At 45.1% G+C, this 134,608-nt stretch overlaps 2 protein-coding genes across 2 annotated transcripts in view; both read right to left on the bottom strand.

The window, feature by feature from the left end:
• LOC124035834 (docking protein 4-like) overlaps window positions 1-15,812 on the bottom strand; it is a 68,421-nt gene extending 52,609 nt beyond the window's left edge. The window contains exon 1 of the mRNA XM_046349610.1: window positions 15,499-15,812. The gene's annotated coding sequence lies outside the window, so the exon portion shown is untranslated. The remainder of the gene's footprint in view (window positions 1-15,498) is intronic.
• Window positions 15,813-64,976: 49,164 nt separating this feature from the next.
• Window positions 64,977-134,333, bottom strand: LOC124035833 (coiled-coil domain-containing protein 102A-like). The gene is made up of 9 exons (XM_046349609.1): window positions 134,135-134,333; window positions 100,289-101,021; window positions 98,401-98,618; window positions 97,507-97,615; window positions 95,898-96,014; window positions 95,015-95,224; window positions 77,451-77,621; window positions 76,179-76,282; window positions 64,977-67,840 (listed from the first exon to the last, which is right to left on the bottom strand). Exons 2-9 carry the CDS (start codon window positions 100,928-100,930, stop codon window positions 67,711-67,713), a joined length of 1,701 nt encoding a protein of 566 aa, XP_046205565.1. The 5' UTR covers window positions 100,931-101,021; window positions 134,135-134,333; the 3' UTR covers window positions 64,977-67,710.
• Window positions 134,334-134,608: the final 275 nt, after the last annotated feature.

The following is a 134,608-nucleotide window of genomic DNA, read 5'->3' as shown; positions in this document are numbered from 1 at the left end:
TCTCTCACACACACACACACACACACACACACACACACACACACAGAGAGAGAAAAGAGAGAAATATTTTGCCTGAAGCCAGCACTAGGGAACGACAACGAAACAGACGTTATGCCCTGTCTGCTCACGTCTACTATCTGCCATAGATAACACACACACACACACACACACACACACACACACACACACACACACACACACACACACACACACACACACACACACACACACACACACACACACACACACACACACACACACACACACACACACACACACACACACACACACACCACCCACCCACCCACCCACACCCTCCTCATAGACAGACCAGACACTCTGTCTCCAAGCAGGTCCTATCAGACAATGCCCCGTAGCCAGCGAGCTCATACACACACAAAATATATACACATTACACACACACACACACGCACATTACATACTCACACAAACAGGGAGAAAGGGATAGGAGGACTAATTGACTAGGGAGATTGCTAGGAGCTGGCAGGCACGAACACTCCAACTAACCTATCAGTGTATAAAACCCCACATATCCTAAACCAACAAACACACACACACACACATTACAAAAAAACACACATTAACTTAATAATCCCATGCAAACCCATTTATGACCCGATTAAAGAGCATCATCTTTCCATCCTACTACTTCAGAGTGTTTTTGGACATGGAGTCTGGGGTGCATTGGGAGCTGATAAACATTGTTAACCCTTGCAGTGAAAGCACACACACATACACACAGATCGCCATCTGACCCTTTCGGTGCCGTGAAAACACACCCTCATGTCATTACCAGCCAAGGGGTGTGGGAAGAAAACACAGGTAGGGGCCAGGTTACAAACACTATCCCTGTGTTCTAAATGGCACGATATTCCCTGTATAGTGCACTATTTTTGACCAAGCTATTTACTTGCGTGGCCAAGGCATCATCACATCATTGTTTTGTATTTCTTCATTTTTTATGTGACTTGAAACTCATCATAACACAATTTTGCAGCACACAATCACATTTATATTTTACAATGTTTTCTGTCACAAGCAATCCACAGGTGATACACACAGGTTCCAAAAGGATTCTTCGGCAGTCTCCACAGGAGAACCGTTTTTGGTTCCAGGTACAGCTCCTTTTGGTTCCAGGTAGAACCGTCTGTGTAAAGGGGTCTCTTATGGGAACAGTTGAATAACCCTTTTAGGTTCTTTCATTTGACTCTCTGATGGCATTTCTATTTAAGTAATGTAACGCGACAGAACTTAGAGAATGTGATTTCCACTGCACTGGGATAGGAGAGCTCACCAAGCATCCATTGAGACAATAAGCCAGCCTTAATAAATACAGAGATGTCTATTAAAGCTGCTCAAATCTACTGCTGACCCCTCGAGATGTGGATTCTGCTGCTCCAGCAAAATGAACCGTTTGTCTTGACCTAGCCGAGAGAAGGTGGGAGGCAATGCAGGTAGAAATAGGATAGCAATAACTGGAACAGAAAGGGATGGAGAAAAGAGAGAGAGAGAGAAAAAGGGAGAGGGGTCACAGAGGGAGGTAGAGCTAACAAGAGCTTTGATGCTACATTATCTTTTCACCTTTGCTGTGCTGCCCCAGGTTGTACTCTCCCCTCAACACAGGAGGCTCATAATAACGGCCGGAACGGAGCAAATGGAATGGCATCAAACACCCGGAAAACTATGAGTTTGATGTATTTGATAGCATTCCACTGATTCCGCCCAGTCATTACCACGAGCCCGTCCTCCCCAATTAAGATGCCACCAACCTCCTGTGTCCCTCAACACCCCCACACACTGCCTGCGACACACACACGCACTGCCTGTGACGCACACACACACACTGCCTGCGACACACACACTGACTGCGACACACACACACACACACACACACACACACAATGCCTGCGACACACACACACACACACACACACACACACACACACACACACACACACACACACACACACACACACACACACACACACACACACACACACACACACACACACACACACACACACACACACACACACACACACACACACACACACACACACAATGCCTGCGACACACACTACCTGCGACACAGACACACACTGCCTGCTACACACACACACAAACACACACACTGCCTGCAACACACACATGCATGCATACACATACGCGTACCACCCCATTAACATAGTGGGGTAACTATGCAGAAGTCTAGGGAACACTGCATCTCAGAGTCAGTGCCTCAGTCACTGTCAAAATATCAGCCCCTTTCTCTCCCCATTCAACTCAATGAATAACATCTGCCAAAACAGGGACAAAAAACAGAACAGCTCATAGACCTTACAGGGAGACTGGCGCCTTGAGGGTGTGTGTGTGTGTGTGCTTGTGCGTGTGTGTGTGTCTGAATTCGGACGTTTGCACACAGGGCTTAATCTCTGAAGCGGTGTCTAATTTCTAACACAACCCAGAGCCTTTTGGTCAAGCCCTCGTCCAAATTGGAGCCAGGCCAGGTCCTTCTCCCCCTCCCTCTTCACCCACATCCTCCACATACCCCCACACAGTCCATCACAAGGCTGTTGGCATGACCATCTCCACAAAAACACTCTAATCATTCTCCTATCTCTAACACACAAAACTTCTCATCTACAGTATGCGGTATCACTGAAGAAAAACCAAATACATATTTTATTCATCGAAGCCCTTCGGGCAAATTGAGAGGAAAAGGAGCAGTTGCTGTCATCTAAGAGACAGTTATTAGATTTTAAACATAATACGCCATAACCTAACAGTCTGCCTGCAATGCTTTCTGGGGACTTTAAATCATTAGGTTGCTGAGTTTTTGTGTAATTGCCTCGGTGAAGTGAGGAATCCTAACAAAGTGGTAGGCAGGCCCCAACTCCCAGGATCTCCTTAACAACACTCCTGTGAATAAACATCAAAGACAAACAGCTGCCAGCAAGAGACTGTGGGAGAGAGAGAAAGAGGGAGGAAAGGTTTACACTATCTCTCTCTGTGTGTGTGTGTGTGTGTGTGTGTGTGTGTGTGTGTGTGTGTGTGTGTGTGTGTGTGTGTGTGTGTGTGTGTGTGTGTGTGTGTGTGTGTGTGTGTGTGTGTGTGTGTGTGTGTGTGTGTGTGTGTGTGTGTGTGTGTGTGCGTGCGTGCGTGCGTGGAATGCCTCTTAACTGTATCATCTTGTACTGGACTAAGAATAAACACAGAGGACAAGCGGAGCCACAGAGAGCTCATGGGAGGACACACAATATCCTGGACCTGACATCATCAACATGCATACTTTTTGTGTTACACACATTCTATTATGCTGTAGCTACATATCTATATCAAACACTTATTGCGGATCAGTGGGACGCTCCCATTTCGACAACTTCCAGTGAAATGGCAGAGCGCCAAATTCAAATTAGATTACTATAAATATTAAACTTTCATGAAATCACAAGTGCAATATTTGTTGTTAAACCAGCTGCCATGTCAGATGTAAAAAAAAATTTAAAAGGCTTTGCCGCGAAAGCAAACCATGCGATTATCTGAGGACAGCGCCCAGCACACAAATGCATGACAAATCATTTTTAACCAGGGAGTTGCGACACGAAGGTCAGAAATAGCCATATAATTTATGCCTTACCTTTGAAGATCTTCATCTGTTGGCACTCCAAAAGGTCCCAGTTACATTACAAATGGTCCTTTTGTTCGATAAACTCCTTCTTTATATCTATAAAAACTCAGTTTAGCTGGCGCGCTTCAGTCAATAATCAGTCAATTCCTTCCTTCAAAATGCATACAAAATGAATCCCAAACGTTACCAATAAACTTATCCAAAAAAGTCCATCAACGTTTATAATCAAACCTCAGGTACCCTAATACGCAAATAAATTATACAATTTAAGACAGAGAATCGTTATTATCTTTACCAGAGAAAAATACCAAAGAACGCACTCTCATTCACGAGTTTGGAAACAGTACAGCCAAAACAGTAGCCACCTAGAAAAACTACAATTTCTGGCTCATTTTTCCAAAAACCAGCCTGAGACTCTTTCTAAAGACTGTTGACATCTAGTGGAAGCCCTAGGAACTGCAATCGGGCACGATTTCTCCCTATTATAAAAGTGCCAGCCATTGAAATCAGTTGTAGGATTTATTTATTTTTTTAGCTTCTGGGCCTGAGTAGGAGGCAGTTTACTCTGGGCACGCTTTTCATCCGGACGTCAAAATATTGCCCCCTATCCCAAAGAAGTGAACTAAAATGTCAACACATTGAGTGAGTGAGTGAGTGAGTGAGTGAGTGAGTGAGTGAGTGAGTGAGTGAGTGAGTGAGTGAGTGAGTGAGTGAGTGAGTGAGTGAGTGAGTGAGTGAGTGAAAGAGTGAAAGAGTGAAAGAGTGAAAGAGTGAAAGAGTGAAAGAGTGAAAGAGTGAAAGAGTGAAAGAGTGAAAGAGAGAGAAAGGTCTGTTCATGTCTGGGGGTTCGGGGCTGTCTGGGGCAACATCCCTCAGCTAGACAAGGCCAGTCAGACTGGTGAGCAATGGTGAATAGCAGGATACTGAGGGCATTACCTTCAGATGTAATGTCTAGACATTAGAGATACAGTATAGTTAGTGTTTTCCCAACATCTCAATCTCCATGGGCTGGTATGACACGGATATCTAACCATCACAAGGCCCATCACGCAACCAGTACCACGACAGGAAAACACTCAGCCACACACAGTCAGCCACGCACATCCGTGTACAGATAGACACGCACAGATTGACATGCACACACACTTCCTTGGAGACAGAACGAGATCCCGAGAGCCAAAGAGCAGCAGAGGAAATGTAATGAGGCCAGATTAGCATCAGAACAGTAGATGCTTATCAGAGAATACGCGCCACAACACATTCACATTGGGGCGGCGGGTAGCCTAGTGGTTGGAGCGTTGGGCCAGTAACCGACAGGTTTCTAGATCGAATCCCTGAGCTGATGACAAGGTAAAAATCTGTCATTCTGGCCCTGAAAAAGGCTGTTAACCCACTGTTCCTGGGCCGTCATTGTAAATAAGAATTTGTTCTTAACTGACTTGCCTAGTTAAATAAAAGTTCAATAAAAAATAAAATCCTACAGCACATCAGCACTCATGCAGTCACACACACACACACACACACACACACACACACACACACACACACACACACACACACACACACACACACACACACACACACACACACACACACACACACACACACACACACACACACACACACACACACACACACACACACACACACACACACACACACACACACACACACACAGTAACCAACAACAAGAACGTTACCTGTCAGTCCATCTCTATTCCCTAAGGTGTGCTGCTGACCGCATGGTGCAAACTCTTCAGCGACTGCTAATGAGCTGTGAGCATCTCTGACGCAAGAACTAAAAATAGATTATTACAAAAATGTCTCAGTGGAAAATATTGGAAGTTGTCAAAGAAAAGAGCTGACTGGAACGTATATGCCTCATGGGTGACCCTTAGAGGTTTGGATCTCTGGAAGTTCCACTGACTATTTCCCAGTCAAACAGAGAATGAAACATTAGCATTAGCGAGGTGAAAGAGACAGAGGCAGAGACAGACACAGAGACGGACAGAGAAGAAAGACATTGCCATTCCTCACCAGCGGGTGACCAGCCCCAAATCCCAGCATTGTTGGCAGACAAAGACTGTGTTAAGCGTACGGATGAGGGAGGGAGGTGACTGCTGTGCAGGCGTTGTGGGCCGTCAAATCTGTCTGGCTCATGTTTATTTTTTTAATTGAACCTTTATTTAACTAGGCAAAGTCAGTTAAATAACTAATTCTTATTTTCAATGACGGCCTAGGAACAGTGGGTTAACTGCCTTGTTCAGGGGCAGAACGACAGATTTTCACCTTGTCAGCTCGGGGATTCAATCTTGCAACCTTTCGGTTAAGAGTCCAACGCTCTAGCCACTAGGCTCCCTGCCGTCGACACCGTGGTGACCAGGAAGTCAAAATGGAGCCACAGAACCAGCCCAGACTTCTTCCTCTCTTTTTCCCTCTCTAAAAGAGAGTTGTTTAGAGGCAGGGAGCCGGGTCAGTGTGTGAGAGATCACGGGACAGGGTTGACAGAGTGATGACACTGCTACGGAGGCTAATCTGTGGTGCTCTATAGGGGGATGGCTCTCTAGATGGTCAATGGAGGCATGTTATCCGTTGTCTCTAAATGGATACTCACAGAGCGCGCCCCTGTTACAATACAATGTGTTTACACACCGCTCAGCTTTACTGCCTGAAAGTCAATATTCAATGTATTTCTGCTGATGAGACACATACACTCAATCACTGCCAGAAATCTACTCGCTCACAGACATACAGTACACACTCTCCGATCTTGCTGGCAGTCTGACATGTGGAACAACACCGGATGGAGGTGTCTAAAAATGAGACCTTGAGAGATGTCAGGAGAGGTGTGATGTCACTGACTGCTTCTAAGTGGAGAGAGAGAGAGAGAGAGAGAGAGAGAGAGAGAGAGAGGCTGAGTACATCTTTTCCCCAGGCAGTAGAACACAGGTTGTGTTTCTCTCAGCAGAGAAGCGGTGCAGAGCAGAGTGGCAGATCTGGAAAAGCAGGTTTGAGCTCCACAACAGATGATGAGGAAACCAACTCATATATGGTGTAAATAAGGCTACATCACCTCACTTGACCTCTACAGAACCAAGACTACACTCTGCAACAATAAATACTAAGTCCAATGGAGAATTCAAGAGAAAGGGAAAGGGCACTTGTCCTCTTCGAAGGTTGTTGTAAACACATGGAAATATTTCAATGCACAGAATAGCATATGAAAACCTCTACTCATCACAGGCCAACACACAGCTTCCCCATTCTGCTGACATGTAAGTTTAATGTGAACACAATGTGAATTCAGTGTGAACGTCAGATAACTCACCAGACTGTAGGTCTGCTGTCACATTCTCTAACAGATGACAAGGTGGGGGCACTGAGTATGGCGCCGCCCTCGTGTTTGTGATGGAAGATACAATTTGAGGCAGACACAGACAGACACATACACGCGCGCGCACACACACACACACACACACACACACACACACACACACACACACACACACACACACACACACACACACACACACACACACACACACACACACACACACACACACACACACACACACACACACAGCATAACTCCCTGTTAAACTCAAGGTTGAATAAACACACACACACAGGCCAGAGACGGAGAGCGGGGAAGGAAAACATTTACTTTGAAGAGCCAAAATGATACAGAAAACAAAAATCTCGTAAACACAATTACCTGAAACGATGGGCTGAACTTGCCTCCTCTCAGAAAAAAGGCTATAGTTAAAGACATTTAGAGAGGCGCTTGCAAAACGTGACAGTCAGACAGACAAGCAGGGGGCCGTGAACCACGCAGAAAGGAATCTGGGAATACATGGCCAAGGTGAAAAGATGAGAGACGCAGTTGTAAGAAAGAAAAGCTACAACATTGTGGAGTTAAAGTGTGTGGAGTGCAACCATAGCACAAAGACACACACACACACACACACACACACAACCCCCCCTCCCCACACACACACACACACACACGGCTGCATCTCTGTGTCAACAGGATAAATGATTCAAGTTTAGCCTGATCCTCTGTAAATGCTTCAGAGCACTCAGGAGATCCACTCTTCAGTCGTTGAGGGAGGGAACACAGGATGTAAGAATGAACCAGGCTCAGAGTACAACTGCTGTCCCTCTGGGCTGATATGTGCTGAGAGTACCTAAGCTCTGATTCAGGAACAGTATTTGCCCTCTAGTTTACCAAAGGCTTGAGCGAGGACACAGATCCTGGATCAGCAGTTTGGGATCCGTCCATCCATCCAGATAAAGGCATGGACAGATAGAAGTGGAACAGATCATACCAGTAACATCCCCTTCAGTGCCTGTAAAAAAAAGGAGCTAATATATGTCCATATAGTTGACATTACTCCTGATGATGACATCCTCTATGTCCATATAGTTGACATTACTCCTGATGATGACATCCTCTATGTCCATATAGTTGACATTACTCCTGATGATGAGATCCTCTATGTCCATATAGTTGACATTACTCCTGATGATGACATCCTCTATGTCCATATAGTTGACATTACTCCTGATGATGACATCCTCTATGTCCATATAGTTGACATTACTCCTGATGATGACATCCTCTATGTCCATATAGTTGACATTACTCCTGATGATGACATCCTCTATGTCCATATAGTTGACATTACTCCTGATGATGACATCCTTACAGAGCAGGTGAAACTCCTGTCTGTCACACAGTGCAGGTAGACTGGCGGTTAGAGCGTTGAGCCAGTAACCAAAAAGGTTGCTGGTTCAAACACCTGAGCAAGGCACTTAACCTTGAGCGAGGCACTTAACACTAATTTGCTCCAGGGGCCGGTACTACTGTGGTTTACCCTGTAAAACAACACATTTCACTGCACCATTCCGGTATGTGACAATACAACATTATATTTTTGTATTTTTTTAAAGCACTGGAGGTAATCACATAACATCACTGAATCTCCAGCAACGTTCTGCTGGAAAACACTTTTCAGCACATCCACTGTCAGAGAGACTGTTGAACTGTGGGACAGTGAAAGTCGCTGGGAACTGGGTACTATTCTGCCATCCATCAATGAAGATATACTAGTAGTACAGGCCAGGGTCAAATGGAGAGAGTCAGGAAGAGAGAGAGAGAGAGACAGGAAGAGAGAAAGAGACAGGAAGAGAGAGACAGGAAGAGAGAAAGAGAGAGAGAGAGAGAGAGAGAGAGAGAGAGAGAGAGAGAGAGAGAGAGAGAGAGAGAGAGAGAGAGAGAGAGTGTGTCAGGAAGAGAGAGAGAGAGAGACAGAGAGAGAGAGTGTGTCAGGAAGAGAGAGAGAGAGAGAGAGAGAGAGAGAGAGAGAGAGAGAGAGAGAGAGAGAGAGAGAGAGAGAGAGAGAGAGAGAGAGAGAGAGAGAGAGAGAGAGAGAGAGAGAGAGAGAGAGAGAGAGAGAGAGAGACAGAGAGAGAGAGAGAGAGCTGAAAGACAGAGAGAATGAGTAAGGTGCGGGTGCGGAGTGGTCCCTGCGAGCTCACTTTCGGTGGCACCCAATCAGAGCAAGTGCTCCATCAGGCTGGCTGGCTCCACAGACAACCACCACAGCCCCCCGACAGGGTCACCATCTCAGCCTGGCCAGGCCTCATCCATCAGGCCAGACAGCTATCCCATTAGCACTACCTCAGCCTCAGACACGGAGACGCACAGAGGACACATGGGGACACACTCCGGGGACGCGGCACACTGGAGAAGCACACAGGACATGCACACAGACACAAGGGAGTAGGCTCTCACTCTTACTCACAGATTCACCAATCCACACACTCACAAATGTTCCTTTCCCCAGCCTAAAAAAACCCACACCCATTTAAACTACACAAATGTACTTCCTCTGCTTGCCTTTCTGAAGAGCCCTTATGCGCATTCACACTTAATTGATCCGTGATGATGTTATCCATTCATATGCTAAATGTTTTTCATTTTACAGTAGCACAATCCCTTTCCCCTTAAAGAATTCTTTGGAGTTAGTCTGGAGATGTACTGTGCATTCGTTAGCTGACATGAAAAGCTAGTCATACTACACATAGGAAACAGATATGCTGCTGCATGGTCACGCCGTCCCTGGTCTTGCAGTGAGAGAGAGTCACGGTGCGGGCCGGCTCCGGACCTACCAGCGTGGAGAACTGAAGTTGCTGAAATCAAAACAAATCAATGAAGCCCAGACTCAGGGGAGGCGAGTGGAGGAGGGGAGCCTTCCACTCCGAATCACAGCATGAAAGAGGCTGTGGAAGTGATGTGGAAAAAAAGCAAGAGGCAACGCAGCCATGCCTGCCAGTAGGCCTGACCACACAGTAGCAGACACGAGAAAGAGCTAGTGAGGGGGGGGGGGCAGAGATGGAGACAGGAAGAGAGGGTAGAGAGAAGAGAATGAGAAGAGGGAAATGCTGGAAGCATTGAGAGGAATCTCGTGCACACAGAGAAGGAGTCACAAATGGATATAGCAAGACGAACACACACGCAGAGAGAGAGAGAGACATTTCCTATGCCAATTAAGTCCCTTAAATTGAACTGAGAGAGAGAGAGAGAGAGAGAGAGGTATAGAGAGAGAGAGAGGGTCTGGATATGCTCAGCCAGTGGAGGGAAGGGAAGACAAGGTATTGTGGCAGAGAGCTGAACGCTCTATCGGCTCAGCAGACAGACAGGCAAGCAGGTAGGCAGGCAGGCAGGCCACTACACTCTGTAATTTACAGATGTGGAATGCGGCAGACAGACCCTGGTGCTAATTACAGGCCCTCTCTTTCTCCTTCCCTCTCTCTCTTTCTGCTGTCAGAGCGTGGCTGGGCCCTGGCTGCCTGCTGGAGCCAGAGCCAACCAACTAGAACCAGACTACTCCCACAATGCCCTGCTCTCTCCCAGCTCCAGTCCCCAGATGCAGCAGCAGCAACAGTGAACAGCAAGTCAGCTCGTCTCCACTGGAAACATACTGCATAAACACTGTCTGTCTACAGTACATGTCTGTATGTCCGTCCGTCTGTTCAATCTATAGGCTAAATCACTTGCACCACTCAAACGGCTGGCAGTCTATTTTATAACGTTGACCATATCTGCGCACGCATGTGGAAGGGTTGGTATGGTGGCTCATATTGTTGTTGAAGGGGCGTTGTATTCAAACAGATGACTTCCACATCAGGAGCATGTGGAAGGTTGGGCTCTTTATGGCAGAAACATTCCTCCGCGTCCATCTATCATCCTACTCTATGCATCTCCATCGTTCTCAACCGCCGTCCATCTATCATCCTACTCTAATGCATCCCATCGTTCTCAACCGCCGTCCATCTATCATCCTACTCTATGCATCCCCATCGTTCTCAACCGCCGTCCATCTATCATCCTACTCTATGCATCCCCATCGTTCTCAACCGCCGTCCATCTATCATCCTACTCTAATGCATCCCCATCGTTCTCAACCGCCGTCCATCTATCATCCTACTCTACGCATCCCCATCGTTCTCAACCGCCGTCCATCTATCATCCTACTCTACGCATCCCCATCGTTCTCAACCTCCGTCCATCTATCATCCTACTCTATGCATCCCCATCGTTCTCAACCAATGTCCATCTATCATCCTACTCTATGTATCCCCATCGTTCTCAACCTCAGTCCATCTATCATCCTACTCTACGCATCCCCATCGTTCTCAACCTCCGTCCATCTATCATCCTACTCTATGTATCCCCATCGTTCTCAACCTCAGTCCATCTATCATCCTACTCTATGCATCCCCATCGTTCTCAACCTCAGTCCATCTATCATCCTACTCTATGCATCCCCATTGTTCTCAACCGCCGTCCATCCATCATCCTACTCTATGCATCCCCATCGTTCTCAACCAATGTCCATCTATCATCCTACTCTATGTATCCCCATCGTTCTCAACATCCGTCCATCTCCCTCTGTCTCCAGGTGCTGGTTACTGCCACACATACAGTACCCCCCCTCCCGGCTAGTATGAACGTATAGCATGCACCCCTCTCTCTCAGAGAACACACAAAATGGTAATGTGGTGTGTACTGTATAGTATGCCATGCACTTGCACTCTAACTTACAGTAAAGCACATAGCTTAGCTCCTGCACCGCCCTCATCGCACAGCACATAATGTTCTGAATGATTTATGTGGTCCTTTACAGTATATTCTCTCTCTCACACACATGCCTTCTCTCTCAGACACACACCACGTCTACACACAAAGAGCTTCTCAAAACTACACAAAGAGAAACAGAAAAATACTATATTTTTCTTTCTCTTCCATACCCACACGCATGTCCACACAAACATATTACACAGATAATGTATGTGGATACAAATCAGCCCAAAGCTCCCAGAAAACAACACAGGCATGGTGACATTGACACACAAGTCATTGTTTCCCTAGATAGCAACTGTGTACTCTTCTTCCCCCATAGCAACAGCAGCCGTCCGGCTCCACATTGCCCTTTCTGACTCATTTCACAGTAAGACAGGAGCATATCGATCATACAGAACGCTACTAAACCCACTGCAGCATAGCACAGCACAGTCAGCCCTCACCCTCAGGGGAACACGTACGGTGTACGCCATCTCTTCCAGCATACACACCAACACAGACACACAACATGACCACCTCTGCCAAAAGACCGGGGGGGGGGGGGGCAAACATGGACCGTTGGAGTGGGAGGACAGATGTGCCTCCCCATTACTCCTGTAATCTCCCAGAACCCAATCCAGTGTGTGTGTGTGTGTGTGTGTGTGTGTGTGTGTGTGTGTGTGTGTGTGTGTGTGTGTGTGTGTGTGTGTGTGTGTGTGTGTGTGTGTGTGTGTGTGTGTGTGTGTGTGTGTGTGTGTGTGTGTGTGTGTGTGTGTGTGTGTGTGTGTGTGTGTGTGTGTGTGTGTGTTAACTGCCTATAACCAGAGCCCACACTGTCTGAGTTTAATTGCACGTTTGGCTGTCTGTAATAACAGCAGACAGTTGGAAACAAAGTGATGAAATTTCACTGTAAAATACCATAGACACCACTGTAAAATACCCCTCTGAACCACTGACCCTGGACCTGCCATACTCTAATATACACACACCCAGCTCTGCTAAACACCAATGAGCGGTCCATGACGGTAGCACCGGCAGAGAGACAGACAGAGAGAGAGGGGGGTGAGTCAGAGAGACAGACAGAGAGAGAGGGGGTGAGTCAGAGAGACAGACAGAGAGAGGGGGGTGAGTCAGAGAGACAGACAGAGAGAGAGGGGGGTGAGTCAGAGAGACAGACAGAGAGAGAGGGGGTGAGTCAGAGAGACAGACAGAGAGAGAGGGGGGTGAGTCAGAGAGACAGACAGAGAGAGAGGGGGTGAGTCAGAGAGACAGACAGAGAGAGAGGGGGTGAGTCAGAGAGAGAGAGGGGGGTGAGTCAGAGACAGACAGAGAGAGAGGGGGTGAGTCAGAGAGACAGACAGAGAGAGAGGGGGTGAGTCAGAGAGACAGACAGAGAGAGAGGGGGTGAGTCAGAGAGACAGACAGAGAGAGAGGGGGGTGAGTCAGAGAGACAGACAGAGAGAGAGGGGGTGAGTCAGAGAGACAGACAGAGAGAGAGGGGGGTGAGTCAGAGAGACAGACAGAGAGAGAGGGGGGTGAGTCAGAGAGACCGTATCATGTGAAGGGTTGCTGTTACATAAATCAATGAACACGGACGGACCTGTCCATTCCGTAGCCGTTGAGAACCCTGAGTTAAAGAGCGAATGCAGGCAGATCCACAGTCATAGATGTATCCTAAGAAGATTCATGAGTGCCGTGCCATGCTCCTAATGTTCAGTATGGCAGGGAGGAGATAATGGTGGTGATGTGGGTGAGGATATTGGCTAAAGTAGTGTGATATCCACTGGCCTGCCTGTCATCCCTCCTCTTACTTTTTTGGAGCAGAACAAAAGTATTGATGCCCACATGAAGACATCACCGGTTGGCATGCAAGTTGTGCCAGGCAGCCAAGGCCTGGAATTGATAGAATGATTCAGTGTGCAGCAGCCGGGAGAGAAAGTGCTAGAAAGTGCTCTTTGTCTTTGCGGTGGTGCTGCTCCAGATGAATTGCATTGACTTCTCTCCTCATTGTTGATCTTCTCGAAATTGAACTATTGTTTAGTGTGGCTCCAATAGATCTGATGTCCCACCGGGTTAGCGTTGGAAAAAACAGCGCTGGAAAAAACAGCGCTGGAAAAAACAGTCTGTCTCTATACCTGACAGCTGAGCCACGCGCGCGCACGCACGCACACACACATCAGAAGCATAACAGTAGGATGTACAAACATTGTAATATAATCATGTCTCTGCATCATTCATAACACATCAATAATCACTCTCCCAGCGGGAGTTCAGCTATGACGCAAACAAACCCCGACAGCGGGTCGTGTGTTACAACAAACAGCTGTGTGTGCACAGAGACAAGGCACGATCCCTGGAACTTCACGTAGGACGCAAGGCAACTCTGCAAGGCCATGTCTGACATGTTGCCCCTCATCTCCTCAAGTCCTCTTAGAAATCTACTGCATGATTTCTACTTTCCTATCAAATAAATGGTCATTGTTCATTAGGCCACATACCTCCTCCCTTGCGCGCGCCACACGGAGTCGCAATACAATGTTTACGCCCACTATGCCTATAGAATCATTTATATAGAATAATTTGATTTCCCGGCTACAGGTTAATAAGTGCTTGTACTGTCATCTATATCTCAAAGCGGTTTACTAAAGATAACTACTGCAGAAAACATCCACTGTGGACCTCACTCGCGCCAGAAATGTAGCATTCTGTTGAACATACTTATCAAGCTAATTTATTATCCGCTCTTGAGGACTTTATTTATGGCCAGCGAGATAAGAGGAGACACGGTTTCATTAGCCGGGTGAAACATGCCCGTTTATCTGCAAGAGAAACATACTAAAAAGGTACAATTTCACTTTAATTAGGCTAATTGTATTGGGATTTACAAGGTGCCGGGAAACTCCACATTATTGAGTTGTTATTACACCGTCAGTGGAATTTGCTAAATGTCACCAAATTACATAGGCCTGCTTTAAATCTTGGTTTATCTATTAATCCAAAATGTTATAACAGGTCTCAGCATTTTGTTAATTTAACATGAATTCAATCTGAATTATTTAGCTCTATTATGAATTAATTCCATCATTATTTTATATAAATACCAACCTATAACATGTTTTTTAAAACATGAATGTTCAATATCTCTTTATCTCCACACACACAACGCGGGCACGCGCTTTTTTGTGTACATTGCTTACCACCAATCGCCCACTCTCAATCAATAGGTCTTATCCAATGTAGAGAAGATAAACTATCAGCCGAAAGCCATACCCGTCAACTATTTATGCTATACATGTATATAGCCAATAGTTAAACATATTTAATGTTGAATAGGCTAAGAGGAAAATACAGTTAGTCTTATTACGTGTAGCATTTGGGGTTTATGCAGCCTACAATTGGCGATTGGAGATGCATAATGGTAAACAAAAAAAGAAGAGAAAATATATATATACACACTACAAATACATTTACAATAACAAGCATACCTTCCCAAAATATATTCCTTCCATATGCATAATTAATTAAAAACAAGCTGACATAGTTGCAGTAGGCTTTTAAACAAAATAGCATTATAGAAATCATCTAATAACATCCATGTTGCAAGCAATGCAACTTGGTAAAAGCAACACCTCAAACAATTGCTCAATATACACATAATGTGCACCATGTTATACACACAATGTACACCATGTTAAACGATTTAACGTTCCAAAACATTTACCTGGGTGACGAAGTCCTGAAGGGGCGCGGCGGTCGGTGCTGAGCAGCTCCGCTTGTGACCTTCAGGCAGGATGGGTGGAAGCCACAACTATCGAACTGAATTGGTAATAAATGCAACCTACGCCACCTGACAATAATTCCATGAATCGACGGAGAATAGGCTGCTTTCTGGCTGAGTGGTTATATTTGTGACGAACGCGCCGAGGTGATTCGCTCTTCACAGAGAACTGGCTTCGGTATGTTCTGTCCAGTCCGGCTGGCGCTGCTCAGAGCTGTACCAATGACTGTATAGGGCTGTACGGAGCGGATCAGAGCTGCAAACAAAATAGACACAAATTCAACCAGCCACGTTTCAGTAGCCACCCTTTTACCGTAAAACTCCAAGAGCTGCGCACATATAATTTATTCATCATTTCCAATTGGGTACTCATTCACGGTGAGAGCAGCATTTTACCATATTGATACATTTCTACCGAAAATGCTAAGGTTTTAAGCATCTTAAAATATTGAACATGTAACCTGCTCTGTGTGTTTCGATATAGGCCTACCAAGTTCGTTCTCTTTACTCTCTGCCAATTTAGTAAAAACATATATCATATAGTTTACAGGGTATAACGTGGGAATATAAACTGTCACTAAGTGGTGAGATAAAACCCGAATATAAAAAATGAATATGATGACTCAGAAACCCATTTCAGTCAGGAGTATTTGCAATGACGCACTATAACTTTACGCGCCAATAATATCACCGCCTGAGTCCTCTATTTACGTGTATGCCTATGTCGTTTCAGGGCTGACTGTTTCATCGTCTATCACACGTCGCATCCTTACTCAAATATCATCACAGAGGAATATGTGGGTGAGAGCGCCGCTAGTGTGTAATTGTGACCGGCAGCCTTTAACTCACACTTCATGGGGCCACTACTAGAGAGTTTTGAAGGGGGGGGGGGGCTTGCTACTGTACTGGAAATGTTCATGCTGATGGGGAGTTTTCCGGCAATGTTCCACTGCGCTCTGCCAGCGGAGGTGATCCTCATCAGTCACTATGAAGGGTAATCAATCTCTTGGTGAATCAGGTGAGAATATTAGCATAGAAATGCAAAATAATTATAGAATACTGACAGGTCAAGACAGGTACATCTGAGCTGTTTCACTGGGCATAGTCCTTTGTGGGCAGCAGGGATATTTCAGGTCAATTACATGTAGGCTACATACCCAAACAAACCATAGAGATTCACATACTTGTATGCACGCTAAGGAAGGTCAAGCTGCACAGAACTGGGCTTTCTAGTCTCTTGCAGGAGACTGACAGGGGTGATTAGAGCTGAACAGCTGCAGTCGGATGGACAGAATGAAAGTAGAGATAGGCAGAGACAAATGAGAGAGGAGCAGAGTGCTGATAAACACAGGAAGATGGTGGTTATTCATATCCATTACAGACAGTAAGGATAAACAGATATAGATGATACCCCTCCAGTCAAAGACAAACATCTGACTCACTAGAACACACAGTTAAACAAAGAAACCAGGCTTGGGGTGTAGGCAATTTAACCCTTGTGTTTGTTCATCAATCATACTGTATCAGACCACAGTTGATCTGTTAAAAGTCTGTTTCTGTAATACATACATAGAGGTATGGGGAAATACTGCAGGAGGAGGAAGAGGGGGGTAGATTTGGTAATAGTTTGGTTGGTTTGAGGAGAGGGTTCCTGACTTTTTGTAAGGGTTAAGGGATCCAGGGTTAGAGCAGAACAGTGATGTCACAGTGGAAACTTCAATCCCACCGCCCCTCCTCTCCTCCTCCTCCCGCCTGGCGTTCATCCTGACAACAGAGAGGCGCAGGAAGTGATGTGCAACAGAGCAGCAGAGTCTCACGAGCTCAGAGGAAACGGGCCTCGCTGCTAGGGATGGAATGATCCCTCCATCCCCATGCTGTCCTGTCCCAAGCACACTGAACGGTGTCCTCTGGTGACCTATTGTCTCATTGAACAATTTTCCATTGTGGATCCCCCTGTTGAGTGTCTTACATAATGGTGGTTTCTCTTACTAGTTGGGTCTCAACAGTTTTAAGTGGCTCCTCTGCATTGATTTTAAGAGGCCTAAATGCAGTCAGGGAAATTTTCAATAGAACAAAAAAAAAGTGGTATATAAGTGCATATTTCTGTGCCAAACTGCCAACACCGTGCCTATTAGAGATCAGGGCTCGTTCATCCAGAACTACAACAAAACAGATCCATGCAATATTGCTTGATCCAACAGTCCAAGTCGGTTGTTCCCCCTGAGTGCTATCGCTTGATGGCACTGGAGGAGGCAGAGGAAGGGAGGGGAGGATTGGAGGGCGGGGGGGTGTTCAGAGAGGAATCTGTCCAGAGAGAGACTGGTGCCGCTGAGTTGATAAGCATCTGTGATAATGCTGACATGGGATGGAAGACAGACACCAGGGCATGCACTGACAGGCCTCAGTCTGCTCACACACACAGGCATGCAGGTAGGCAGACACGTGCATACACACGCGAGCGCACACACACATACACACATCACACAGGCACACAGACAGTGCTGATAGTACACATAACCACATATAGTTCAGCTAATCACAAACTCACACCGTTTGCTACAGTATTGTACACATACTCACGTCCATGCAGATCTACCCCATATTATTGTATTTGCACATTCAGACAAACAGGCTTTTTTACGCCGGCTTTTAAAATGGGCCTTGATGTGTACCTCATGTGAAGCATTATTCTCTGTTTGTGTTTGTGTCCACTCATCTTTATCTCAGTCTGTTAAATGAAGCCTTCAGCTATGTCTGATACTGACAGAACCACAGCTGGTTCTGCCTTCTCCTTCTAGTGGTCTAGAGAGGACAGCTCAGGCTCTGTTTAAAGAGAGTGAGTGGGATGGCCCATTCTTTCATCTATATTAGCAACAGCAACCTCATAGACAACCTCAGGGTAATAGTACATGTGTATCCCTCTGTAACCTTTAAAGTGGAAAACGTGCACACACACACACACACACACACACACACACACACACACACACACACACACACACACACACACACACACACACACACACACACACACACACACACACACACACACACACACACACACACTCTTCTAATTGAGTGCAGAGGACAAACACTTTGGAGACGCAGCAGCAGACTACGCATCCAGTGTGGTGGGGGGGGGGGCTTTCATAAATGAGTTTAATCGGGGCCATATGGCAGCATTTGAGAGCTAGTGCTGAGTGTCTGGGAGAAATATGACTCGCTGTTCCACATTTCACACGCCACTGCATTATCTGGCCCTCACCCACCCCCAACCCCTTCACCAACTCCATCCCCTACGGGGTTAAAGACGCTATTTTCCCGACTGTGCGTGGTGTTTATGTTAATTTAAACATTCAAGCTACAGCCAGGCAAGTGAAACGCACAACTGTTTATTTCACACAGAGAGGGGGGGGGGGTGAGAGAAAGAGAGAGAGAGAGAAGAAGACGTAGATCTGATATTATAGAGAAGAACATCATGGCTGCAAATCTCTTTCTCTCGTCATGTCATTTGTTTTTTTCTCCACTGTGTCTGGGAACCTTATCAGGTTATTGCGTTTATGCATTTGTTATGGAATATGAGAAGGCTGCTCCTTGATTCGGCAGTATGGTGTGCGGGATTGTGTAGGAGGTGTAGCAAGGATCGGACCAAAATGCGGCGTAGTTGGTGTTCATGTTCTTTAATAAAGAAAAAACTCAAACATGAACATAATACAAAACAATAAACGTGAAAAACCGAAACAGTCCTCTCTGGTGCAACAAACACAAACACAGGAACAATCACCCACAAGAGACCTAAAGAATATGGCTGCCTAAATATGGTTCCCAATCAGAGACAACGATAAACACCTGCCTCTGATTGAGAACCACTCTAGGCAAACATAGACTTACCTAGAGTACTACTCTAAACACAAGCCCATAACTACAAACAACCCCAGACAAAACAAACCACATAAATCCCCATGTCACACCCTATAACGAAAACACAGAATACTAAGGCCAGGCCGTGACAGGGAGCAAATGTCACTTGTATTGATGACTGGATAATTAGACAGAGTAGAGTATAAACATGTCAGCAAAATACAGAAGCAACATCCCCAGATATATTGTACAAATCCTTTTGTCTGTTACACTATCAAAAAATACCCCACCCAGTGCCCGGTCCACAGACCACGCTTCTGATATTGCAATGTCTCTCTCTCTCTGTGTGTGTGTGTGTGTGTGTGTGTGTGTGTGTGTGTGTGTGTGTGTGTGTGTGTGTGTGTGTGTGTGTGTGTGTGTGTGTGTGCGTGCGTGCGTGCGTGCGTGCGTGCGTGCGTGCGTGCGTGCGTGCGTGCGTGCGTGCGTGTAATCATTCATTGTGTTCTCCCTCCGACGTTCAACTCTACCAAGAGGAAAATAAAAGCAAATTGAATGCACACACAAAATGTAAATAATAACGACCATAAACCAAAATGGCAGACTATTTGTGACCTCATTAAAATCCGCCATCTCAGTAGGAAGGCTATTTTCACAAAATAATGATTTATTTAATGAACAAAAGCACCCATTCAGCACGAGGCCCTACAACACCAGCAGGGTAATGTCATGTCATCTGAGTGTAACTCTGGAACGTTCCTCTCTCTTCTCTCTCAGAATCACACCGCTCCTGCAAAGGCTCAGAGGGGCCAGTGTCTGGAGTGTTCAAGATCAGCTTATTCACACCTCTATGCTTCAAAATACATATTGGATTTCAATGCAGGTCAAAAACACTGTGTTACACTTAATGAATACAAAATCTTTATTATTTTCTATTGTATTCTATTCTTGTCACGTCCTGACCTTAGTTCCTTTTTTATGTCTCTGTTTTAGTTTGGTCAGGGCGTGAGTTGGGGTGGGCATTCTATGTTTTTGTTCTAGGTTTTTTATTTCTGGGTTTGGCCTGGTATGGTTCCCAGTCAGAGGCAGCTGTCGATCGGTGTCTCTGATTGAGAACCATGCTTAGGTAGCCTGTTTTCCCACTATGATTTCTGGGTAGTTATTTTCTGGTTAGTGTTTGTTGCACCTGTCAGTACTGTTGGTTTATCGGTTTGTTGTTTTTGTCCGTGTATTCATTCTGGATGAAAAGTATTATGGATACGTACCACGCTGCTCTTTGGTCCTCTTCTCCTTACACCAACGACAAACGTTACAATTCTAGTGCCTCTACTACATGTTTTATGTCCAGGACTATTCCAGCATGACTCGGGGAGGAATGGGAGGTGGGCTCTCCTTGGAACTATAAATCAAACAGTCCCTTGCCCTCCATATTGTCACAGTAAATGCTACAGCTTACATAAAGGGGCTGCCTTCATTTTTCAGTAGGCCATAGAATAACGTTTTGTAAGTGTAATGGAGAAAAGTATCGATTCCAGACTCGCTGTCGGATATTAATGCTGTGTACTCCAACAGTGCAGTGCGTATTTTGTCTAAAAAGATTGTATTATATATCTGATATTTGTTCACATGATCAATTCCTACTCCCACACACTCAACCATCCGTTGCATCCTTTTCCTCTTTTAACTGTCCCTCTCTCCATCCCTCCCTCTCTCCCTCTCCATCTGGTTGTGTGTGTATCTCTCCTGGGCTCCCTAGACCAACAGCAGTTAATCACCTCTGGAGAAGAACGTTCCCACGAGAGACAGTGCTCCAAAAGTCTTTATTTTACCACCACTTCTCCCAGTTATTCCTTAAGCCATCTCTCCTCCTCCATCCCTCCTCCTTCTCTCCTCCTCCATCCCTCCTCCTTCTCTCCTCCTCTATCCTTCCTCCTCCACCCCTCCTCCTCCATCTCTCCTCCTCCATCCCTCCTCCATCTCTCCTCCTCCATCTCTCCTCCTTCTCTCCTTCATCCCTCCTCCTTCTCTCCTCCTCCATCCCTCCTCCTTCTCTCCTCCTCCATCCCTCCTCCTTCTCTCCTCCTCCATCCCTCCTCCTCCAACCCTCCTCCATCTCTCCTCCTCCATCCCTCCTCCTCCATCTCTCCTCCTCCATCCCTCCTCCATCTCTCCTCCTCCATCCCTCCTCCTCCATCCCTCCTCCTCCATCTCTCCTCCTCCATCCCTCCTCCATCTCTCCTCCTCCATCCCTCCTCCATCTCTCCTCCTCCATCCCTCCTCCTCCATCTCTCCTCCTCCATCCCTCCTCCATCTCTCCTCCTCCATCCCTCCTCCTCCATCCCTCCTCCTCCATCCCTCTTCCTCCATCCCTCCTCCTCCATCTCTCCTCCTCCATCCCTCCTCCTCCATATCTCCTCCTCCATCCCTCCTCCTCCATCCCTCCTCCTCCATCTCTCCTCCTCCATCCCTCCTCCATCCCTCCTCCTCCGTCCCTCCTCCTCCATCCCTCCTCCTCCATCTCTCCTCCTCCATCCCTCCTCCTCCATCCCTCCTCCTCCATCCATCCTCCTCCATCCCTCCTCCATCCCTCCTCCTCCATCCCTCCTCCTCCATCTCTCCTCCTCCATCCCTCCTCCTCCATCCCTCCTCCTCCATCTCTCCTCCTCCTCTTTTTTACATACTGATTAACAACCTGCAGTAAAGCAAGAGAGAACATCAACCAAGTGTTTTATCTATATACTGTATTCTATTCTGCTGTATCTTAGAATATGCCACTCTGACATTGCTCATCCAAATATTTATATATTCTTTATTCTATTCCTTTACTTTAGATTTGTTTGTTTTGCGTGTATTGTTGTGAAATTGTTAGTTATTACTTGTTAGATATTACTGCACTGTTGGAGCTAGAATCACAAGCATTTCGCTAAACCCGCAATAACCTGCTAAACACGTGTATGTGACAAATAAAATGTGATTTGATTAGCCCAGAAGTACTATAGTGACCCAGTCTTCTACTCTGCTTCCTTAGCAAGCCATCACCATGTTACTGGTGGCTCTGAAAACACAAATAACAAATTCAAGGCCAGCTTTAAACATACATATGAGATGAGTAATGCAAAAGATGTAAACATTATTAAAGTGACTAGTGTTCTATTATTAAGGTGGCCAGTGATTTCAGGTCTATGTTCTGTATATAGTGCAGTAGACTATAATGTGCTAGTGATGGCTATTTAACAGTCTGATGGCCTTGAGATAGACGCTGTCTTTCAGTCTCTCGATCACAGCTTTGATGCGCCTGAACTTACCTCTCCTTCTGGATGATAGTGGGGTGAACAGGCAGTGGCTCGGGTGATTGTTGTCCTTGATGATCTGTTTGGCCTTCCTGTGACATCGGGCACTGTAGGTGTCCTGGAGGGTAGGTAGTTTGCCCCCGGTGATGCATTGGGCAGACCGCACCACTCTCTGGAGAGCCCTGCGCTTGCGGGCGGTGCAGTTGCCGTACCAGGCGGTGATATAGTCTGACAGGATGCTCTCAATTGTGCATCTGTAAAAGTTTGTGGTTTTTAGGTGCCAAGCCACATTTCTTCAGCCTCCTGAGGTTGAAGAGGCGCTGTTGCGCCTTCTTCACCACACTGTCTGTGTAGGTGGACCATTTCAGTTTGTTAGTGATGTGTACACCGAGGAACTTGAAGCTTTCCACGTCGGTGTCTGCGACATGGCTGGTTTTCCCTTTGTAGTTCGTGATTGTCTCTGCCACATACGTCTCGTGTCTGAGCCGTTGAATTGCGACTCCACTTTGTCTCTATACTGACATTTTGCCTGTTTGATTGCCTTACGGATGGGAATAACTACACTGTTTGTATCCGGCCATATTCCCAGTCACCTTGACATGGTTAAATGCGATGGACTGTGTGTTTGGATGAAGGACTGAATCATTGGTTTTAAGTGGTTGGTGGTGTGTGGAATTGGAGAAGTGGTTGGTTATGGATATATGTTATAAGAGTGGGTGTCTGGGTGAGAGAGACTTGTCAACAAAGTCCAAATCAAGTCTCAATATGATGTGTCTCAAGTGAGTTTCAGACAAGTCATCAGTGACTGGTGTCTCAGGTCTCTCTCTCCTCCCTTAGCTCATTCTGGTGCAGCGCCAAAGCTGCATGTCATGTTGCCATGACAATGCAGCTTGATGTGAAAGGACTAAACTACCCCGGAATGGCAGATTTAACTCTTCAAAAAAGGAGTCATTCATAACGGAAACATTCGAGTCCATGTCCAAGTTGTTAATGCATTTCCCCATTTCTGGGTTGAAGGACTATGAAATTGGCAATATGTTCTATGTTTAGCCTGGTAGAATTTGTAGTACGGTACGTGCTGTATGGAAGCTTGTGTGTTAGAGAGATGTTGTAGAATGCCAGAGAGTAGAAACAGTGGACCGTGAGAGTGGTGTGAATGAATTGCAAATAGACACAAATAAACAGACAATCGCTCATGCAGAAAAGCAGTAGACAGCCTGCACGCACACACACACACAGAACAAAGTGCAATGTGAGGTATTCATGATTCACTACCCTAGACATCATCTCATCATTTCTTTTCGTTCTTCTCATCTTTCATTACCAACAGTCCTCATCTTCACAGACTACTCTCAGCGTGGGAAATGAGTGTCCTAGATGTTTTCATGTACAGTGGGGCAAAAAAGTATTTAGTCAGCCACCAATTGTGCAAGTTCTCCCACTTTAAAAGATCAGAGAGGCCTGTAATTTTCATCATAGGTACACTTCAACTATGACAGACCTAAGAACTTGAACAACTCCACGCAAGAACTTGCGCAATTGGTGGCTGACTAAATACTTTTTTGGTAGAGCATGGCGCTTGTAACGCCAGGGTAGTGGGTTCGATTCCCGGGACCACCCATACGTAAAATGTATGCACACATGACTGTAAGTCGCTTTGGATAAAAGCGTCTGCTAAATGGCATATATTATTATTATTATTATTATGCGAGTGTGTGGGGGGGTGATTAACATCTACAGCAGGACGTACTGGTATGTTCATGTCTGTGTTTTAGTGCCTAAAAACAGTGACTGCAGACAGTGTGCAGTATAAAACACTTTTTATTTACTGAAGAAGTAAATTGCCATTTTGTTCCACTACACAGATAGTCTCATAAGTGATGTAGACACGTCCATTAAAATCTATAAAGCATGGATTCCTATGGCACCGCTCTGTAATAAATGTAGTATTCTCCTGTCACTATCCTGGCTATGTGAAATCAGTAGTTCCACAAGTAGTTCCACAAGTAGTTCCTCCATTAACTTAATTATATGAAGACATTCACTACAAAACTGTAAAACACATCATGTGATTGCCACTCATGACCAGTCTACCACATGTACACGGTTTAGTGAAGGACTGTGCAACATGCTTTAGGTTCACAAACACTAACTGGAATTGTTATTACCATTTGGTTTACTGTCCAAGTAGAGAAAGGTGTGTACAATTCTGTGAGAGAGTCCGAGAGGGAGAATCCCAATATCACCCACTCACTGACGCTGCATCACTGCAAATGGGCGTAGGGATCTGATCAATAGTGAGAAAATGGATCTCTCTCGCCTCGCTGCCATGTTTTCTTAATGGTCTAGTTTCTCCTCTTGGCCAGATGGTAAATGCTGCCATTGTACTTATCAGGTCACTTCATAAACAATACAAATGGAAACCTGCTCGCCAAAAAAAGTATTGGGTATTTTTCTTACCTTTGTTTGAATGCCGTTATCTTTTTTGGGAAACTTGTATCAGCAATGAGAGTCTTGTTTTGTGATAATAACCACATCTATTATCCGTGTGGCATGATGGATGGCAGAGAGGAGGAAAGCAACTCATGCAGCATTATGAATTAAAGGGCTTTTGGCTGCAGAGCAGTGCCTTTCTGGCACTGACTCCCTCTCTCTCTTTCTCTCGCTCTCTCTCTTTCCCCCATCACCTCTCTGAAAAGCGAACTGCTATTCTGCACAGTTAGAAAAACGATCACGCAGAGATACATTCACACATCCTAATAGTTATTGGCTTTGAGCAGTGTGTGCAGTCCGTGGCTGATAGCAATAACACTGTGAATAATACCCTTGTCACTAAAACAGGTTGTGGGAAATTGTCGTTTTAATTATCAACAACTATTCTCACACTGGCGCCTTTAATCCCAGGCAGCCCTGAGGCTAACTGAAGAGTGTGTGTTCAAACTTCATGTTTAAACCTGAAGCAAAACGTTTGATCCATAGGTTTGAAATGAAAAGGGCACGACAGTCAAGTGCACAAGTGAGCATATGGTGTGCTAAAATCTATAGCAGGTCGGGTAACATAATATAACCCACTCAAACAATCATGTTTGTGTTATTACATAGCTTCTATGAGAAGCTGAAAAGCCAACAGCACAGCAGGCGTCCGAGCATTCATTAGCTGTGATAACAGTAAGAGGGTCGGTGACCCAGTCTGTTCTGAGATCAGGGCCATGACCACAACACGGCAGATAAACATCTCAGAAATCAGCATACGCCCCAAAACAACACACATGGTGAGGGGTCAATACACACCCAGAGAGAGAAAGAGACAGAGGGGGGAGAAACAGAGAGAGAGAGAACAAAATAGCAGAAGATAGGGACTTTTTTGTAACCCAGCTGGATGTCCCCACAGCCAAACAGAGCAGCTTCAGTTTGTCATCCTCTCTACCTGAGATGAAAGCCTGCTCCAATCATATCTCCTCCTCTCCTCTCTGCTCCTCTTACCCCCGCTGTGTCCCTGTTTGACACCCCCTAAAGCCTCTTCTAGCTCTGCACCCTTCTTTTCCTCTCTGAAAACAGCCCCCCTGACTTCTACCCATCTTGATGTTCTGTGTTGCCTCCCTTCTCTTTTCAGCAGAGAAAACAGAACTTTGTGATACCATTCACGCCCTCACTGGCCTGTTCCACTGCCCATCTTCTGACCTTCACTACTGTGTTAGGCTATATGACAATTACTCGTTATTTCTTATGATCATTCGGGCTAATCCTTTGTCCTGTTAGCCAGGAGAGGGAGTCAGGGAGTGCAATAGTTCATCCTCCATTCCTCCTCCCCTGCCTCTAACGCTCAGCTCTTCTGTGGGGTGAGAAATTATGTTCTGATTGACAAGCAAGAGTCAGTGACATATGAAAGTCTGGTCGTGAGCAGCAGGAGCGTGTGTGTGTGTGTGTGTGTGTGTGTGTGTGTGTGTGTGTGTGTGTGTGTGTGTGTGTGTGTGTGTGTGTGTGTGTGTGTGTGTGTGTGTGTGTGCGTGCGTGTGCGTGTGTGCGTGTGTGCGTGCGTGCGTGCGTGCGTGCGTGCGTGCGTGCGTGCGTGCGTGCGTGCGTGCGTGCGTGCGTGTGCGTGCGTGTGTGTGTGTGTGTGTGTGTGTGTGTGTCGAACAGCAGCGCCCCAGGCACAGGGGAAGTGATTAATCTGAATCAGGAGAAGCTATTTTGGCCTTCCCAAACATCAGTCTACAATTTGGGCTAGCTAACAGGTCCCACAGGGTCCAGAACGCCGAAACACAAACCCAGCGCCAAGGCCACGGTGACAGTCATCAGGGGCAACCACAGACTGACAGCGACATCATTAGAGCTTGTACTGATGTCGCTGTATCTATTAGTACATTTATTATTATGTGTATTATTACGTTTTACTTTCCTATCATTTCTCTCTGCATTGTGGGAAAGGGCCCGAATGTAAATATTTCACAGTGATTCCACACCTGTTGTTTACGCAGGACGAAGCATGACGAATAACATTTGATTTGATTTAGAGGTGGTTTAATTTGTCTGTCACACACACACACACACACACACACACACACACACACACAAAGAACTGCACTGAGAATGGACCTTCTCACAACAAGGAAAAATTAAAACAGACGCCAAGCTCAGAAACATAGAGGCCACAGAGGACAAAAACATTATGGTGAATGTTCTCTGTGATGTTCAGCTTGCCTCAGGCTGGTTTGGGTGTACGGTATGTAAGCAGATTACTCTCTGAAATCCTCTCGGTTGACATGAAGATTTATAGGAAGGAAGGGAGACCATGAAATCCCCAAATGTTTTGGCAAGTGGTGCGTTGCAATTTTTAAACTCCCTGTCACATGCCATTCTACTATATGACTCAACTGGTCACTGCCTGCTTATCCACTCCTGGCTGTCAGCGCCTGCACCCAGCCACTGCTGGTAAGCATTCAGATGCTGCAAGTCATATGAGATGTCAACTATCCCTCCTTTCCTCCTCAACCATAGAATAAAAATGGAATCATAGTGTGCTTCATATCTGCGTCCCAGAAACGGTCTGAGGTGGGATTGGTTTCCTCGTTTTCGATTAGAGGGAGTTTTAGCATGAAGGAGGCATTGAATATTTCATGGACTCAACTCTGCAACGGTCATACTACTCTCTTCTCACTGTTAATGATCACTCTGAGCTGGTCTAGCTGGGGGGGGGAGAGGAGAGGAGAGGAGAGGAGAGGAGAGGAGAGGAGAGGAGAGGAGAGGAGAGGAGAGGAGAGGAGAGGAGAGGAGAGGAGAGGAGAGGAGAGGAGAGGAGAGGAGAGGAGAGGAGAGGGAGAATAAGAGAGAGAATACCGTTGTGAGAGAGAAAGAGTGACACTTGTTGAAGGCAAGATGGTACAGACCTTTTTCTTTGACATATATTGTCTGTTCATATTATAGTCACAGGAAGAGAGGTGTTAAGAAATATATATTAGTAATATGTACCATTTAGCAGACACTTTTATCCAAAGCCACTAACAGACATGTATGCATTCATTTTTCGTACTAGTGGGCCCCAGCGGGAATCAAACCCACGTTACTTGGCATTGTAAAGTCCAAGCACTACCAAGTGAAAAGTACACAGGACCACAAGCATCGCATTAGCAGTGACAGAACACGTTGGTCCTCCTTTGAGATGCTGTAGTACCAGAGTGTGTATTTGAGTCTGTATGAATCTTTAACCCCAAGAAACATCAAATCCTCTCCCAGCGCTGGAACAAACACCTTGATCGATACACCACGTTTCATATTGCAGAAGCATTCCGTTTATCATAGGGAGAGAAAAAGAAGGAAGCGAAATGAGATTTCAGTGCACTGCTCAGAGGCACACTGAATTCATGCAACAGTGGCGGTCTGGCAATGTTGTTGTTGTTGTTGTAATTTGAGAAGACAAGTCAGAGAAACAACAGATAACGGACAGACCAGACTGAGGGATCACAAATGTCCAGGCTCTGGGGCAGGCGAGGACCATGACTGGAAAGCCAGACTCCACAGAGAAATCACAGAGGAGGACAGGAGGGAGGAGAAGGAAAGGCAGAGAGAGGAAAAGAAAACAGACAAGGGAAGTGAAATAGGGAGGGAGAGAAAGAGAGACGGGGTTTGAGAATAATCAGGGGTGAACGCTATCGTAGAATACCCAGGGACCTGCCACCGAAGACAAGGCAATCTCCCACAAACATTGTGTGTGTGTGTGTGTGTGACTGACAGGGAGAAAGCGTAAACCATCCACAGCAGCAGCAGCCATGTGAAATCCCAAAAGAAATTCACTGGGCCCACTACATCTATCTCTCTCAATCTCCTAGTGCATGTATGGAATTGGTGGTAGGCATCAGAATTAAGGAAAGATCATTGCCTACGCTAACAAAGTTATGGACACATGGACAATGGCTGTGTGTGGGAGAGAGAAAGAGAGGAGAGAGAGGAAGAATAAAGGAGAGAAGTGGGAGGCTGCAGTGGTATTTAACCTAAGAGTCCGCTTAAACGGACAAAATAGGAAAGTTTGCCTTTTTCTGTGGGCAGGAGATTTGTTTTAGCTCATCAGCATGTTTGTGACCACTTTCTTCCCTTCCATAATCTACTGGAGGAAGTTCCCTTGGCTAAATGGAAAAAGTACAGCCTGGCAGTGTGTGCGGGTGAGTGGGGACCAAGGGAACATAAGCACAGGCTTAAATGGAAGTGTCACACGCCTCCCTGCTCCTCCGTGACATGGAACGAATATCAATAAACTCCCCAACCTTCCTGACAGCAAATATGTAAGTATTTCCCACAGGAAGTCTTCAGAGACATGAAAGTGCCGTCTAACGGTAGCCAGAGGTGTAATACCAGTTCTACTGTCAACCACGTCAACTCAAGCTTTAATATTACATTCTCCATTACGTTCCTGCAAGTCTGTGTTTGTCTTTACTTTCCCAGCGTATAACTGCTTTGAGGCTTTCACTCACCGTCCACTCGCCTCCTCCAGCCGGTCAGCACAGTGCCAGCGAGTAACCGGCCTCCAAGTGCACTTAAAATGCGTTTTTATCTCTGACGGGGTGCTGTGGTAATGTTTTTATTTCCATAACAAACGGTGCCTTTGACGTATCGCTTGGCAGCCCGATAGCAGCCAGGGCTAATGGACTAGTTGGGGATCTGGAACTCTCCACTCCACCATTAGCAGTATAGCCAACACTGCAGACTAGAGCCACCCACTTCAATGGACAACTCCACTACCTTCTGTTTAGACAATATTCCCTGTCTGTCTCTGTCTGTCTTTGTCTCTGTCTGTCTGTCTGTCTGTCTGTCTGTCTGTCTGTCTGTCTGTCTGTCTGTCTGTCTGTCTGTCTGTCTGTCTGTCTGTCTGTCTGTCTGTCTGTCTGTCTGTCTGTCTGTCTGTCTGTCTGTCTGTCTGTCTGTCTGTCTGTCTGTCTGTCTGTCTGTCTGTGTGTGTCTGTCTTTTTTATTTTGTGATTCTCTTGCCTCAGTCCAATACTTAAAAAAAGGGGATTTGTATTTTTGAGAAATGTCCTCGCATGTAAACCTTCTGGCCTTTCAGAAGACGAGAGACGTTTAATCATTCATCGATTTTTTTATCTTCCCGAGAGCGGTGTTGAGGGGCCGTGAGAACGCTGACAGCCCTGATTCATGACCTGAGAACCTCCCCTAAAACCCATGGCCGGCCGGCCGGCCAAACATTTCATCCTATTCCTACCACCAACTTCAGCCCAGCTATTTTTTATTTTTTTATTTTTTTTTATTTCACTTTTATTTAACCAGGTAGGCAAGTTGAGAACAAGTTCTCATTTACAATTGCGACCTGGCCAAGATAAAGCAAAGCAGTTCGACAGATACAACGACACAGAGTTACACATGGAGTAAAACAAACATACAGTCAATAATACAGTATAAACAAGTCTATATACAATGTGAGCAAATGAGGTGAGAAGGGAGGTAAAGGCAAAAAAGGCCATGGTGGCAAAGTAAATACAATATAGCAAGTAAAACACTGGAATGGTAGTTTTGCAATGGAAGAATGTGAAATGTAGAAATAAAAATAATGGGGTGCAAAGGAGCAAAATAAATAAATTAATTAAATACAGTTGGGAAAGAGGTAGTTGTTTGGGCTAAATTATAGGTGGGCTATGTACAGGTGCAGTAATCTGTGAGCTGCTCTGACAGTTGGTGCTTAAAGCTAGTGAGGGAGATAAGTGTTTCCAGTTTCAGAGATTTTTGTGGACTATGTTTGGCCTGGAAAAAGGGGTGATGAAAGTGGGAGATACTGTACATTTATGTCAGACTGATGTTAGATGTCGCTGAACTGTTTCTGTGTGTCAAAGCTACTGTGTTGTTGGATCCTCCATGCATGTAGAATCTGCACCAGCACCACACCACTAAGACACTACATAGCCCACTCCTTGAGTTCTTGAATCAACACCACATGGCATGGTACTCAGTATCTAGAGATGGGGTAGGGCCCTCATATGCCCGTTGGTGCTACATGTTATGTTCATCACCGGGAAGGACACATTTTGCAGAGAGTTGTTACTTATGCTAGTTTGCAACATTGAAGAAAATGTAAGAAAACCTGAAGGAAAAACGGAATTCTGTTTTGCCAGAAGTGTGCTGTATACAAAACAAATCAATACACAGTGCCAATCAAACGTTGGGACACACCTACTCATATGGAATCATGTAGCAACCAAAAAAGTGTGAAACAAAACTAAATATATTTTAGATTCTTCAAAGTAGCCACAATTTGCCTTGTTGACAGCTGTCATGACTGTCCTGTGAGGATCCAAATAGGTCAGATCAGGTTTGTAATGAATAACTTCAACCAGACCCCCTCTCACCCGCAGAGGGGGGAGGAGAGAACTGGTGGGGGTTAGCAACTTAAATCAAGGAGAGAATATTCAGGTCTCCCTCTCCGATGTTCCCCAGAGGAATGAGCCTTTGTTTCACAAACATTTCCAGACGAAACTCGAACACGTTCTAAAGCGAACTACTGGAACAACATTTCTCACATAGAACGTGGGGAACGGTCAGAGGTGATCTAAAGAACACTAATGACGTTTTGTTTGATATTTTGTGATGTCATAAAGGAAATACTGTAACTTGGAAAGTATACCCACAACATGTGTGAAGTGTCCATTCTATGCGTTGTGCATGTAATATGAAAATGATGAAAGTGTTTTTGTTAAGAGAGGGGTATGATTTGAGATACAAAGAGAGAAAATTGTTTCTATAACTGTGCAAAGTAAGTAGTCACCTACCCCTAGAGTGAGGTCAGAGAGTGTGTCAGCCTAACGGAACAGCCCCTTAATAACAACTGTAGAGAGACGTAAGAGCTGCAGCTCACATTTAAAGTGGTTGGAACTCTGAATCTCAGCACGTGGTAGAGACGATAAACTCACCTCTAGAACAATCACTGGTATGGCTGATTCAAGTAAAGTATCTAGAAAAGCACATTTATTTGGGAACATTCTAATACTCTTTTCTAACCATCATATTATGCTATTCTCATCACCCAACTGGGAACCATCGACACAGCTGGCTAGCATGTCTTCCAAGAAACATCTTTCAGGAGCGAATGGAAGGAAAATCAACTCTGTAGTTTTGTTCAGGACTACACGACAAGTTACCGGATACAGGACAACTACAGAGATGAACAACAGAATGAAAGTTGTCGTAACCATTTTGGACAATCAGAGCCTTACAAGTGTGCCACAAAAAGGCCCAAACCCCTTTCCACGGCAGCCCAGTTACGAGAGAGAAATACGGCCTTTCACATAAATACATTTATGATTTCTAACTCAAAGCAGATGGTGGTTCGTGTGCAAATTAATGGATTACCATAACTGAGAGTAGTTTCTAAATGTAACAAGGTTAAGTGTCTCTGTCCCTCTCTCTTTCTCGCCCTCTCTATGCCTTTTGTAACAAGCAGCCATATTTGTGTCAGTCTGCTAGGGACCCGTTTTTAACGTATTAAGTGTAGATGTTTATCCTGTGTTACCATTTAGTTAGCTAGTAAATAAATAATTAAACCAATTTGTGTAGTACTGAATCACAAGTAAGCCTCGGGTTTTTGCAGATACAAGGATGTTACGACTGTTCAGAATGATGATATTATACAAGGTTATGATTAACAAGTTGACTGTTTATAAATTTAATAGAGTTTAATTTTGGGATATGGTAAGTCTGTCAAACTTCCCCTCGTGGTGCCCCAGATCCTAATGAGTTAACTGCTACATTATTGATTTAATCGGGTAACAATTAAACATAGTTAGTTGATTAGATAAATAACAGTCTTCAGATTAATGTAATTGAACTTATCCTCTGCAGTAGAGGCAACTCTGGGTCTTCCTTTCCTGTGGCGGTCCTCATGAGAGCCAGTTTCATCATAGTGCTTGATGGTTTTTGCGACTGCACGTTCAAAGTTCTTGAAATTTGCCATATTGACTGACATTCATGTCTTAAAATAATGATGGACTGTCGTTTCTCTTTGCTTTATTCAGCTGTTCTTGCCATAATATGGACTTGGTCTTTTACAAAATAAGGCTATCTTCTGTATACTACCCCTACCTTGTCACAACACAACAGATTGGCTCAAATGCATTAAGATTGCATTAAGAAATTCCACAAATGTACTTTTAACAAGGCACACCTTTTAATTGAAATGCATTCCAGGTGACTACTTCATGAAGCTGGTTAAGAGAATGCCGAGAGTGTGCAAAGCTTTCATCAAGGCAAAGGGTGCCTACTTTGAAGAATCTCAAATATAAAATATATTTTTTGGTTTGTACATGATTCCAGATGTGTTGTTTCATAGTTTTGATGTCTTCACTATTATTCTACAATGTGGAAAATAGTAAAAAAGAAAGAAAAACCCTTGAATGAGTAGGTGTGTCCAAACTTTTGACTGGTACTGTACATCAAGATATTTTGAAGGGGTTTTCACCAGCGATTTCCCGTACATCCTCACCCACTGTTGCACCTACGACACGAAGGTGTCGCTAATTTACACCAGGTCTCCAACCCTATTAAGTATTTTTCGGCCATGAACTTCCCCGTTCTAAGGAAACCTGGTTGTCGACAAGGCTACCAGCACACAACCACACTGTGGAAGGTGGAGTTTAGTCACAGGAGCTAGGGAAGTAGACACCCAGAACCCTTTTTCCTGCCATTAGTGATCTGTCCGTATGGACTAATATTGAGTTGCATCCCGTTTCCCTCAGAACGGCCTCAATTCATCGGGGCATGGACTACAAGGTGTCGAAAGTGTTCAGAAGAAATGTTGGCCCATGTTGACTCCAGTGCTTCCCACAGTTGTGACAAGTTGGCTGGATGTCCTTTGGATGGTGGACCATTCTTGATACACACAGGAAACTGTTGAGCGTGGAAAAACCCAGCAGTGTTGCAGTTTTTGACACTCAAACCGGTGCGCCTGGCACATACTACCAAAGCCTGTTTAAAGGGATATTTTGTCATGCCCATCCACCCTCTAAATGGCACACATAGAAAAATCAATGTCTCATTTGTCTCAAGGCTTAAAAATCCTTCTTTAACCTGTCTACTCCCTTTCATCTACACTGATTGAAGTGAATTTAACAGATGGCATCAATAAGGGATCATAGCTTTCACCTGGATTCACTTGATCAGTCTATCATGGAAAAAGCCGGTGTTTTGTACACTCAGTGTATTTTAACATTTACACAGAAAGGGGGGTTGTCACTCCATCTGTCATTTCAGAGTTTCCTGCTAAATCACAACTATAATTGGACCTTAGCCGTATGATCAAGTGCCATGTATACAAACCCGATCCAATTTGCCTTAAGCCAGAGAGGCCTTGAAGTGTACAGTAGCTGTCACGTCCTGACATTACTTCCTTTTGTATGTTTTTATTTTAGGTTGGTGTGAGTTGGAGTGGGCATTCAATGTTTTTGGTCTATGTTTGGTATTTCTATGTGTTCTGCCTGGTATGGTTCCCAATCAGAGGCAGCTGTCAATCGTTGTCTCTGATTGAGAACCATACTTAGGTAGCCTGTTTTCCCACTCTTGTTTGTGGGTGGTTGTTGTGAGTGGTGGTTTTCTAGTGTATGTCACCTTGCAGAACTGTTTTGTTTCTTCCATTCACTTTGTTATTTTGTTTTGTGTGTTCAGTTAATAAATTAACATGGACACTTACCACGCTGCGCATTGGTCCCATATTTCATACTCGTCGTCAGACGACGAAGAGATCCGTTACAGTAACGCATGCTTGTACAGTATGTGTGTGTGTCTTTCATCCCAACAGGACCTTGTGTCTCCTGCCTCCCTGTTCTTGGAACCTGACATCAAGGCTTAGAGTTTAATTCCTCCATGGATGAGCACTGAGATCTATTATATATTTATGCATGTACAGTTGAAGTCGGAGGTTTACATACACTTAGGATGGAGTCATTAAAACTCATTTTTCAACCACTAAACAAATTTCTTGTTAACAAACTATAGTTTTGGCAAGTCGGTTAGGAAATCTACTTTGTGCATGACACAAGTAATTTTTCCAACAATTGTTTACAGACAGATTATTTCACTTATAATTCACTGTATCACAATTCCAGTGGGTTAGAAGTTTACATACAGTGAGGGAAAAAAGTATTTGATCCCCTGCTGATTTTGTACGTTTGCCCACTGACAAAGAAATGATCAGTCTATAATTTTAATTGTAGGTTGATTTGAACAGTGAGACAGAATAACAACAACGAAAATCTAGAAAAATGCATGTCAAAAATGTTATAAATTGATTAGTATTTTAATGAGGGAAATACGTATTTGACCCCCTCTTAATCAGAAAGATTTCTGGCTCCCAGGTGTCTTTTATACAGGTAACGAGCTGAGATTAGGAGCACACTCTTAAAGGGAATATCCGTTTGTTACCTGTATAAATGGCACCTGTCCACAGAAGCAATCAATTAATCAGATTCCAAACTCTCCACCATGGCCAAGACCAAAGAGCTCTCCAAGGATGTCAGGGACAAGATTGTAGACCTACACTAGGCTGGAATGGGCTACAAGACAACATTTAGTGCGATTATTCGCAAATGGAAGAAACACAAAATAACTGTCAATCTCCCTTGGCCTGGGGCTCCATGCAAGATCTCACCTCGTGGAGTTAAAATGATCATGGGAACGATGAGGAATCAGCCCAGAACTGCACGGGAGGCTCTTGTCAATGATCTCAAGGCAGCTGGGACCATAGTCACCAAGAAAACAATTGGTAACACACTACGCCATGACGGACTGAAATCCTGCAGCGCCCGCAAGGTCCCCCTGCTCAAGAAAGCACATATACATGCCCGTCTGAAGTTTGCCAATGAACATCTGAATGATTCAGAGGACAACTGGGTGAAAGTGTTGTGGTCCAATGAGACCAAAATGGAGCTCTTTGGCATCAACTCAACTCACCGTGTTTGGAGGAGGAGGAATGCTGCCTATGACCCCAAGAACACCATCCCCACCATCAAACATGGAGGTGGAAACATTATGCTTTGGGGGTGTTTTTCTGATAAGGGGACAGGACAACTTCACCGCATAAAAGGGACGATGGACGGGGCCATGTACTGTCAAATCTTGGGTGAGACCCTCCTTCACTCAGCCAGGGCATTGAAAATGGGTCGTGGATGGGTATTCCAGCATGACAATGACCCAAAACACACGGCCAAGGCAACAAAGGAGTGGCTCAACAAGAAGCACATTAAGGTCCTGGAGTGGCCTAGCCAGTCTCCAGACCTTAATCCCATAGAAAATCTGTGGACGGAGCTGAAGGTTCGAGTTGCCAAACGTCATCCTCGAAACCTTAATGACTTGGAGAAGATCTGCAAAGAGGAGTGGGACAAAATCCCTACTGAGATGTGTGCAAACCTGGTGGCCAACTACAAGAAACGGCTGACTTCTGTGATTGCCAACAAGGGTTTTGCCACCAAGTACTAAGTCATGTTTTGCAGAGGGGTCAAATACTTATTTCCCTCATTAAAATACAAATTTTTAAAACATTTTTGACATGCGTTTGTGTGGATTTTTTTGTTGTTATTATGTCTCTCACTGTTCAAATAAACCTACCATTAAAATTATAGACTGATAATTTCTTTGTCAGTGGGCAAACGTACAAAATCAGCAGGGGATCAAATACTTTTTTCCCTCACTGTACACTAAGTTGACTGTGCCTTTAAACAGCTTGTAAAATTCCCCAAAATTATGTCATGGCTTTAGAAGCTTCTGATAGGCTAATTGACATAATTTTAGTCAATTGAAGGTGTACCTGTGGATATATTTCAAGGCGTACCTTCAAACTCACTGCCTCTTTGCTTGGCATCATGGGAAAATCAAAAGAAATCAGCCAAGACCTCAGAAAGAAATTTGTAGACCTCCACAAGTCTGGCTTGGAGCGAGAGGGGAAGGGAGGAAATAGTCAAATAAGCAGGAGTAGGAAAACATCTAAGTTGTAGAAAACAGTATTTTATTTCCTAAAAAAATTATTGGACGTTGTTATGCAGCAGGCTGTCCTGCTGAGCTGGGGGTGGGGTGCTGGGACTAGGAAAGTGGACACAGTGTGGAGGAGCCTAGGCCTGGGGCTGGAGGCTAGGGAGCTAATGGATGGTAGTGTGATGGAGAAATAACGAGGAGAGAGAAAAGAGTGAGGTTCGGTGTTACCATGCAGACATAGATTGTGTAAGGAGAGTAGGTCGTATGGCCTATATGAACCCTAGGGTCCACACCCACACTGTTCCCGTAGACCCACTTCTGAAATATTGAGTGACGTTGTGGACTGCTGAGTCCTCTGGACCCTGAGCTTTTTGGAGGCCCTTGAGCTGAGAAATAATTGGCTCGATTTCCAGATGAGCATCCTTCCCCTTTCTTTTTCCCTCCATCCATCCTTCTATCCATCCCTCAATTACTGACTGCTCTCTACTTGCCTTTGCCTTGCTAACAGTGGCCTTGCTCTGTCTACAGTTGCCTTTTTAGAATCTCCCCAGTCACATTAAACAACATTTACCTTGAACTCAGGGGTTCGCAAACTTTTTTACTTCGTGACCCAGCAATTGAGGTGTTTTTTGAGTCGCGACCCACCATAAGGGTTGAGCGGTAATAAAACGAACACAGAACAAACAATAAGACCAGGCATGACCCCAACACCATCATCAAGTTTGCCGATGACACAACAGTGATATGCCTGATCACCGACATTGATGAGACAGCTTATAGGGTGGATGTCAGAGACTTGGCCGTGTGCCAGGACAACAGCCTCACCCTCATCATGATCAAGACAAAAGGAATGATTGTGGACTACAGGAAAGAGAAGGACCGAGCACACTCCCGTTCTCATCGACGGGGCTGCAGTGGAACAGGTTGAGAGCTTCAAGCTCCTTGGTGTCCACATCACCAACAAAATATCATGGTCCAAACACACTAAGACAGTTGTGAAGAGGGCATGACAATGCCTATTCTCCCTTAGGAGACTGAAAAGATTTGGCATGGATCCTCAGAGCAAGTCTCTTCTTCTTATTGGTTTCCTTTAGTAGTGGTTTCTTTGCAGCAATTCAACCATGAAGGCCTGATTCACGCAGTCTCTGAACAGTTGACGTTGTGTCCATTACTTGAACTCTGTGAATAATTTATTTGGGCTGCAATCTGAGGTGCAGTTAAATCTAATGATTTATCCTCTGCAGCAGAGGTGACTCTGGGTCTTCCTTTCATGTGACCGTCCTCATGAGAGCCAGTTTCATCATATCGCTTGATGGTTTTTTGCGACTGCACTTTCAAAGTTCTTGAAATTTTCCAGATTGACTGACCTTCATGTCTTAAAGTAATGATGGACTGTTGACGTTTATTTTTGCTTATTTGAGCTGTTCTTGCCATAACATGGACTTGGTCTTTTACCAAATAGGGCTATCATCTGTATACCACCCCTATCTTGTCACAACACAACTGATTGGCTCAAACGCAAATGAACTTTTAACAAGGCACAGCTATTAATTGAAATGCATTCCAGGTGACTACCTCATGAAGCTGGTTGAGAGAATGCCAAGAGTGTGCAAAGCTGTCATCAAGGCAAAGGGCGGCTACTTTGAAGAATCTGTTTGTTTAACATTTGTTGGTTTCTACATGAATCCAGATGTGTTGTTTCATAGTTTTGATGTTTTCACTATTATTCTACAATGTGGAAAATAGAAAATTGAAGAAAAACCCTGAGTAGGGGTGTCCAAACTTTTGATTGTACACAAAAAAAATGTAATCCAGCGACCCACAAGTGGTTCCCGACCCATAGTTTGGGAACCACTGCCCTAAGAGACAGGCTTACTCATTGGAGTGGAGTCTGCAGATCAGTTGCAGAAACAGAAAATACTCCAGAACTGATTATGTTATCTGTATGTCATACCTGTAAACAAAGAGCATGCATGTACACGGGCTTGCACACACACACATCCACGCACACGGTTAACTACCAAAACAAGCAGGTAAAAGAGGAGGCAGTGAACAGGGAAATTAGTATCATAATGCAAAATGTATTCATTTATAATGACAGAAAACAGACGGAAATCACCCCCGCTGTGAAATAAAGTCTTGCGGTGGAGAGACAGACATAATAGCACGGCTTCATTAGCATGGAGCTCCCATTCGGCAGGCCATTAAATGTGCAAATTAAGAGTAAGCACAGAAACAAATGCTATTTTACATACATCAGGGGCAATAAAAGTGAAGTTGTTCAAATTCGAACTGTGTATTTCACATAACAGATGGCAAAACAGCATAATGTCTTCAAGCTCGGATGGAGAATATACTTGTGCCTTCCAGCTCAAAGGCGTCTCCTGTTAAACACTCCTATAAGACACATTCTCATCCTTTGTTTTATGCAGAATTTGGCTCTCTCAAATACAATCCTGGACCTCTTCCACTGCTCTCTCTAACATTTTATATCATCTCATAGCAAATAATATTTCCCAACTGAGAGATAACAAACGCATCTGTCACTGTTTTGGCACACATCACCTGCCATCCCACAAAGTCAGAAGCATAGCATCAGTAACATTACCAATACAATGAGTGCCTGCACATTCAATAATTTACCTTGAACATACCCTCGAGTCAACAAGACCAGATTTGGAAGGATAACTTGGCACATTTCAATTGAGATAACCCATGAACCAATTAGGATATTGGATTGATACACACTGTGAGAGTCTGCTTTTGTCTGTTATGACTCTCCACTTCCAGGAAAGTGGACAAACATGGAGACCACTCCGCTTAACTTCTCTACTGAAGAGAACTGATTGGTCTTTTGAGCAAGTGCAAGTGTTTCGGCGCTTGATCAAGACTACAGGAAGGATAATTGGTATAGACCAAGAATCACAGAAATCACAAAACTCATCCTCCAGAAATGTGACTCGTTTCAGGAACCTCTGCTTATGTCTGCCTACTTCACAGGAGTGCCATTTGAACAGAAACTTTAAAAAAAAACATTGTTTTTGGGCAGAAATGCCTTTTGGAACATGTGAACTTTCATGTCCCGTAATAACAAACGTATATGCCATCTGTAAATACGAATGAAATTGTTAAATTACGAGCGTAGTTGGTTTAGTCATGGAAAAAGTCAGCAACCTTCTTTCGGATTGGTCTGCCATGTAGCGCGCTTCTGTCTATAATATGAGCTGGTCAGTATGTGTAGGTAATCCTTTCTAACACAGATTTTTTGAAAGATAGCATGGAGTGTTATCATAAGTGTTGCTCTCCACTTTCTGAAGGACGTGTTTTGAAATCAGTGGAATTAGGGTATTATAGCTAAGGAGCATACCACCCTGCATACCACTGCTAGCTTGCTTCTGAAGCTAAGCAGGGTTGTTTCTGGTCAGTCCCTGGATGGGAGAACAGATGCTGCTGGAAGTGGTGTTGGAGGGCCAGTAGGAGGCACTCTTTCCTCTGGTCTAAAAAATATCCCAATGCACTAGGGCAGTGATTGGGGACACTGCCCTGTGTAGGGTGCCGTCTTTCGGATGGGATGTTAAACGGGCGTCCTGACAAATGAGAATGTGTTCTCAGTCAACTTACCTGGTAAAATAATGGATAAATAAATAAAATAAATAAAAGGAGATGGAGAAAATTCTGGCATTTGATTGAAAATATGCAGACAGAGTCAAAAGAGAACTCACAGAAGGCTTCAGATAACATCTTCAAACTAATATCTTACACATTTCTAATTGTCAGAAAGTTGTTTTCATTTCACTAGCTAGCTTATGTTAGCAGGCTGGCTGGCTAGCTAGCTAATGTTACATGTATGATCTTTGTAGTAATATTATTCGTATCTCAGAGCCATTTGCATTGGTAGTTATAGCATTGGTAGTGGTCCTTCTGTAGCTCAGTTGGTAGAGAATGGCGCTTGTAACGCCAGGGTAGTGGGTTCGATCCCCGGGACCACCCATACGTAGAATGTATGCACACATGACGGTAAGTCGCTTTGGATAAAAGCGTCTGCTAAATGGCATATATTATTATTATTATATTATAGCCTAATGTTAGCTAGCTAACAATGAGCCTGGTTGGTTAGATATCTGCAAATTTATGCAGGGTAGTAACATTATGAGTTGGGATTAGGGTTCCTTGTTTAGCTAGCTAGCTACATGTCGAAAACAAAAGACTCCACTCGGTAGACGTAGCTGGTATTCGCTCTGGCTATCTACTCCGATTTCAGAGTACTCTGGTCTGAGTGTACCAGAGCACAGAATAACAGACAAATTTACGAAGGCTCAACACCCGTTGAATAGTATAATAAATAAAATAAAAAATTTCACTTTTATTTTACTAGGCAAGTCAGTTAAGAACAAATTCTTATTTACAATGACAGCCTGAGAACAGTGGGTTAACAGCCTTGTTCAGGGACAGAATGACACATTTTTACCTTGTTTTACACCTAGCTCGGCTATTAGACAATATATTCGTATATATATATTGGTCATGGCTCCCGAGTGGCGCAGTGGTCTGCACTGCATCACGGTGTAAAAGGCTTTACTACAGTACCTGGTTCGAATTCAGGCTGTATCACATCTGAAAGTGATTGGGAGTGCCATAGGGCAGAACACAATCAAATCAAATCATATTTTTATTTGTCACATACACATGGTTAGCAGATGTTAATGTGAGTGTAGCGAAATGCTTGTGCTTCTAGTTCCGGCAATGCAGTGATAACCAACAAGTAATCTAACTAACAATTCCAAAACTACTGTCTTATACACAGTGTAAGTGGATAAAGAATATGTACATAAGGATATATGAATGAGTGATGGTACAGGGCAGCATACAGTAGATGGTATCGAGTACAGTATATACATATGAGATGAGTATGTAGACAAAGTAAACAAAGTGGCATAGTTAAAGTGGCTAGTGATACATGTATTACATAAGGATGCAGTCGATGATATAGAGTACAGTATATACGTATGCATATGAGATGAATAATGTAGGGTAAGAAACATTATATAAGGTAGCATTGTTTAAAGTGGCTAGTGATATATTTACATCATTTCCCATCAATTCCCATTATTAAAGTGGCTGGAGTTGGGTCAGTGTCAATGACAGTGTGTTGGCAGCAGCCACTCAATGTTAGTGGTGGCTGTATAACAGTCTGATGGCCTTGAGATAGAAGCTGTTTTTCAGTCTCTCGGTCCCAGCTTTCATGCACCTGTACTGACCTCGCCTTCTGGATGATAGCGGAGTGAACAGGCAGTGGCTCGGGTGGTTGATGTCCTTGATGATCTTTATGGCCTTCCTGTAACATCGGGTGGTGTAGGTGTCCTGGAGGGCAGGTAGTTTGCCTCCGGTGATGCGTTGTGCAGACCTCACTACCCTCTGGAGAGCCTTACGGTTGAGGGCGGAGCAGTTGCCGTACCAGGCGGTGATACAGCCCGCCAGGATGCTCTCGATTGTGCATCTGTAGAAGTTTGTGAGTGCTTTTGGTGACAAGCCGAATTTCTTCAGCCTCCTGAGGTTGAAGAGGCGCTGCTGCGCCTTCTTCACGACGCTGTCAGTGTGAGTGGACCAATTCAATTTGTCTGTGATGTGTATGCCGAGGAACTTTAAAACTTACTACCCTCTCCACTACTGTTCCATCGATGTGGATAGGGGGGTGTTCCCTCTGCTGTTTCCTGAAGTCCACAATCATCTCCTTAGTTTTGTTGACGTTGAGTGTGAGGTTATTTCCTGACACCACACTCCGAGGGCCCTCACCTCCTCCCTGTAGGCCGTCTCGTCGTTGTTGGTAATCAAGCCTACCACTGTTGTGTCGTCCGCAAACTTGATGATTGAGTTGGAGGCGTGCGTGGCCACGCAGTCGTGGGTGAACAGGGAGTACAGGAGAGGGCTCAGAACGCACCCTTGTGGGGCCCCCGTGTTGAGGATCAGCGGGGAGGAGATGTTGTTGCCTACCCTCACCACCTGGGGGCGTCCCGTCAGGAAGTCCAGTACCCAGTTGCACAGGGCGGGGTCGAGACCCAGGGTCTCGAGCTTGATGACGAGCTTGGAGGGTACTAGGGTGTTGAATGCCGAGCTGTAGTCGATGAACAGCATTCTCACATAGGTATTCCTCTTGTCCAGGTGGGTTAGGGCAGTGTGCAGTGTGGTTGAGATTGCATCGTCTGTGGACCTATTTGGGCGGTAAGCAAATTGGAGTGGGTCTAGGGTGTCAGGTAGGGTTGAGGTTATATGGTCCTTGACTAGTCTCTCAAAGCACTTCATGATGACGGAAGTGAGTGCTACGGGGCGGTAGTTGTTTAGCTCAGTTACCTTAGCTTTCTTGGGAACAGGAACAATGGTGGCCCTCTTGAAGCATGTGGGAACAGCAGACTGGTATAGGGATTGATTGAATATGTCCGTAAACACACCGGCCAGCTGGTCTGCGCATGCTCTGAGGGCGCGGCTGGGGATGCCGTCTGGGCCTGCAGCCTTGCGAGGGTTAACACGTTTAAATGTCTTACTCACCTCGGCTGCAGTGAAGGAGAGACCGCATGTTTTCGTTGCAGGCCGTGTCAGTGGCACTGTATTGTCCTCAAAGCGGGCAAAAAAGTTATTTAGTCTGCCTGGGAGCAAGACATCCTGGTCCGTGACTGGGCTGGGTTTCTTCTTGTAGTCCGTGATTGACTGTAGACCCTGCCACATGCCTCTTGTGTCTGAGCCGTTGAATTGAGATTCTACTTTGTCTCTGTACTGACGCGTAGCTTGTTTAATAGCCTTGCGGAGGGAATAGCTGCATTGTTTATATTCGGTAATGTTACCAGACACCTTGCCCTGATTAAAAGCAGTGGTTCGCGCTTTCAGTTTCACGCGAATGCTGCCATCAATCCACGGTTTCTGGTTAGGGAATGTTTTTATCGTTGCTATGGGAACGACATCTTCAACGCACGTTCTAATGAACTCGCACACCGAATCAGCGTATTCGTCAATATGTTTATCTGACGCAATAAGAAACATGTCCCAGTCCACGTGATGGAAGCAGTCTTGGAGTGTGGAGTCAGCTTGGTCGGACCAGCGTTGGACAGACCTCAGCATGGGAGCCTCTTGTTTAAGTTTCCGTCTGTAGGCAGGGATCAACAAAATAGAGTCGTGGTCAGCTTTTCCGAAAGGGGGGCGGGGCAGGGCCTTATATGCGTTGTGGAAGTTAGAGTAACAATGATCCAAGGTTTTACCACCCCTGGTTGCGCAATCGATATGCTGATAAAATTTAGGGAGTCTTGTTTTCAGATTAGCTTTGTTAAAATCCCCAGCTACAATGAATGCAGCCTCCGGATAAATGGTTTCCAGTTTGCAAAGAGTTAAATAAAGTTCGTTCAGAGCCATCGATGTGTCTGCTTGTGGGGGGATATATACGGCTGTGATTATAATCGAAGAGAATTATTTTGGTAGATAATGCGGTCTACATTTGATTGTGAGGAATTCTAAATCAGGTGAACAGAAGGATTTGAGTTCCTGTATGTTTCTTTCATCACACCATGTCTCGTTAGTCATGAGGCATACGCCCCCGCCACTCTTCTTACCAGAAAGATGTTTGTTTCTGTCGGCGCGATGCGTGGAGAAACCCGTTGGCTGCACCGCCCCGGATAGCGTCTTCCCAGTGAGCCATGTTTCCGTGAAGCAGAGGACGTTACAGTCTCTGATGTCCCACTGGAATGCTACCCTTGCTCGGATTTCATCAATCTTGTTGTCAAGAGACTGGACATTGGCAAGAAGAATGCTAGGGAGTGGTGCGCGATGTGCCCGTGTCCGGAGTCTGACCAGAAGACCGCTACGTTTCCCTCTTTTACGAAGTCGTTTTTTTGGGGGGTTGCTGCATGGAATAAATTCCGTTGACCTGTTTGTAAGGCAGAACACAGGATCCGCGTCGCGGAAAACATATTCTTGGTCGTACTGATGGTGAGTTGACGCTGATCTTGCCAGAGAGCTAATTGGCCTAGTGTTGGCTGGGGTAGGCCTTCATTGTAAATAAGAATTTGTTCTTACCTGACTTGCCTAGTTAAATAAAGTTTCAATTTAAAAAACAACTGCTGACAACCACAGCGCAATCAGTAGGGGGTGAACAGTGGCTGGTGCTGAAAATATAGCTAACTTGTTATGCAAGTGTTGCACACCAACAGATGGAGAAAACCTACACCAGTCGAGCAATTCATTTAAACAATAATCTTCATTTTAATTTGACTTTACAAACAACAAGAGGGATTAATTGGAGTCTACTTCTACAGAACCTAGGCCTATATAAAAGAACTTAACTGGCTGAGGTAGGCTATCAGGCTTAACAGCCTAATAGAAGTAGGATTTTTTATTAGGCCTACTTACAATTGCAAATGGTCAAAAATATAGCATCCTACATCAAATAAAAGCTATTTCTATAGCCCTTACATCAGCTAATATGTCAAAGCAAGGAGTCATCATGCCAGGTAGTCCTGAGGCATGGTCCTAGGGCTCAGGTCCTCTGAGAGAGAGAGAGAAAGAAAGAAAGATAGAAAGAGAGAGAATTAGAGAGAGCATACTTAAATTCACACAGGACACCGGATAAGACAGGAGAAATACTCCAGATATAACAGACTGACCCTAGCCCTCCGACACATAAACTACAGCAGCATAAATACTGGAGGCTGAGACAAGAGGGGTCAGGAGACACTGTGGCCCCATCCGATGATACCCCCGGACAGGGCCAAACAGGCAGGGTATAACCAAACCCACTTTGCCAAAGCACAGCCCCCACACCACTAGAGGGATATCTTCAACCACCAACTTACCATCCTGAGACAAGGCCGAGTATAGCCCACAAAGATCTCTGCCAAGGCACAACCCAAGGGGGGCAAACCAGACAGTAAGACCATGTCAGCGACTCAACCCACTCAAGTGATGCACCCCTCCTAGGGACTGCATGGAAGAGAACCAGTAAGCCAGTGACTCAGCCCCTGTAATAGGGTTAGAGGCAGAGAATCCCAGTGGAGAGAGGGGAACCGGCCAGGCAGAGATAGCAAGGGCGGTTCGTTGCTCCAGCGCCTTTCCGTTCACCTTCACACTCCTGGGCCAGACTACACTCAATCATATGACCTACTGAAGAGATGAGTCTTCAGTAAAGACTTAAAGGTTGAGACCGAATCTGCGTCTCTCACAGGGTTAGGCAGACCATTCCATAAAAATTGAGCTCAATAGGAGAACGCCCTGCCTCCAGCTGTTTGCATAGAAATTCTAGGGACCATTAGGAGGCCTGTGTCTTGTGACCATAGCGTACGCGTAGGTATATACGGCAGGACCAAATCGGAAAGATAGGTAGGAGCAAGACCATGTAATGCTTTGTAGGTTAGCAGTAAAACCTTGAAATCAGCCCTTTCCTTAACAGGAAGCCAGTGTAGGGAGGCTAGCACTGGAGTAATATGATAAATTTTGGTTCTAGTCAGGATTCTAGCAGCCGTATTTAGCACTAACTAAAGTTATTTTAGTGCTTTATCCGGGTAGCCGGAAAGTAGAGCATTGCAGTAGACTAACCTAGAATTAACAATGTTACGTAGATGGAAAAAGCTGTCCTTGAAACAGTGTTGATATGTTCATCAAAAGAGAGATCAGGGTCCAGTGTAACGCCGAGGTCCTTCACAGTTTTATTTGAGACGACTGTACAACCATCAAAATTAATTGTCAGATTCAACAGAAGATCTCTTTGTTTCTTGGGAACTAGAACAAGCATCTTTGTTTTGTCCGAGTTTAAAAGTAGAAAGTTTGCAGCCATCCACTTCCTTATGTTTGAAACACAGGCTTCTAGGGAGGGCAATTTTGGGGCTTCACCATGTTTCATTGAAATGTACAGCTGTGTGTCATCCGCATAGCAGTGAAAGTTAACATTGTGTTTTCGAATGACATCCCCAAGAGGTCAAATATATAGTGAAAACAATAGTGGTCCTAAAACGGAACCTTGAGGAACACCGAAATGTACAGTTTATTTGTCAGAGGACAAACCATTCACAGAGACAAACTGATATATTTCCGACAGATAAGATCTAAACCAGGCCAGAACTTTACCATCTTCACAAGTGCAGTCTCAGTGCTATGATGGGGTCTAAAACCAGACTGAAGCATACATAAGTATACATTGTTTGTCTTCAGGAAGGCAGTGAGTTGCAGCGCAACAGCTTTTTCAAAAATTTTAGAGAGGAATGGAAGATTCGATATAGGCCGCTAGTTTTTTTTTATTTTCTGGGACAAGGTTTGGCTTTTTCAAGATAGGCTTTATCACTTTTAGTGAGTTTGGTACACATCCGGTGGATAGAGAGCCATTTATTATGTTCAACATAGGAGGGCCAAGCACAGGAAGCAGCTCTTTCAGTAGTTTAGTTGGAATAGGGTCCAGTATGCAGCTTGAAGGTTTAGAGGCCATGGTTATTTTCATCATTGTGTCAAGAGATATAGTACTAAAAAACTTGAGTGTCTCCCTTGATCCTAGGTCCTGGCAGAGTTGTGCAGACTCAGGACAACTGAGCTTTGGAGGAAGACGCAGATTTAAAGAGGAGTCCATAATTTGCTTTCTAATGATCATGATCTTTTCCTCAAAGATATTAATGAATGTATTACTGCTGAAGTGAAAGCCATCCTCTCTTGAGGAATGCTGCTTTTTAGTTAGCTTTGCGACAGTATCAAAAATACATTTTGGATTGTTCTTATTTTCCTCAATTAAGTTGGAAAAATAAGATGATCGAGCAGCAGTGAGGGCTCTTTGATACTGCACAGTACTGTCTTTCCAAGCTTGTCGGAAGACATCACGTTTGGACAACATTTCTTTAAACAATCATATAAAGAACTAAAACAGTGTAGCTAATAATTAAAAGCTCACATTTCTAAATTCCATACTCTAAAAGTAAGGTAGATACAAATGATGTGTGACATTGTGGTTACAATAACGAATGTAGCCCATCATGCATATTAGCAGGACAACATACTTTTTTTAGCCTGGCTACTGTTGTGAAAATCCCTAAACTTGCAATGTATTTGATGCTTAAGTACTCTAAAGTGTTACATTTCTAACTCAAACCTGTGAGCTCTGGAACTCCACCTCTGACAGGCAGAGTCAACATACTGTACGTTGCAGGTTCGTCAGGTCGTCGGTTCACCCTGACATTTCCTTTCCTCTTCTGACAACAGAACTTGACCAACTGCTCACCGGGCACAGCAAGGGGCGCCCGGACCGTTCTGCTGTTCTGCTATTCCAAGGATGTGTAACCGAAGAGAGATACCACGAGTGGGCACAGAATACATAACCTTCCAGCTGTGGGCGTCTATTTCAGCAACGTTTCGTGCTGCTCTGAGACAAGCATGACGAAACAAAAATGTGAAACTATTCCATTAAATTCTTAAGATATGTGTTGACTGAATATAAGCAAGTGATATCTGCTAAATAATCAAGTTAGGTTTCTCCAGAATTCTTTTTTGTAAATTACAAACTGGCTTTATTTACAAATTAGTGAGAATGGCTAACCCCATGTCCAAGAATTTCCTTTTTCTCGCTCACTCTAGGTTAAATGAAAACAAAATCTCCAAAATATTGTTACTTTTTAAACAAAGCAATTATTATTATTAATGAATTTAGAAAAAAGTCCCCGAGGATATGTGAGAATATCTAACAGAAAATGGCCCTTAGATATTAATTTAGAGTCTTCCAATCCTCTAAATGTAATTATTGTCAGAGAGTCACGTCATTGAAAACATTTTTTCCCAATATCCTGTAGGCCTACCATAGGTGAAATGAGTCTCACTAGTGTTGAGTGATGTGCCGTTAAAATGGTGTAGGTTTTATTTATTTAAAAAGCATAAAAAACTTAGAAGCAAAAGCTTACAACTATTTTAGCACTGTTTCGCGCTGCTCTGAGGCAATCATGGGGACTGGTATTCATAAATCAATGAGATTTTTATTGGTTAGAAAATAATTAGAAAATGAGAGTGCAGAAATGTTATGCTCTTAGTGTAACCTTTATTTAACTGGGCAGGTCAGTTACAAACAATTTCTTATTTACAAGGACAGCCTACTCCTTCCTCGTGCCCTACCGGGATTCTTTAGCTAAATAGCCCAGTACTGTACTGCCAACCATCACGTTGTACAGTGCCATATTTTCCTTTCCATCCTAATGGAAACCCAGAGGGTTTTTCGTTTTTCTACGAATAGAAAAAACATCATATTAATAAAATTCATTTAAAAAGTACCGGTCAAAAGTTTGGACACACCTACTCATTCCAGGATTTTTGTTTATTTTTACTATTTCTGACATTGCAGAATAATATTGAAGACATCACAACTATGAAATAACACCGGTCACCCGTGTGCACTGCATTCTGTAGTACAGACATGGCCTGCTCTCCCTTATGTAAGGAATTAGGCACTTTCCCATGTTTACTACAGTATGTATTGTAGACTGCACAGTAGCATATATTTAGTTAATAAAATAATGATAAAAAATTATCTTTCAAAATGCAGATGTTGATTTAGTTATGGATCCATAACGAATTACAATGGGAAGAAATATCACTGATTGACAGAAATATTGGAACAAGGTTGTCTGATGAAGGCAAACAATTTAGAATCCTCCAATCCTGTAGTTTACTCCTGACCGTCATGTTGTACAATGTCATATTTCCCATTCCATCCAAACGGAAACCCTGAGGGTTTTGTTTTTCGTTTTTCTCTGAATAGTAACACCATAATATTAATCAAATTAATTAAGCCAAATTTCTTACAATCCCATATACTATGTTATTACAAATAAGGTTTTAAATTCTCTGTTAATAATACGGAATACTATCAAATGCTTCTCAAAGATGCCCTCTGGTGGTCAAACTAGCAAACTAGCAGTAACAGAACTAGCAGTAACAGAAAAAATGGCTGACAATTAAATGACGTGCCACAGAATGCTGCGGCAGCACGCAAGGTGTGCCGCAGTATGACACAACTTTTAAAGGAGGAACCACTGTAAGACCAAATCGAGCTGGTCAGTCACAAATATGAAAGCATTTTACAGGACAGTACCTGTCCCCTTCACTCAGAACTTAGTCATAGCAGCAGCCAGACAAGGGGAAAGAGACATCTTCAAAAGAATATCAGAACGGGGACGGTGGACCCTTTTATTCCAACGGCCATTGGGCTGTACAATGGATAGTCTATTGGTCAGCATATTGCACTTTATTGTAATGACTTCTGCTGGAGTCGGTCCCTCTCCTTGTTCGAGCGATGTTCGGTCGGTCGATGTCACTGGCCTTCTAGCCATCACCGATCCACTTTTCATTTTCCATTTAAAATCAAATCAAATCAAATCAAATGTATTTATATAGCCCTTCGTACATCAGCTGATATCTCCAAGTGCTGTACAGAAACCCAGCCTAAAACCCCAAACAGCAAGCAATGCAGGTGTAGAAGCACGGTGGCTAGGAAAAACTCCCAAGGAAGGCCAAAACCTAGGAAGAAACCTAGAGAGGAACCAGGCTATGAGGGGTGGCCAGTCCTCTTCTGGCTGTGCTGGGTGGAGATTATAACAGAACATGGCCAAGATGTTCAAATGTTCATAAATGACCAGCATGGTCAAATAATAATAATCACAGTAGTTGTTGAGGGTGCAGCAAGTCAGCACCTCAGGAGTAAATGTCAGTTGGCTTTTCATAGCCGATCATTAAGAGTATCTCTACCACTCCTGCTGTCTCTAGAGAGTTGAAAACAGCAGGTCTGGGACAGGTAGCACGTCCGGTGAACAGGTCAGTATTCCATAGCCGCAGGCAGAACAGTTGAAAATGGAGCAGCAGCATGGCCAGGTGGACTGGGGACAGCAAGGAGTCTTTGTTTTGTCTTTGTTTTCTACACACCTGGTTGCAATTCCCCCATTACATGTTCATTATTTAACCCTCCGGTGTCCCCCATGTTTGTGTGCGTGTTTGTTCTATTGTTCAGGCTGTTACTGACGGCTGTTATTTTGTTGCCGGGTTTTGTTAATATGCCCGTTTATTTCGTGGTACCCGTATTTTTCCCGCACCGTAGTATTGTGTTTATAATGGTGTATCTTGAATTAAATACCTTGTCCACGCATCTCAGCTCTCCTGCGCCTGACTACTTTTACCAGTTACCCACAGCCTTGACATTTATTGCACTTTCACTGTAAATATGTAGGCTATTGCACTTTCAAATTAATTTGATTGTGTATTATTCTGTGTTTTTATGTTTTGTGTACTGTATTTTTAAGCACATGACCAAATGAATTTCCCTCTGGTGGGATAATAAAGTTGATCTGTACTGAAGTGCTCAACACAACGCTTGGTCACGCTATTATTTGAGTGTGTGCACACAACTTGTCACCGTGTGCTCCCTCTCAGGCCTCTAGGTCACCAGGCTGCTGATTATTGCGCACGCCTGTCACCATCGTCACGTGCACCTGGACTCCATCACCTTCTTGATTACCTTCCCTATATCTGTCACTCCCCTTGGTTCTTTCCTCAGGTGTCATTGACACCGTTTCATGTCAGTGCGTTGTTTGTGTTTGTTGTTTTATGTACCGTTTATTTATTAAACACTCACTCCCTGTTCTTGCTTCCCGACTCTCAGCGTACATCGTTACAGAATAACACCTCACCTAAGGGAAGCATCAGGGAATGTTTTTTTTCTTCTGTTGGAAGGTATGTCATGTCCGGGTGTCAGTACAGGAGCTACCAGGGAGGCCTCAGCCGTCTCGTCGGGTTCTCACGCCTCAGCCGTCTCATCGGGCTCCTACACCTCAGCCGTCTCATCGGGCTCTCACGCCTCAGCCGTCTCATCGGGCTCTCACGCCTCAGCCGTCTCATCGGGCTCCTACACCTCAGCCGTCTCGTCAGGCTCTTACGCCTCAGCCGTCTCATTCGGCTCTTACGCCTCAGCCGTCTCATCGGGCTCTCACGCCTCAGCCGTCTCATCGGGCTCTCACGCCTCAGCCGTCTCGTCAGGCTCTTACGCCTCAGCCGTCTCATCGGGCTCTTACACCTCAGCCGTCTCGTCGGGCTCTTACACCTCAGCCATCTCGTCGGGCTCTTACACCTCAGCCGTCTCGTCGGGCTCTTACGCCTCAGCCGTCTCGTCAGGGCTCCTACGCCTCAGCCATCTCGTCAGGGCCCCTACACCTCAGCCGTCTCGTCAGGGCCCCTACGCCTCAGCCGTCTCGTCGGGCTCCTACGCCTCAGCCATCTCGTCAGGGCCCCTACGCCTCAGCCGTCTCGTCGGGCTCTCATGCCTCAGCCGTCTTGACGGGCTCTCACGCATCACGCATCACCTCCTTGATTACCTTCCCTATATCTGTCAGTCCCCTTGGTTCTTTCCTCAGGTGTTATTGACTCTGTTTCATGTCAGTGTGTTGTTTGTGTTTGTTGTTTTATGTACTGTTTATTTCTTAAACCCTCACTCCAAGGAGGAATAAGAGAATGAGGGTCTGTAGAGTAGACATGAGACAAGAACAGTCAGCTCCTAACATCATGAAACAAACACCACTACCCAACAACTGGTGGAGCTTGGACTGTATCTGTCTATCACTGAACTCCAACAGAGCATGTCGCCTGAACCTTACCTGCTCTCTTGGTGTGGAGGAAAAAGAACACCAGGCCGCAGTAAACCCAGACAGTCTGGACACAGCAACCTGTTTGTAAGCCACTTAGACAGTGATACACAATAAGTAATCTAACATGAACATTGACAGGCCCTTTAACAGCCCTCAGTTTCACAGTGAAAGTTGTGACCGACCGCAATACACTGTACCGGTACCTTTGTTCATTGGAAACTGAACTCACATCAACTCCATTACCACACGTTGCTTCTGAACTCTCAGTAGGAGGAGAGGAGGGTGGAGGGGATGAGGAGGGGTGAGGAGGGGTTGCTGGGTGTACACTATGACAGCTTGTGTTGTCTCTGCTCAGTGTCTGTGAGCACAGCGACATGGGGAGTAATAGACGGGTAGAATGGAGTCAGGTGACAGGACCTGTAATTACTGTCACTGAGACCAGACACTCTGTCTTCTTCTCCTCTCCCGGGGAGAACATAAAGCAGCTGAGCGCTCTCCTCTCACATGCTCTGTGTCGTCACATGATTCACGGAAGTGTAACCAGTCTGTCCGCTATTGTTCCAGGGGAGAGGAGAGCCAGAGGGGCAGGCGGGCAGCAGGGAGAAATGCTTTGTACCCCTCAATCCTCCTAACACAGCTTTAGGTGTGGCCAAACTGGGTCAATATAAAAAATGATTTAGTATTGCAAGTATTTGCAAGTATTGCTTCAAGTACTCTCTTGGTCCCCATAGGATAACCCTTTTTAGTTCCAGGTAGAATCCTTTGGTGGTGAAAAAGGTTCTACGAAGGACCTTTTTGTGGTGAAAGGGTTCCACATAGAACATTGTATGAGTAAAAGGGTTACTACTTGGAACCAGAAATAGTTCTTTTCAGAGGGTTCTCCAAGGGTGACAATTGAAGGACCCTTTATGGTTTTATGTAGCACGTCTTTTTCTAAGAGTCTAGTGGAAGTCTGCAAATCTTAATCAGGTGACTGTAGCCACCCTGCTATCAACCAATGAGACAGACCTAAGATTGTTTCACAAAGCCCGTATCCACAAAGCATCTCAGAGTTGGAGTGCGAATCTAGCGTTCAGTTTTGACTTTGAGATCATAATGAATAGGATTGTATGGACAGATCCTAGTTCAGCACTCGTACTCTGAGACGCTTTGTGGATATGGGCCCAGGACTCACTGTGCACTGGATACAGGAGACTCAGCTTCTACTGTTTCTGTTGAACAGAGAAAACTGTAGACCAGAATGTCTGTTTAAAAGAAAAACACAAATAGCCCCTTGTTGACAGAAATACTATGTGACACAGCGCAAGCACAAGTGATTTGTGTCTCTTACCCAGAGGTTAGGAACACAGCGCCAGTCAGTCTAAAGGCAGGTTGAGCCCTGAAGCTGTACAGAAGAGGAAGTGTACATAGTTTCCTGTCAATCATAATGTATCAGCACCACACATGTATCAAATTGTTATGACAGTTGATAAGGTAAAATCATTGATAGCACTACTACTAGTATTAGTAAAGTGCCAAGTACTCAGTACTTCAGCAGAAAATAGAGCTATTTATTTCAAGTGTTTTGGGATATGTAGTACACGGCACGAGGGCCATGTGACACAGTGTATCTGAGAGAAAACAAAAAGACATGTGGAGAAATGAAATCTGCTCTGTGAGAAATCCCCGATGGAACGTCTTTCTGTTGGATATGTCCGTGCTGAGACAGAAGCTTTGTGATGCTTGGAAGGGAAGCCAAGAACTTGAGGAGAAAAACGTAGCGGGACTTTGATGTACGACAAGCACGTAAGAGGCAAAGTAACATTTTTTTAATGAAAGGAAAAGGGATGGAGTCTTTTGTTGCCAGTGAGGCAATAGTGTCTATTATTCCTTTATTTGCTGTCTGTTACATTCTGGAATCCAGTACAGTCTTTTTTCACTCTGACAGCGAAGTGAGGACTTTTTTTATTCTCATTTTCTTGTTCCTTTCTTTAGAAATCCCTACTGATTGTCCTGTCACCATTTCCTGGCTGCCTCCTCACCCTGTGGGGACAGATCCCTCACAAAATGGAATAAGAAATGACATATCTAAACTCACCAGATTGCCCCAGTTTTATTAGAAGAAGATTAGAATTTAATGCTATTAAATGAAATGCGGGATAAAGAAGCTCAATTGATGTTTTCTCCATGCCTTTGCACTTACTGTAGCCGTGTGATGATGACACATTGCGGACAGCATCATCGCAGCTTTGGAGTATTGATAAAATCCTGTTCAAAACGATCACCTCGACCAATCCTTATATTGTTTTTACGCCTCTTTGTCCCTTAACTAGCTCCCTGTTCTCAACAGTTCTCAACAGTATGTGAGATGTTCAGTATATTCTCGCACAGATGCACGGGCAGGTCTCACAGGCATCTACACCCCAAACTCCCTCATTTTACAACATCCGCCATAATCCATCAGCCAGTAAAGGCAATATTTTTAAGAGGCCTGAACTCTGGATTAGCTCCATCTCCTTCGCACAGCCAAATTGCCATTTGTGCCTCTAGCAAGTGGGGTAATAGATTAAAGAAGACACATTAAAACAGTCAAACCTCTCAGTTTCATTACTCATTCATGAAATCCAGGAGAAACAACTGCCCTGTTGACAATGTCTAAATTACAAATTACCGTTCAATCACGTCCAAGTTATAAAATTAACTTCTGGCCACCAGCCAACAATGTGTGTTGAGGACACAGTATGTTGATCCCCCGTTGTGTGTGTGTGTGTGTGTGTGTGTGTGTGTGTGTGTGTGTGTGTGTGTGTGTGTGTGTGTGTGTGTGTGTGTGTGTGTGTGTGTGTGTGTGTGTGTGTGTGTGTGTGTGTGTGTGTGTGGTGTGGGTGTGGGTGTGGGTGTGTGTGTGTGTGTGTGTGTGTGTGTGTGTGTGTGTGTGTGTGTGTGTGTGTGTGTGTGTGTGTGTGTGTGTGTGTGTGTGTGTGTGCGTGCGTGCGTGCGTGCGTGCGTGCGTGCGTGCGTGCGTGTGTGTCCCATCTGGATGTCGCCTGGAGAAGTGTAGCTCCAGCTGTAAAATCATTACCCCATCAGAACACGTCTGACACACATGTAACAGCCTGTTAAAAACATAATGGAACCATGAAATAGAACCGGATGGAAAATAAGACGTAGTAGAGAAAATGAGGGCATGTGTAGGCCAGTTGCTGGAAGCGCAGCAAAAGTGAATGACACAGGCTATTTAAGCATTGAAAGTCATAAATCCTCACATAGCAACGGAAAATAAAAACGACAAAATATGAATGTTTGTGCACATGGCTTGGAGCAGAATAACAACAAAAAACATACACATACTATACTGTACGTACTGTACTATAATGTCCTTCACACACCCACACACACACCCACACCCACACACACACCCACACCCACACACACACACACACACACACACACACACACACACACACACACACACACACACACACACACACACACACACACACACACACACACACACACACACACACACACACACACACACACACACACAACGGGGTGTGCCCTCACATATCCAGAGATGAAAGTGAATATCTGCTAGTCCCCAAGCATAATTATGCTCAGATAAATTTAATCTGCTCCTTTCCTGCCTCAAACCCATTAGCTTCATAATGACAAAGGCTGAGAGATTACACAATGAACTAAAGGAACATAATGAACTATGGTCTGGACTACAAACACGGACAGCTCCACAGCACAGCACAGGTCTGTAGAGAAGGAGGGGGGTGGCACCCAATCTGGTGTACTCTCATGGGTAATAACTCCCGGTCCCACAGATCATAATTTTGCTTCGCCGGACATCGGACGCATCCACCTCCATTATGAACGCCAAAGAAGGTTCCGGATGTGCCAACACGGGAGCGTTGCTAAACAGCGCCTTTAGACGATGGAAAGTTCTGTCTGCCTCTGCTGACCACCCTAAACGCGCCGGCCCCTCCTTTAGCAGTGAGGTAATGGGAGCTGCCACCTGGCCAAAACCCCGGATAAACCTCCGGTAGTAATTGGCAAACCTAAAAACCGCTGCACCTCCTTTACCGTGGTCGGAGTCGGCCAATTACGCACGTCACACTCCATCACCACCCCCGGGATGGAAATGCGATAACCCAGGAAGGAACAGCTTGTTTGGAGAACACACATTTCACAGGGGCCTCACTGCGGTGGCGGTCAGTGCTCCTCTTCTGCCGTCCACCAGCTTGTTTGAGTGATTCCTGGACGGCCCTCCAGGTCTCCTTTGAGAACTGCACACACTCCTCCACCACAGGAGCTTCGGTCTGGCTCTGATGCCACGGTGCCAGGACCGGCTGGTAGCCCAACACGCACTGAAAAGGCGACATGTTCGTGGAGGAGTGGCGGAGTACCTCACCCATTCTCCTGGCCAGTCCTGGCAATACGACCGCAGAAACCTAGCCACATCCTGGTTCACTCTCTCCATGGGCGGAGGTGGCTCAGAACTCACTCCGGAGAGCCTTGCGGTTGAGGGCAGAGCAGTTGCCGTATCAGGCGGTGATACAGCCCGACAGGATGCTCTCAATTGTTCATCTGTAAAAGTTGTGAAGGTTTTAGGTGACAAGCCAAGTTTGTCTGTGATGTGTACGCCAAGGAACTTAAAGCTTTCCACCTTCTCCACTACTCCACCTTCTTGCACTTCATGATGACAAAAGTGAGTGCTACAGGGCGATAGTCATTTAGTTCAGTTATCTTTGCCTTCTTGGGTACAGGAACAATGGTGGCCATCTTGAAGCATGTGGGGACAACAGACTGGGATAGGGAGTGATTGAATATGTCAGTAAACACACCAGCCACCTGGTCTGCGCACACTCTGAGGACGCGGCTAGGGATGCCGTCTGGGCCGGCAGCCCTGCAAGGGTTAACACATTTAAATGTCTTATTCACGTCGGTCAAGGAGAAGGAGGGGAGGGGGGGCTCGCATTCCTTGGTAGTGGGCCATGTCAGTGGCACTGTATTATATTCAAAGCGGGCAAAGAAGGTGCTTAGTTTGTCTGGAAGCAAGACTCGGTGTCCGTGACGTCGCTGGTTTTCTTTTTGTAGTCCGTAATTGCCTTGAGAAAATATGCAGAGTGGTACTCAGTAATGTGTTGCATTGGATTTGCCCTAAACATAACACTTTGTATTCAGGACAAAAAGTTAATTGATTTGCCACATTTTTTGCAGTATTACTTTAGTGCCTTGTTGCAAACAGGATGCATGTTTTTATAGTTGTATTCTGTAAAGGTTTCCTTCTTTTCACAAGGTCAATTAGGTTAGTAATGTTATTGATCCATCCTCAGTTTTCTCCTATCACAGCCATTAAACTCTGTAAATGTTTTAAAGTCACCATTGGCCTCATGGTGAAATCCCTGAGCAGTTTCCTTCCTTTCCGGCAACTGAGTTAGGAAGGGCGCCTGTATCTTTGTAGTGACTGGGTGTATTGATACACTATCCAAAGTGTAATTAAAAACTCCACCATGCTCAAAGGTATATTCAATGTCTGCTTTTTTATTTTTACCCATCTACCAATAGGTTCCCTTCTTTGCGAGGAATTGGAAAACCTCCCTGGTCGTTGTGGTTGAATCTGTGTTTGACATTCACTGCTTGACTGAGGGACCTTACAGATAATTGTATGTGTGGGGTACAGAGATGAATAATGTTAAAACACTATTATTGCACACAGTGTGTCCATGCAACTTATTATGTGACTTGTTAAACAAATGTTTACTCCTGAACTTATTTTGGCTTGCCATACCAAAGGGTTTGAATACTTACTAACTCAACCTTTCATTTTTTCATTTGTAATATAACTTTAAATAAAACATTTAAAAATCCACTTTGACATTATGGGGTATTATGTGCAGGCTGGTGACAATACAATCTACATTTGATCAATTTTCAATTCAGGCCGTAACACAACAAAATGTGGAAAAACTCACCGTACAGTGTTACATGGTTGTAGCATCCATGCTTACCCCACACAGTTATTCCTTTTCCACTGACAAACTGTCACGACTTCCTCCAAAGTTGGTCCCTCTCCTTGTTCGGGCGGTGTTCGGCGGTCGACGTCACCGACCTTCTAGCCATCACTGATCCATTTTCCATTGGTTTTGTCTTGTCTTCCATCACACCTGGTTTCAATCCCATCAATTACATGTCCTTATCGTTTGTTGTATGTTTTGTGCTAGTTATGTTCTGGTGTGCAACAGGTTTTGCACCCTCTTATTTTATTTTATACATTTTGAACACTTATTAAACAGCTCCGTTTATACCAAGTTTATTCTCCTGCGCCTGACTTCCCTGCCACCAGCACGCACCCCATTACAGAATCACCGACCCGAACTATGGAGTCGGCAGGAGAAGGTACCCCGGCAATTGAGGTGGAGGAGCGCGTCCAGGAGCATGCAGCAATGCTTTACCATCATGCCACCGCCATGGACCGCGTTGTCAAGACAATGGACCGCTGGGAGAGACAGGCAGACAGGCAGCTCCAATAGGCGACCAAGCACCCTGTGCACCAGGGACATGTGTGTGGCGCGTGTAGCAGAGTATATCAAGACGTCATCAATATACACCACCACACCCTGCCTGTGCAGCTCCCTGAAAATCTTGTCTGCAAAGGCTTGGAAGACTGATGGCGCATTCATCAACCCGTACGGCATGACGAGGTACTCATAGTGCCGAGGTGGTACTAAAAGCCGTCTTCCACTCATCTCCCTCTCGGATAAGCACCAGGTTGTAAGCGTTCCTGAGATCTAGTGAAGAAGCGCGTCCCGTGCATTGACTCTATCGCTGTGCCTATGAGCGGTAACGGGTAACTATACCTCACAGTGATCTGATTCAGACCCCGACAGTCAATACACGGGCGCAGAATGCCAGAATGTTGGTGCAGACCCACACTGCAGTGAGGCCCCGGTGTTCACACCGTGGGACCGGGTCTGGCTCTCGACCTGAAACCTGTCCCTCCGCCTGCCCTGTCAGAAGCTGGGTCCGCGGTTTGTGGGGCCATTTAAAGTCCTGAGGAGAGTGAATGAGGTTTGTTTCAGATTACAGCTTCCCCCTTCCTCCGCCACCCTCTGGACATCGAGGGGGCCCCGGCGTACTCCGTTTGTTCCATACTTGATTCGAGACGTCAGGTGAGGGGCCTTCAGTACCTCGTGGTCTGAGAGGGGTATGGTCCGGAGGAGTGATGCTGGGTTCCGTTTGAGGACATGTTGGATCCTTCTATGCTGAGAGTTCCACCGTCCCCATCCGGATCGCCCTGCGCCTCGCCCTCCGGATCGTCCCCGAGGTCGGTGTTGACGCACTGCTGGAGCCTCGGTGGGGGGGGGGGGGGGGGGGGGGGGGGGGGGGGGTACTGTCACGACTTCCTCTGAAGTTGGTCCCTCTCGTTGTTCGGGCGGTGTTCGGCCATCACTGATCCATTTTTCATTTTCCATTGGTTTGGTCTTGTCTTCCATCACACCTGATTTCAATCCCATCAATTACGTGTTGTGTATTTAACCCTCTGTTTCCCCTATGTCCTTGTTGGTGATTGTTTGTTGTATGTATGTGTGCTAGTTATGTTCTGGTGTCCGACGGGTTTTGCAATCTCTTATTTTATTTTATACATTTTGGTTTTCAGAGGTTTTGAATACCTATTAAACAGCTCCGTTTATACCAAGTTCATTCTCCTGCACCCCATTACACAAACACCCATGGGAACGAGCTGAGAGAGCACATTTCATTACCTGTTGTTAGCAGATTGTGTGCGTGGGTGTGTTGCATGTGAAACTATGTGGATATGCCTATTTGTCAATAAACCATTCCATAGTTATGTTACTTGTGTAAAATGTACACGGAGCAAACCCAACATTAGGAACCCGTCCCTAATATTGAGTTGCACCACCTCCCTCAGAACAACCTCAATTCGTCAGGGCATGGACTCTACAACATGTCGAAAGCGTTCCACAGGGATGCTGGCCCATGTTGACCTCCAATGCTTCCCACAGTTGTGTTGGCTGGATGGTAGACCATTTGGAGGGTGAACCGTTTGGACCATTCGGGCAGTGGAACCTTCTTGATACACACGGGAAACTGTTGAGAGTGAAAAACCCAGCAACTTTGCAGTTCACGACACAAACTGGTGCGCCTGGCACCTACTACCACACCCTGTTCAAAGGCAATTACTGTAAATGTTTTGTCGTGCCCATTCACCCTCTGAATGGCACACATACACAATCCATGTCTCGATTGCCTCAAGGCTTAAAAATCCTTCTTTAACCTGTCTCCTCCCCGTCATCCACACTGATTGAAGTGGATTTAACAAGTGACATCAATAAGGGATCATAGCTTTCACCTGGTCAGGCCATGTGGTGGAAAGGTGTTCCTAATGTGTTGCATACTCAGCGTGTATTGGACTGAGGTGGGAATAGACACGAGGAAGAAGAGATTCCATAGTGTTTTTCAACACAATATTCAAATCGCATTTTAGTGCAACCAACTGAAGTGAACAGCACGTCAATAGGAGGAAGACAGCTGTGCACTCATACATTAGGGAGTGATATCCTGCCATTGGGAGCAGACCAGGGACTGGTGTGTGAGCAGAAGGGTTCATCTGTAATCAGATGGGCAGCAGTAGCATGCAGCAGTAGGTAGGAGGAGAAACAGTGGGTTGGACACATTGGTTGGATGCTCAGACTGAGAATCAGAGATCGACTTGAAGCTATGAAGAAATTTCCCTCTATAAACACTCTCTAGTCGTACAACCTGGTATCAGTTTAGAAGCATCACACTGTGAAGCTTTTGCAATGTCATAATACTGAAGAACAATCCAATACGGTCAGGGCACGGTGCGACGTCAGTCTATCCCACTGCACTGCACGTTCACAATTCTGCCATCCATTTTGTCTTTTTTTTCACCTGTGGCGGTGGTGTTGAGGGTCTCTGCTGAACAAGGACAGTGTGGGACAAGAGAGTAGGGAGAGTAGAGTGAGTCCCAGAGACAGATGCAGTCAGAGCAGCCCACAATGGTGTGGTACCATGCCAGTCCTCCCAGTGGAGGGAACAATGTGGCCACTCTCCAAACAACAACGCAGCATATTAACAAACACTTTCTGTACCATTTCCATTTGAAATAAACACACACACACACACACACACACACACACCCACACACACACACACACACACACACACACACACACACACACACACACACACACACACACACACACACACACACACACACACACACACACACACACACACACACACACACACACACACACACACACACACACACACACACACACACACACACACACACACACACACAAACACATTCACTCACTCTCTTTCATTCCTCATACACACCAGCTCACACTTGCTACTCATATGCACACTTAGGGACTAGCGGGAACAAATAGCATTCCAAGCTCCATCGAAAGGAGGAAATAGTATTTGAGGCTGATCTGTGATTTAGTCCTTCAACCTACATGGAGCTTAATCAGAGTAGTATAACATATTAATTAAGCTTTCCTGTCTGAGGAGGTTCATATCACACACTATAATTACTATCATGTCCGCCAGGGGAGAGCCATCGCACACCATAGCCTTGTATCGTTGGCTCTGAGCTAAAAGTCAGGCAGTTACCATTGGTCTGTCTCAATCTCATTAAAGTTCACCCAAGCGTGAGTGAGCGTGTAGAAGAGCGAGCGAGAGAGCGAGAGAGATACACAGAGAGTGCACATGTATTGTACAAGCATAGATTCCTACAGAATTCGTATAGGGATTACAATAACATGGATTGAGGCGCACATTATTTCTTACAGTATTTTTTACAGGTCTAGCCATACAGTAATGCGGAAAACTGAATTATTATGCGTGCCGATAAAGCCCCTGAAAAAGGACGTGCAGGTCTTGCTTCAGTTGAACAGGAACGACTAAAAACCCGGCGTCAGCTTTGGTAACACTCAAGTAGGCATGGTGGAGCGAGAGCAGAGACAGAGAGGAGACTTCAACACAGAGAGAGGAACAGAGGAGGAGGAAAGAGGAGCGTTGTCTCTCTCTCTGCAATGTAATCTGGGTCCTCTTCCTGCTGTCGCTCATGCTAATGGTCTCTGACTTGGAGGGAAGCCACACAGCAGAGTAGAGCAGAGCGGAGAATAGCAGGGCTGGGACTCTGACTGACGCAGGGACTGAGTGACTGGGGCCTCCTCAGTAATGACCCAGCAACCAATGGGCCTGAACAGAACCTGATGCAGCATGAACCTCACACAGCCCCAGACACACTGCGTGCTTAGAGGTAGAACACAACACACAGACTCAGACCCATACAATTACACTCGCATGAATGTGACCACACAAACGTATACGACATAGCCTGGACATAGAATTAGGCAGAAGCAACAAAAAGTATCTTCTGCTCACTAACTGACCCCAAAGCCCAACCTGCAAATGGTTGGTATTGATGAACAGTCTGAAGCCTAATTCCAATGGTCTGATCAAAGCTGTCAGACAGAACTCTCCCCTTCTCATCCTTTTCAGTCTGTTTGCTTCTATCTCTCTCTCTCTGCCCTTATGCACTGGGCTTAATGAGCTGTAATGAATTGTCTTCGGTACACTGGATATCAGAGAGCCATCCCAGAGCCCTGGTCACATGAGAGAGGACCGAGCGAAGGCAGAGAGAAGAAGACAGAGAGGAGAGCAGAGAGAACAGAGAGGAGAGGGCGGAGAAAAGAGGCCAGAGAGGATAGGCCAGAGAAGAGGGCAGAGAGAAGAAGACAGAGAGGAGAGGAGAGAGAAGAGAGGGCGGAGAAAAGAGGCCAGAGAGGATAGGCCAGAGAAGAGGGCAGAGAGAAGAAGACAGAGAGGAGAGGAGAGAGAAGAGAGGGCGGAGAAAAGAGGAAAGAGAGAAGAGGGCAGAGAAGAGAGGACAGAAAGGAGAGAACAGAGTGAAAAGGTCAGAGCGGAGAGAACCAGAGGTCTGCGCTGTCAGAGATCTCCAGCCATATCTGCACTCCACCTCAACCTGCACTCAACCCAATACCTCAGTGTCAGCCATCAAAACATGAACCATACAGGTTTGAGAAATAGGTGATTGTACAAAACATTAGGAACATCTTCCTAATATTGAGTTGTATTCTATTTTGCCCTCAGAACAGGTTCAATTTGTTGGGGGTGTGGCCTCTGCAAGGTGTCAAAAGCGTTCCACAGGGATGCTGGACCTTGTTGACTGCAATACTTCCCACAGTTGTGTCAAGTTAGCTGGAAGTTCTTCGGCTAGTGGACCATTCTTGATGCACACAGAAAACTGTTGAGTGTGAAAAACCCAGCAGCGTTGCAGTTCTTGACACACTCAAACAAGTGTGCCTGGCACTTACTACCATACCCCGTTCAAAGGCACTTCAATCTTTTGTCTTGTCCATTCACCCTCTGAATGGCACACATCCACAATCCATGTCTCAATTGTCTCAAGGCATAAGAATCCTTCTTTAACTTGTCTCCTCCCCTTCATCCACACTGATTAGAGTGGATTTAACAAGTGACATCAATAAGGGATCATAACAGCCAAAGGATGTTCAATTCAATCCACTGGCACAAAGGAGGACGACGACAAGACGTTGGGAGGAACAGCTGCTGTTTGGGAAGCTTCCTGTGTGATACTATCCTGCTGACAGAGGGCTGGGAGAGGAGACCCGTTAGACTCAGACCTCTAAGAGACTAGACGTCGTAAGACTGATGGCACTATGGGGAAACATCACCGCAGCGGGCTGGACAATACCGTGTTCTGCCGAGCAGATTCCCAATGTATTAACACAAGGACCTGGCGTTGTTGTGTAACACAACATCAATGGCGTTTCTCTTCTGCCCCCGAGCCGTGAAGATATCACATCCCCAGATAGACTTGTCGTCTTGTTTTTGAGGGAAACACACCTGACTGTCTTTCCTTTCGTGATTCACCTCCACCTTGGCCCGAAGGTAGTACTCGATTTCTCTCATGTCACAATAGGCATTCGAACGTTGACCCCCCCCACCCCCCACCCCCCCACTCCACCATGTTGAGTTCATGGCGGCTTTGATGTTCAGATGACCCTCTATCAAGATATTACACCGTCTTAAACGTACACACACATCTGACACAATGCTCATGACAAGAGACAAACAAAGCAAGGTTTACATGTACACTTATAACATTTATAGAGCTAAATACAAAAAAAAACACTGTGGTTTACAGATCAATCATCAAAAACAACAACATAAATAGTTTGCATGACCGTGACAAATAACTTGGTCCCTGTAGTAGCAGATGAGTAAGCGATGTCTTATTGCTGATGTCTTTTAGCCGATGTCTTATTGCTGATGTCTTTTAGCCGATGCCTTATTGCTGATGTCTTTTAGCCGATGCCTTATTGCTGATGTCTTTTAGCCGATGTCTTATTGCTGATGTCTTTTAGCCGATGTCTTATTGCTGATGTCTTTTAGCCGATGTCTTATTGCTGATGTCTTTTAGCCGATGTCTTATTGCTGATGTCTTTTAGCCGATGCCTTATTGCTGATGTCTTTTAGCCGATGTCTTATTGCTGATGTCTTTTAGCCGATGTCTTATTGCTGATGTCTTTTAGCCGATGTCTTATTGCTGATGTCTTTTAGCCGATGTCTTATTGCTGATGTCTTTTAGCCGATGCCTTATTGCTGATGTCTTTTAGCCGATGTCTTATTGCTGATGTCTTTTAGCCGATGTCTTATTGCTGATGTCTTTTAGCCGATGTCTTATTGCTGATGTCTTTTAGCCGATGTCTTATTGCTGATGTCTTTTAGCCGATGTCTTATTGCTGATGTCTTTTAGCCGATGTCTTATTGCTGATGTCTTTTAGCCGATGCCTTATTGCTGATGTCTTTTAGCCGATGTCTTATTGCTGATGTCTTTTAGCCGATGTCTTATTGCTGATGTCTTTTAGCCGATGTCTTATTGCTGATGTCTTTTAGCCGATGTCTTATTGCTGATGTCTTTTAGCCGATGTCTTATTGCTGATGTCTTTTAGCCGATGTCTTATTGCTGATGTCTTTTAGCCGATGTCTTATTGCTGATGTCTTTTAGCCGATGTCTTATTGCTGATGTCTTTTAGCCGATGCCTTATTGCTGATGTCTTTTAGCCGATGTCTTATTGCTGATGTCTTTTAGCCGATGTCTTATTGCTGATGTCTTTTAGCCGATGCCTTATTGCTGATGTCTTTTAGCCGATGTCTTATTGCTGATGTCTTTTAGCCGATGTCTTATTGCTGATGTCTTTTAGCCGATGCCTTATTGCTGATGTCTTTTAGCCGATGTCTTATTGCTGATGTCTTTTAGCCGATGTCTTATTGCTGATGTCTTTTAGCCGATGTCTTATTGCTGATGTCTTTTAGCCGATGTCTTATTGCTGATGTCTTTTAGCCGATGTCTTATTGCTGATGTCTTTTAGCCGATGCCTTATTGCTGATGTCTTTTAGCCGATGTCTTATTGCTGATGTCTTTTAGCCGATGTCTTATTGCTGATGTCTTTTAGCCGATGTCTTATTGCTGATGTCTTTTAGCCGATGCCTTATTGCTGATGTCTTTTAGCCGATGTCTTATTGCTGATGTCTTTTAGCCGATGTCTTATTGCTGATGTCTTTTAGCCGATGTCTTATTGCTGATGTCTTTTAGCCGATGTCTTATTGCTGATGTCTTTTAGCCGATGTCTTATTGCTGATGTCTTTTAGCCGATGTCTTATTGCTGATGTCTTTTAGCCGATGCCTTATTGCTTTCAGAATGAACAGAACAGAAATGCCTGCACACTGAATAAGCTCCCAATGACCACATCATTGACCACGTCTCCATCCACGAGGGTCTTGGCCTGACGAAGATGGTTGTGGATGAAAACCGTGCGGTGTGCAGGCCCTTTCTGTGCTTCTCTAGTATGTACTTAATCAGCCCGGGCGCCTACGTTTTTTCTAAGGATGTGTGTATTGGCCACCAACGTTTCTTTCAGAATGAACAACCCAATATGTCCAGAAGGTAAATACTGTAGGTCTAACGGACCCGTCCTCTACATAAGCACCTTGTCCCTTAGTGGTTATGGTGAGGGGACATAGCGGTGGAGGGCCCTTAATGTCCCTTTATATACGGTCCCAGTCTCTCCCAAGAATACTACCTGTCTCTCATACTGGAAGAATTTAAGCTGTCTGAGGCTGAGCCCAAAGCACTGATGAACTAATGATGAGCCCAGGTGCCAGGCGCCGAGCACAGTGACCTGATGGCTAATGACCTTTACTGTACTGAACGGTGTGCACAGCTAACGATACCAAACGCATTACATAACATTACCAGAACACTGCCGGAACATCACAGCTAGGTCAACGCCCCTTTCCTGAGTGTTTTGATACATCAGGAAGGATACTGTACAACATTCACTGGGAGACGGAACTCAGGAAAGAGAAAGAGAAGGGAGGGTGGAAGAGGAGGCATGAGTTTCAGACCGAGGATTGGGTAGCAGTGTGATTGCGAGAGTTTCACCACTGAGGGTGTTGTAGATATGGGAGTGATGGTAATGATGGTTGGGATCTAGAGGGCTGTAGGCTCAGGCTGTAGTGGCTTGTAACTGTAGTGCACTGTGGGTTGTACTGTAGTGTGGTAGTGTAGTGTACTGTCAGTTGTCGTGTAGGGAGGGCTCTCTCTGGAACCCTGCTGGTAGCTCTGTAGTCCACGGGTACAGGTGGCGACGGGTTCCATGGCAACCTTGCCCATGACAACCATGTGCCAGTGTTGGTCTCTAACAGGATGAGCCAGGTCAATGGAGATCACAGCTGTCCAACTATCAGTCTGTCTGTCTATGGGACACACACGGTGTGAAATGAAGAGCCCTAAGTCAGAGTCTGTGTGTCCTTCCTTTGTTCATGGGATCTGGATCTGTAGCTCCTCCTCCTCTTCGTCTGGGTCGCTGGGCGGTCCATCTGGGTTCTCCGGGCTGAACCGAGCTGACCTCATCTTCCCAAACAGGCCAGGGCTCTTCTGCCGCCGCAGTCTAGAACAGAGGAACACAGAGGAGAGGAAGAGTGAGTGGCCTTGAGTGAGAAGGCTCCTTCAGGTTTTGATCTCCATTTTCCACAACTGGCACTTAAAGGCCCAGTGCCGTCAAAATTCTGTTTCCCCTGTAAAAGTCTGATTATTCCCCCAACAACTAAGGTAAAGTTCTTCCAGAAAATCACTGTGGAGATCTCAAAGGTGAGCGAGTAAACAAAGGCATATTTCAGGACTCTGCGTCGGATAAACAAACCATGCATAATTCACCATTGCCTAAAAGCCCAGCACAGCGGAGCTGCTTCCGTTGCCAGGTAACACTCAGTTAGCCAGCAATGACCAGTTACTGAGCCACGGCTGCTATACTGGTGATCATATCACATGGACAACAGTGAAATACTAACATTATCTCTACAGAGGTAGAGCGGGGGGACAGGAAGAGAGAGGGAGAGAGGAATAGAGAGAGAGAGAGAGAGAGAGAGAGAGAGAGAGAGAGAGAGAGAGAGAGAGAGAGAGAGAGAGAGAGAGAGAGAGAGAGAAGGCGGAGGTCTGCTCTACAACCCAGGTACATTTTTTGAAATTCAGCAGAAGGTTCCCATCAAGCCTGGCTGTAATGAATCCCTCTGAGGCTCAGAGAAAAGCTTCAATTATTTATCAATATATATATATATTGCCGAATTGATCTTCATTTTGAGATGATTCATCACCTTGACTTGGGCCCAAAATCCTACCTGCGTGTTTGCAGTCGGCTCGGTCTGCGCCATAATGACAAAGACAAACAGGTACAAAGGAAAAGCAGACACAGTTCATTCCTTAAACCAACACGCTCTCTCTTTCCTGTCTGTTTCGCTCTCTCTTTACCTTCTCCAGCTCCCTCCTTCTCTCTCTTTCCTGTCTGTTTCGCTCTCTCTTTACCTTCTCCAGCTCCCTCCTTCTCTCTCTTTCCTGTCTGTTTCGCTCTCTCTTTACCTTCTCCAGCTCCCTCCTTCTCTCTCTTCTACTGTCTCCAACTCCTTCCTTCTCTCTCTTTACCTTCTCCAGCTCCCTCCTTCTCTCTCTTTCCTGTCTGTTTCGCTCTCTCTTTACCTTCTCCAGCTCCCTCCTTCTCTCTCTTCTACTGTCTCCAACTCCCTCCTTCTCTCTCTTTCCTGTCTGTTTCGCTCTCTCTTTACCTTCTCCAGCTCCCTCCTTCTCTCTCTTCTACTGTCTCCAACTCCCTCCTTCTCTCTCTTTCCTGTCTGTTTCGCTCTCTCTTTACCTTCTCCAGCTCCCTCCTTCTCTCTCTTCTACTGTCTCCAACTCCCTCCTTCTCTCTCTTTCCTGTCTGTTTCGCTCTCTCTTTACCTTCTCCAGCTCCCTCCTTCTCTCTCTTCTACTGTCTCCAACTCCCTCCTTCTCTCTCTTTACCTTCTCCAGCTCCCTCCTTCTCTCTCTTCTACTGTCTCCAACTCCCTCCTTCTCTCTCTTGACCTTCTCCAGCTCCCTCCTTCTCTCTCTTCTACTGTCTCCAACTCCCTCCTTCTCTCTCTTTCCTGTCTGTTTCGCTCTCTCTTGACCTTCTCCAGCTCCCTCCTTCTCTCTCTTCTACTGTCTCCAACTCCTTCCTTCCCCTGTGTCGTAGCAAGTTCAGTATATCTGCTGTCACGCTTTATTAGGACACAACAGCTTAACCGTTAAGAAACTTGTGCTGAAGACAATGCCTGGCGTCTGAGGCTGTCCAGGTCAATAGAGGACTCATTAGAGAGGAGGAGCCCAGCCAAGACCCCTGACCAGCCCAGCTCCCAGGCCATGTAGTTACACTGCTGATCAACTAGAGTCTAGACAGTAGCACTCATGAACCTACGATAGCTAACAACACTAGGCCAGCCACCACTGCACCACTGCCTGCCTGGGACTGACTGGCGACTGACTGACTGACTCACTGACTCACTGACTCACTGACTGACTAAAGGACTTACTGAGTGACTGACTCACTGACTGACTGACTGACTGACTGACTGACTGACTGACTGACTGACTGACAGACTGATTGACTGACTCACTGACTGACTGACTGACTGACTGACTGACTGACTGACTGACTGACTGACTGACTGACTGACTGAAGGACTCACTGACTGACTGAAGGACTCACTGACTGACTGAAGGACTCATTGACTGACTGACTGACTCATACTGGAGAGCAGGGGATATGAGAGGGTGGATAAGCTGGCTGGAAACAGATAGTGAGATTTACATTATGAGCTGTCCATGTTCATGAGTAATCAATGTGAGCTGGGACGCTAATCAGTCAGTAATGATACTGTGGGACCCATAGAAATATTAGGCATAAAAAATAGCCACCCTTCTTTTTTATATTATTATTATTATGGGTAATATCTTTAGACAATCACATGGTACTGCAAAGCAGACCAGTACTTTAGGATAAAAGATGGTAGCGTAGCCTAGTGGTTAGAGCGTTGGACTAGTAACCAGAAGGTTGCGAGTTCAAACCCCCGAGCTGACAAGGTACAAATCTGTCCTTCTGCCCCTGAACAGGCAGTTAACCCACTGTTCCCAGGCCGTCATTGAAAATAAGAATGTGTTCTTAACTGACTTGCCTGGTTAAATAAAGGTAAAATAAAATAAATAAATAAATAAATGTCAGGCACTGTTTGGCCAACTAAGAGAGGTCTTAGGGCTCTTAGATTATTGACCATCAGTAGAACGAGACCTAGTGATGATAAAGGCAGCATGTCTGATGTGCCCTGTCTGTCTTGTGATTTAAAAAAAAGAAAAGTAATCATTCTAAACTTGAAAGTCGGTGACATTGTTCAAGTGTGCAGCAATAGAGGAGTGTGAAAGTTCAGTGTGTGTTTAGTGAAAGTGCAGTGTCTTCAGTGTGTGTTTGGTGAACATTCAGTGAGTGTTCAGTGTGTTTAGTGAGTGTTCAGTGTGTGTTCAATATGTTCTGTGTAAGTGTTCAGTGTGTGTTTAGTGAGCATTCAGTGTGTGTTCAGTGTGTGTTCAGTGTGTGTTCAGTGTGTGTTCAGTGTGAGTTCAGTGTGAGTTCAGTGTGTGATCAGTGTGTGTTGAGCTGTGTGTTCAGTGATTTTTCAGTGTGTGTGTTCAGTATGAGTGTTCAGTGTGTGTTGAGCTGTGTGTTCAGTGATTTTTCAGTGTGTGTTCAGTGTGTGTTCAGTGTGAGTGTTCAGTGATTGATCAGTGTGTGTTGAGCTGTGTGTTCAGTGATTGTTCAGTGTGTGTGTGTTCAGTGTGTGTTCAGTGTGAGTGTTCAGTGATTGATCAGTGTGAGTGTTGAGCTGTGCCCCATGCAGCATCCCGTTGGGAGACAAAGTGACACTAATGTGACACGGTGGCTCTGTGGGGCCATATCTGATCCCTCACCCGCAGGCTTCAGCACCTCACTCTGCACATCAAAGACCCAACACAGCTTCACATAATGAATCCACTCCCTCCTCAATTATAGATGACCCTGGTCTGAGCTGCAGCTCAACCAGCAAAGGACACTCCCTCACCTCAGCCCTGACAAACAACATCCTTATTAAAACTACACAACCACTCATGTTATTATGATGTGAGAGAGTTGAACTATTTCTAGAAATTTGCAGAACGGATTGGCGTGCCTGTTCGCAGTGAATCTGCAGTAGTGTGCGCTGCTGTGTGTGTTGTGATGACGCACAGCTAGAATGGCTCAAGGGTGAACTGAGCCTCAGTTTAGAAAAAGAAAGAACACTGCCTCCCACACAGCCAGGGATAACTCTCCGTCAAATTAGATTATTCAACCAGGTAGAGAGAATCAGCCTCTACGATATGTCCGCCATAGAGAAAACTAAACCCTGGCAAGTACAGTTTATACTATGTTAAGTATTTCCAAGAAGCAGTATCTGTGTTAGTGCTCCCATTTACTACTCTCTGTTCTCATCCTCTGTGGTGTAATGCTAGCCTGGTTCCAGGTCTGTCTGTGCTGTCCTGTCAATGTCTGTGGTTATTGACTATATATAGGAGTTAGCAGGACAATACCAACAGATGTGGAATCAGGCTAGTATGATGGAGCCAGAGGCCTAGATTGACCCTCTCTTTTCCCCAGGCCATGTTAGTCTACCGGGGGACTCACTGACAGGAACAGAGATCCTTTTAATGGCGCTAAATTACACATAATAGTGTTTTGACCACAGTCACCCACTAAACGACTAAAAGCTTTTCCATTGCCCAAACACTTAGCAAGGCCATTTTAAGGTGTCAGAGAGTACATCTGAAGGACAAGAGGGGGGAGAGAGAGAGAGAGAGAGAGAGAGAGAGAGAGAGAGAGAGAGAGAGAGAGAGAGAGAGAGAGAGAGAGAGAGAGAGAGAGAGAGAGAGAGAGAGAGAGAGAGAGAGAGAGAGGGAGAGGGAGAGGGAGAGGGAGAGTGAGAGAGGGGGTGGGAGGATAGAGAAATGATACCCACTGGGCAAAAACTGGTTGAATCAACATTGTTTCCATGTCATTACAAAAACATAAATGTGATTTGTTAAAAAGTAATCAACGTAGGGGAATTTCCTGTTTTTTTCCACACAACTTTGAACTTAAATCCAATGACATGAAATGTTTTGTTGATTTCACGTCGAATTCACGTTAGTTGACAACTCAACAGAAATTAAATCAAAACTAAACAATTAAATTGCGTCTGTGCCCAGTGGGTAGTCTATATTTTCATGCTGCTACTATAATTAATTTATCAAACTCATGCCCAATTGCTTCCACAATATCTTCCACAACAAAGCCTCATCTACAAATGCATGAACGCAAATCAATCTAATCTATAAAGCCAACAGCCTTGCTAAACTGCTAATGTGTTATTTCTGTCTGTTCACAGCTGGTACAATATCAAATAGCAATGTGGCACACTCCGTGGGAATATACAGTATGAAGGCTATACGTTAGATTGAAAGGAGAGAGAAATCAAGGTCAGAAAGATCTCAAATACCAACACAATCCTAAGCCCTTCCTCTTAAATCTATAGACGAAACCAACGTTGTTTTTTTTCCCCCCTCGCTTTCCCTCTCTTTTCTAATCCTCCTCTCCTACTCCATCTCTTCTGTTATATAACCACCTCTCAGATCACGTTAAACCCACTAACGCGGCTCCTCGGAAGACGTACAAGCCGAGAGGAGAACTTCAAATGGCAGCGCACACAACCTGCTGTCAACATCCACAGCTCTACATTGGGGCTGTGCGTGTTAAGCCTCTCACTGTTCATCCAGAGAGTTTTGCTCATACCGTTGGCGCTCCACAACCTGCGTCCCATTTTGAGGCCTGAATTGGCCCCCTGATTGCGCTAAACAGACAAGCCTGCTACAGTGACGGGAAATCAACAGAAAAGAACATGCTTCATTTGATCCACTTTCTACCTGCCTTCAGAGTGCCGAGTATTTGGAGAGATCTGAACGTCCTGCCGGTCCACCGGAAATGACACAACACACAGAAAGAAAAACATCCTTTCTTCCCACATGCACATGCATTCCCATCACACTATCCTGAAAAGTTTCTTGTGGACCATTAAGCGGTCAGGCTTCAGACCAGAGGGGTACACTACAAGGCAGGATCAATGAGTTAGCCAGCTAACTTTGATAAACAGCCATGAAAAACTATTGATTTTATGGTTCATTAAGAAAGTTAAACTTAGATATGTGGTTTTGGATGTTGAATCAATTAGACCATGCCTATTTCAAGCTTATTTTTAAGTCATCTCAGAATATTAAGGCAAGTTCGCTGGCTAACTCATTGATTCTGCCTTGTAGAATAGGCCTACACCTCAGCCATAGAAGTGGCTAGTTGTTTATGTCCAGTGTGACAGATTGGAGCGGCACAGTATCGCAAAGCGTAAAGACCAGATCCTGGTGTAAAGATGCCTCACATGACATCACCACACCTCCTGATCAGGACCTTTCTGTTTTCACAACGTTCTGACAGTGTCATTACAATAACGCCACCCATTGTTAGGGACCTTTCTCATGGTGGCTAGCTTTGTCTGTCTGTCTGTCTGTCTGTCTGTCTGTCTGTCTGTCTGTCTGTCTGTCTGTCTGTCTGTCTGTCTGTCTGTCTGTCTGTCTGTCTGTCTGTCTGTCTGTCTGTCTGTCTGTCTGTCTGTCTGTCTGTCTGTCTGTCTGTCTGTCTGTCTGTCTGTCTTTCGTGTTCCTCTCTTATCTCCCTCTCCATTTCTCCCAGGCCATTATATCCACACGCTTCAGCGCCGTCTGCAACTATCTCACCACTGACCCTAGGCCTGTTAACAAACCCCGGGGGCCAAAGGTCATGTGTGTATAGGCTATGTGGAGTATGTTTGTGTTTGTGTGTGTGTGTGTGTGTGTGTGTGTGTGTGTGTGTGTGTGTGTGTGTGTGTGTGTGTGTGTGTGTGTGTGTGTGTGTGTGTGTGTGTGTGTGTGTGTGTGTGTGTGTGTGTGTGTGTGTGTGTGTGTGTGTGTGTGTGTGTGTGTGTGTGTGTGTGTGTGTGTGTGTGTGTGCGTGCGTGCGCTTGTGACATTGAGCGTGTGTGCACAGGATTAGATGATCCACAGAGGATTGATTGATAAATCGATGTGAAGGATGGACTTTTAACAAGCTACAGTAAAATAAGCATTTGGCAGGCTGGGCCCCTAACCACTCCTCTCCCACCACACACACGCACACACACATACGCACACACACACACGCACACACACACACACACACACACACACACACACACACACACACACACACACACACACACACACACACACACACACACACACACACACACACACACACACACACACACACACACACAGTACAGTAATATATTATTATTATATTATTATTATATTATTATTATTATTATTATATATATTACAGTACTGGCTGTCCCAGAATGCAACAGAGGTTTTCCCGGATCACCTGGCCTGGTCTGAGTTATTGATTTAGACATTAGCTTTATGATCATAGACTGGGCTGGAGCTGGGAGACCACTAAACTATTTATATCTCAGACAGACAGGCTGGGATGTGGTGGGAACTATTCCGCTGGTTAAAGGGATAGTGAGACATTTTGGCAATGTCTTTTTTCTACTTCCCCAGGGTCAGATGAACTCATGGATACTATTGGTATGTCTCTGCGTGTAGTTTTAAGGAAGGTGTAGGTCGTTTCTGGAGCCATTGCTAACTAGCTGAAGGTCTATAGGAACAGCTAGTACGCTAGTTCATCTGACTCTGGGTGTGTAGAAAAAGGGGCTTTTATTGCCAAAATGTCACATTATCCCTTTAAAGAGTCAGAGGAGAGAGATCAAGGAAAGCATTACATGTGGCCGGAAAAGATGGGAGAGAAAGAAATGACAGAAAGAGATAGGAGTGATAGGATAGTAAAATACCAATCGGAGAGGTAGTGGACAACCACTAAATCTCAAAATCCTTCATCTATTAATATATATATATTTTTTAAAACCATTAATATTCCCACTCCTATCCAGCTACGACCCGTGCATCAGGGTTAATGTGGGTTGAGCGAGTTCATCCACGTACAGTACAGTGTTATACTAGGTACCTGATGGGGCCTGACTCCCTCACTGTTCCAGGTCAGGGCTCCATGAGGCCGTGTGTGTGTGTGTGTACCTAAAGGCGTTTCCATGCCAACACGCCTGTCACCCCTCTGCTAAGCTACAGGGGGCCAGCACCGCTGTGCTGCACACAGGCTCTGTGTTACTACGGTAAACTGTGACTGGGCGGCCCACGATTGGCTGTCGGAGGGGATGAGCTGGGACGCGGGTGGAATGATAAGGCAGAGAGAGAGAGAGAGAGAGAGAGAGAGAGAGAGAGAGAGAGAGAGAGAGAGAGAGAGAGAGAGAGAGAGAGAGAGAGAGAGAGAGAGAGAGAGAGAGAGCTGGGGGACAGGACGGCTAGTAGACAGACTGGCCTAGTGTGAGCAGAGTTGCTTGCCTGACAAACTAAGACAAAAGCCTCACAGTGGGCTAATATTCTCCAGGTAAGATACCTGGGAGAACTAGAGTTTACACAAGCATGGCAGCCATACACTGTCTGATTAAACATCTTACACTACCAAAGACCGCTGAGAAGGGTATGACATGTGAAAGTGTGCTTTTCCTGCATGTAGATAAACATAGGTAGAGTGTGTGTGTGAGAGCATATATGAGAGGTGTGTATGTGAGTGTGTGTGTGTGTGTGTGTGTGTGTGTGTGTGTGTGTGTGTGTGTGTGTGTGTGTGTGTGTGTGTGTGTGTGTGTGTGTGTGTGTGTGTGTGTGTGTGTGTGTGTGTGTGTGTGTGTGTGTGTGTGTGTGTGCGCATGTGTGTGTGTCAGAATCAATCGTACCGGGACTGCAGATGTTCCAGTTGGACCTGGAGGTTCTCTGACTGCTCCACCTGCTCATCCAGAGACCGCTGTAGCTTCCTGGTCTGATTATGGGCCTCATCCAGCTGAGAGGGAGGGAGGGAGGGAGGGAGGGAGGGAGGGAGGGAGGGAGGGAGGGGGGAGGGAGGGAGGGAGGGAGGGAGGGGGAGGGAGGGAGGGAGGGAGGGGGAGGGGGAGGGAGGGAGGGAGGGAGGGAGGGATTTGCGGTCATTGCAAATCAAAGTTACACCAGACTACAAATTACTGACACTATGTACAGTATGTGTACAGTATCTACTGCATCTACACTGCCCTCTGTAATTGTTGGGACAGTGAAGCATGTTTTCTTCTTTTGGCTCTATACTCCAAAAGTTTGGATTTAAAATCAAACAATGACTATGAGGTTAAGGTGCCGACTGTCAGATTTAACTTGAGGGTATTTCCATCCATATCGGGTGAACTGCTTAGAAATGACAGTACTTTTTGTACCTATTCCCCCCATTTAAGGGGAGCAAAAGTATTGGGACAAATTCACTTACATTTCTATTAAAGTAGCAAAAAGTTAAGTATTTGGTCCCATATTCATGGCACGCAATGACTACATCAAAGTCGTGACTCTACAAACTCTTGTTTGTTTAGGTTGTGTGTCAGATTATTTTGTGCCCAAAATAAATGTAGATAATGTATTGTGTCATTTTGGAGTCACTTTGATTGTCAATAAGAACATCATGTTTCTGAACACCTCTACATGAATGTGGACGCGACCATGAATACAGATAATCCTGAATGAATCTCGAATAATGAAGAGTGAGAAGGTTACAGACGCATAAATATCAACCCCCCAAGAAATGCTAACCTCTCGCCATTAGAGTAACAGGGGAGGTTGTGTGGGTCTGTAACTTTCTCACTCATCATTATTCATCATTCACTCAGAATGATCTGTCATCACGGTGGCATCCACATTCATGTAGAAGTGCTATACATATGGGATCAAATACTTCACTTTTTACGACTTGAATACACATAAGTGAATTGATCCCAGTACTTTTTCTACCCTAAAATGGGGGGACGATGTACAGAAAGTGCTGTAATTTCTAAACGGTTCAACGGATATGGATGAAAATACCCTCAAATTAAAGCCGACAGTCTGAACCTTAACCTCAAATTAACCAAATGCTTAATTGTCCCAATATTTACATAGGGAACTGTATATGTATCCATGTATGAGTGAATGTGGTGTGTGTTGGTGCTCACCTCGTCCTCCGCCTGACCCAGTTCTTTCTTCAGCTCCTCCACCCTCAGCCTCAGCTTCTTCACCTCTGTCTCATGCTGCTCCACCTTCCGGTTGGCGTGGGCCAGCTCGGCCATCTTGTCCTGGTACTGCTTCTTCACCTTGGAGTGGATGTGGCGCATGTCTGCCAACTCCTGAATAGCAGAGGGGTCAGGGTCAGTCCGCTAGTCTGTTAGAGTGGATTTAAATCGGGCCCGAGGCCCGTTAAGTACCGGCGCTTATATGTCAATTTCAGTTTCAAGCATGACGGATGGGTGTCGGATGGGTGACGGATGGGTGACGGATGGGTGTCGGATGCCGTTGGGTCAAACGAGAGTACATTCCCGAGTAGCAGATCCTCCGAGAGATTCCTTGTGAGTTGAGTGAGTTTCTCTGGTCTTTGTTCTGCTAGACATCATTGCTACTGTTCGTTAGAGCATTGAGGAGCTGATCAATAAGCAGGAGCACCATTAACACATTCACGCGATAGAGAAGTACGGACTCCCATTGAAAGTGGACATAATGTGCCAGGAAAAGCTTGTGCCGAGCTGAACGCTTACAAACCATTACCCGTACAGCGAGAATAAGGAACACGAAGAAAACATAAAGGAAACCTTGAAACACTTGACCTGGACTGACCACCTGGACTGACCCCCTGGACTGACCACCTGCATTTGACTCTACACACCATAGCACAGATGCACTCACTCACTCACACACACACACACACACACACACACACACACACACACACACACACACACACACACACACACACACACACACACACACACACACACACACACACACACACACACACACACACACACACACACACACACACACACACACACACACTACAACGGCTGCTACCAGTCTCTTATTATGATTTCTAAATACAGGACAGATTAAACACTTGCCCCCCCAATCCCCCCTTCCTCAAAATGCGTGTAAATATTGCACTATAAATCGTGCCTTCCTGTATTGTATTTACCGTTACGCCAAAACGTTTATTCTATTCTACTGAGCCATTTACTTTATGTTCGTATTCTTGTCTTTTATTATTTCTTATGGTTGTTGTCAAAAACTAGAGACTTGAAAAGACAACCACAAAGAAAACCCTGCTCACAGATCTCAGATGAGTTGAGCATGTTACTCATTTCTCTGCTTTGCATTGAACAGTCAGAGTGCAGTCTTGACTTAACCCCCACTGTCATCACTCCCATCAGTTGAGTTCTCCTGAGGATTCTCCTGTATGATCAGGGCAGAACAGCATGCACTACTGTTTTACAAGGCCAGAGAAATCAAACAGGATTGAGGGAGGGAGACAAGAACGGGAGGAAGAGACTGAGAGAGCGGAGAGTGGAGCGAGAGAGAGAGAGGAGGAGGAGGAGGAGGGAGGGCATTGGTATTCCCTAGCTGCATAGCCAAGCACTCAAGCAGCCCTGGCTAGATGAGCGGTCCTATTGAAGCAGACGATCCATGGTATTGATTCAGTGCTCCAGCCCTCCACTTAACAGGAAGGGAAAAAATACGACTTCAAAAAAACACAACAACAAAGGGAGGAAGTTGAGGTTTGCCGTTGAGGTGATAAACTGTGTAAGCAATGCCTCAGTCCGCCACTGGCAGTGTGATATGCCTACTACGTATGCCCAAATCGATGTGGGGCCAAGTCAGAAAAGAACTTCCCCAAACGTATTCTTTTCTACATCTAAGAATTATTGACACCTTTAAATCAAAATGACAATCCACCGACACATTCGTAAACACAAGCCCTCACTATCATATTCAAAAACCTCTCTAATACGGCTGGCCCAATCAGAAAAATAAATAGATTGGACAAAATTTCTAGACGTGTATTTTTTCCATATATAGACACATCCTACAGAATGTGTTTTATTTAAATCAACTATATGCACTGAGCTTGTCTGGCGTTTTAAGAGAACTGTTTGATGAAATAATTAAGACACACGGATGTCTAGAGGGAGTCTGACCGCAATTGATTTGATTGTGCCGGGCCGGGCTCAGACTTGCTGTGCTGTGTTAAAAAAAAAGACAGCACACGTTGTCTCTCTCTCCTCCCCGCTGCAGCAACCACCACAGAACATCAACAGCCTTTACATTCCCTATTCCCTCAACCCTCTTTATGTGACACGTGTATCGCATGCATGTGACCAATAGGGCCTGACCTATAGCATAACATAATAATCACATGAATAATTTGGTTATAACAAACTCTGAACACCGTAACACGTGACAGAAAAATGGATGCAGAGGGCGTGACAAATAAACCAGAAAGGGGGGGGGGGGTTGATTGCTCAGGAGGTAAAGAGGAAGTCAGATGTGTGGACTAAACCGGTTGTGGAGAAAACAGACGTGTCTTTTTTTTTGCTACTGCTCGACTAAAGACATCTTGGTCGACCAACAGTCTATCGACTAAACAATCGACCAGTCGATGAAATGGGGTCAGCCCCACTCTCTAACCACACCGTCACAGACAAATCATATAGATAGAACCAGAGAAGTGGGAAATTGGAATAGTCAGGGAGACCATGGACGTCCACCAGGGGAAATACGTCCATTGCCATCCCATTGGTCTCAGCGGGCCCACTGAGTCCTTGATTAAAGGTGAATTATTGATGTGTTTCTGTGGCTTTCATGTGTTCTGTCAGGCTGGATATGGCTCCCACAGTGACTGCCACCTGGTCTGTACACTAGCTCACACACAGAGACACTTTCAATGACACACAGCCAGGTTAGAGTGACAAGAGAGAGAGGCTGTGCTGTGGACAGGAGAAGAGAGAGAAAGAGAGAGACAGAGAGAGTGGGAGAGAGAGAGACAGAGAGAGAGAGAGGGAGAGAGAGAGAGAGGGGAGAGAGAGAGACAGAGAGAGAGAGAGAGAGAGAGAGAGAGAGAGAGAGAGAGAGAGAGAGAGAGAGAGAGAGAGAGAGAGAGAGAGAGAGAGAGAGAGAGAGAGAGAGAGAGAGAGAGAGAGAGACAGAGGGAGAGAGAGAGAGAGAGAGAGAGAGAGAGAGAGAGAGAGAGAGAGAGAGAGAGAGAGAGAGAGAGAGAGAGAGAGAGAGAGAGAGAGAGAGAGAGAGAGAGAGAGAGAGAGAGAGACAGAGACAGAGACAGAGAGAGAGACAGAGAGAGACAGAGAGATAGAGGGAGCACATGGTTCATGAATAATTCAAAATGATAATCAAGTGTCCAGACTGTGTGAAAACACATGCATGATGTGGCTCCCACAACTCCCAGTACTGCCAAGACTGGTTGAGGGGATACACACACACACACACACACCTTGAATCCCCAGACCACCTGGAAAGAAATGTTCCTTGATGCTTGACTCTTTGTTTCTAGGTCACATTTCTAGGTCCACTTCAACAGCCTCTGGGAGTCCCAGTAGAAAATACATTTAACCCGGGGAGCATGACTACCAAGACTCGAGGATGACTTGCTATTATGTTTATTTACTTGATTTTTGATTTTTTTACTGATTGTCATTGCGTTGACAATCTTGCTCATTTTTTTACGATGTTAATAGTGTTAATGAATCATTCCATTTCCAAAGTACGTTTTGGCAATATGTACATTCTTGTCTCATGCTAATTAAGCAAATTGAAATGAAAATGGATTACTATTGTACAGCATGTAGAACAGCGCTATCTGGCCCGGAGACTGTGTGTGTGGTGATAGTGGAGGAGCTGTAAAGGGGCAGATGATTTACGATACAATATCAAGGTTTTCAAAAACTTCGAAATGAACAATGTAACCGCAAAACCCTGATCCCCAAAACTGCATTTGGTGTACTGTAGCCTAAATAATAATAAAACAACCATTGTAACTTTTATAAAACTAAAAGGACTAGGCTTGTTTGTAGCAGGGGTCGTACAGTGGTAACATTAGCAGTAGATGGTGTACTTTGTGGTAACATTAGTAGTAGATGGTGTACTTTGTGGTAACATTAGTAGTAGATGGTGTACTTTGTGGTAACATTAGTAGTAGATGGTGTACTTTGTGGTAACATTATGACTGTAAGTCGCTTTGGATAAAAGCATCTGCTAAATGGCATATATTATTATTATATTATTATAGTAGATGGTGTACTTTGTGGTAACATTAGTAGTAGATGGTGTACTTTGTGGTAACATTAGTAGTAGATGGTGTACTTTGTGGTAACATTAGTAGTAGATGGTGCACTTTGTGGTAACATTAGTATATATTATTATTATATTATTATAGTAGTTAGTAGAGATGGTGTACTTTGTGGTAACATTAGTAGTAGATGGTGTACTTTGTGGTAACATTAGTAGTAGATGGTGCACTTTGTGGTAACATTAGTAGTAGATGGTGTACTTTGAACAGGAAATCCCTGGTCATATATGGCCTCATTAAGCAGATAATTGTTTGGTTGATTGATGTGAGATGTGACAGGGGTTAAGTGGAAGGGGGACGTACGGTCTGGATTGATACTATATACATAGAGGCACACAACGACAGACAGGGGGAATGCCCTCATCAAGTGCCCGGTTTAGACAAAGGAAGAGAGGGAGGGAAACACAGGGAAATTTAAAATAATAATATAATTTTGATTTCACCTTTATTTAACCAGGTAGGCTAGTTGAGAACAAGTTCTCATTTACAACTGCGACCTGGCCAAGATAAAGCAAAGCACAAACAACAACACAGAGTTAAACATGGAATAAACAATCATACAGTTAATAAAACAATAGAAAAAAAGTCTATATACAGTGTGTGCAAATGGTGTGAGGAGGTAAGGCAATAAATAGGCCATAGTAGCGGAGTAATTACAATTTATCAAATTAACACTGGAGTTATAGATGTGCAGATGATGATGTGCAACTAGAAATACTGGTGTGTAAAAGAGCAAAAAAGTAAATAAAAACAATATGGAGATGAGGTAGGTAGATTGGATGGGCTATTTACAGATGGGCTGTGTACAGCTGCAGCGATCGGTTAATTGCTTAGATAGCTGATGTTAAAAGATAGTGAGGGAGATATACAGTGCCTTGCGAAAGTATTCGGCCCCCTTGAACTTGGCGACCTTTTGCCACATTTCAGGCTTCAAACATAAATATATAAAACTGTATTTTTTGTGAAGAATCAACAACAAGTGGGACACAATCATGAAGTGGAACGACATTTATTGGATATTTCAAACTTTTTTAACAAATCAAAAACTGAAAAATTGGGCGTGCAAAATGATTCAGCCCCCTTAAGTTAATACTTTGTAGCGCCACCTTTTGCTGCGATTACAGCTGTAAGTCGCTTGGGGTATGTCTCGATCAGTTTTGCACATCGAGAGACTGAACATTTTTCCCATTCCTCCTTGCAAAACAGCTCGAGCTCAGTGAGGCTGGATGGAGAGCATTTGTGAACAGCAGTTTTCAGTTCTTTCCACAGATTCTCGATTGGATTCAGGTCTGGACTTTGACTTGGCTATTCTAACACCTGGATATGTTTATTTTTTAACCATTCCATTGTAGATTTTGCTTTATGTTTTGGATCATTGTCTTGTTGGAAGACAAATCTCCATCCCAGTCTCAGGTCTTTTGCAGACTCCATCAGGTTTTCTTCCAGAATGGTCCGGTGTTTGGCTCCATCCATCTTCCCATCAATTTTAACCATCTTCCCTGTCCCTGCTGAAGAAAAGCAGGCCCAAACCATGATGCTGCCACCACCATGTTTGCCAGTGGGGATGGTGTGTTCAGGGTGATGAGCTGTGTTGCTTTTACACCAAACATAACATTTTGCATTGTTGCCAAAAAGTTCAATTTTGGTTTCATCTGACCAGAGCACCTTCTTCCACATGTTTGGTGTGTCTCCCAGGTGGCTTGTGGCAAACTTTAAACAACACTTTTTATGGATATCTTTAAGAAATGGCTTTCTTCTTGCCACTCTTCCATAAAGGCCAGATTTGTGCAATATACGACTGATTGTTGTCCTATGGACAGAGTCTTCCACCTCAGCTGTAGATCTCTGCAGTTCATCCAGAGTGATCATGGGCCACTTGGCTGCATCTCTGATCAGTCTTCTCCTTGTATGAGCTGAAAGTTTAGTGGGAGGGCCAGGTCTTGGTAGATTTGCAATGGTCTGATACTCCTTCCATTTCAATATTATCGCTTGCACAGTGCTCCTTGGGATGTTTAAAGCTTGGGAAATCTTTTTGTATCCAAATCCGGCTTTAAACTTCTTCACAACAGTATCTCTGAACTGCCTGGTGTGTTCCTTGTTCTTCATGATGCTCTCTGCGCTTTTAACGGACCTCTGAGACTATCACAGTGCAGGTGCATTTATACGGAGACTTGATTACACACAGGTGGATTGTATTTATCATCATTAGTCATTTAGGTCAACATTGGATCATTCAGAGATCCTCACTGAACTTCTGGAGAGAGTTTGCTGCACTGAAAGTAAAGGGGCTGAATAGTTTTGCACGCCCAATTTTTCAGTTTTTGATTTGTTAAAAGTTTGAAATATCCAATAAATGTCGTTCCACTTCATGATGTGTCTCACTTGTTGTTGATTCTTCAAAAAAAATGTTTGAAGCCTGAAATGTGGCAAAAGGTCGCAAAGTTCAAGGGGGCCGAATACTTTCGCAAGGCACTGTAAGTCACCAACTTCAGCGATTTTTGCTATTCGTTCCAGTCCTTGGCAGCAGAGAACTGGAAGGAAAGGCGGCTAAAGTAGGTGTTGGCTTTGAGGATGACCAGTGAGATATACCTGCTGGAGTGCGTGGGTGTTGTTATCGTGACCAGTGAACTGAGATAAGGATCTTTACCTAGCAAAGACTTATAGATGATATTGAGCCAGTGGGTTTGGCGACGGATATGTAGCGAGGGCCAGCCGACAAGAGCATAGAGGTCGCAGTGGTGGGTGGTATATGGGGCTTTGGTGACAAAACGGATGGCACTGTGATAGACTGCATCCAGTTTGCTGATGTGTTGGAGGCTATTTTGTAAATGACATGGCCGAAGTCGAGGATCGGTATGATAGTCCGTTTTACGAGGGTATGTTTTGTCGGCGTGAGTGAAGGAGTCTTTGTTGCGAAATAGGAAGCCGGTTCTAGATTCACCTTCGGATTGGAGATGTTTAACATGAGTCTGGAAGGAGAGATGGGGAAAAAAGAGGGAGGAGAGTGGCACGGGAGGGGTTTGCGAGCGTGAATAAACGAGACAGAGGTGAAGACGAAGGGCTACGGGGATTTTCCAAAAGAAAAAGTGGCATGAAAAAGAGAAAGAACTGGAAGAAGGAAAAGATGACCGTGTGATGTCCAAGAGAAGAAAAAGAGAATGCGTGACATCACTGCATCACGTTATCTGACAAAGAACCACTTCAGAGTTTGGAACTTTGAAGTCAGTGAGATGCAGCGGAATCAGACAGCATTCTCTACTGTTGGATCGAAGGTTTCACTCAGCTGTAATGTGGGTCTGAGTGTCCTCTGCGAAGGGACCGCTTCGATAAAGAGAGGAGGGGTGAGTCGCCGGGCTAAGAGCTGAGTCTACATAAAACATGAGGGAGAGACTGATGAATGATCTATGATGATGAAGGTACTCACTGGAGGTGAGAGACGGAGATTATGCACTCAAACTGATTCACAGACACACTGCCGGGAGCGTGTGTGAATGTCTGCACGCACGCACGCCTACGCACACACACTGGAGGAATCCTGCCCAAAAAGCACATCAAATGTAACACACAGCTGAAGAGCCACATAATGACACATGTAGGAAACACCCTTACAGATATATTTCACACCAAGCTTGACAGAAACAGACATGAGCAGTAAGACACCCAGCCCCATAGCCAATCAGTAAATAAATAAAGAGAGGTTGGAGGGAGCGAGATAAAGAGGGGCATCACGCAAGGCTAGCTGTTTGAATGTTTCTCCGTGACTGGCTCCAAGACCCTGAAATGTGTCATAACATCCGCTTCACTGCACTGAAACAAAGACACACACGACACAAAATACACTACACACTCTAGTCAAAGTGACCACACATGCTAGCATTAACGTGAAGACACGACGCACAAAATGACCCAACACGTAGCGAACCAGCCAGGACGGAGAAAGATTCAAAAGCTATATGCACACAGACATTCTTCACTCGTGATCTCTTCCACCCACACTCCCGTCTCCCCTCCTCCTCTGCCATTAGCATATTTTCATACATGTATTGACACCCACACACACAGATGCATAGCCAAGACAGAGATAGACAGCGCATAGGCCTACACACACACACACACGAGAAATCTCGCTTACACACTATATTTTACCCAAATAGTTTTATCATATGTAATATAGTATTCATTTAGACCCACATACTGCACACCCACCCAATCGACACACACACACACACACACACACACACACACACACACACACACACACACACACACACACACACACACACACACACACACACACACACACACACACACACACACACACACACACACACACACACACAGGCACACACACACACACACACACACACAGGCACACACCACACACTGGATAGTAGAATTGGGTTGATTATGAGGCTGCCTGAGGGAACGGAGCCTATTGCTATGCTCCAGCACGATTGGTCAGGATTAGATCAAGTCTATGGAAATGGTAGAGGGGGAGGGAGAGAGAAGATGGTGACAGAGTGATTCATCAATGGGAAACTGGGGGCACTGGGGTGGTAATGGTTCCACAGTCAGCTAACGGCTCCATAAGCCCATCTCTACTGAGCTCGGTGTGTGATTCACAGTGGCCCCCTAGAGGAACCAAAGAGCTGCCAGGGGGAGCACCTATCCCCCCCCCAGGCTACTCCTCCGCCAGACAGCCTGCTCACACAGTTCCCCCGGGGTGTGTTCAGCAAGACACAACATTTTGGAACCGTCTACAATGTTTGGCAACTGAACGTGTCCTTGGGTACTGTCTATACCTGCCATTCTACAGACGGATCCAACTGGGCTGATTGAATACGGTCTTAAAGGCTAGACAGATTAAACCAGTCTGCCCTGGACCATACCTAGCACAGTTTAAAATTCAGTTTGCAGGCTGCAATATCCATAATTAAATATCTGTAATATTTTCAAGGCAAACACTTCGTCATAATATAGCTGAAGTTCTCCCTCTGCCTAGGATGTAGAGACTCCCTATAGGCGATAATAAACACACACACAGCTCCAAGTAAACCTGGCCCCGACCCGGGTTGCCCCTATGCACGGTAGCAGAGCCCAACTGCAGTAATTGAGGGAGCAGGTGCATGGCCTTGGGGTCACCACCTGCAACTGCTGGAGTTCATCTCCCCACGCACCTGGCAACGGAGCAAACTCATTACCCTGGCCACTCCCCGGCCCTCCGACACCTGCCCCAGCCGCCTGCTCCTTGGCCTATCCTCACCTTCCTCTCCTGCTTCTCTCTTCCATACTGGTGCTACTCCTCACCATCCTTAAAGTGTTTCACTTCTCTACAATACCACTGCTCTGCTCTCTTCCACATCTATACCACTATGATTTCCCCCTTCCATATAAACACGTTTTCCTCTCACCTTCACTTCACCTCTCCTTTCCCTCTGGTCCTGTGCCCCGCCTCCCTTTCTCATAAAGATATTTTGCTGACCCTCGCCCTGTAATGTACTTCTCTCATCCTCCTCCTCCTCCTCTCCTCTCCTCCCCCTCTCCCTCATAGCTGAGAATAAATGTCAGGTTAAAAAAAGAGCTCCTTGACGAGGGGAAGGAAGGTAGGTCTGGCTTGTCAGAGCACACATCAGGGCAGATTTTCCACTTTTGCTCTCTCTCTCTCTCTCTCTCTCTCTCTCTCTCTCTCTCTCTCTCTCTCTCTCTCTCTCTCTCTCTCTCTCTCTCTCTCTCTCTCTCTCTCTCTCTCTCTCTCTCTCTCTCTCTCTCTCTCTCTCTCTCTCTCTCTCTCTCTCTCTCTCTCTGTCACACACACACACAGACACGTTTATCTCAGTCCTCCAGCCTGAAAAGCATGTTCCCTCAAATAACCTCAGTTTCTGCATGGTATCAGTAAAATCCCTTCCTCTCTGATTCCCTCTCTGCTTCTCCTGCTCACAAATAGTACAGCAGTTCTATTTGCCCTTCACACACACAGGAACACATAACACACACACAGATAAACACCCCCCTCTACAATCTCCATGTACCTGTTCTGTGTCCCTTGTCAGACTCAGTGCCACTCCAGCACTCTCTCTCACTCTTAATTACATCTCTGGGCTGCCTGGGAACTGCTGCATTAGTTACCAGGCTCATAAATAAGCCATCCAGGCAAGCAGTAATGGGAGTCATTTACACTGTGCACAGGCCACATGGCCTACCTGCAACTAACAGGCCTGTTTAGGCTGAACGGACTTCAGGGGGAGAGCCGCGTCACACTGACTGACGTTCCCTGGTTCTGCTCTGACACACTGGAGACACACACAAAAGGTCACGCCCTGTGCGCTGTGGCATGTTCTCCCTCTCCGTCACATGCTGTGCAGCAGCATGTTCACATTCAGACGCACCTGCCATGCAAGGTTGGGCACGCTACGAATTAACAATACGCATTCATGGAGTATCAGAGGGAGAGGAGAGAGAGGAAGGGGGACGGTGTGGCGGTGAGAGCGACGGGGATATGACTCCCTCACGGAAAGCACAGCAGGTCCAAATGGAAAAGTACTGAGACGGGAGCCCTGAATCTGAGGAACAAGACAAATTGTTTCCTACTAATTAATCCCAGATGTTATAACCACACGCCAGGAGAGCTCATCTACATACACACGCACGCATGGAACGACAACAAAAAAATGACTGTGGGTACAGGTACACACACAGACGCAAACACTGCAACAAACACACGCATATTAAGCGTATCCGCCTCAATGAAACACACACATTGCAAACCCATGCAACAGACGCTGTGATGATAATGAAGCTAGCTAACTAATGTAACCTGTTAACCGGCACCAACAGTTTGAGAGAGTCAGTCCCTTATTAAAGCAGAGCAGATGAGTAGTGTGGATGGGCTCATTAATCATGGGGGACTGACCCCTCCCATCTCCAGGTTATATTCCTGGAGAAGGGAGGGGCCTGGGGGGTGACATCTGCAGGGTAGAGCAGGGGCAGCTGTTTCAGGACGGGGGGGGTGTATTGGCCCTATATGCTGTAGCTGCATTGAATGGAGGGTGGTTGGAAAGGTTTGGTTCAGTTTACTTGTGTTTGAGAAAGATAAAGAGAGGGAGAAAGAGAAAGACAGAGGCAATTGGATCAATGGAACGGAGTCAAACATGTTGTTTCCATGCGTTTGGTACCCTAGCATTGATTCCATTCCAGCCATGACAATGAGCCTGTCCTCATATAGCTCCTCCCACCAGCCTCCTCTGGTTGACCTGGTGATCTCTCTCTCTCTCTCTCTCTCTCTCTCTCCCTCTCTCTCTCTCTCTCTCTCTCTCTCTCTCTCTCTCCGTCTCTGCCTGTTCTGTCTCCCACACTGCCGCTTCACACAGTACTAGGACCTATGCTTCCACATTCATTTTTAACCTAAGATTTGTTTACGCACAGATGTCTGGATCTGGATCACATCTTTTACTAGGGCTTCATAATGTGGACGAGAGTAGTGCCGGCAGAGAAAGGAGAGAAATGTGTGAGAAAGTGTAAGTCCTTGTGTGTGAGAGAGAGAGAGATCAAGGTTAAACTGTACATGTCTGATTTGTATGTAAAGTGAATGCAAGGTGAGTTCATACTGTGTGTGTGTGTGTGTGTGTGTGTGTGTGTGTGTGTGTGTGTGTGTGTGTGTGTGTGTGTGTGTGTGTGTGTGTGTGTGTGTGTGTGTGTGTGTGTGTGTGTGTGTGTGTGTGTGTGTGTGTGTGTGTGTGTGTGTGTGTGTGTGTGTGTGTGTGTGTGTGTGTGTGTGTGTGTGTCACTAAGGGCAGGGGCTTGTCTCTATAAATAGGGAGATTCATCTTATTCATCGAGCATAAAACATGAAACCCGGTGTATAGTATTCTAATATATAGCCGAGCAGTTCTCCTTGTCACCTTCAGCATATGTCTTGACTGAGTGATGTGGCGGAGAGCCGTCGGAGCATCTACAGAGGCTTCGGGATTAACTACCTGCAACGCAGACACACACGCGCAGGCACGCGCACGCACCCAGAGTCACACATGCATAAGCACGCACACACACTCACACACGCACAGATGGTGAGACGGTAGGGTAAGCCAGATCTCAGTGGGGATGCTGGCGATGGTAAAGGGTGTGTGCTTCTTGGCTGGGCCACAGTTGGCAAGAGGGGTGGCTCATTGTTACAGACTGGAACTACGAAGAAGGGACTCACCTCCTAGAAAACAACATGAGGCTCGGCCTTGTACGAGGCCTCTGGGAGGAGAAAGAGAAGAGATGGAGGGAGCACAGGGGCAGTGTGTGTCAGACAGCTTAGACAGCACACTGATAAACCTCTGGCCTGTTCTACAGGCTCTCAGCTCAGCCTCTGTATCAAACCTCTCTTTACCCCTCTCTCTGCACTTTACTTTCTTCATCAATAGGCTGCAGTTCAACTTGTCTTCAATGTGACCAATGGAACCAATCCACGCACGCACACAAACATGCACGCACTCACGCACTCACGCATGCACGCACGCACACACACAAACGCACGCACGCACGCACACACACACACACACACACACACACACACACACACACACACACACACACACACACACACACACACACACACACACACACACACACACACACACACACACGGGGAACAAACCCACAGTGGCCTACACACCAAGATGGATGACAACACACAGGCACAAACACAGTCCCATTCCCCCTCTCTCTCCTCAGGCCATCTGAATTGTACCGCGACAGAGGACATCAATCTCCTAGCTGGCTGTGAGTTGCTCAGAAAGTCTGGGCTGAGGATGGATATGATTTTGGTATCAATCACACTTTGTTCTTTGTCGGTGTCGCCACAGTGTCTTAATCGCTCTGCGTGTTTCTCTCCCCCTGTCTCGATCGATACCCTGCCTCAACAACACACATAGAAGGACATCCATCCAGCCCCACAGTCTCAATGTCTCCAGCCTGGCCTCAATGTCTCCAGCCTGGCCGACACACACACACATACATCCTATTCCTTATCTGGGTTGATATACTTGGTGCTTGGCCTCTTCTTTTCAGGTCCTCTACTCTCCACACTCTCACTTCCTCCCCGTTGCCCTCTATCTTTCTCTACCATCCTTCATCCATCCATCTTTTTCCTCCTCCTCCCTCTCCGCCACCCCACCACACCCTGGCTGACAGAGAGTGTGTGAGAATGACTGGATGAGAGAGAGAGAGAGAGAGAGAGAGAGAGAGAGAGAGAGAGAGAGAGAGAGAGAGAGAGAGAGAGAGAGAGAGAGAGAGAGAGAGAGAGAGAGAGAGAGAGAGAGAGAGAGAGAGAGAGAGAGCGAGAGAGAGAGCGAGAGAATGAGAATGAATGAGTGGGTGGGTGGGTGGGTGGGTGGGTGGGTGGGTGGGTGGGTGGGTGGGTGGGTGGGAGAGCGAGAATGAATGAGTAAGTGAGTGGGTGAGAGAGTGGGTAAGCGAGAGAGCGAGAGAGAGAACGAGAGAGAGAGCGAGGGTGGGTGAGAGAGTGAGTAAATAAGTTACTAAAGGAGAGTGAGTGCTTAGTGCTTAGTGAGTGCAGGAGAGAGAGAGAGGGAGAGAGAGAGAGAGAGAGAGAGAGAGAGAGAGAGAGAGAGAGAGAGAGAGAGAGAGAGAGAGAGAGAGAGAGAGAGAGAGAGAGAGAGAGAGAGAGAGAGAGAGAGAGAGAGAGAGAGAGAGAGAGAGAGAGAGAGTGAGTGATGGCTGTGGTGCGTATGCAGGGTGCTTTAGGCCCAGTCTATAAATCTGACGGACGGTGCTCATAACGAGCCTACACCGAGTGGTTTTATTCCTTCATAGATCCCTCAAACAGGGCACAGCTGGACCCAGAGATTACACCCAGACAGGGATAGATCGAGAGGGAAGAACGGCGGGAGGGAGGGACAGACGGAGGGAAAGCAACATATCCTCTATATTCTCCTCTATTCTCTCCCAGGGGTGACCTGATGTGTTACACGTGATCAGTTGCCACAGAGTGCGCCGCTCTCATTCCACAGCAGCCAGCTAGAGACCATGTCTGATGAACACATGCGGCGTACGTGTCTAATGAGAGGCATAATTCCTACGTGTCCAACAACCAGGCAGAGACCTAACGACTAGAGATGATTCACAGCCATACGGTGTGTAATGTAATGTGTTAACACTGGAGGGAAGCTGTATGCCATACAGTGCACTGAGCCCTATCCAGCAGAATGCATTCATGTCATCTAGTGCACAAGGACACTACCCAGTCGGAACAGGCCACCTGCTCTTGATGGATAAGGGTGCCTAATCTCTGTGACATGGGCAGAATTTATGGACAGGATAATTGGGTCCTGTGGCAGTGTAGCACTGAGGGGGACGGATTTGCACGGAAGATGTCAAGGTTCCTCCATCTCCAGTTGTCTGTCTGTGTGCTCCACATTCACTTTCCTTCCCACTACCTCCCTCTGTCTCCCAGTTCACGCGAGACTATTTGCAAATAAGTATCCCTCAGGGCGGAAGGCCTGATGTGTGTTAATCCTAGAGCCTAGAGGGGTACGCGTGGTGCGCCAGCAACCGTCTCTGGTTCACATCCCCGAGCCGACTAAATGAAAAATCTGTTGATGTGCCATTGCTCCTGTAATTAATTTGGGATAAGGCACACAACTGTGGGACGTATTGGAGTCAACATGGGCCAGCGTCACTGTTGAATGATTTTGACACCTTGTAGTCCTGCCGAGTTGAGGCTCTTCTTACGGGCAAAAGGGGGTGCAAATCAATATTAGGAAGGTGTTCCGAAAGTTTTGTACACAGTGTACGTCTGCTGCAGAGAGACAAGAGGGCGTCGGCTCACTTTTTATTTTTAAAGGTGGAGAACAAGCTATAGGATGAAAGTTACCAGAGTTTTGGTGCAGGTACAGCCGACAAGCGCTAGCTAATGCTCATTTTTATATATTATTTTATTTACTTAAAAATTGATCAAATACAATATACTGAAAAAAATATACTGAACAAAAATATCAATGGAACATGTGAAGTGTTGGTATGAACCTAGGACTAGTTCTGGAGGCATGGAGAGGCAGCCGTTAGTTATTATGCCCCCAGCCCCTGGAATAGCCTGCCCGAGAACCTGAGGGGGACGAAACTGTGGACATATTTAAAAGAGATCTTGAAACACACCTTTTTAATTTGGCTTTTCCTCTGGGTGCTTTTAGTCGCTCCGTTTGTATTTGTTATTCTTTAGTTTTTATCCTTTTATGTTTGTTGTGTAGTTTTATTTCTTCCTTTGTTTGTTTGCTTTGAAGCACATTGAATTCCATGTCTGAAACCTGCTGTGTAAATAAAGCTTGATTTGATATGATTTGATGAGCTGAAATAAAAGATCCCAGAAATGTTCCATATGCACAAAAGGCTTTTCTCTTAAAGTTTGTTTCCATCCCTGTTAGTGAGCATTTCTCCTTTGTCAAGATCATTCATCCACCTGACAGGTTTGGCATATCAAGAAGCTGATTAAACAGCAGGATCATTACACAGGTGCACCTTGTGCTGGGGACTATAAAAGGCCACTCTGAAATGTGCAGTTGTGTCACACAGCCCAATGCCACAGATGTCTCAAGTTTTGATGGAGCAAGCAATTGGCATGCTGACTGCAGGAATGTCCACCAGAGCTGTTGCCAGATAATTGAATTTCCATTTCTCTACCACAAGCTGCAACGTCATTATAGAGAATTTGGCAGTACGTCCAACCGGGCCTCATAACAGCAGACCACGTGTAACCACGTCAGCCCAGGACCTCCACATCCGGCTTCTATACCTGTGGGATTGTCTGAGGGGGGGGGGGGGGGTGCTGAGGAGTATTTCTGTCTGAAATATAGCCCTATTGTGGGGGAAAACTCATTCTGATTGCCTGACTCCCCAGGGCGTGGCTGTGCCCTTGCCCAGTCATATGAAATCCATAGACTACGGACCAATGAATTTATTTAAATTGACCGATTTCCTTACATGTAACAGCAGAAAATGTGTCATTTCGCATTTATATTTTTGATCAGGATAATATGACGATACGTAACTATACATCCCCCCCCCCCATCACAAGTTACAGGGTCCTCAGGTGCATGACCCCAGAAGTGTATATAGGAAACCCAAGGGCACATGTATTACACAGGTATTAATGTAACATTACCACATCAAATGACTAAACTCCAGTCCCACGGCGAAGGAGGTTTCTGATGAACACGTCAACGGAGTGAAGCTGAGACCAGGCTTTGTGGTATTCAGCTCCGGCTACATCGACTCGCCCCAACATCAATAGTAATTATGTAACGCTTATCTTGTACCTATGTTTGTGCTCTGTAGTGGAGTGCCTGTCTTTGATTGCTGAAATCCATACTTTTTCAATAAATGTTAACCAAATACAATCAGACTGTTTGCTCATTGCCGCTTCTGTAAGACGACAACTCAGTGCCAATGCACGTGCCAATTGAATCTCAACAAGGAAGCAGCCTGTGGTTGTATTTGATTCACGCTTATTGAAAGTATGGATTTCAGTAAACAAAGAAAAGGCACCCAACTAGAGGGCAAACATAGGTACAAGGTTAGCGCTTCACCGTTTACATTTGGTCAACATTGGGCAAATGGATGTGGCTGAATTCCACAAAGCCTAGTCTCTACTCCACTCCCTTGGTGGGGTTCATCAGAAAAGTGGAGTTTCGTCAGCTACATAAAATGGTACTTGGGTAAAAGCCTGGGGGTGTAGGAAACCACTCCTGGGTAGACCACACTAGTGAACCTCCCATATGTGCCTTGGTCAGCGGTGCACTGGAGGGGGGAGTCAGAGGTGCACGGAGGGGGAGTCAGAGGTGCACGGAGGGGGGAGTCAGAGGTGCACCGAGGGGGAGTCAGAGGTGCACGGAGGGGGAGTCAGAGGTGCACGGAGGGGGAGTCAGAGGTGCACGGAGGGGGAGTCAGAGGTGCACAGAGGGGGAGTCAGAGGTGCACGGAGGGGGAGTCAGAGGTGCACAGAGGGGGAGTCAGAGGTGCACGGAGGGGGAGTCAGAGGTGCACAGAGGGGGAGTCAGAGGTGCACAGAGGGGGAGTCAGAGGTGTACAGAGGGGGGGAGTCAGAGGTGCACAGAGGGGGGAGTCAGAGGTGCACGGAGGGGGAGTCAAAGGTGCACGGAGGGGGAGTCAGAGGTGCACAGAGGGGGAGTCAGAGGTGCACAGAGGGGGAGACAGAGGTGCACAGAGGGGGAGTCAGAGGTGTACAGAGGGGGAGTCAGAGGTGCACAGAGGGGGAGTCAGAGGTGCATGGAGGGGGAGTCAAAGGTGCACGGAGGGGGAGTCAGAGGTGCACGGAGGGGGGAGTCAGAAGTGCAGAGAGGGGGAGGGGGTGTTCCTGCTCTCTGCCCTCACCTTGCTCCTCTCAAACAGCTCAGTCTGGATGGTCTTGAGGTCAGTGTCCAGGGCACTGGCCGCCTGCCGCCGTTTACGGGCCAGCTGTTCCTCCAGGTCCTCCGTCTGTGCCCGCAGCTTCTTGTTGTCCCTCTCAAGCGCCAGCTTCTCGGTCTCCAGGCACTCCCGCCGGCCCCACTCGGCAGCATTCTCCACCTGCAGCCGCTCCATCTGAGGAGGAGGGAAAACCATGTCAAATCAGAGGGAGAGGACGAGGTCAGAGGGTAAGTTGAATCAACCAATCGCTGTACCAGAGAGGAATATTGGGACGCCTCCCTGCAGTCAGTCAGTCAGAGCACCAGTGTCCGAGTCGTGGCAGTAAAGACCTTTGTAAATGCTCTACAAGTGAATGGATGCTACATTAGCACTTTATCAAACTCTCCTTTCCTTCAGCCTGCCAGCCACCACAGCAGAGACATTAAACATTCACAGGGTGTATTCCCACGGCTGATACCCGAGCAGCGCATTGCTTGGGCGGGCAATGAGGAAGAATAGAGGAGAGGAGAGAAAAGAGAAGAGAGAGGAGAGGAGAGGTGTGAGGCACGTGGGGCTGACAGTGGGCTGGTGTAGGGCCCCCGGGGGCCGCTGGGAAAATGTGACACGCTCCTCTGAGGGGGGACAGGCGATGGGAGGAGGGCTCTCTAATGAACACTACAAAGGAGAGGACTTGTTCCCCTCCACCATGAGCCATAGTCATGAAATATACTCCCACCCAGCCAGCTCCCACTGCCACCATGTTAACTAGTGGGGCACATGGACTCAGAGACAAGTGTGCACTTGAGTTCAATTGCTGGTGAATGGGCTGAAGCACCCCCATTAAATGTAAAGGGATTGTAAGCCTCACCTCTGCTCGTAGCTCGGCCAGTTTCTTGTCCATACTAGTGCGTGCCCCCAGCTCATCCTCCAGGTCCTCCGACATACGACCCAACTCATCCTGGTGTATCTCCTTCAACATGTTGAGCTGAGAGGGAGAGGGAGAGAGGGAGAGGGAGAGGAGAGAGAGAGAGAGAGAGAGAGAGAGAGAGAGAGAGAGAGAGAGAGAGAGAGAGAGAGAGAGAGAGAGAGAGAGAGAGAGAGAGAGAGAGAGAGAGAGACAGAGAGAGACAGAGAGAGACAGAGAGAGAGAGAAGAGAGAGAGAGAGAGAGAGAGAGAGAGAGAGAGAGAGAGAGAGAGAGAGAGAGAGAGAGAGAGAGAGAGAGAGAGAGAGAGAGAGAGAGAGGGAGAGAGACAGAGAGAGACAGAGAGAGAGAAAGAGAGAGAGAGAGAGAGAGAGAGAGAGAGAGAGAGAGAGAGAGAGAGAGAGAGAGAGAGAGAGAGAGAGAGAGAGAGAGAGAGAGAGAGAGAGAGAGAGACAAGAGAGAGACAGAGACAGAGAGAGAGAGAGAGAGAGAGAGAGAGAGAGAGAGAGAGAGAGAGAGAGAGAGAGAGAGAGAGAGAGAGAGAGAGAGAGAGAGAGAGAGAGAGAGAGAGAGAGAGAGAGAGGAGATGGATACAGCCAGACAGCAGGAACATTACAGGTGTTAAGCTCCTTGGCAAGAATGTGGGCATCCATGGACTTAGCGTTAGTTCTCTCTCCTCCTATAAACTGAGCCACCTTCGAGGATGATACATTCCCATACAACATGACGTTCTCACTCAGCTGTGCAGGCTACAACGGTTTCTCCCGTTAACCTCGGAGATCCCACCGTGGTCCAGGCACATATTACACACCTGCCACATCTCCACCTTCACCTCTCCTTCTCTGCACTCTCCTTCTCATCAAAACAGTCATTCCCGCTCTCACTGTTCAAGTCCCTCTTGTTGCTCCTCTCCATCTTCTCCTCTCTCCTCCACCACCTCTTGTCCTCTCCTCTCTGCCCTTCATGATATCTGGAGAGATTTTTCAGTCTTCACTGACGACCCGGCCAGTCCATTCACGGTTTTCCAATGACATCGACGGGCACACACACACGCACGCGCACGCACACACACACACACACACACACACACACACACACACACACACACACACACACACACACACACACACACACACACACACACACACACACACACACACACACACACACACACACACACACGCACACACACACACACACACACACACACAGAGAGAGCTAGTCTGCATTGAGCACAGAGTGCCTCCTAGTGGCTGTCTCCTGTAAACACACACCCACTCTCTGAGCCGGCGGCTCTGGCTCTTTGAAGCTGCCGTCTCAGCGGGTGTGTCTGTGTGAGGTGGATGTGTGCCAGTCTGCCAGGCTGTATTGACGTAGGTACGGACCATATTCCCAAGGCCAATATGGCGCCAACTCTTCTCAGACCACCAGGATGAAAGGGCTGACGTTTGATGCCTTTGACCCCGTTTGATGCTTGGCCTCGGAGGGCCACGTATACATCCCCTGGACGGTTGTTGGGGGATTAGAAGGTAAAGGTGACCCTCGGATCTCACCTGTTTCATGGCTTCCTGCTTGGTCTTGTTCTGCTCCTCGTATTTGAGTTTCCATTGGTTCAGCTCTGTTTCCAGCTTTTCTATGCTCTTACTGAGTGCATGCTTGTCCCTGGGGAGAGAAGAGAGTTGGTTAAATCCTGCTCGAGCAACATAGGTGATGACTATTCAACAGAGGTAGATCCCAAACCTTCCGAGAACAATCTCAAACACATGCACAATATTAGTTCTGAATATTTAATACAGGAAAATAGCAATGCCTATTCAATATGTTTTTGAAGGAAGAGACTTGACAGAACCCGTGTCCCCGAAATACTATGTAACCATGTTGCCATCAAAACAGAGTTGGATAGATGTTATGATTTAACTAAAAGTGACAGCTGACTTCAATATTCTGGGTGAATATAAATGTCTTCTCCTGAGGTCAGCAGGGTGCCCATGGCACTGACAGAATGAATGTTCCAGAATAGCCCAACAGAAACCAGTCTTACAGACAGACGGGCTCTGCCAGACTGCTGGACCTGAAGATGCAGACCAATCAGCAGCCTCCAGAGAGCTCAGTAAACAGTTATGATTCTAATGGAAGAGATAATGGGGCTGATGGTCGTGTTGGCGAGAGCGGGAAGCTGCAGTGGTGCCAGAGCTGAGCTCAGGCAAAAAAAACAGGAGGCTCTACTTGTAAATTATGAGACTGGCATCTCAGCCAACGGTGGAACAGAGGAGAGACAGAGCAGTTACTCGTGTACACTTTCTACACACTCAACATGAATGCTAATTTCCATACGAGCAATAATATATCTGAGGAAAGCACCTTCACATAATTGAACAGTCCTCAACCTCTCTAAATATTGCCCTCCTTCAGTCTCGTTCCCTCCTCCCTCGATCCCCTCTCCTTACTCGCGTTCTTTGAGCAGGACCTTCTGTGATTCGTCGAGGCGGAGCTGGAGGGCGTTGATCTTGCCGGGGTCCTCCTCCATGGCAGCGATGTCATCCCAGAGCAGCCGGCTGCGGTCCTGACGACTCAGGGCAGAGCGCAGGCTGCTGGCACTACGGGCGTCCCACGAGTCTGGACCTTCCGCCTTGGACCTCAACACGGACTCCAACAGCTCCAGCTCCTAGGGGGAAGGGAGAGATAGAAGGAAAGAAACAATGACAGAGGATCGAGAAAGTGGAAGGGAGGGAGGGACAGACAGAGGGCGTAAGGAAAAGGGAGAATCCGGGAGAATAACCAAAGAGAAGAGAGGAATGAGGAAGAGGGATATATGCAATTTCATTCACTGTTAGTCTACACCTGTTGTTTACGAAGCATATGACAAATCAAATTTGATTTGATTAGATGAACCATGCAGTGGAGTCACTCCACTCTGAAACCCCGACGTCAGTCATCACAGCTCCACTCCAAGAGAGAAGGCTGGAGAGCGAAGCACACACCGGGACGCAAATATTTACTTTTCTTAATTAAACCCCACCAGGGAGACAGGTTTTTTCCTAACTCAACAGTGCCGGTACAGCAGCTATCATATTACGCCCTATCCCAATTCCCTGTCTATAAAAATTAAACTCCCAGGACGTTTCACGGAGAAATCAAAAACTTTTTCAACCACATCTTTATTCTTCTCTTCCTTCTCTTCCTGTCTCTGGGAACCACACAGGGCTCCGGACCCTCTGCCAACCTCCTGTTAGTGAGAGAGCTGAGCACAAGAGCACAACCATCCGATTGAAGGAAAAACACAGGCTGTTACCAGTGGTGGCCAGCAGGGGGACCTAGAGGCTCATGTATGAGGTGGAGGTGAGCGAGCAGCCGCTGCTCCTCTCACTCAACCCGCCACATGTGGAAGCACTCATCGTGTCTGTGTAAGACAGAGGGAGAGAACAATGGAGGGGCAGGAAATGGGATTGTATGTGAGCATCCCCACAATGCCCAGCTCATTTTCATGCTGCTGTTTATCCAACAGTGATTTACTATGCATGGCCAGCTGCTTGCCTAGGGAGAGCTCAGTGTTGGCCCATGGTGAGCCACTGAGGAAGAAGCTGACTGGACATTCTCCTCCAGGTTGTGTTGGGCGTCTTCTCATGATTCACTTATTTTCTGTTTCCCCTTTGGCTCCAGACTGGGACTCTGAGAATGGTTATCGTCATTACCTTTCATGCCTGAAGTGGACCTCCTGTTCAGGATGAGTGTGAGAGTGTGTGTCTGTCAGAGTGTTTCCAAGGAAACAGCAGCCCACGCCGTGTGTGTGAGTTGGCTGAAGGTCAAGTCAGATTGCTAATGACACTGATCTGTATTCACTGCTGCTTGAGCTGCATACAGCTGAACACTCCTTTCCAAGTTACACATTTCCTAAAAACAGAAACCTCATCTTGTCAACTCTCAACAACGCGTTCTAAGTCTAAGGGACTTGAATATACATTATGATCCCAGGTAGAATGCTACCCTACTGTAAACCTGATGAGCCAGCTCAGGGAGTCTATTTTGACCTGTGTCTAATTGACAAAGGACATCTGAGAACACTAACAGCTACAATGATTCTATTTTAACAACAAAAGCTACAATTCATCGGAGCTCCCACTGAGGCACAATGCTGGAGGTTAAGCTCTGAGACATATCTGCTGCTGGCTCTTCATTAACAAGATGAAACGCTGGCCCAAATAAGTGACTGGTGCTATATCTGCTACCAAGAACTTTGACCAACCTTTCCCCTGGCTCAGATCTGTGCTGGGTTATAGAGTACTGTAGTGTGTCTCTGACATTGTTTGTTACTAAGGTGTGTGACCATTCTCCCACCTTTTGTCTGTCAGGTTTATCTATGTCCACATCTCTCACTGGTTCCTGTTCTGGTGACCCGGGCCCCTCGCCCACCCTGTCCTGCTTGCTGTCCACAAGGGGCTGTGAGGAGGAGGAGGGTGGGGTGGTGGGTGGTGCTGAGGGGGCGTGGGAGGGCGAGGCCTGGTCAGCACGGAGACGCAGTGCTTCCTGTCTGAGTGTCTCGTTCTCGGAGGCCAGTTCTTGGCGCTCCCGACGTGCGCCCATCAGCTCCTTGGTCAGGGTGTCCAGCCTCTGGCGGAGCTGCCGCACCTCGTCCCGTGCCCGGTTCCTCTCGGAGCGCACCTTGCTCCACTTCTCCCTCCAGTTGGCCGTGCAGTCCGACCACCAGCGCATGGTCTTCTCCATCTGGGCAGCTCGCGCCCTGGCCTCCTCCAGCTCCCTCAGACGTAGCTCCTCACGGCTCTCCCAGTCCCCAGACTCGCCCAGGCCAGGGGAGAGCAGCAGGGGAGGGCTGGAGCTGGGGGTGCCCCCCGTGGGACTGGGCGTGTGGGTCAGGCTATCAGGAGAGCGGACCCTGTCCGGCCCCAGGCCCAGGCCACAGAGCAGGCCCGCCCCGGACTTAGCGGCCTCGGCCATGTGGGGGCTAGGGGTGTGGTTCATCACTGAGCCGATGATGATCCAGGAAAAAGCAGGAAACACGAGCGATGCTGTGCACTCAGGAGTGCATGGTCGCCTTGACTCAGTTGGCTCCCTGCAGATTCAAACACAAAACGGAGACACTGGTTAGTTGGACAGTACTAGGGCTGTTGCAGTGACCATATTACCACCACACCTGCGGTCACGAGTCATGAAGACAGCCAAATTCCACATGACCGTTTAGTCACGGTATTTAGTCTTCTCCAAGCTTTGATGCTGCTGGTCATTAGTAGCCTACAAACCTTGCTAACTGCCTGGTACTCAGCAGTCTATTGTCCCTCTAATCACTCTGACATCAACGCAAATGTATTCAAAAATCTAATCAAACATTTCATGAGAGCCCATGAGCTCATGTTGCGTAAAATGTCTATAGGCTATGCAATTGCGTGAGAAAACAGAGTGATGGCCACTGATAAAAAAGAGGAGGATTCCACCAGCTTTCTATAGACTAGGTCTACTATATTTATTTCTCAACTTTCCTAATATTAAGCACATTGCTTATATTTACCACAGTACTATAGCCTACCTGGTTGACATGAAAATAAACCACGGGGAAAAGCATCCTCCATTCACTATTTCAGTGCGTAGATGACAAGCATTTATTCCCGCAGCCCATTTCAATACAGGTGCATGATAATGGTCCATTCTAAATCATAACAAATGTCACACATATATTATTTAGAATACGTGAAAACAAGATTGAATCAAGAATAGTCTGATGGGTGACAATATTAGCCTATCACTTGTGAATTCTATATTATCGCTTGTGAATGATGCCCAGCATATGAAACAATACCTTTTATTTTCTTTACTTGTTCGAATCATAGTCACACACCTCATGTAGCCTAGCCAAAAGGCCTATATATTTTAATAAGGTTTGTATCTCAACTAAAGTGGGCAAATAATAAAAACATTACATGCTTAATTGCATTTGCGGTCACTGGTGTTCTGCTAATGGAACATTAACGCTTATATTCTACTACCATGTGCGCAATGCTGCGCTTATAATGTGAAGAAATGGCCTAATAGTTTATCAACATTTTAAGCTAAATGTTCTGATCTGTTGCATCAGCCACATTGCATAAAATGGTTTGTATTCATTTGAGATCTATCCCATCCCACAACTGTCCCAAAGAATACCCTCAAATGTTGTACTATGGGGGATAGTAGATTGACATAGGCTAGTGCTTTTGCTGTTCTTGAAAGGCCTACTCATCTTGTTGGCTGATGAAGAAATATTTTCAATATGCACCTCGGAATTGGATAAGGAAGTGTGCAGTTGCATCCCCAATGTGTCTGTCTTAACTTGTAGCCTGTGACAAAGACCCAATCATGTGACCGAGAGGCGTGTGAGGGAGAGACGCTTCGGATTGCGCATCACACACAAGGAGAAGGGCACAACGCAGCACTGCGACCAGCAAAAGGCATGGATTTGTTTAGGGTGCATTTCGGGCCACAAAGGGGATGCAGCCTTGACATTTGAGGCATTATTAAGTGCTTGTCAAATTGTGAATGAGAGACTATTGGAGTGTGTTCAGCCTGAGCAAATGAAAAACAAAGCAGAGCTCATGCCTTTCAAGACACTTTCTTCCCCCAAATCATCATTAGAGTCTCATTATGCAGCCTTACAATGTATTAAACATCAAAACATATAGCCCAATGTTTGTAGTACAACTAAATGAAGCATATACTGTAGGAGTACCTCATTCTTTGTTAACCTCTCAACACAGAATGGTCGCATGTGTGCACTCCCCCAAATCGTTTGGAGAAAATATTTATATTTTATTCAGCTTTGTTCAATTGTATTTTATATACTGTAAAATAATATAAAATAATGCCACGGAATTATAAGCAAATCTTGTCTGCTAAATGAACTAGTACAGCCCACAACCGTTTGGCATAGCCACATCAGAGTGTGCTATTCTTTTCTTCTGAAATAGACCACATTTTATTCACCATGCTTCTTTAGACCTGTCTAAAATAAATAGTGGATTTATTGTGAAGGTGTAGACTATATTACATGGATTTATTTCACTTTTTATAATGGCTTGCAGGCTATGTGTGGAAGCCAGGAGATGCGAAATGTGTTTATGTTAATTAAAGTGAGACCGGCAGCTATTTGCTTGACAATCACTGGCTGACGAAATTTCGTGACCTCCACAGCCCTAGACAGTACAGTGCAACTTCCTTTGACAGTAGTATTTTTTACACGCTCTAGTCTACTCCTATTCTGTGACAATCAACTGCCACAGCAAAACACTCTGGTCGATAAATGAGTAACATAAAGTCCAGTGTCCCTGTGGAGTTCAGAAATATGTTCTGGGACCAGCCTGAGTAGGCGAGATACAATGGGCCATCCTCTTCATACTGTTCTGGTGCCAGTTACAGGGGGTTACAGACGAATGGTCACACTTTAGAGATTACCTAGAGCCAGTACAGCTTGAAGAAAGTTGCAAAGGTCATTTGCAAACAGCCAAGGATGAGAAACGAAGCTTCAACTAGCACCATGGCAACCCAGTAAACCCATTGACCTCACGCATGTCCAGACTCTAGACTTCGGCTTAACACCATGGCAACTTGCAGTCCCTAGACACCGATGAATCGGTTGCCAGAAAGGAAATGATGCAGAAAGACAGAATGAAAATACTCTACAAACAGGTCATCACTAGAGTACCACACACTCAACAGTCCCAGGAAGGCAGATTTGAACAGGTCATAAGCCATGGCAAAAATGTTTACAATTACAGGAAATTAGCTGTAAAACTGCAAAATTGTCTCTCGGCCTCATTACAAAATGTGTAGAATAGCATGAGATTAGCGATAAAACTGCACATTTTCTCTCTGCCCTATGGCAATATGTGTAGAATTGCAAGAAATTTGCTATAAAACGACACATTTTTGCAGGGTCATGACCCTTGTCAACAACAGCTAGAATACATTTCCAAACGGAAACTCTGATCATTACATTTCCGATCCCCAGAGGCAGCGACAGCATGGTTTATCTATGTATGAGAATGAGGCGACTGAATAGAATGAGAGCACTTTTGTGTAAAACTTTATGAATTCTCAAATCAACACCCCAACCCAACTCTCTGGGGTGTAAAACATGAGATGAGCCTGGAGTCTAGTGCAGAATCCCGCTCCTGATCACCATCAGAGCCTGTATCTGACATGTTTACTGCAACTTAATCACACCAGACCTGTAACACTGTGTGTGTGAGGGAGACTCATGTAATGGATCAATTGCATGGCTGAGCCATAATTATTTGCTCTGGCTTAAGGGAAGCTGTTTATATGCTGATGAGAGAGACTAAATATAAAAATACACCCACCGTAGGCTACGAGCGTGGCACACCAAACGTACAAAGATGCAAATTGTGGAATAAACGTAGCAAGGATTCTGCAGTAATAGACCAACACATTAGTCCCAAACACTGAGCAGTAAACTCACCAGTTCCTGTCAGTAACAAATGTATGAGGGACGCTCATTCACCATGCATTCTCTCAAAGATCTTGTCTAAAATACCATCTCTGTCTCTGACTGTTCTCTGTACTAGTGGATATCTTCAGGAATCTCAAACACAACGGAGATGATATGAAAGACGGGGATCAGTGCCGTCAGAGATGTATTATATACCTATGTAACACCTTCACTGCCTGCAGTCTCCTTGTGATCCATATTCTCCATTTCATGTTCATTAAGATTTCAGTGGGGGACGATCTATAACACCTCATTATGCCATGCCATTTTAATGTCCCCTCCATATAAACTCTCTGCCTAACCCCCCTAGTAGGCACCCACCTCTCTCACTAGCTTACTCTGTCACTCCGCACCAGGGCTCACGCTACAGCTCAGAGATGGTGGTGGGAGTCAGCTGAGGCAGTCCAGTAGGGGAAGGAGATAACCTCCTTCTTCTCACCTACACTGAACACTATCCTCTGAGAGTCTTATCTCGTGCTCTCTAAAAGGGAGGCAGCGACAGAGTCAGAGCGGGAGATGGTTTGGGCCCTGTCGCCTTTGTACGACATATCAGTCAGGGATAGCAACATACACAGAAACACACACAGTGGCTCTGTCTGGACCACAAACCATTTATATATATATATATATATGCCATTTAGCAGACGCTTTTATCCAAAGCGACTTACAGTCATGTGTGCATACATTCTACGTATGGGTGGTCCCGGGGATCGAACCCACTACCCTGGCGTTACAAGCGCCATGCTCTACCAACTGAGCTACAGAAGGACCACTTCTGTTGTCCCCTCGCATGGAAATGGAACGCTTTTATGGAGACAAAAAGTGAACATATATATATATATATAAGTATGTGGAAGAAGAGGAGAACAGGTGAAGAGGCTGCTACCGCAAATAAGAAGGTAAAGTGGAAAACGAGACACAACTCTTAATCTATCAGCTAACTGTGGATGTAATCTGAACTGAACCAAGTGAAAACACATAGGAACCGGGGCTATTAATACAAAAGGGAGACCGAGAAAGCAGAGAGGGGGAGAGTGAGGGAAAGAAAAAGGAAAACAGTGCTGATACATGGTTCTTGTTAAGTTTGTAATCGGAACCTCATCAGACGCAGACAGGAAGTTAGAACGAGAGTAGGAATGAGAGAAGAATAAGAGAAAGTATGAAACGGAGGGACAGAAGAAGAGTGCAGAAACCCAAAGACGATGACAGGAAGAGATTACATTTTGGTACAGAGGAGATAAGAAGGGAAATGTTTGGTCTGTGTCTGGCTGACAGACAGAGGGTTTTGAAGGCTGCAGCTGGACAAGCCACCTGGGTGTTTTCGCTGTACATATACAGTGGTTTTCAACTAGGCCTACATGGAGAGGACAGTACTGTATGGCTTCAATGAATCAATCAAGCACTGAGTTGCTCTTCAGGATCAGGATTGCAAAGAAAATACATTTGAACTCCTGTGTAGGAATTGTCTATTTTGTAACTGTCTACTTAGAGCGTAAAAGGAGGTTGAACAGTCTGCTAAAAAAATGTTTTTTCAAACAAACAGACAGGCAGATATTGCCCTTAAATGTGGTTACACAAAGGAAATATGCATACATTTCTATGGAGCGCAGTTGACTTTACCACAACAGGCTCTTCTTGTCACTTCATTTCAGAGGTCAGGGGTGAAGAGTGTTTGTGTCTGTTTCTGGAATATCACAGAGTGTGTATGGGTGCTGAGATAAAGGGCTAAGCTGTTGCGTCTCTCTACATAATGATCAAAGACCCACCTCAACAATATCAAAGCCGACTGACAGACTAACATTTGTCAACATGCCAATCAAAAGTTCAAGTTGATCTTCGGACCCATCCATGACCTAGAAGGTCAGCTGATGTTCTATGAATTATCTCATTGGTTTGCATGGACTACCTGTTGTCTCCCTCTGATTTGTTCACATTCACTGATCTGAGTCTTGTAGGGAAACATCAAAGAGCGGATCAAGGTATTGGACCGGGAAGTGATCCTAATACTGAGTGACTACTGCAGACAGATACAATAAGCACAAACAAAAGTCTAGTCAACGAAGTCCAAGAGAAAAAAGTGGGGCAAATCAACGTGGCTCGACAACAGGTGAGTGAAAGAATGAGAATGGGAGCGAGTTTCAAAAAGACTCCAGCCGGAGAGAAGAGATGGACAGAGACTGAAAACTAGAAAAGAAAGAACAAAGTAAAAGCTGGAGCTGAGAGTTTTTGTATTTCAATACAATCTGTTCCAAGACAGTGGTATCATGGGTCAGCGATCCCAAAATGAAATGCCTCTATAAATAAGCCAATTTCTCTGGGGAACTTCCACTTGAAACTAGTTCCAGCTGGAGGATCCAAGCTCATGTGGGATACGTGGAATCCAGCCGATAGCTGCAGGATATTGAGAAATGAAACGCAGAAAGAGAGAGTAGAGTAGCCTTCACCGGACACTACCACAGAGACGTACCCCCACTCAAAGCAACAGAAACTAATATGAATAGATATGTTTAACTATAACGTGTGTTGCGATTTTAAATGCACTTCAAATCAAGTTTGATTCCATTTATACTGTAAGACAACCATGACATGTATATGCTAATTCTATTCCATCTAGACTATGTGGGGTATAATGGTTAGGGGGGAAGAACACATTGCTGTCACTACACACAGCCTAGTGTTGCTGTGAGAAAACAGTGTTCTGCCATCAGAAATAGAGGAGAGACAGAGTGACAGAAATTGAGAATTTAGAGGATGCAGGCAGAAAGTTCAACAACTGTATTCAAGTGAAAGAGAGAAATGAACAATATAATTCACTGCAGCTGGTGCTACATGGCCAATGCACTTTCGTATTTTTAACAAGACACACAAACAGTATCTTTACACAAAAAGCACAACCGCTTTAGTTGTTACAGTCTGTATCGTGCGTCCCAGTTGCACGACAGCACCTTGCGGTTTTACACCTGAAACTGCCAAAGGAAGCCAAACTGTCATGTTTTGTCATTAATTATCATGTCTTGTCCCTGTGCTTCCCCTTCTATTCGTTTCCCTCTGCTGGTCTTATTAGGTTCTTTCCCTCTTTCTATCCCTCTCTCTCCCCCTCCCTCTCTCACTCTCTCGCTCTCTCTTCTCTCTATCGTTCCGTTCCTGCTCCCAGCTGTTCCTATTCCCCTAATCAATCATTTAGTCTTCCCACACCTGTTCCCGATCCTTTTCCCTGATTAGAGTCCCTATTTCTCTCCTTGTTTTCCGTTCCTGCCCTGTCGGATCCTTGTCTATATTCACCGTGCTGTGTCTATGTTTTGCCCTGTCGTGTCGTGTTTCCCTCAGATGCTGTGTGGTGAGCAGGTGTCTGAGTCTGCTAGGTTCAAGTGCCTTCCCGAGGCAACCTGCAGTTCTTGATCAAGTCTCCAGTCTGTTCTCGTCTTTACGAGTAGTATTATGCCTTTTGTTTTGTTAAGTATCTTACTGGATTAAAAACTCTGTTTTCGCCAAGTCGCTTTTGGGTCCTCATTCACCTGCATAACACAAACAGGCTGTGCAGCCTAGGGTCTACAACCGCAGACGGAGAAAGTGTTTTTATATCTCTCTTCCATCACGGTGAAACGGAAAGCTTCTTTTTTCTTCACCGCTTCATTCGTTCTTATCTGATAACACACGAGACAAACATGTACTTATTAACCAGAGTGCTTGTCTCTGCATCTTCTTACGGAGACGTGCAGAAAGCCACAGGGCCAGATCTGAGATGGCAGTAGTGCTATCACTTTCCCTACGTGCTTTTGAGATGTTGTGTTAGTGGTGCTACTGTAGATAAGACAAGACTATCTGGGGCAAACACTTCAGCATAGGAGGAAACAGTTCACTTCCCTACAGCACATCAAGTACCAAGCAATAGCCTCACCAAATATATACAGGAGTGATGAAGTGAGAGCTTTCTGGTTCATTTTAATCTTGCTCCTGTTATTCAACGGGGAGAATCATTGTACCGTGACTTTGGGCTCACTAACGTTAAATCCAACACCATCAGGAAAATGGGACATGATTTGGTCATCTTGCAACCATGATATTAAATCTTCAACAGACAGCAACCGCAGAGGGAAGCGTTTTGCAAAACGTAAGTACTAGAGACTTAAAACCATATGAACAGTCTCTGATTCATATTTTCTCAGTGATGCTTGTCCAAATACCACACACAAAGTGTCATAGCTCATTAAAATCTCTTAGCCTGTAGCGCTTAACTGCTTTGGCAAGCAACAAAAATCTCCCAATTCTAGACTCCAGTAAAATAACAACAATCCATGGATTTTAGGGCTTCTTGTTTCCTGTTGAGGTCCTGGATAATGGAGGGGGGGGGGCAGGAATCAGGATCGGAGTATCACACAGCTGGCATAGCAGTTTCCATCTTCTACCTATCAATGACCCGAACAACCTGCCCTGGTTGCGACTGTGCTCTTAATAGGGTTCTCACCCAGCAGGATGAATGGGGACAATGAGAGGGCAGGGGACAGCTGACCAGCAGAGAAAGTGGAGTCTGCATCTCATTCAGGGTCCAATGGTAACAGCCAGGGTAAGAGAGGGACCTTCTGCACTGCAGAGACTGACTGGTACTGCTGCACATAACAGAAAATTAAAGCTTGCTTTCACTGAGGACCTAAAGGTCAACACTAATGTGTGACATTTTATTAGTCACCACAGGGTCAATTGCTATATCTAGGGTAGAGGCCGACCGATTAATCGGAATGGCCGATTAATTAGGGCCGATTTCAAGTTTTCATAACAATCGGTAATCTGCATTTTTGGACACCTATCATGGCCGATTACAATGTACTCCACGAGGAGACTGCGTGGCAGGCTGACTACCTGTTATGCGAGTGCAGCAAGGAGCCAAGGTAAGGTGATAGCTAGCATTAAACGTATCTTATAAAAAACAATCAATCTTAACATAATCACTAGTTAACTACACATGGTTGATGATATTACTAGTTTATCTAGCTTGTCCTGCGTCGCATATAATCGATGCGGTGGCTGTGAATTTATCATTGAATCATCAGCCTACCTCGCCAAATGGGTGATTTAACAAGCGCATTCGTGAAAAAAGCGCTGTCATTGCACCAATGTGTACCTAACCATAAACATTGACGCCTTTCTTAAAATCAATACACAAGTATATATTTTTAAACCTGCATATTTAGTTAATATTGCTTGCTAACATGAATTTCTTTTAACTAGGGAAATTGTGTCACTTCTCTTGCGTTCTGTGCAACAGAGTCAGGCTATATGCAGCAGTTTGGGCCGCCTGGCTCGTTGCGAACTGTGCGAAGACTTTTTCTTCTTAACAAAGACAGCCAACTTCGCCAAACGGGGGATGATTTAACAAAAGCGCATTTGCATAAAAAGCACAATCATTGCACGAATGTACCTAACCATAAACATAAATGCCTTTCTTAAAATCAATACACAAGTATTTTTTTAAAACCTGCATATTTAGTTAAAATAAATCCAGGTTAGCAGGCAATATTATATCTAGGGAAATTGTGTCACTTCTCTTGCGTTCATTGCACGCAAAGTCAAGGTATATGCAACAGTTTGGGCCGCCTGGCTCGTTGCGAACTAATTTGCCAGAATTTTACGTAATTATGACATAAAATTGAAGGTTGTGCAATGTAACAGGAATATTTAGACTTATGGATGCCACCCGTTAGATAAAATATGGAATGGTTCCGAATTTCACTGAAAGAATTCAGTTTTGTTTTCGAAATGATACGTTTCCAGATTAGACCATATTAATGACCTAAGGCTCATATTTCTGTGTGTTATTATATTAGAATTAAGTCTATGATTTGATAGAGCAGTCTGACTGAGTGGTGGTAGGCAGCAGCAGGCTTGTAAGCATTCATTCAAACAGCACTTTGCAATGCTTCAAGTATTGGACTGTGTATGACTTAAAGCCTATCAACTCCCGAGATTAGGCTGGCAATACTAAAGTACCTATTAGAACATCCAATAGTCAAAGGTAAATTAAATACAAATGGTATAGAGAGAAATAGTCCTATAATAACTGCAACCTAAAACTTCTTACCTGGTAATATTGAAGACTTATGTTGTCATGCCCTGACCTTAGAGCTCTTTTTAATTATCTATTTGTTTAGGTTAGGTTGTGACTAGAGTCGGCAATCTATGTTTTCTATTTCTTTGTTGGCCTGGTATGGTTCCCAATCAGAGGCAGCTGTCTATCGTTGTCTCTGATTCGGGATCATATTTAGGCAGCCTTTTCCCACCTGTTGTTTGTGGGATCTTGTTTTTGTGTAGCTGCCTGTGAGCAGCCCAGAATATCACATTTCGGTTTTGGTGCATTTCATATTTTTTTAAACATGTGGAACTCTAAGTACGCTGTAACTTGGTCCATTCACTCCAATGATCGTGACACATGTTAAAAGGAACCACCAGCTTTCATATGTTCTCATGTTCTGAACGAGGAACTTAAACGTTAGCTTTTTTACATGGCACATATTGCACTTTTACTTTCTTCTCCAACACTTTGTTTTTGCATTATTTAAACCAAATTGAACATGTTTCATTATTTATTTGAGATTAAATAGATTTTATTGATGTATTATATTAAGTTAAAATAAAAGTGTTAATTGTTAATTCAGTATTGTTGTAATTGTTATTATAACAAATATATATAGAAATCGGCTGATCAATCTTTTTTTGTACCTCCAATAATTGGTAAAAAATCATAATCGGTTGACCTTGTTCGGAGTGTGTATTGAAGGTGAAGTCAGGTGCAGGAGAGCAGAGTGTAGTGAACAGGCGCACTTTCTATTCTGGTCAAAATGACAGCACAAAGTAACAGAAAATGTGCCCAAAACACGGAACAAAAAGTAATGCACGTAACAATATCCACAATATCAAAATACACGTAACACAAACAATCCTACACAAAGACATGATGGGGAAGAAAGGAATAAATACATATGAATTGATTGGGGAATGAAAACCAGGTGTGCAGGGAACAAGAGAAAACAAATGGATACATGAAAAATGGAGCGGCGATGGCTAGAAAGCCGGTGACGTCGACCGCCGAACGCCGCCCGAACAAGGAGAGGAGCCGACTTCGGCGAAAGTCGTAACAGACCTCTAATCTAGGGGGTTTAGGGGTAAGGTTAGAATTAATGTTATGGTTAGAACTAGGTTCAGGGTTAGGAGCTAGGGTTCGTTTTAGGGTTAGGGTTGAGGTTAGGTTTTGGGGTTAAGGTTAGGGTTAGTTTGTGGTTAGGGAAAATAGGACTGAATAGGACTTTAGTTATACAAGACTGTGTGTGTGTGTGCATGTGTGTGCGTGCGTGTGTGTGGAGGATGCCGGTGACTGCGGGGGAAAGTAACTGAATAGAAGCTGACAGGTATGAGGATGACTGAAGAAGCTGGCTGTTTTAATCCTTTTAGCTGGCGTCAGGGCACAAGAGGGACACGGCACAGAGGGGATGTTTCCACACTAATCATCAATGAAGTAAAGAACCATGACTTTCAAGGGCCCAAGGGGACATACATGTATACCACTGTTCAAAAGTTTGGGGTCACTTGGAAATATCCTTGTTTGTGAAAGAAAAGCACATTTTTTGTCCATTTAAATAACATCAAATTCATCAGAAATACAGTGTAGACATTGTTAATGTTGTAAATGACTAGTAGCTGGAAACGGCAGATTTTTGATGGAATATCTACATAGGCATACAAAGGCCCCTTACCAGCAACCATCACTCCTGTGTTCCAATGACATGTTGTGTTAGCTAATCCATGTTTAGAATTTTAAAAGGCTAATTGATCATTAGAAAGCCCTTTTGCAATTATGTTAGCACAGCTGAAAACTGTTGTCCTGATTAAAGAAGCAATACAACTGGCCTTCTTTAGACTAGTTGAGTATCAGGAGCATCAGCATTTGTGGGCTCGATTACAGGCTCAAAATAGCCAGAAACAAATAACTTTCTTCTGAAACTCGTCAGTTTATTCTTGTTCTGAGAAATAAAGGCTATTCCATGCGAGAAATTGCCAAGAAACTGAAGATCTCGTACAACGCTGTGTACTGGTTCTAACCAGAATAGAAAGAGGAGTGGATGGCCCCGGTGCACAACTGAGCAAATGGACAAGTACGTTAGAGTGTCTAGTTTGAGAAACAGACGCCTCACAAGTCCTCAACTGGCAGCTTCATTAAACAGTACCCGCAAAACACCAGTCTCAACGCCAACAGCCAAGAGGCGACTCCGGGATGCTGGCCTTCCAGGCAAAGTTGCAAAGAAAAAGCCATATCTCAGACTGGCAAAAAAACACAGACACTGGACAGAGGTACTCTTCCTAGAAGGCCAGCATCCCGGAGTCGCCTCTTTACTGTTGACGTTGAGACTGGTGTTTCTTGTCAATTTCTCACTTTCTTACTTGTCAGCCAAAGGTAAACCCAGAGAGAGAACCTTAATCTGCAGGATAATGGCTGTGTCTTGGAAGTTTCACTAGGGTGCGATAGAAGGTGATGTGCAGTGCCCCCCTGCAGGCAGTCTGAATACATGAATAACTAAACAGCAGCAGCCAGCTAATGACCACAGCACCTGGCCACAGGGCTCTGCTCTTCCGCCTACAGGGATAACATCACATTGTCTCTGTTGCTAACAATAACCAAGGATCTGAGGGTGAGAAGCTAGCTGCCTTCAGGCTACATTGATCTTGCAGTGTTGTCATCCATCCAGCACGTCTGGCAAAGTCTGAACAGTAATTAATGAAGAGAAGCAGAGCTGTCTTTAACTCAATATACAGTATGTTAACCGTAATCTCTCCCATCCCTTTCAATCATTCACTTGTACATGCATTTCTCTCCTCCCTATAACCAGGGCTGTCTTCCTGAAGGGCAGTTTGTGGTCACTGGTCATTTCTGTCTTGAATCATTAGACCATAACACTTTATCATCCTGTCACTGTAACAACATTAGACGGCTGTCTTCCTGAAGGGCAGAGTTATTCTGAGCTCGAGTTTGTGGTCAGCTGGTCATTTCCCTGTCTTGAATCTTCCTCACTACACTTTATCATCCTGTCACTGTACAGGACATAGCGCCTGTGGACACCTGGGATCGCCGCTTTAACAGAGTTACTGCAGCTATCCAACAGTCACATCTGGCACCGTTACAAGGACACACACTGATAGAGGGTTGAGGAAAAAGAGGGGTGGAAAACAGTGAGGAAATGGTAAAGCAATAAAAAACTGGAAAGATCAAAGAAAAACTTAGACTGAAGGTCAAAATAACGTGTGTGATGGGTCATTGCAAAATTCCCATTCTGAACCCTATGTGCTTGATTAAATGGCTTCTATGGATTGTATGACGACACATGGATCATTGTTAACTTGCTATATTAAATATGTTGTGCAGCATGAATCATTGGTACTGCATAACGGGACACAGGTGATGGATAATATATGACGTGAATAACGATGTGAATTGTATTGCCTTAACTCCCTCCAGCTATGTAATGGAATTTTGCAAAGACACAAAGACAGAGAACCGGAGACAAGTAGAATTGTCAGTATTCACATTCACAAACCGTGAAGCCCAGCACGCCGAGACTTGTGAAGGAAATGGACAGCTTCAGTGTCTGGATAGACCATGTGGTTACTGAGATCCGAGGGATGGAAAAGCGGCAGCCTTGATAAGGAATAGGGAATGATGTGGTGAGCGAGAGGCATTTAGTTCGGACAACGACGGAGGGAGCAGAGCAGACCATGTGAGGCAGTAGCTGAGGGAAAGGCGGCGAAGACCTGGAGGGAGGAGGCCTTTGACAGGGCAGCCGACTCAGCCGTGTGTAACAGGCCTTTGAGAGGGCAGCAGATGGGAGAGTAGAGGCCACTATTGATGGGGTTTCCCCTCTGGATATAAAAACATACAGGTTATTTAAAGCCCAGAGTCAGCCTGCCCTGCCGCCATCCACCCCGCAGGCATAGACACACCCTTTTGATTTATTACCGGCCCCACTACCCAGAGAGGAGAGAGGCAGATGAGAGATGGGAGGGTATAGGTGAAAGGAGAGTCGGGGAATGAATAGATGTCACGGCTGTGTAAGTATGAGGGTCGACCATGGAAGAATGTGTGAATGAGTGTGTGACTCATCGTGTGAGCGCTTGTGGTAACTTGTGTGTTGGGTTGGAGTGCAGAGACAAAGTTCTCTTCCTTTCACCACCTGTTCTGACACTATGGGCTCTTATGAAAATCCTTTTGTGTGTACAAAATGTGGGTGTAAGGCGTATGTTTGCGTGTGTGTAGTTGAATGACCCGAGACTTTCTCTCTTTTGCGGAAACTAAATGAAGCTTGTTTGGCATCCCAATAAACACACTGTAAAAGTTTTCCACCAAAGGGCCACGGCTCTGTGGCTCTTTTGTTCTGAGGGAAGTTTGGGAAGCAGCAGAGGGGAAATAGCCACAACCATGTGACCCATGAAGGAGATGCAGAAGCTATGGAGCAAAACAGACAGGGTTGGCTTAGATTATTGAAAACATGTTAACTACATTTCGTCTCCAATGTTTATTGAAAACATTAATAAAGTTGCACAATGAGCACTTCTTGTCTCTCAAATACATTGTTACAGTTGTTTGTTAGCTAGCTAGTGGATTTTTGCCATATTAGCATAGACGTGACATCAGTCAAACTACCTCATAACAAGACATGGTATCAAGAACAAGATAAAACTAGCTGTAACGAGCCACTTACAATTCCCTACGTGGCAGCTGCTTGTCATAGTAGCTAGCTATCTGACCATCCAGAATCACATTGAAGCGTGTGCATCATTTTCAAGACGTTCTCAGCTACAAGAAATATTTGCATCCCTGTTTGTTCTCATAATGTCTGAGCAAGAACAGACATGCTTGACAGAAGACCCAGTTCTATATGTAGCAGTCAACCGCTGCCCATCTACACTGCAAGGTAAGGCATGCTGGAGGGAGAACTGCAATCTGAGGTAAACCCACACAACCTTCACTCGCAAACACATACTCTTAGAAAAAAAGGTGCTATCTAGAACCTAAAAGGGTTCTTCAGCTGTCCCCAAAGGAGAACCATTTTTGGTAACACAGAACCATTTTGGGTTCCATGTAAAAACCCTTTCCACAGAGGAACCCGAAAGAGTTCTAAATGGAACCAAAAATGTTTCTACTTGGAACAAAAAAAGGTTTCTGCTATGGGGATAACCAAAGAACTCTTTTCGGACCCTGTTTCCTAAGAATGTAAAGACAAGGAGAGAGATGAGAATGAGAGAGTGAAGCACTGCTAGATCTGCAGCAATGGTCCTTTTATAGGAATCGATGCTGTGGCAAAGCCAGAACAAGCAGCAGCCACTCTTCAAACTGTCTGTTCTATGATCCTCTTCCTTCCTGTCTCTATAGCTGAGATTCCTGAGATTTGATGTCCTCGTGCAACAGATGGCTCGAACAAAAATTCTTCTACATCCACTACTGTCCAACAGGTGCTCTTCCTCATACTCTTCCTGATTCTTCTCTTCCCCACACTCACTTTTCTATTCTTGCTGTTTTTTCTGTCTTTACTCTCTCCAACTCTTTCTTCTCCTGCCCTCTCCCACTGTACAATATCCCCATCCGGGTCTCTCCCACTCTCTCTTTCTCCGTCTCTCTCTGTAGCTCCCTTCAGTAACCACGAGCACAACCGTTCCTTGATTTTAACTGGCGGCTTTATTCTGTAGTTTTAGTTAGAATTATCACCTTCCGTGAGAACTATAGGGTCAATGAAAAATACAGTTAAGCACACTCTTACAACCTTATCTTACGAGTGACTTATTAGCTTGGTATAACTCTGAAGTGCTTACATACATAACAGTTTAACCGGCGTTATAACGGGTTCAGATTAAACACATGAATAAAGGAAAAAATACCTCATCGGCTGCTTATTACAGAAGGGAGGAAATCAAACTTCACACTTATTATTTCTGGCATGAATTCACACTTCATCCTAACATACACTCTTCAACCTTTATGAACTACACCCGATGACATGAAAACTTAGCTAACGCAGCGCAGGGTTGCCTTCCCTCCAAAAGTGTGTTGCTACAATAAGGATCCCCGTTACAACAGTATTAGCTACGTAGTTCCGCTTGTATTATAATTTCCCCCGCACAGCGGACACATAAGCAATTCAAACAAAAGACAACGACATAACCTGTAAGTCTAACTGTCAGTTACACTCTCTCTTCCTCTCTCCCTCCGTCCCCGACCGTAGGACCATAAATCAGCACCAGTCTTTGACAGGGACATGTCCTCTGACCCAGAGAGCCGGGCTGAGCTGTGGCTCACACCGCCCCCAAAATCACTCAAGTACAACCCACACCAATATCAACACCAAAGCTATCAGAATGACAAACACATGTTAGAATACATTAGAAAGAATACTGTATCTTGCCTCTTTGATTCCCACCCACTCTCTTCCCCCTTCTCTTTAACTGTGTACAAACTGCCCCCCCGTTACAATCCCTCCACAAAGTGAGGGGTTCTTATCCATTACAGACTAATACAAGTTAAGTGGCTGGTTTTGAGTCCAGGCTAAGTTTTTTTAAATACCATAACTGGAGGACATTTATATCAGGTCTGGAATAGTGAGAGGGGTTTTATTTTAAAAGCAGGGGTTTGTGGGAATGTGGTCAGAGTGGATTTAATCAGAAGAGTTTCAGAGGATTCCCTCACTTCCACAGAGTTGGAGTATACATTTTTAAAACTGTACTGGAGCAAGCATAGCTCTGTGATTTTGGTTTGACCACAACCCTTTCTCTGAGACCCTATATAGGGCTGGGCCTGTAAACAGTTCCCTTGACCGCATGAGTCAGAGGCGAGGGAATGTGTGTCTCGCTGTGACCGTACACTCTGGTTTTGGGAATCTGGTTGATCTGGGAGCCCTTCATTAGCAGTTTGCTTAGCCAGAGCACCTGGTCTATAGCACTATAAACCAACAGGCATTCGTGTAAAAAAAAATCATTTGAAACTGACCATTCAGAAGCAAACATGTGGGAGGAGAGAGACCTATTTATCTAACTACGGGTCCAATTTAAAGCTTTGAAACCAAGCCAGCGTGAGATGTTCCAAACTTCAAACGGTCTGAGAAAATAAATGCTCAACTCATACGAAGTAGAGCACTTCAGAAAAAAAGATTTGTAACTCGAGACCTGCACTCAATATATTTTCCTCAAACAAAACTCACCAGAATTAGGACTTCCCCCTTATGACTCGTCAAAGGAATGTCCATTGAGGATGTTCAACTGCCTGTGCAGCGGAAGCGGAACGGTGGGATGGGTTTTGCTGATTCATAACTCATTACATTTCAGTTATCATCCTCAGAAGGAAGGGAACCTCACAGCTGTGATAAAGACCAGGCAGGGGTTAGAGGTCAGCAGTGAGTTATAACAGGACAGCCTGCTCTGCCTGCCAGGCAGTAAGGAACAGCAAACATGGGTAGACTCAGAGGCTCTCCAACTCCAACTACCAAAGTCGAAGGGCTCAATTCAATCAGATCTATTTAAATCCCATGCAGCCTTGCTTACGAGTTGGAACACTGGAATGTGAGCGTCATTATTTCTATATAGCCTACCCTTTCTCTTCCTGTATTTCTAACGTAGGGGTTCCCAAACTTTTTTGGCCCACTACCCCATTTTGATATCTGATAAATTCTCACGAGCCCAACCAAAAATGATTTGGGGCTATGGCAGTCATTTGAAAAACATTCTAACAGTATTTCTGATTGTCTTCTCAACACACCATTACATATTTTTCATGCGGGGCTATGACAGTCAATTGCAAATTAGACAGACATAATTTATTTATCTTCTCTCACCACCACTAATGAAATGGGTGTGCTTAATGCATATCACGTCGGAGCTTCTCAAAGTCAGGGGGCGTGGTTGACACTGCGCACCTCATCTCTGCTGTCAAATCAAACTTGGATCGATATTTGGTTTTAATGCAGACGAGAGCACTGAATACATCTTCACACAGATGCACTACATTACTAAAAGTATGTGGACAGCAACTCGTCAAACATCTCATTCCAAAACCATTGGCAATAATATGGTGTTGGTCCACCCTTTGCTGCTATAACAACCTCCACTCATCTGGAAAGGCTTTCCACTAGATGTTGTAACATTGCTGTGGGGACTTGCTTCCATTCAGTCACAAGAGCATTAGTGAGGTCAGGCACTGATGTAGAGTGATTAGGCCTGGCTCGCAGTCGGTGTTCCTATTCATCCCAAAGGTGTTCAATGGTGTTGAGGTCGGTGCTCTATGCAGGCCAGTCAAGTTCTTCCACACCGATCTTGACAAACCATTTCTGTAGTGAACTCGTTTTGTGCACAGGGGGCATTGTCATGCTGAAACAGGAAAAGGCCTTCTCCAAACTGTGTCCATAAAGTTGGAAGCACAGAATCGTCTAGAAAGTCATTGTATGCTGTAGCATTAAGATATCCCTTCACTGGAACTAAGGGGCCTGAACCATGAAAAACAGCCCCAGACCATTATTCCTCCTCGCCGACGCTTGGCATTGCGCATGGTGATCTTAGGCCATGGAAACCAATTCCTTGAAGCTCCCGACGAACAGTTATTGTGATGACAATGCTTCCAGAGGCAGTTTGGAACTCGGTAGTGAGGGTTGCAACTGACGACAGACGATTTTTTCGATTTTTACACGATATGCGCTTCAACACTCAGAGGTCCCGTTCTGTGAAATTGTGTGGCCTCCCACTTTGCGGCTAAGTCGTTGTTGCTTCTAGAGGTTTCCACTTCACAATAACAGCACTAACAGTTAACCGGGGCAGCTCTAGCAGGGCAGAAATTTGACAAACTGACTTGTTGGAAAGGTTGCTTCCTATGACGGTGCCACGTTGAAAGTCACTGAGCTCTTCAGTAAGGCCATGCCAATGTTTGTCTATGGAGATTGCATGGCTGTGTGCTCAATTTATAAACCTGTCAGCAATGGATGTGGCTGAAATAGCCAAATCCACTCATTTGAAAGGGTGTCCACATACGTTGCATATATAGTGTATGAGCTGGCTAAGGGTACCATGAGTTTTATGGTGCTTCAAGACCACTTGGAAAAATATGAGGTCAAATCATAACAGTGAACTTCAGGTCGGGTTGGAATTCTGAGCTAAATGACTTTTTAAATCCCAGTTGGAGCTCGTTTTTTTCAGAGTTCCCAGTTGTCTTGAACGCACTGAAGTCTGAGATTTCCAAGTTTCCAGTTTCTAATTCCCAGTTGTTATGAACACAGGCTTCGTGACAATGATCCAAGAGCAGCGGCTCACCAATTTGACTGCTCCAATGCAGTTCCACTTCTGGCACTGCCAAAACATCTGCTATGCGGGTGTCTACTATCGCCGGTTAAAGCTTGATCTGATTGATCTGCAACATCGAGAGCATCCTGACCGGTTGCATTACTGCCTGGTACGGCAATTGCTCGGCCTCTGACCGCAAGGCACTTCAGAGGGTAGTGCGTACGGCCTAGTACATCACTGCGGCAAAGCTGCCTGCCATCCAGGACCTCTACCCCAGGCGGTGTCAGAGGAACCCCTAAAAATTGTCAAAGACCCCAGCCAACCCAGTCATAGACTGTTCTCTCTACTACTGCATGGCAAGCGGTACCGGAGTGCCAAGTCTAGGATAAAAAGGCTTCTCAACAGTTTTTACCCCCAAGCCATAACACTTCTGAACAGGTAACATGTGGTTACCCGGACTATTTGCATTGTGTGCCCCCCCCAACCAACCCCTCTTTTATGCTGCTGCTACTCTCTGTTCATCATATATGAATACTCACTTTAACCATACCTACATGTAGATACTACCTCAATAAGCCTGACTAACCGGTGTCTGTATATAGCCTTGCTACTCTTATTTTCAAATATATTTTTACTGTTGTTTTATTTCTTTACTTACCCCCACACACACACACACACACGCGCACACACACACACACACACACACACACACACACACACACACACACACACACACACACACACACACACACACACACACACACACACACACACACACACACACACACACACACACACACACACACACACACACACACACACACACACACACACACACATACCTTTTTTTCCCACACTATTGGTTAGAGCCTGTAAGTAAGCATTTCACTGTAAGGTCTACACCTGTTGTATTCGACGCACATGACAAATAAACTTTGATTTGATTTGAATCTAGGCTAGCCATTCCCTATTTATAGTGCTAGCTGTGGTGTTGCCATGGCAATCGATGAACAATGGGTGACAGACATAGCAATTGAGAATCTGTCATTTACATCCAGACACAGAAATGGGTTAGTACACTCTGAGCCCTGGTCTAATACGCAATGTCCATCGCCAATGGAAACCCTAGTCACACAGAGTAAAAAACTGTCAGTCTTCTTTACCTCAAAATAACATTTCTGAAGCTTGTTTCTATGGTTACACATGTATAACTCAATGTGTGTCTCGTCATCTATGGCATGGGGCCTAACTCATCTGAACCCACACAGTTCATTCTAGTTCCCCTCTGTCTGACACTGCACAACAATAGGAAGAGTCGTGTTCCATGTGGACCTACACTCTTAGGAACAATCTAGAACCTAAAAGGGTTCTTCAGGTGTCCCCATAGGAGAACCCTTTTTGGTTCCAGGTAGAACCCTTTCCGCAGATATTTCTACATGGAACCCAAAAGGGTTCTACCTGGAACCAAAAAGGGTTATCTGATGGGGAAAGTCGAAGAACCCTTTTGGAACCTTTTTTACGAAAGAGTGTAGGTGTTGTGGCTGCAGTGGGATTTGGGTTTACCATGTATAATACACTGCATTCCTGAACCATGACTCACTAACATCCTGTCCTCATGCACAGAAACTTAGACCCACACATATGCCTTTAAAAATACTGTCATGCATCACACACACACACCTGACACCTACGCACATGCACGCACGCAAACACAAGTGCGCACATAAATCACACCCTATTGCTGCAGACGGTGGCATGAGATTTGGTCACTAATGTTGACATTCTAACCCCATCGCTAAACTGTTGGGGTGGGATGTGTGAAATGTTCATTTCACATTTTCCCTCCAACCTCAGCCCCCACAAAGATGCTTTAGTCACACCACATTCAGGGACAAGATCAGAGAGAAGATGACTTGAAGGAGAGGAAATGGACACTGGACAGCCATACAAAAGGAATAAAAGCAGAATCACAAAGCTCCATGAAATTCCAAAGCACAAACATTACTGGATGGAGGTCATTTGGAAGACTTTTTAAACAAACACAAACTAACACTCATCCCACATGCAAACACATGAACCCACAAATAAACAAATACCAAAGAATGACTCACAGACCGAGGTCGCAGGTCCCTGTAACTACTAACAGGAGTCCCTATGACAGTCGCCCACATTAAAAGTCTGATTGATGTGATCAAAGAGCAAACTGGAGCTGAACTGGAGCAGAATCGCAGCTAGATTCACTGGCAGCAGGATATAAACTAGATCTAATTAAAAGAGTACCACTGGAATGTGTGTGGGTTTTTTACAGACTTGGAAGTGGGATGAGGATGAGGTGAGACGTAATAACATTGCAATGGGCTTTGGACACCTTAAAAGTGCTACTGTACATGACTACAATCCCTTACAATCAATTCATATTGTCTACTCGTTTAGAGGATTGGTTACCACACACATATACATGTCTGCATAAACAAATGCACACATACAATGTACGCAACATGACACACATATTGAACATATTTTGAAGGCTTCACTGATATATAATAACTATTTGAGGTACATACAGTATATTTGTCCTAATTCACAGACGGACAAGAATGTATTATACAGGTGTGATTTGGAAATGTGTATTTTGCGTATCCCAACTCCCCACGAGACACCCTTGGAGAGTGGGGTCACAACCAGCCAGACCCTGGAGCAATTAAGGCTATGTGGCTTGCTCCGGGGCACAGCGACAGATTTTATACCTTCAGCTCGGGGGATTCAAAGTAGCGATCTTTCGGTTACTGGCCCAATGCTCTAACCGCTAGGTTACCTGTCGCCTGTGTTGTGGCGATGATGTGCTGGGTTCAGCATAGTGGCCTTGCTCTGTCTCAGAGTTGTCTCTACCTGTGTATTGCTGACTGAGTGTCCAGAGTCTAGAGCGGCTCTGCACTATTAAATAGCCATAATTTATTCAGCAGCCAGCCCAGAGCCCAGGCAGGCCAGGAAGTGATGGAGGGCTGGAGAGATACTATTTGACTGCCTGTTTCACTGCCTGCTCTCTGCAGCTTGGTGAGTGTATACAGTATATCTTTCAGCCCTGTGTTACAGCTCCTAAGCTAAGAGTAGATCATGACTGCAGGGTACGAGCTTCAAAGCGTGAAACAAATGAATTCATTTTTATGGGCAATTTCTGCATACTCTTTACAGTTAGGGTTAAGGTTAGGTATTAACTCTGAATGGTTAAGGTAAGGGTTAAGGTTTGGGATAGACTCAAATCTCAAAAACAACTTTCTACCGCTGGATTCAAACTTGAAACCTTTTGAATCGGAGGCAAATTCGAATCTAGCAATAGAAAGTTGTTTCTAGTTGTATGCCTTATCCAAATGCCCTATCAAAACCAAAACCTACTTGAAGGTAACAGAGCTTCAATGTTGCCCCTAGAGGCCAGTTTCCACGTCCTGACGTCCTCAGCCAGGGATGGATGTCGAATACTGACCTGGCAGGTTAATGCCGCAGTACAAACCCCAATTTATCTCTCCCCATTAGTGGGGTCAAACTGTCTGGGATTAGGGGCTAGAGAGGGAGGAGCATATCACTCATATAAATTCAGACAGAAACACACATAAAGTTTGTTGTAAAGGCCATCTGGTCTGTTGATAGGTTGCTTCCTTGTTGGAGCAGAACGACACAAGGCTCAGATCTGTCCGTAACCCCCCTTACAGGCATCTCCTATAAGCACTAAAATGACCGAGCAGGATTAGGACGTTTTATTGAACGAAGCTGGGGGTGTAGGGAGAAGACACCAGTCACAGTAGGTTCAAAGATCTTTTGTCAGGAGATGTAAAAGAAACACCCCAATATATCCACTATCCCCATTTTAGTCATTTTCTCCTCTCTTCTACCATCACCTCAATCCCTCTCCTTGTCCACTCGTACCTCTCCTCTATTCTTCCCACTATCTTCCCCATCCTCCTCCTCCCTCTCTACTGTCACTACTGGGGCTACAGTGGTTCGAGCAGATTCTGAGTGACAGAGTGAATCCTGCATGTCCTCTCCTCCTCAGTGGAGCTGCTCCTCTCTGCAGGGCCCGTCAGCTCAGTGAGGAGTCCTGCTGTTTCAGTCAGAGGAAAACACTAACAATCAGTCCACCACGCCCTCCCATCTGCCCCCCTGCCTCTCAGCTCCCCTTCCCTTAATCATACCTGTCACCAAAACAGCATTTATTTTTCCATTATTTTCCAACAGTATTGATAAGGTCTCCAGCGCAATAAGGAATCATTTGCTATATCCCAATTTCAGCTTGCACGGTTTAATTAAAATCGGAAATGGACCACCTCACATGCTGTTAGGAACGATTAAATAAAAGCCCCAACTCACTCCATGGAGCAGACAATATTATTAGTCATGGGACGACTTTACCTCCCAGGATGGGCCTCAGTGTTTCTTCGCTCTCAGTCTGAAGTGTGCCCGTGAACACATCAGCCAAGTGGATGAGCTGTCCATTATTTACACACAACTTAAAGGTTAACTCAATAAATTGCCTCGGCAGACAGGTGTTGAGGAGAGCAAGAGAGAGCGAGAGACAGAGGCTCTCAGTTAGTTCGTTTAACGAGAGGCAAGTGTCAGGGAATAAGGACAAAAATCCAATGGGATGGTAAATACTGTGGCTGGAACATCAAGCAGGCTACGTTTTGCCGCTAAGTGCAATAAGCCCAACCCCTCACCCCAGGATTGAGGCCACACTAGTGCTATAACACAGTGGGGTGGGGTAAAAGACAATCACTAACGCTGGGGTGGGGACAGATCCTCAGTCCAGTTAGTAGTAGGTGTTAAGTTGCAGTAAAAGGATACAGGCTGTAGAGTATGGATTAAGGCACCTTCCCTTTATTGATCTGACTGTACTTTATTTAGGCATGAATCACAGCTTTCTGCCAGACAAAGATGGCTGACGCTGTGCAGAGCAACTGTGCAGAGCTTGTGTAACTTGTTCTTACTTTTCATCAAATAGAGGGTCCTATTTCTGACAGGGGGCCCGCCCCTATTAGCCGGGCATCATGGGTAAGTGGTGGCGGCTGTAAGGCAGAAGTAATTGAGCATTAAAGCTCTCTAAATCTGTCTGCACGTGGGCGGACGGAGAGAAACTACAGGATCAGACATTATGATAGGCTCTCCCAGAAGGAGAGGTTTTACTTTGACGCCAACTGCCAAAAGAGGGAAACCGAATACCTCCAGGAATCTCAACAGAGGCTGACCAACGTTACTGTCTAAGACTTTAAATGATAACTCACATGTTGTCCCAGTTGGTAGCGGGATGTGTTGGCCGTCCCCCACATCCCAACAAAGCCCATTCAGTCAGTGCGGTCAGACTACCTGTGGGTATTTCTGTGTAACTGGCTTTGAGATCAACTAGTCCTGCGCAGCAATCTGAGGAGGCTTCAGAGACCTTCATGTGATTGCACCTATAGGAACATAGTCCTCCCTCATATCACTATGAAAGGCAGAACTGACAGCAGACCAAAATAAATCCTTCTCATGGTCTTCTCATCAACACATACAAAGGAAACAGGACAACAATAAAATATGGCATACCAGCATTTATGAGCTCGTATTATAGCAACTGTTTTTGGCTACGTCGACGCCAAATTTTGTCTGGTCAAGGCTGATGGCAGTCTTGGCCTCCACCAATGAAGAGTTAAGGAAATTCAATTTCAATAAATTATCCAGAAACGCAGATTTCCTAAGACTTGTTTTTATTTACTTCAGTGCTTTTATTAACCTATTACAGACATGCACCTACATTTGGTTTGCATGACACACTTCTGTCTTTAATACACACCAAACACACTCATAAATACACAGCGCCCAATGGAATCTGGGCTGCATTATATTAGGGAGAGCAGAGCTAGGTTCTTTAATGTAGCCGAGGCCTGGTCCTCCTCACCATTCGTTCCACTGACAGACCAAACCAGGGCCGATGTCTGCACTCTGTGGATGTAAATAGGGGCCTCTTTCTCTAATAATGAAGCACATAGCATGCCACAGTCCCACTCAACCTAAAGCCACAAACAGCTGCTTCTGGTGCATCTGGCAGACTGCTTAGAGAGGCACAGATCGCCCAATGATGTCAGTCTGTTTGTCCCACCCAAAAGGCTACAGGGTGACTTACGGCCACTCCCCGGAGAGAGGGCAGTCAAACTTGTTTCCAATTTGGAAGGAGAGGGAAGGAAAGCGGGGGTTTGTCAGTGGTGGTCAGTCAATTCCCCAACTCTGTTGTCTGCTCCACCCACATCTCCTTCCTGTGGTCTCCGGACAACAACATAACAATCTCTGAAAACAACGTTAAAGTCACACACACTTGGGTTAAAGAAGCTAGAATTAAACAGAAGGCTGCTTTAATGGCAGCAACCACAGCAAGATTGCCCGATAGTGATGCCCCATTGACAGACAAGACCAAAGGCATTCCATGCCTTGCTCAAATGTAACATTACTGCCAAACAGTAATAACAACGTCTCATATAAAGCTAAAGTCAGAGATTCTGTCAGCTTCACATGGAAAGACTTGCAGGCAGTACCGAGTTCACATCAACAGCCACTGAATCAGAGCTTTTTCTAAACTGTTGTGATGCTCTATTTTTTTTAATGCTTAAACTCAGAAAGGAGCCACATTTCAACAATCTACTACTCTCTGTAACAGCTGACATTATGTCATCAAAACGTTCACAGGAGCCATGTGCCCCTGAGGCCATATTCATGGCAAGCAAGGTCCTTCTTCCACTTTGTTCCAGTGAAATATGCAGTCTCCGAGGGTGTCTTGGAGGATTTGATAAGCAAGAAAAAAACATATTTCCAATTCACACATGCGTATAATACACACTAGAGGTCGACCGATTATGATTTTTCAACGCCGATGCCGATACCGATTATTGGCGGACCAAAACAAAAAAACAAAACCGATTAAACGGACGATTTTTACAAATATATTTGTAATAATGACAATTACAACAATACTGAATGAACACTTATTTTAACTTAATATAATACATCAATAAAAATACATTTAGCCTCAAATAAATAATGAAACAGGTTCAATTTGTTTTAAATAATGCAAAAACAAAGTGTTGGAGAAGTAAAAGTGCAATATGTGCCATGTAAAAAAGCTAACGTTTCAGTTCCTTGCTCAGAACATGAGAACATATGAAAGTTGGTGGTTCCTTTTAACATGAGACTTCAATATTCCAAGGTAAGAGGTTTTAGGTTGTAGTTAATATAGTATTTATTGTAATATTTCTCTCTATACCATTTGTATTTCATATACCTTTGACTATTGGATGTTCTTATAGGCACTTTAGTATTGCCAGTGTAACAGTATAGCTTCCGTCCCTCTCCTCGCCCCTACCTGGGCTCGAACCAGGAAAACATCGACAACAGCCACACTCGAAGCAGCGTTACCCATGCAGAGCAAGGGGAACAACCACTCCAAGTCTCAGAGCGAGTGACGTTTGAAAAGCTATTAGCGCGCACACCGCTAACTAGCTAGCCATTTCACATCGGTTACACCAGCCATTAGGCTGATAGGCTTGAAGTCATAAACAGCCCTGTGCTTGCAAAGAGCTGCTGGCAAAACGCACTAAAGTGCTGTTTGAATGAATGCTTACGAGCCTGCTACTGCCTACCATCGCTCAGTCAGACTGCTCTATCAAATATCAAATCATATATTTAATTATAACATAATAGCACACAGAAATACGAGCATTTGGTCATTAATATGGTCGAATCCGGAAACTATAATTTCGAAGACAAAACGTTTATTATTTCATTGAAATACGGAATCGATGGGTATTTTATCTAAACGGGTCTAAATATTCTTGTTACATTGTACAACCTTCAATATTATGTCATAATTACATATAATTCTGGCAAATTAGGCGACCCAAACTGTTGCATATACACTGACTCTGCGTGCAATGAACGCAAGAGAAGTGACACAATTTCACCTAATTAATATTGCCTGCTAACCTGGATTTCTTTTAGCTAAATATGCAGGTTTAAAAATATATACTTCTGTGTATTGATTTTAAGAAAGACATTGGTGTTTATGATTAGGTACAGTCGTGCAACGATTGTGCTTTTTTCGCAAATGCGCTTTGTTAAATCATCCCCCAGCGTTGCATCGATTATATGCAACGCATGACACGCTAGATAAACTAGTAATATCATCAACAATGTGTAGTTAGCTAGTGATTATGATTGATTGATTGTTTTTTATAAGATAAGTTTAATGCTAGCTAGCAACTTACCTTGGCTTCTACCGCATTTTCGTAACAGGCAGGCTCCTCGTTGAGTGCAATGAGAGGCAGGTGGTTAGAGCATTGGACTAGTTAACCGTAAGGTTGCAAGATTGAATCCCAGAGCTGACAAGGTAAAAATCTGTCGTTCTGCCCCTGAACAAGGCAGTTGACCCACCGTTCCTACGCCGACATTGAAAATAAGAATGTGTTCATAACTGACTTGCCTAGTCAAATAAAGGTGTCAAAATTCGGATTAATCGGTCGACCTCTAATACACACGTGTACATAGGTGAAATAGGACAAATATATTACTATGCAAAGGCCAGCAAATTCCTCCTAGATCCTCTCATCATTGATAAAAAGTATTTTCTTCTCTCCGTTCTCCCAGGTTTGGCCTGCTAGCAGATTCTGGTCATAGCTACAGAGAGGGAGAGAGAGAGAGAGAGAGAGAGAGAGAGACAGAGAGAGAGACAGAGAGAAAGAGAGAGAGGCAGAGAGAGAGAGAGAGAGAGAGAGAGAGAGAGAGAGAGAGAGAGAGAGAGAGAGAGAGAGGCAGAGAGAGAGAGAGACAGAGAGAGAGAGACAGAGAGAGAAAGAGAGAGACAGAGAGAGAGAGAGACAGACAGAGAGTGAGAGAGAGAAAGACAGCGAGCGGAAGACGGAGAGAGACGCTAACACAGAGTGCTTTCATAGACACAGTCCTACTGTGAGATATCATCGACATCTGTCTTATCACAGCTCCTCATCAGAGCCACAAGTCTCAATCTGACACCAAGGGTAAACAGCTCACCCACCTAGCTGCTCAGAGCATGGACGGACTGGACAGACAAAAATAAATGACACAAACCAACCCTAACTGTCTCAAGATCTTAAGTAAAATAGTGATGGACGCTGGTTATTGATACATGATCCTCGACATACAAGATAAGATCTAAACCTGTGTGATGGTGCCATACTGAACACTATGCAGACCTCTGGGTATCGGCCATATCATCCGTTATCACAGTGGTGAGTCACGAGTGAGCTCTGCAGAAGGCTGACAATTCAATTGAGAGATTAGGACACCAAAAAACAAACAAGAACTGTCTCTTATCTCTTAACCTTTTCAAGTGTGAATTCCAAATATCTCTCCCCAGCGTGAGTTTCTTTATGCGTGAGATGTCAGAATGCACTCCCTGTTCCAAAATGTGATTGTTACGCAACAGGAAAGACCGTGCTGCCCTCAGGCTTTACTGAGCAGGACAAACTTCTCTCTTCGAAGAGAGTCCAAGCACTTCCCCAGTGTTTCCCCAAATCAAGTATGCAGACATTTGCGCAGTCTTGCACAAATGTTCCCCCCCTGGCACATTTTCTGTCTGGGGCTCGCATTGTCTTTGTTGTTGTTTTCCTTACAAATAATAACTTTGGACATGTGTGTGTGTTCCTATCAAAGTAAGTGCCTTATTTCCTGTATATCATGTTGTTGTTTCTACTGTAGCATACCGTATGTATGGAGCATAATGTATTTACTGTTTTATTCACATGTTTTCAAAGACTGGTGACAAATCATGCATTTCAATTCTTGCATAGATTGTAATGAACACATATGATGTGTGTAAAAAATACTTTTTGGAACGTTGTATGGGTTAAGAACAGCTAATGTTAAGCTATTTGCCAGCTAAGTGTGACGCCATGTTTGTTGACATTATACTCCTTCCAGTTCTCTGCTGCCAATGACTGGAACGAACTACGAAAATCTCTGAAACTGGAAACACTTATCTTCCTCACTAGCTTTAAGCACCAGCAGTCAGAGCAGCTCACAGATTACTGCACCTGTACATAGCCCATCTATAATTTAGCCCAAACTACCTCTTTCCCTACTGTATTTATTTTATTTATTTATTTTGCTCATTTGCACCCCATTATTTTTATTTCTACTTTGCACATTCTTCCACTGCAAATCTACCATTCCAGTGTTTTACTTGCTATATTGTATTTACTTTGCCACCATGGCCTTTTTTTGCCTTTACCTCGCTTATCTCACATCATTTGCTCACATCGTATATAGACTTGTTTCTTGACTGTATGTTTGTTTTACTCCATGTGTAACTCTGTGTTGTTGTATGTGTCGAACCGCTTTGCTTTATCTTGGCCAGGTCGCAATTGTAAATGAGAACTTGTTCTCAACTTGCCTACCTGGTTAAATAAAGGTGAAATAAAAAAAATAAAAAAATACAATGCTTAGTGGGAGTCACGTAAACGTCTGTCAGACCAAAGATGTTATAACAAAATGAGGTGAAGGGATAGTTCGCTAATTTTCCGTGTAAACTTCCGAAGTGAATGAAGGGAAGTGAATGACGGTAGACGACACACCCCCTTCAACATGCATACTGCAAACAGACCAAACTCATCTTGTCTCCTCTTCCTATCTTTGGTTGGAGCGGAAAAACAAATATGCGAGCACAAACAACCCATCGTCGGATTACTTCCAATTTTTTAACGTTTTTTACTCAATTATTTCGATCAATGGTGAGCTCACTTGTGATGTGACGAATTGCAAAATAGTCATTGCTATTAGCTCATTCATATTATGGTTTCTGTCAGCCCGGGCATCAGCGCGAGGTTTGGATGATTGTGTTATGCTGTCGATACTTCTGTGAATGTCTGAACATTGCATCCAAAAATAAACGGGTCACATTCAGGACATAACGTTGTAAGGACTGTGTTTATGCAAAATGTTTCTGTGAGAAAACAGCTCAAACGCTGACTGTTGCGTCAATCGAAAATGGACGTTCTAAATAACTGTTCTAATCGGTTTGAGAGTACGCTGCAGGGACCACTGTAGAATGATCACACCTGTGTGTTGGTACGTGTCAAAGCGTTAATGAGCTTCTGGATCAGTCATTAAGCCAAGCCTCAGACTGTAGAACTCATCCTAAGACTGATGACATGAAGACAATAAGCATGGTCATGGGGCTGGCTGAGATAGCACTGCAATAGGAGCTTCTATACATCAATCCGTCATAGGGTCTCTGTCCCTGACCATGAATTTACCAGAGCTGATAGAAGAAATGGCTCCTTAAACATGTATTAACAGTCATTACTTATTGCACCCAATTGCCACAGAGGTCTACTGACGTCAGCTCTGATTGGTCACTTGTTTTTCTTCTGGATACGTCTTCCAGTCGGGAATAAATAACAATATGTATAGATCTCCTGTTGACAGCAACTTGACTTCAAAGCCCAAAGACATGTCAGTCAAATAACTGGATTAGAGAGAGAGAGGGTAGGGGAGGGGGGGGGGGGGGAGCGAGTGATAGAGAGAGCAAAGGGAATGGAGAAGGGGGGTTTGAGGGGAGAGCAAACACCAGGACAGAGTAAAGAGCTGGGTGTGGAGGAATGGAATGCATTTAGCGAGAATGATTGTAGGTACACTGTCAATTTGGCATGCAGGCTACATACCAATTGCTCTTGATTGCACCGAAATAAACACAGTACAGCCTCCAGTATTTATCCTGGACATTCACTAAAAGAGTAGCCGTGCTACACTTAACCACTAGTACTCTATGAGCCATTGTTATAGTCTGACATTGTTTATGTAAGTGTTGAGATGTGTGGAGAGGTATTGGAGGATGTTGATATTCCACACAGGAACTTAGACAAAGGAGAGGTATTTTCAAAGCCAAAGGCACAGTCTACTCTACATTAAGCGAAGAGTCTTTGGGTTTTCAGAAAAGCGGTACATCAATCCTGTGTAGTTATTGTTATTACTCACACACACACACACAGATTCAGAATATCAGTTCACAGACCCACAGTCTGATGCATGTGGCACGCAAGCAGATGGGTATCTGCCATCCTAAAAATGGGGTGTTGCCATGACAACCACACATGGTGGCGTTGTACATCTGTATGTGTGCGTGTGTGCGTGTGTGCGTGAGTGAGTGAGTGAGAGAAGAAACCCAATAGAAATGGGAATTATCTCAGTATTTGGGTCTGTCTGTTTAGCTGCCCCATGCATCAGGGAGCCATTAAGTAGCTTACTAAAGCAAGCCCAGTTAGGGTTCGGACATTCATTCAGGGGGTTATGTGCCTGAATGTGGGTTAGTAAGGTTGTAAAGAAAAGATCAGCTGGACTCATCCCCATCATCCTCATTCTTGTCATCTTCATCAACAGTCATCCAGTAGGTAGGCAGACTATAGTAGGCTAAACAGGGACATCACTGGGGTGGACTACAGCTAGAGTGGCCAGGGTTTCAGTGAGCATGTCTCACTCAGCCCCAAGCCTGGTTAGTCGAGACAGGAGCATTGAGAAAAGAAGTGGAATAAAAGGGAGAAAGAGAGAAATCATGACATCTGTGGGCGACAAGAGGCCTCAAGATTATTCTGAAAAAAGGTGGAGGTGGAGAAAGGGGAACATGGTGAGAGTTATTGGGCCTGCTGTACTATAAATCCATTTTCACTTTTCCGCAAGATTTTATTTAAATGCTCTCTATTGTAACCATTTTTAAAACGGAAACCAATATGCGAAGATGACAACCTACCATTATAACTTAGAGTGGTGGGATTTATAGTGTAAGAATATTTTCTGTGGCCTTGGAGTTGCGGCAGCGTAGCCTAGTGGTTAGAGTGTTGGACTAGTAACCGGAAGGTTGGGAGTTCAAACCCCCGAGCTGACAAGGTACAAATCTGTCGTTCTGCCCCTGAACAGGCAGTTAACCCACTGTTCCCAGGCTGTCATTGAAAATAAGAATATGTTCTTAACTGACTTGCCTGGTTAAATAAAGGTAAAATTATTTTAAAAAAAATCATAATAATTACAAGTGTGGAAAATGTGAGAGTGACCTGGGCTTAACAAAACGTGTCTGGCCTCACGTTAACACTGTTTTGAAGTGGGAGGCCAAGGGTGTTTTTTAAAGATGGGTGTAAAGGCAGATGGCCCAGACCCAGACCCAGCTTGGAGGAAAAAAATATGTTATGTTTTTAAAAACCTGAAGGCTATATCCATTCAATCAAGATCCCGCTTGGTTTGTTTGGGAAGGGGAACAGAGATGAAAGGGAGAGGAAGAGAGACACATGGAGATAGAAAGAGGAATGGAGTTCACTTGAAAACAAACCATAATAAACATGTCCTATTGATTCAATGTCACTTTCACAGTACTATAGAAAATATAACAACAAAAAACATGTAATGGGGTACACTAAAATAAGATTATACAGCATAGTATGCTACAGAGCTGGCATCATCTCCTGGGAAACACCCATTCCTTACAAACAAACTAAATTAAAAAGAAGGGTAAGATGTCATGTAACAATGGAATTTCCAACAAAGTAGGCCTACACACACAAAAAAAAATGTATATTTAGAAAAAGATCATGCAGAGATTTCCAGTCCTGTAGAACGAATGAACTCCTATGCTGATTTTAACACTGTAGAGCTAGTTCTTTGACAACAATGATGACACAAAACTTTCAGCAGATGGATTCGCCAAGAACGATACCTCTGAATGTAAAAAAACGTGTCACTCCACAAACCTGTTATTCGGTGTCATTCAACGGTCTCATTCAACAGTCCTCTAAAATTGTTGTAGCAAATACTGTAGTGTAGCATGATTGTTTCTTCAATAAGAGGTACAGTATCAATCAAACTTGTGAACTTCGCACTTTGTTGTGAGATTGTAACACACGCGCCTCGTTATTAACGAGTTATAAGTGCGTCAATGCAGTTCATAAGCAAAGCCATTTCACAGTGGAAATGTCGGTCAACTCAAACAGAGAATAATTAACTCCTGACAGCTACAATACTACCAGCGAGCTAGGTGGTGACAAAAAAATAATTCCATTATATTAACTTCATGGTGTGGTAATTCTGTAGTAAAAGCGAGGAATAATGGGTCTGTGACAATGTATCAACATTGTCAAGTTAAGTCAACATACAGACAAACGTATTATTTATTCACGAATGTTGAATAATATCCATGCGCACACAAGGACAGAAAGGGATCAGACTGGGCTTTCCTGCATGGAATTCTGCCGTGTTGTCTGTCATTTGACACCCCGGTGTTGAAAGCAAGCTGTGGCTTTTAATTAAGTGAAACTAGCTGTCCACTGCAGAATAAAATACATATATGCACATACCTTTATAATGGCACAATTTCAGTTTATTCTAAATGCCACTTGATGCGATATTTGTTGGATAGAAGTCGCTATCCTCTCTTCGCTAGTCTTAACGTCATTCTTCCAACAGGAATTTCTCCTTGGGAATTGGAGGTACGGCTGACCGAGTGGGGAAGCGAAAAGGGGTGGGACTTGGAGACGAAGCTTTGAAACCGTCCATCCAGCCTACTGACAGTTTGAGCATTTGCTTAAATATGGAACGCCGTTTGTGTTTTTGCTGTCAAAAAATATACACGTCAAATAACACTATCTGACGTGTCAAATAACACTATTTGACGTGTCAAATAAGCCTGTTGACCAATCAGGACCCGAATATGACTGCACGTCACATAATAATTGAACACGTTAATTCATTGTCGACGTAATTATTGCACATTGATTACACTATCACTCGCGTTTCATAGGTCACAACGATGCACGGAAAACGTATGCTAT

Source organism: Oncorhynchus gorbuscha, linkage group LG05 (assembly GCF_021184085.1).
Source record: "Oncorhynchus gorbuscha isolate QuinsamMale2020 ecotype Even-year linkage group LG05, OgorEven_v1.0, whole genome shotgun sequence".
NCBI classification, from domain to species: Eukaryota; Metazoa; Chordata; class Actinopteri; order Salmoniformes; family Salmonidae; genus Oncorhynchus; species Oncorhynchus gorbuscha.
The sequence above is the reverse complement of the archived record's forward strand: the minus strand, read 5'-3'. Positions and strand labels throughout refer to the sequence as shown.

Coding starts and splice junctions, on each gene's coding strand:
- LOC124035833 (XM_046349609.1), bottom strand. CDS start 100,930: ATGAACCACACCCCTAGCCCCCACATGGCCGAGGCCGCTAAGTCCGGG. Junction 77,622..95,014: donor AGCTGTTTGAGAGGAGCAAG/GTGAGGGCAGAG, acceptor TCTGCTATTCAG/GAGTTGGCAGACATGCGCCA. Junction 76,283..77,450: donor TGGGTCAGGCGGAGGACGAG/GTGAGCACCAAC, acceptor CCTCCCTCTCAG/CTGGATGAGGCCCATAATCA.